Source organism: Cherax quadricarinatus, chromosome 33 (assembly GCF_038502225.1).
Source record: "Cherax quadricarinatus isolate ZL_2023a chromosome 33, ASM3850222v1, whole genome shotgun sequence".
Taxonomy (NCBI): domain Eukaryota; kingdom Metazoa; phylum Arthropoda; class Malacostraca; order Decapoda; family Parastacidae; genus Cherax; species Cherax quadricarinatus.
The window spans coordinates 625,335-769,513 of NC_091324.1; the positions used below are offsets into that span (position 1 = coordinate 625,335).

Genomic DNA, 144,179 nt, shown 5'->3' on the forward strand with positions numbered 1-144,179 from the left:
TCTCTCGAACCTTTCTCTCCCTCTCCTTTCCCACCTCCATCACTCTCCCTGGCCCCCTCCCTCGCCCCATCCTTCTCCCCCTTACAACTCCCCTCACACACACTATCCCCTCTCCCTTCTCTCTCTCTCACTCTTTCCCTTCTCCCTTTTCTCTTCCTCCCATTCCCCCCTCTTTTCCTTCCTTCCACCATGTCTCCCTTTAGCCCCTTACCACTCTTTCTCCACCCCTCCACCACTCTCCCTGTCCCTCTCCCCACGTTTCTCCCCCTTACACCCCTATCTTTTCCTTCCTCCTTTTCACCCCTCATCCCTCTAGCCCCTTTCCACTCTTTCCATACCCCTCGATCACTCTCCCTGTCCCTCTCCCCACCTCTCTCCCCCTTACAACCCTCCACTCCCCAAAAAATGGTGATTCAGAGGGGAAGTTGAAGGCTCAGGGGATCAGAGGAGAATGGTTCTGGTAGGGAAGAATGGATGGAGGAGCAGTGTAAAAGGATGGAACAAGAGTGGGAGAGCAAACTAGGTGAGTTTTCTGAAAAAAATGGAGAAAAAAATGGAGGCAGAGCTTTCTGTGAAATTGTAAAAGAGGTTGGAGGAGGAGAAGAAGAAATGGGAGTCACAAGTCGAAGCTGCAGTAGCCAGGGTAAGAGCCCTAGAATATGAGATTAATAGGCAGATGCGAGTTACAGGGGTATTGGCCAGAGGAGACACAGCATCTAAAGCTGGCACACCCCTACTGAATGAGGGGCGCAACAGGAAGGAAGGAGACATAACTTATGCTAAGGCCCTAACACCCAACCAAGCAGGGCCAAGGAATGAAGGGGGAGAGCAGCTGGGAGCGAGGATGGTGGTGGGGGACGAGTGAAGGCAGAGAGGAGAATAGTTCATGTGCAGAGGCATGACCATGCCACCAAGAGCTACAGGAAAAAATAAGGGAGAAATTGACCATGTACAGACAGGAACCAGAGACAAAGAGGGAAAGGCAATGGGAGGAGGAGAGGCAAAGTCAGTGTTTATTCATTGGCTTAACAAGAGCAAGAGAAAGATATAAAATGGAAGACAGCAAGAAGAAAGACAGGAGATTGAAAACATCATCAAAGAAATAGGCAACGAGGACATGATTGTAAATTTTCAGAGAATAGGGGGGTACTTGAAGGAGAGAAAATGGCTGGTCAAACTGATTTTCAGGACAGAAACAGTGTGAAAAAGGGTCCTGCAAGAGAAATCACGGTTGAAGAAATCATCAATTTACAAGAGGGTGTTCCCCAGAACCCCACAACCAATCATGCTATCCCAACACAAACCACAGTCCACACTCACAGCTCCCATCCAACACTCAGTTATAGAATCACACAGTACACTGCCAGGTCCCCCACCCTCACAGACCCCCCAAAACACAGTGTTGGAGAGGAAACTGAAGGTATGGTACACCAATGCTGATGGAATAACAAATAAGTGGGAGGAGTGGCATGAAACAGTCAAAGAGGCATCACCGGACATCATAGCTCTCACAGAAACCAAGCTTACAGGTATGATAACAGATGCCATCTTTCCAATGGGATATCAGATCCTGAGGGAAGACAGAGGGAACAGAGGGGGTGGAGGAGTGGCATGCTGGTTAAAAATCGATGGGATTTTGATGAGCTGGAGAGAGGAGACAGAGGTGAAGCAAGAGTGGTAATTGCATTTATGTATAACCCACCACTTAACAGCAGGAGGCCAAGGTATGACTATGATGAGAGTAATAGAGAGATGGTTGACACACTGACTGAAGTGGCAAGAAGGGCTCATGCAAGAAGGGCAAAGCTACTGATCATGGGCGACTTCAACCACAAGGAAATCGATTGGGAGAACTTGGAGCCACATGGGGGTCAAGAAACGTAGAGGGCTAAGATGACGGAGGTGGTACTAGAAAACTTCATGTACCAACACATAAGGGACACTACCAGAGCGAGAGGAGAGGATAAACTAGTGAGACTGGACCTGGTATTCACCTTGAGTAGTGCAGATATTGAGGACATCACATATGAAAGACCCCTTGAGGCCAGCAATCATGTGGTTTTAAGATTCGAATACACAGTAAAGCTACAAGTGGAGGGTGAAGCAGGCAGAGCTAGACGAATGAAGCCAAACTACAAGAAAGGGGACTACATGGAAATGAACTTCCTAAATGGGGTTCAGTGGGACAGAGAACTGGCAGGAAAGTCAGTAGATGAGATGATGGAACATGTGACAACAATATGTAGGGAAGCTGAGGAGAGGCTTGTACCCAAAGGTAACAGAAACAATGAAAAAGCCAGGATAAACCCGTGGCTCACCCAAAGGTGCAAGGAGGCCAAAACCAAGTGTGCTAGGGAATGGAAGAAGTATAGAAGGCAAAGAACCCAGGAGAATAAAGAGAGCAGGCGTAGAGCCAGAAATGAATATGCACAGGTATGAAGGGAGGCCCAATGACAATATAAAAATGACATAGCAGTGAAAGCCAAATCTGAGCCGAAGATGTTGTACAGCCACATCAGGAGGAAAACAACAGTCAAGGACCAGGAAGGAAGGAGGAGAGATCACAAGAAACAACTGCGAAGTATGTGAGGAACTCAACATGAGATTCAAAGAAGTGTTCACAGAGGAGACAGAAGGGACTCCAGAAGGACAGAGAGGTGGGGTACACCAAGTGTTGGACACAGTACATACAACCGAGGAAGAAGTGAAGAGGCTACTGAGCGAGCTAGACACCTCAAAGGTAATGGGGCCGGATACCATCTCTCCATGGGTCCTGAACCCCTAACAACAATATTCAACACATCTGTCGAAACAGGGAGATTACCTGAGGTATAGAAGACAGCAAATGTAGTCTCAATTTTTAAAAATAGAGACAGGCAAGAAGGACTAAACTATAGACCAGTGTCAATTACATGTATAGTATGCAAAGTCATGGAGAAGATTATCAGGAGAAGAGTGGTGGAACACCTAGAAAGGAATGAGCTTAACAGCCAACACGGTTTCAGGGACGGGAAATCCTATGTCACAAACCTACTGGAGTTCTATGACAGGGTGACAGCAGTAAGACAAGAGAGAGAGGAGTGAGTAGATTGCATTTTCTTGGACAGTAAGAAGGCGTTTGACACAGTTCCACACAAGAGATTAGTGCAAAAGCTGGAGGACCAGGCAGGGATAACAGGGAAGGCACTAAAATGAATCAGGGAATACCTGTCAGGAAGACAGCAGTGAGTCATGGTATGTGGCGAGGTGTCAGAGTGGGCGCCTGTGACGAGTGGGGTTCCACAGGGGTCAGTCCTAGGACCGGTGCTGTTTCTGGTAATTGTGAACAACATGACAGAAGGTACAGACTCCGAAATGTCCCTGTTTGCAGATGATGTGAAGTTGATGAGAAGAATTCAATCGGACGAGGACCAGGCAGAACTGCAAAGGAATCTGGACAGGCTGCAAGCCTGGTCCAGCAATTGGCTCCTGGCGTTCAACCCCACAAAGTGCAAAGTAATGAAGATTGGGGAAGGGCAAAGAGGACTGCAGACAGAATACAGTCTAGGTGGCCAGAGACTACAAACCTAAGTCAAGGAAAAAGATCTTTGGGTAAGTATAACACCAAGCACATCTCCTGAGGCGCACATCAACCAAATAACTGCTGTAACATATGGGCGCCTAGCAAACCTAAGAACAGCATTCCGCCATCTGAATATGGAATCGTTCAGGACCCTGTACACCTAGCCAAGCATGTTAAGAAACTAGAGAAAGCGCAAAGGTTTGCAACAAGGCTAGTTCCAGAGCTAAGGGGTATGTACTACGAGGAGTGGTTAAGGGAAATCGACCTGACGACACTGGAGGACGGGAGAGATAGGGGTGACATGATAACGACATATACAATACTGAGAGGAATTGACAAGGTGGACAGAGACAATGTTCCAGAGATGGGACACAGCAACAAGGGGACCCAGTTGGAAGTTGAAGACTCGGATGAATCACAGGGATGTTAGGAAGTATTTCTTCAGTCACAGGGTAGTCAGGAAGTGGAAGAGTTTAGGAAGCGATGTAGTGGAGGCAGGATCCATACATAGCTTTAAGCAGAAAGCAGAGGTATGATACAGCGAGCAGTGAAGAAGCGGAACCAGGAGCTATGACTCGACCTCTGCAACCACAACTGAATACACACACATACAAACACACACACACACACACACACACACACACACACACACACACACACACACACACACACACACACAAACACACACACAAACACACACATCAATTACACAGGAATTTTCAACTTCTCCCTCACGCAAGCAGTGTAGCTGTGTCAGACTGAGTCACTGCTGAGGAGCACATTGATGTCCTATACTGAGTCAGCACTGCTGGTACACCGTAGCACTGCCAGAGAGTGCAATGATGTCTTACACTAAGGTTGCACTGGTGGTACACCGTAGCACTGTCAGAGAGTACGGTCAAGTGCTACACTTACATAGCACTGGGGGCCCACTCTCAGGGACACAGAAGACAGACTCACTGCGCCTAACATTATCAGAAATGAGCAGGACCAGGGGAGACATAATTATAACGTGCAAAATACTCATCGGATTGGGAAGTTCATGTAGACAGGTTGGTTGAGATACAAGGAGGTATGGAGGGAGAGAGAGAGAGAGAGAGAGAGAGAGAGAGAGAGAGAGAGAGAGAGAGCCAGGGGCCATAGATGAGCCTCAGGGATGATTAGTGCTTTTCTAGTCTAAGTCTAAGGGTGTTGTGGATGCAAAACTACACACAGCTTCAAGGCTGGGTGTAATAGGGTCGTGGTCCACAGCTATCAGTAAAACCGGTCAATGAGTGTTAAGAGTATTGAGTCGTCCTTAGGTGAGTACAACATAGTGAGTACAACATGGTAGATACAACATGATGAGTACAACATGGTGAGTACAACATGGTGAATACAGCATTGTGAGTACAACATGCTGAGTACAACTTGGTGTGTACAACATAGTGAGTACAAAATGGTGGGTACAACATGGTGAGTATAGCATGGTGAGTACTCTCAGTAGTATCAGTTACCAGTAGTATCAGTTGCCAGTAGTATCAGTTGCCAGTAGTATCAGTTGCCAGTAGTATCAGTTGCCAGTAGTATCAGTTACCAGTATCAGTTGCCAGTAGTATCAGTTACCAGTATCAGTTGCCAGTAGTATCAGTTACCAGTAGTATCAGTTGCCAGTAGTAACAGTTACCAGTATCAGTTGCCAGTAGTATCAGTTACCAGTAGTATCAGTTGCCAGTAGTATCAGTTACCAGTAGTACCAGTTGCCAGTAGTATCAGTTACCAGTAGTATCAGTTACCAGTATCAGTTGCCAGTAGTATCAGTTGCCAGTAGTATCAGTTACCAGTAGTAACAGTTACCAGTAGTAAGTTACCAGTAGTAACAGTTACCAGTAGTAACAGTTACCAGTAGTATCAGTTACCAGTAGTATCAGTTACCAGTAGTATCAGTTACCAGTAGTATCAGTTACCAGTAGTATCAGTTGCCAGTAGTATCAGTTGCCAGTAGTAACAGTTACCAGTAGTATCAGTTACCAGTAGTAACAGTTACTAGTATCAGTTACCAGTAGTAACAGTTACCAGTAGTATCAGTTACCAGTAGTAACAGTTACCAGTAGTATAAGTTACCAGTAGTATCAGTTACCAGTAGTAACAGTTACCAGTAGTAACAGTTACCAGTAGTATAAGTTACCAGTAGTATCAGTTACCAGTAGTAACAGTTACCAGCAGTAAAACAGAACATTGGAAACTCTAAAAGAAAAGCTACCATCTGCTTCAATTTTGAAATTTCCAGATTTTTCTAAGCCCTTCTTTCTTACAACTGATGCTAGTTCTATTGGCATAGGTGCCGTACTAGCTCAGAAGACTGATGACAAGTACAACACAGTTGCATTTGCTAGCAGAGTCCTTACGAAGGCTGAACGTAATTATACAGTAACTGAGCAAGAAGCTTTAGCAATAGTATGGTCTTTAAAGCACTTCCGAGACATCAGTACCCGTTCATGTCTTGACAGACCATGCTCCACTGATACCTTTATTCCAGAACAAACAACCTACTGGAAGGTTAGCCAGATGGACCTTGACTATCCAAGAGTTCAATCCTACCTTTGAACACTTACCTGGTAAGTCAGATGTAGTCGCAGATGCTTTATCGCAACATGTTAGTATAGTATCTGCAGACCCTCCATTTAGTGCAGAGAATGTAAAGAATGCTCAAAGAACGGATCCCATGTGGTGTGGTGTGATTCGATTCCTGCTCCAGAAAGATCTTATTCAGACTGTGAAGCCACCAGCAACTATCAGTGACTTTGTCATGAACCAGGAATTACTGTATCGCATAGCCAAACTGGGTACTCCTAGCAGACGGGTATACCAGTTAGTAATTCCACAGCTAGTTCACGATGTACCAGGTGTTACGCACCCTGGTATGGATCGTTCAATAAAACAAGCCAGATTGAAATAATTTTGGCCTCGTATGGCAACTAATATTCTGAGTATGTAAAGAAATGTAGCGTCTGCATGCAACACAAAGGGAATGTTAATGGTCCTAATCCAATCTAGGTGTATCCAACTACTAGCGAACCATGGGAAAGAGTTGCGCTAGACCTGTTAATTAATTTCCAATGTCCCCTACAGGGCAACAAGCATCTGTCTGTTATGGTAGATCATTTCACTAGATATTGTGAGTTAGTTCTTATTGCAGATAAGACTGCCGAGACATTAGCTAAAGCATTTAAAGAATGCATCATCTGCAGGCATACCACCCCTAAGTCCCTAGTGACAAATAATGGAGGTGAATTCTGTAATGAGATTCTTGAAAATTTGTGTACTTTGTACAAAATCTCTAAATCTACAATTGTTCCTCACCATCCTGCCAGCAATGGGTTAGCAGAACAAATCAATAAGAAAGTACTTGATGTCTGAGAGCCACTATCAATCCCAATAGTGAAACTTGGGATGAAGTTATACCTGATGTGCAGAGTGCTATAAATTCTGCTTACAATGTTTTTGTAGGTGACACTCCACATTATGCATTGTACGGTGTAGATAAACATTTGCCTTATGAGTTGCTATATTCTAGCCCGAAACCAAATTACAACCCTGATGATTTCACAGCAACTCGTACCAGTTTAGCTCAGTGTTTTTAGAAGAATTCGTGAAACACTTCATAAATCAACAGCAGAATTTACAAGAGTCGGTAACACTCGAGCAAAGCCGTCCAAAATCAAAGTAGGTTCGAGAGTTATGCTGACTAACTTTAACAAAACGTCTGCAGTGCCTAAGCTGGACCAAAAGTTTGTTGGTCCTTACTGAGTAGTTGAACATATCAATAAAAGTAAGCATAAGGTTAGAGAAATTAGTACTGGTCTGTATAAAGAATCGCATTTGGATCATATGAAGTTAGTATGCGATGATAATGTTCTTACCCAAACTAATGTGACAGACTCTGACAATCCTCTTGATTCTGTTCCCTCTACCTCTAATACTCAGTCAGATGATCAACCTGAATGTCGTTATTCCCTACGCACACAGCAAGTATTCAGAAATCCTCAAGTATCATTTGTAAATGCCAATTCAGATCTGCCTCAACCACAGCATGAGTTAGCCATTGCAACAGAGTTTGATCCTCCCAGAGATGATACCCATTCTTCATATGTAAATCTCACCCTAGCAGAGTTGGGTTAAATGTCAATAACCTGTATAGCCAAATAATATAGTTTAAAAATGTATTTCAACTGTCCGTTACAATATCAACTCTTTGTTTGTGATGCAAGATTTCCTTTCCTGAAGCCATGATGGTTGATGTATGAGCCCATTACTTTCTAGGTGCTCCAAAACTCTGCACCTAATAATCGTCTTCATAACTTTACATACTATGCATGTTATCAACACTGGTCTGTAGTTGGGTGCTGCCTATCTGTTTTCTTTCTTAAAATTCGCGTCTATGTTTGCTGTCTTCCACACCTCAGACAGTTGCCCTGTTTCAGTAGATTTATTGAAGACTGTCATTAGTGACACACAGTGCCTCTTCTCCCTCCCTCTATCAGGAACCATGGAGAGATGTTATCTGGGTCCACCATCTCCGAGGTATGTAGTTTACCTAGCAATTTCTTCACCCCCTCCTCGGTTGTGTGCAATGTATCACGCACTTGCTGGTGTAACCTACCATCTCAGTTTGCTGGAAGCCTCTGTCTCCGCTGTGAATACCTCCCTAAACTTTGAGCTGAGCTCCTCACATCTTGGTCATTTCTTGTGAGTTCCCCTCCTTCCTTTCTCAGCCTGTTTACTGGTCCTTGACTATTGTTTCCCTCCTAATGTGGCTGTATAACAACTTTGGGTCAGATTTGGATTTTAATGTTATGTCATTCTCGAATTGATGCTGGGCCTCTCTCCTTATCTATTGATATTCATTTCTGGCTCTTTGACTCATCTCCTTGTTTTTCTGAGTCTTTTGCCTTCTATTATTTTTCCATACTCTAGCACACTTGGCTTAGGCCTCTTCACCCCTCTGGGTAAACCATGGGCTCACTCTTGTCTTCTCACTGTTTCTGTTGCCCCTTGGCAGAAACTTGTTCTTTACCTCCCTCCACTTTGTGGTCATGTGTTTCATCATTTCATTTCTGTCTTCCCTTTTAGCTGTCTTTCCCACTGCAATTCATGCAGGAATTGCCTCATACCTTATAGTCCCCTTTTTGAAGTTTGGCTTCTGTTGTCTTCCTCGTGCTGCTTCACTCCCCTCCTTTAACTCTGACAGGTGTTCGAAACTTAGGCTACATGGTCGCTAGCACCATTTGACCTTTCATGTGTGATATCCTTTATGTCTGAACAGTTCAGGGTGAATATCAGGCCCAGCCATACTAGTTCATCCTCTCCTCTCTCTTTGGTTGTGTCTCTAACATGTTGGTGGATGAAGTTTTTCAGCGCCACATCCGCATCTTAGCTTTCCATGTCTCTGGTCTCCCATGTGGATCAAGGTTTTCCCTGTCAATATCCTTTTGGTTGAAATCCCCCATGAAGAGTAACTTTACCCTACCCTCGTGGGCCCTTCTGGCGACCTTAGCATGTGTGTTCACCATCACTCTGTTGCTCTTATCATACTCTTGTCTTGGTCTCCTGCTGTGCAGTGATGGATTTTACATCACTGCTATAATCACTGTAGGACTCCGGGTCTGAAGTGTTCCTACTGTGTAGTTTGCTTCCCCTCTGCCTAGTCCTGCCTTCTTCTTAAACCTCCATTGATTATTTATGAACAGTACAACTCTTCCCCTCCCCCCCCTCTTTTCCCTGTCTTTCCTCAGGATCTGATATTCATTTGGGAAGCTTGCATCTGTTATCATCCCCAGGGGCTTTGTCTCCAGGAGTGCTGTGATGTCCAGGGATGCCTCAGTGATTCTTGCCACTCCTCACTCTTAATTGTTATTGTTATGCATGGTTCTGCATAACATTTTAATGTATATACAGTAGAGAAGTGTGCCATAATAGTATGAATGTTATAATTGTAAAGCTTAATTTTATAATTCATAATGTAGAATTTAGGGGTACTGTAAAGTACTTTAAATTGTAAATGTAAGGATATCCTGCCAGGGATTTATTTTCCAACTAGGAATTTTGCCTACTCCCTCTGTTAACCAACCCATTGAGGTAATAAATGGGTGACCTGTTTCTGCCTGAGATGTGTGTAACTTTTACCTTTGCCCTTAGATAAGGCTCTAGCCCCAGGTAATTCCATTTTCTGCATAACGGTTATTCCATCTGCATTTGTGTACCATACCATCAGCTTCCTTTCCGGTACTGTATTCTGGAGGGTGGAAAGGGTTGGTACTGGCTGAGGGTGTGGAAGGCAGGGTGGGATATTATGGGAGGTCGCTCTGATGGTGGGATTAGTTGTGGAAGTGGTGTGGACTGGGGGTGTGGAGTGTGGCAGGTGAAATTACAGACCTAGAAAATGTACAGAGAACCTTCATGGCACGCATAACGGAGATAAAACACCTCAATTACTGGGAATGCCTGAAGTTCCTGAACCTGTACTCCCTGGAGATACATGATTATATACACCTGGAAAATCCTAGAGGGACTAGTACCAAACTTGCACACGAATATCACTATACAAAAGCAAAAGACTCGGCAGACGGTGCAACATCCCATGTTAAGAGACAATACAAGTGTCAGGGGCCCAAGACTGTTCAACTGCCTCCCAGCATACATAAGGGGGATTACCAATAGACCCCTGGCTGTCTTCAAGCAGGCACTGGACAAGCACCTAAAGTTGGTACTTGACCAGCTGGGCTGTGGCTTGTACATTGGATTGCGTGCAGCCAGCAGTAAGAGCCTGGTTAATCAGGCCCTAATCCACCATGAGGGCTGGTCACAGACTGGGCTGCGGGGGCGTTGACCCCTGGAACTCTCTCCAGGTAATCTCCAGGTAAACTCTAGGAGGTAGGGGTTGAGAAAGTTCTGTGGCAGTTGTGTTTGTTTCACCAGAGGCTGCACTCTCCTATCTGTCAATGCTTGCCCTATTTTCCCTTTCCTACCTCTGCCACCTTCTTACTCTGTTTCTCAGTTGTTTCCATTCTTTTTGTGTTCTGTTGTGATCAAGGTACACTCACTTTTATTACTGGGAAACCTCTAACAGTGGTTTCCACTGCAGAATTTTGTTTTCGTACAGTTTCTGTCTTGCATGTCAATTTGGCTGGGCATTTTTTCCTCGAATACAGCCCATCACTGAAAATTTGTCACCTGGGTCATGTCCTCTTCTTTTATTGTGATGATTCTCTCAGTCTCATTTACCTCATGTGTGTGTACTCACCTAATTGTACTCAGCTAATTGTGGTTGCAGGGGTAGAGACTCAGCTCCTGGCCCCGCCTCTTCACCGACCGCTACTAGGTCCTCTCTCCTGCTCCATGAGCTTTATCATACCTCGTCTTAAAACTATGTATAGTTTCTGCCTCCACTACATCGCTTGCCAGACTATTCCACTTCCTAACTACTCTATGACTGAAGAAATACTTCCTAACATCCCTTTGACTCGTCTGAGTCTTCAGCTTCCAATTGTGACCCCTTGTTTCTGTGTCCCATCTCTGGAACATCCTGTCTCTGTCCACTTTGTCTATTCCATGCAGTATTTTGTATGTCGTTATCATGTCTCCCCTGACCCTCCTGTCCTCCAGTGTTGTCAGACCGATTTCCCTTAACCTTTCTTCATAAGACATATCCCTTAGCTCTGGAACTAGCCTTGTTGCAAACCTTTGCACTTTCTCTAATTTCTTGACGTGTTTGACCAGGTGTGGGTTCCAAACTGGTGCTGCGTACTCCAGTATGGGCCTGACGTACACAGTGTATAAAGTCTTGAACGATTCCTTACTGAGGTACCCGAGCGCTATTCTCAGGTTTGCCAAGCGCCCATATGCCACAGCAGTTATTTGGTTAATGTGTGCTTCTGGCGATGTACTCGGTATTATACTCACTCCTAGGTCTTTCTCCTTGAGTGAGGTTTGCAGCCTTTGGCCACCTAGCCTATACTCTGTCTGCAGTCTTCTTTGCCCTCCTCCGATCTTCATGACTTTGCATTTGGTGGGGTTAAATTCTAGGAGCCAGTTTCTGGACCACACATCCAGCCTGTCCAGGTCTCTTTGTGACCTGTCTGGTCTGCGTCTGATTTAATTCTGTGTACGAATGGTATATAATACCGACAAGATGAGAGTAAGACACATGTGCAACATCTGGGTATCTTTATTGTAGACGTTTCGCCATCCAGTGGCTTTATCAATACAAATTCTAGGACATAACTTGAAGACAGTAGAACTATGTACAGAAGATGAGGTAATCAGTCCCTCAACCTAGGAGTAGGTGCGAACAGCACCATAGTCGTGGAGATTCTGAAGCTGAAGAAAGAATCCTGGCGCTTATATAGTAACGTCAGGTGAAGCAGACGAGGGCAAATTCACTGGTAGGCGGGATTCCCCAGTGGAAGTAGGTCCTTCCCAAAGAGATGGGTTAGTTGTAGTAGTAGTTGTCGTAGTCGACAACTACTACTACAACTAACCCATCTCTTTGGGAAGGACCTACTTCCACTGGGGAATCCCGCCTACCAGTGAATTTGCCCTCGTCTGCTTCACCTGACGTTACTATATAAGCGCCAGGATTCTTTCTTCAGCTTCAGAATCTCCACGACTATGGTGCTGTTCGCACCTACTCCTAGGTTGAGGGACTGATTACCTCATCTTCTGTACATAGTTCTACTGTCTTCAAGTTATGTCCTAGAATTTGTATTGATAAAGCCACTGGATGGCGAAACGTCTACAATAAAGATACCCAGATGTTGCACATGTGATTCAATTCTCCTCATTAACTTCACGTCATCTGCAAACAGGGACACTTCTGAGTCTATCCTTTCCGTCATGTCGTTCACATATACCAAGAATAGCACTGGTCCCAGGACTCACCCCTATGGGACCCCGCTCGTCACTGGCGCCCACTGTGATACCTCATCACGGACCATGACTCGCTGTTGCCTCCCTGTTAGGTATTCTCTGATCCATTGCAGTGCCCTTCCTGTTATACGTGCCTGTTCCTTTAGCTTCTGTACTAATCTCTTGTGAGGAACTGTGTCGAAGGCCTTCTTGCAGTCCAAGAAAATGCAATCAACCCACCCCTCCCTCTCATTTCTTACTTCAGTTACCTTGTCGTAAAACTCTAGTAGGTTTGTGACACAGGATTTGTCTTCCATGAATCCGTGCTGGCTGTCGTTTATAATCTTGTTCTCCTCCAGGTGCTCCACCACTCTCCTCCTGATTATCTTTTCCAAGACTTTGCATACTATACATGTCAGTGACACTGGTCTATAATTTAGTGCTTCATTTCTGTCTTCCTTCTTAAAGATGGGGACTACATTTGCGTTCTTCCATACTTCAGGTAGTTGCCCAGTTTCAATGGAAGTGTTGAAGATTTTGGTTAATGGCACATGTAGTGTCCCTGATCCCTCTCTAAGGACCCACGGAGAGATGTCTGGTCCCACCGCCTTTGAGGTATCAAGGTCACTTAGGAGCTTCTCCTCCACCTCCTCAGTTGTGTGTAATTCATCCAACACTTGTTCGTATATCCCTTGTTGCTGTACCCCACTGTTTTGTCTTCCCGTTGTCCCTTCAGCTTCCACTGCAAATACTTCCTGAAATCTCATGTTGAGCTCCTCACATACCTCCTGGTCGTTTCTTGTGAGCTCCCCACCTTCTTTCCTCAGCCTGATTACCTGGTCCTTGACTGTTGTCTTCCTCCTGATGTGGCTGTAGAGTAGTTTCGGGTCAGACTTGACTTTTGATGCTATATCATTTTCATACTGCCACTGCGCCTCCCTTCTTATCTGTGCATACTCGTTTCTGGCTCGTCGACTAATCTCTCTATTCTCCTGAGTCCTTTGCCTTCTGTACTTTTTTCATTCTCTAGAGCACTTAGTTTTTGCCTCCCTGCACCTTCGGGTAAACCAAGGGCTCGCTCTTTCCTTCCCATTATTTCTGTTACTCTTGGGAACAAACCTTTCCTCTGCCTCCTTTCATTTTGTTGTTACAAAGTCCATCATTTCGTTTACTGATTTTCTTACCAACTCCTGTTCCCACTGAACCTCCTGCAGGAAGGTTCTCATTCCTGTGTAGTCCCCCCTTTTATATGTATGTATGTGTGTGTGTGTGTGTGTGTGTGTGTGTGTGTGTGTGTGTGTGTGTGTGTGTGTGTGGGTGGGTATGTGTGGGTGTGTGCGCACCATTGCAAGGAATATGAAAATTCGATTCGCAATGAGATCTATATGCAGGTTGTAATATGATTCAGAATGAGAGACCTGCTTACAGGTCGTAATATGATTCACAATGAGAGACCTGCTTACAGGTCGTAATATGATTCACAATGAGAGACCTGCTTACAGGTCGTAATATGATTCACAATGAGAGACCTGCTTACAGGTCGTAATATGATTCACAATGAGAGACCTGCTTACAGGTCGTAATATGATTCACAATGAGAGACCTGCTTACAGGTCGTAATATGATTCACAATGAGAGACCTGCTTACAGGTCGTAATATGATTCACAATGAGAGACCTGCTTACAGGTCGTAATATGATTCACAATGAGAGACCTGCTTACAGGTCGTAATATGATTCACAATGAGAGACCTGCTTACAGGTCGTAATATGATTCACAATGAGAGACCTGCTTACAGGTCGTAATATGATTCACAATGAGAGACCTGCTTACAGGTCGTAATATGATTCACAATGAGAGACCTGCTTACAGGTCGTAATATGATTCACAATGAGAGACCTGCTTACAGGTCGTAATATGATTCACAATGAGAGACCTGCTTACAGGTCGTAATATGATTCACAATGAGAGACCTGCTTACAGGTCGTAATATGATTCACAATGAGAGACCTGCTTACAGGTCGTAATATGATTCACAATGAGAGACCTGCTTACAGGTCGTAATATGATTCACAATGAGAGACCTGCTTACAGGTCGTAATATGATTCACAATGAGAGACCTGCTTACAGGTCATAATATGATTGCCAATCCTTTCCAATGGAAAGTTTTACCACAATACATGTAAATCTGAAAAATTTTGTTTTTTAATAAAATACACAATATAACATACAGGGAAATATGTATCAACAACCTTCTTAAAAACCGAATTTTAGATAATAATTTTGTGACTTTTCTTAGTATGTGATCTAATTAATTTATGCATTACATTATACAGTCTTTTTTTTGCCATTTCGTCATCCATATAATTGAAATCTATCTTAAAATTATCCTGAATAACATATAAGTTTCTCACAAATTTATTTAATTTATATAATTTGGTGACAGCAATACTCGTCGGTCCATATCTGTATCTGACATTTATAATATTTTATCAGAGAAGGCCTGAGCTTGCCACCATCTGCAGCTCACAAGACTGGCATCCCCACGAGCCCCTTCAGGGCGGGGCAGATGGCAGACCAGAGGCCTAGCTTGTCCCTACGAGCCCCGTGAGGGCGGGGGATGTGGCTAGACCTGGGGACACTTGGTCCCAAAGATGAGGAGGTACTTGTACCTCCTCCCATGGGAGACTTAGGTCTCGAGACACTCCCCAGATAGGGAGCCAAGGCCGGGTCACCACTACCTGGAAAAGACCCGGGCCGGGAGAATACCAGCGAATAAAAAAAAATTGATCAGTCTGTTTTTCACGTGGCCTGATTTTCACTTTCTCCCATTTCCATTACTTAACATTTATCTATATTAAATTTCCATCATCCATCCATCACTCTATTTGCTCAATTTATAAAGATTCTCTTGTAAATCTTTACCGTCATATTTATCATTAATTTTATAGATTTTTGCATCATCTGCTAACACGTTCATAAAGTATTTTTTTTATTCCCTATGTGGTAAGTCATTTATATAAATTAAAACCATCACCGGGGCGAGTACAGACCCTTGTAGCACCCCATTTGTGACGTGTGTTCTCGCAGATATTTTTTCCTCTTGTAACTTATTGTTACCTGGTGATTTAGCACCAGGTAACAACAAAATAATAATAATAATGTCTTTATTACTACAAGTACATGTACAAGGTATACAGTCCTAGCTGACATCAATGACATACTACTATATAGAAAGCCGCTTGTTATGCTGAGCATTTAGGGAAAATTAGGTCAGTTTTGTCCCAGGATGCGACCCACACCAGTCGACTAACACCCAGGTGGCCATTTGATACTGATGGGTGAACATAGACAACCGGTGTAAGGAAACACGTCCAATGTTTCCACCTTTACGGGAAATCGAACCCAGATTCTCAACGTGTGAAGCGAGAGCTTTTGCCACCAGGTCAAGATCCACCATAATAATAATAATAATAATAATAATAATAATAATTTTTTTATTTTATTATTATCACACTGGCCGATTCCCACCAAGGCAGGGTGGCCCGAAAAAGAAAAACTTTCACCATCATTCACTCCATCACTGTCTTGCCAGAAGGGTGCTTTACACTACAGTTTTTAAACTGCAACATTCTAACAGAATGTCTCTCATCCTTATCTTTTATTACTCCTATCAAAGGTTTTTTGAAATTTTAAGAAACTACAGTCTGCTTAACCATTTCTTTCTCAAACAATTTCCTAACTCTGTCATAATATCTTAGAAAATATCGTGTAAATGAATTTACTGAACAATAACTAAATTGTTTACCACTAGTATATTATTTTTATACTCCTGAATCCACTTTTCTCTAAACAAAAATTCAATATTATTATCACAATTCATGTCAAAATTATACTATCTCTGTTTTTTGAATAAAGTATCAGTAGTTTTCGTCTGATATTTTTTCTGGTAGTTTACTTTGCTATAGTAAAGTCTTAAAAGATTTACAAAGTGGACAGCATAATTCTGGACATTTGTTTAAGGAGCCAAGATGGTGCCCCGTCATGTCTGACATCTACTTCCTTATCAACTTCTAGTAAGAGTTTTTAACTTTCTCGTTAATTATTGTAGTTTTTTCTAATTCAGATGTCTGGGTGGCATGAATATTCACAATATTGAAAACACCATTTTTGTGTGTGTGAACACATACACACATTTCCTGCTTTAGTTCAATGATTTTTATCACTGTACTCACATAATTGTGGTTGCAGGGGTTGAATCACAGCTCCTGGCTCCGCCCTTTCGCTGGTCCACTCTCTCCCTACTCTGTGAGCTTTATCGTATCTCTTCTTAATTAAATTGTGTGTGTGTCGGGGGGGAGTAGTAGTCCTCCCATGGGTGGACGGAGGTGAGGAGGTCATCCACGTGTGGTGATGGTCCTTCCCGGGGTGGAGGTGGGGAGGTTACCTGACAGGTGGGTCGATGTAACAACATTCTTGTGACCCATAACTCACCTGCCACGGGGAGCTGTAGGTGGAGAGATACATGGCCCCTTCTCTTCCCATACACTAGCTCCCTACCAGCCACCTCTCCCCACATACTAGCTCATTACCAGCCACCTCTCCCCACATACCAGCTCCCTACCAGCCACCTCTCCCCACATATCATCTCCCTACCAGCCACCTCTCCCCACATACTAGCTCCCTACCAGCCAGCTCTCCCCACATACTAGCTCCCTACCAGCCACCTCTCCCCACATACCAGATCCCTACCAGCCACCTCTCCCCACATACCAGCTCCCTACCAACCATCTCTCCCCACATATCAGCTCCCTACCAGCCATCTCTCATCACATATCAGCTCCCTACCAGCCATCTCTCATCACATATCAGCTTCCTACCAGCCACCTCTCCCCACATACCAGCTCCCTACCAGCCACCTCTCCCCACATACTACCTCCCTACCAGCCACCTCTCCCCACATACTAGCTCCCTACCAGCCACCTCTCCCCACATACTAGCTCCCTACCAGCCACCTCTCCCCACATACTAGCTCCCTACCAGCCACCTCTCCTCACATACCAGATCCCTACCAACCACCTCTCCCCACATTCCAGCTCCCTACCAACCATCTCTCCCCACATATCAGCTCCCTACCAGCCATCTCTCCCCACATATCAGCTTCCTACCAGCCATCTCTCCCCACATACTAGCTACCAACCAGCCACCTCTCCCCACATACCAGCTCCCTACCAACCACCTCCCTCCACATATCAGCTCCCTACCAGCCACCTCTCCCCACATACTAGCTCCCTACTTGCCCCCTCTCCCCACATACCAGCTCCCTACCAGCCACCTGTCCCCACATACTAGCTCCCTACCAGCCACCTCTCCCCACATACTAGCTCCCTACTTGCCACCTCTCCCCACATACCAGCTCCCTACCAGCCACCTCTCCCCACAAAGGGGGATTACCAACAGACCCCTGGCAGTCTTCAAGCTGGCACTGGACAAGCACCTAAAGTCGGTTCCTGACCAGCCGGGCTGTGGCTCGTACGTTGGTTTGCGTGCAGCCAGCAGCAACAGCCTGGTTGATCAGGCTCTGATCCACCAGGAGGCCTGGTCACAGACCGGGCCGCGGGGGCGTTGACCCCGGGAACTCTCTCCAGGTATACTCCAGGTCCAGGTAAACATACCCGCTCCCTACCTACCATCTCTCCCCACATATCAGCTCCCTACCAGCAACCTCTCCCCACATACCAGCTCCCTACCAGCCACCTCTCCCAACATACCAGCTCCCTACCAGCCATTTCTCCCCACATATCAGCTTCCTACCAGCCATCTCTCCCCACATACCAGCTCCCTACCAACCACCTCCCTCCACATATCAGCTCCCTACCAGCCACCTCTCTCCACATACCAGCTCCCTACCAGCCACCTCTCTCCACATACCAGCTCCCTACCAGCCACCTCTCCTCGCATACCAGCTCCCTACCAGCCACTTCTCCCCACATACCAGCTCCCTACCAGCCACCTCTCCCCACATACCAGCTCCCTACCAGCCACCTCTCCCCACATACTAGCTCCCTACCAGCCACCTCTCCCCACATATCAGCTCCCTACCAGCCATCTCTCCCCACATATCAGCTTCCTACCAGCCATCTCTCCCCACATACTGGCTCCCTACCAGCCACCTCTCCCCACACACCAGCTCCCTACCAACCACCTCTCTCCACATATCAGCTTCCTACCAGCCATCTCTCCCCACATACTGGCTCCCTACCAGCCACCTCTCCCCACACACCAGCTTCCTACCAGCCACCTCTCTTCACATATCAGCTCCTTACCAGCCATCTCTCCCCACATATTAGCTCCCTACCAGCCACATCTCCCCTCATACCAGCTTCCTACCAGCCATCTCTCCCCACATACCAGCTACCAACCAGCAACCGCTCCCAACATACTAACTCCCTAATAGCCACCTCACCCCAAATACCATCTCCCTACCAGCCACCTCTCCCCACATCCCAGCTCCCTACCAGCCACCTCTCTCCACATACCAGCTCCCTACCAGCCACCTCTCCCCACATACCAGCTCCCTACCAGCCACCTCTCTCCACATACCAGCTCCCTTCCAGCCACCTCTCTCCACATACCAGCTCCCTACCAGCCACCTCTCCCCACATACCAGCTCCCTACCAGCCACCTCTCCCCACATACCAGCTCCCTACCAGCCACCTCACCCCACATACCAGCTCCCTACCAGCCACCTCTCTCCACATACCAGCTCCCTACCAGCCACCTCTCCCCACATACCAGCTCCCTTCCAGCCACCTCTCTCCACATACCAGCTCCCTACCAGCCACCTCTACCCACATACCAGCTCCCTTCCAGCCACCTCTCTCCACATACCAGCTCCCTACCAGCCACCTCTCTCCACATACCAGCTCCCTACCAGCCACCTCTCTCCACATACCAGCTCCCTACCAGCCACCTCTCCTCACATACCAGCTCCCTACCAGCCACTTCTTCCCACATACCAGCTCCCTACCAGCCACCTCTCTCCACATACCAGCTCCCTACCAGCCACTTCTCCCCACATACCAGCTCCCTACCAGCCACTTCTCCCCACATACCAGCTCCCTACCAGCCACCTCTACCCACATACCAGCTCCCTACCACCCACCTCTCTCCACATACCAGCTCCCTACCAGCCACCTCTCTCCACATACCAGCTCCCTACCAGCCACCTCTCTCCACATACCAGCTCCCTACCAGCCACCTCTCTCCACATACCAGCTCCCTACCAGCCACCTCTCTCCACATACCAGCTCCCTACCAGCCACCTCTCTCCACATACCAGCTCCCTACCAGCCACTTCTCCCCACATACCAGCTCCCTACCAGCCACTTCTCCCCACATACCAGCTCCCTACCAGCCACCTCTACCCACATACCAGCTCCCTACCAGCCACCTCTCTCCACATACCAGCTCCCTACCAGCCACCTCTCTCCACATACCAGCTCCCTACCAGCCACCTCTCTCCACATACCAGCTCCCTACCAGCCACCTCTCTCCACATACCAGCTCCCTACCAGCCACCTCTCTCCACATACCAGCTCCCTACCAGCCACCTCTACCCACATACCAGCTCCCTACCAGCCATCTCTCCCCACCTACTATCACCCTCCTCTCAACATCTACCAGAGTAACTGACACTGCTGAAGTCTCCCAGCTGATGCTGAGTATAAATGTGTAACTGTCATTCACAATAGTGTACCAACACACTGTTGTGTACGATACACAGTGTGTATCGTACACAGCAGTGTACCAGCACACTGTGTATCGTACACAGCAGTGTACCAGCACATTGCTGACGTATAAGAAGTCTGCTCAATGCTCAAACGCACGCATGAAGTTTTCCGGCTGTGGTATCATATATATCAGCTGTCAGTGTTGGCTTTAACGTCAGGAAGCTCGATCGAGCAGACAGCCTCTTACTCGAATCAGGTTACAGCTCCTGGATCTGCCTCTCCATCAATGTCGACCTGCTGATTCCTTAGCTCCTTTCTATAAAACATCCGAATGAGGTATGTGCTGGTTGTTCACTCTTTCAAAGAGCTCTGTACTCTTTCAAAGAGCGTTCTTCTCTTTCAAAGTGCATTATTCTCTTTCAAAGAGTGCTGTGCTCTTTCAAAGAGCACTGTGCTCTTTCAAAGAGCGTTGTGCTTTTTCAGTGTGCGTCGTGTTCTTTCTATAACCATGGCTGACATACTCTACACTGTGGCTGGCGCACTATGCTGAAGTTCCCTAAATGAGTTTGTTGCATGTCCTGAAGGTACTTCTTGGACGCTAAGTTGGCAGCTGACCCAATGTGACCTCTCTCGAGCATCATCACGTGATTGACCAGGTGAAGGGTCATGCTGAGGCCCAGTACTCAGTGGCTGGTCTAGTGTTTGTCGTATTCAAAGTTCTGAAGGATTTTTTGTTCAGGCTCCTGTTGTGAAGTTTGCTAAACCTTATACGGTTTGTGTAATTCCGGTGATATGCTTGGTGTTATGTTAACCTCCAGCTCCTTTTCACTCTACAGCTTCTCTCTTCCTATTTTGGATTTTGTATCTTTACTCCTAACCTTCTCCACTTGTTTGCTTACATCTGAAATCTGTTGAGGTCTCTCTGGAGGTTATTACCGTTCTCTCCTGTGTCTTCCTTCTCATTAGTTTTACATCTCTCTAGTAGACCGTTTACTCATATCAGAAACAAAAATTTTCCAAATACTGATCATTGCGGAATTCCATACGTTACTCTCTCCCATTCTGATGTCTCATTCCATACTGTTACTCTGCTTTATCATTCATGTAATTCTAGACACACTGGAGCACTCTGCCTATTCCTCTAATTTCAGGCGTGGTACTGTATCAAATGATTTTTTAGTGCAATTCATAAAGCTGCAGCTCACTCATCCTTGTGTCTTGTTTCGTATCTGTTGTTCTGTTATTGAGCTCCTGCAGACCCCTAGGACAGAATTTTCCATCACTAAATGCTTGCTGATTTTCTGTGAAGAATCTTCTCTCCGATATCATTTTCTATCAGAACTTTTGACAGTATATATATAGTATATTAAATATATTGGTCTGCAGTTCAATGCCTTTTGTCTGTCCTTTTATTTTATATGGGTCAACAGATTTTTTTCCTAGCAGTTGTCCTGGCTGAAGAGTTTAGTTGAACACCTTTGCTGCTGCTGGCTCACGTAGGTATTCCGCTGTACTCAGCGCCCATGGCGATGTGTTGTCTGTTTCCATTTTTCGTGTTATATCAAGGTCGTTAAGTAGTTTCATCATTTCTTCATAGGTAGTTTGAGGTGATCAGTCTTTGTCTTTACGAGTGATGGTAAGTGTCTTAGCCTGAAGCAACTTACGGGGCCAGGAGCCGAGTGGCAGAGCCAGGAGCTGAGTCTTCACTCCCGTAAACACGAGTTGGCACGCTCTCTCTCTCTCTCTCTCTCTCTCTCTCACACACACACACACATACATACACAGAGAGAAAAAGAGGAGGGAAGGAGAGCCAGGAGAGACAGGAGTGCAAGCTCAGCGTCCTAAGGATCTCCATACAAACTCCTCATTGACCCCCAACTCGTGTATTAGCCTTTTCCCTTCCCACTCAAACACATTAACCTCCCATCCTACAACCACCATCATCACCCCTCCCATTGTAAAAACGTAATTCACAACTGCCCATCACCACAACCCCCACTCTTCACTTTCCCCCTTATGCCCCAACCTCATCTTCTCTCATCTACATCCATGATCCTGTCCCCTTCCAGGGCAAGAAACGACCAACAACTACCGCTAACTCTCACCCCCAACCCCCCTCTTCCCACACCCTGACCCATCTGCTACGTACAAAAAATCAGGAGCCCAAGAACCGCACCACAGTAACAGAAAGGAAACTGAAAGTAGAGTATACAAGTGCAGATGGAATAAATAAAAGCGAAGAATGAATCGAAATGTAACGGAGATATCTCCTGACATAGCACTCGCAGAGGCAACGTTCACAGAGATAACAGAAACGATCATTCTGGCTGGTTATCAAAGTATGAGAAAGGACACAGGAAACAAAGGAGGTGGAGTAGTAATGATAATTTGGAAGCAGTGGAGTTTTGAGATGAAAATAAACAGAAGAGGCAAATGCTTATGATGTAGTAGTCGCAGTCAAGACCCAGGGTCCCAAGGTGGTGCTAGCTGTGAAGTACAACCCTCCATGAAACAGGAGACCAAGACAAAAATATGATGATAATAACAGAGCAATAGTGGATACAATAACAGAGGTGGCCAGAGGAGTCCACATGAGCAATGAAAAGCTGCTGATCTTGGAAAACTATAACACAAGGAAACAGACTGAGAGAACTAGCCACACTGGGGACCAGAAATGTGGAGAGATAACATACTGGACGTAGTGATGGAGAACTTCATACACTAACACGTCGGGGACACAACCGTGGAGAGAGAGAGAGAGTGATCAACCAGCAAGGCTGGACCTTGTATTTACCTTAAGTAATACTGACTTAGAGGATACTGAATATGAAAACCCTCCAATCGTCCATATAGTTCTGAATTTTCAATATCTTATGGCAGTAAACTTGGAGAGAGAATTAGCACAGGAAGGATGGGAGAAGCCAAACTTCAAAGAAGGTGACAACACGAACATGAGGAAATTTTTTAATGCAATGCAGGAAATGCTGGAAGGGAAATGCTGGAAGGGAAATGCTGGAAGGGAAAACAGATAATGAAATGGAGTATGTAGTTGGAAAGAGTGCCGGGAGGCAGAGGAGAAATTCTTACTCAGAAACAAGAGAAACAATAGGAATAACAGTGAGGCAAAAGCTAAAAGTGCTAGTGCATGTAAAAAAAAACAAAAAAAAACAGAAGACAAAGAACGCAGGAAGACAAGAAGAGCTAGAAAAAACATACATGGGTAATAAGAAAGACTAAACGACAATTTGGGTATGACATAGCGTCGAAAACCAAGTCCGACCCAAAGTTCCTATACAGCCACATCAGGAGAAAGACATCAGTAAAAGATTAGGTAATCAGGCTGAAGAAGGAAGGAGAGATCATAAAGAATAACCAGGAAGTCTGTGAGGAGCTCAGTAAGAAATTGAGATATTCACAGACGAAACAGAGTTCACCAGTGAATGTTGTGCACAGTATGTGTAACAGACAAAGAACTGACGAACGTATTGCGTGAACTAGATACCTTGAATGCAAATAGGTTATATCTCTCTCAATGGGTCCTGAGAGAGGGAGTGGAACTGTATTTACCACTAGCAACAATCTTGGACAAGTAAATCGACCAGGGGCAACTGCCAATGGTATGGAAGACAGCAAATGTAGTTCCAATATTTAAGAAAGAGAACAGACAGGTAGCATAAGCCAGTGTCACTGACATGCATAGCATGCAATTTCATGGAGAAGACAGGTATAAGAATAGATGTACTGTGAAGGTTTCTGGGGCTGTGAGAAGATAGGGCCACAGCTAGTGGCTGCTGAGAGACAAGTCACAGAAGTGCTGTTTGCGAAATCTTCGTGTTTAAGCCTCATAGCGCAGTGATACATTAGACTACGTGCCAGGACCACAGTTGGAGTCTCCGTCTGTTCTTCTCTTTAATCATAACAATACACACTTAAAATAGTATTTTATCAATGTTTTGTAATATTAGTTGTATTACAGTTGAATTGAGATCACTGCATGCCTGGTCACTATGTACTTGGTCACTATGTACCTGGTCACTATGTACTTGGTCACTATGTACTTGGTCACTATGTACCTGGTCACTATGTACTTGGTCACTATGTACTTGTTTACTGTATACTTGGTCACTGTGTGCCTGGTCACCGTGTGCCTGGTCACTGTGTACTTGTTTACTGTATACTTGGTCACTGTGTGCCTGGTCACTGTGTACTTGTTTACTGTATACTTGGTCACTGTGTGCCTGGTCACTGTGTACTTGTTTACTATCTACTTGGTCATTATGTACCTGGTCACTTTGTACTTGTTCACTATGTACTTAGTCACTTTGTACTTGGTCACTATGTACCTGGTCACTTTGTACTTGGTCACTATGTACCTGGTCACTATGTACTTGGTCACTATGTACTTAGTCACTATGTATCTGGTCACTGTGTACTTGTTTACTGTATACTTGGTCACTGTGTGCCTGGTCACTGTGTGCCTGGTCACTGTGTACTTGTTTACTGTATACTTGGTCACTGTGCCTGGTCACTGTGTACTTGTTTACTGTATACTTGGTCACTGTGTGCCTGGTCACTGTGTACTTGTTTACTATCTACTTGGTCATTATGTACCTGGTCACTTTGTACTTGTTCACTATGTACTTAGTCACTTTGTACTTGGTCACTATGTACCTGGTCACTATGTACTTGGTCACTATGTACCTGGTCACTTTGTACTTGGTCACTATGTACCTGGTCACTATGTACTTGGTCACTATGTACTTAGTCACTATGTATCTGGTCACTGTGTACTTGTTTACTGTATACTTGGTCACTGTGTGCCTGGTCACTGTGTGCCTGGTCACTGTGTACTTGTTTACTGTATACTTGGTCACTGTGTGCCTGGTCACTGTGTACTTGTTTACTGTATACTTGGTCACTGTGTGCCTGGTCACTGTGTACTTGTTTACTATCTACTTGGTCATTATGTACCTGGTCACTTTGTACTTGTTCACTATGTACTTAGTCACTTTGTACTTGGTCACTATGTACCTGGTCACTTTGTACTTGTTCACTATGTACCTGGTCACTTTGTACTTGTTCACTATGTACCTGGTCACTGTGTACTTGTTCACTATGTACTTTGTCACTATGTACTTGGTCACAAAAAGATGTGGATCATGAGTGTATGAGTTCTATGTCATGAAAGTATGTCCTACCTCATGAACATCTGTTCGTCATAAAAAATATGTTCTCCTTCAGAAGTGTTCTTCCTTCAGGAAAATATGTTCTGCGTCATTTTTTTTTTTTATGTCGTGAAAATATGTTTTCTAAGTCAAGAAAATGAGTTTCAAATAATGAAAAATATGTTCGCCGTATCTGTCCATTTATTCAACCCGATATTCTACATGATTCACGAAATCGTAATGACACGATTGCAAACAAACCATACCACGGGCGGGGATAGAACCCGCGATCGTGTCATTACGATTTCGTGAGTCATATTAACGGCTTTGAGGGGACTTGAGCTAGAGTTCGTCACGGCCACGCTAGCTGGAGATTCGTCTGTAAAAACTTGCATTTGTGGTCACAGTGGTGCCTGTGCTAACCTTCCTATGGTGTAGAAATATACCTAGTTTGACGAATCTTATTGTGGCTAGCTGGTCCAGTGGCTAACGAGACGGTCTGGAGTTTTGAGACTCTCTGACCGCGGGTTCTATTCTCGCCCGTGGTATGGTTTGCGATCTTCTACATTTTTACTTTAATAAAACACCTAAGTTCTCCCCCTCCCTTTTCTAATAACATGTTCATTTTTCCATTATAATCTACCTTGTGTATAATTACTATCCCATTTGTTTTGTCTGTTTCGTAAGGTGAAGTCTAAGACCTTTCTTTAATTCATGGTATAACTTAACAAATCTTTGATGATAATTGTCCAGCACAATTATCCTTAAAGATTTGTTAAGTTATACCATGAATTAAGGAAAGATTCTGGACTTCACCTTACGAAACAAAGCCAAAGCGATAGTAATAATTAACAAGGTAGATTATAGTGGGAAAAATGAACTTGTTATTAGAAAACGGGGGAACTTACGTGCCTTGCAATGAAGCTGAACAGACGGTCGAGAAATGGTGAGAATCCATAATGAGTGTGCTGAAGATTATGATTTCTCATCTGGAAATTTTCACATGGTAAATAATGCAGCACTGACATATCAGCAGTATGCTGATCCCTTACTTTATATGATAGTTACACAGTGGGAACGAAACCTAGGTTTTCTGTCATTCCATCACAGAGGATGGGTTCCAGCCTGAGCTGGTAGACTTCCTGAGTCTACATAGAATTCTGGAAAGAGGGTTTCACGAATTAAAGTCCGGAAAACAGTAATAGTGTCAGGGATTTTTTTTTGTTTTGAAGCCATGTACGACGAATATCATAGTATATGAAAATGTAATCAAAGGGTAATGTACAGTCACATTACATTTACTGTCATAACAGTCACTTGAAGAGGGAAAAAAGTATCAAGAAGGTTAAATATATAAATCATGTTCTAGTTTTAATTAACATCATAAATAACTTCGTCTGTACAAAATTACCGCCACATTTTCACTTCGTTAACATTTATATTGTTCAGACAATCAATGTATTGCCATTACTGATGATCATCCACAAGAAGGTGATAAATGGTTTAAAAAAACGACAAGTTAAAGATTGAGACACTTATGCAACATATGGGAATCTTTATTGAGGAAACGTTTCGCCACACAGTGGCTTCATCAGTCCAATACAAAGCAGAAAAGTGTAAGGAGAGGAGGAGTTTGAGGTAATCAGTCCCTCAGCCTGGAGTCGATGTGTTCAGTCCATCAGCCTTGTAGAATGTACAGCATAGGGCTGTAGACGTGGCTTATGTACTGTAGTCAGGCGAGGCGAAGCAGCAGGAGGCGGGGTCATAGTGGAACCATCCACTAGTCTAAGTAGGTCTTCGTCCTAAGGTTGGAAAGGTGTTGATGAATTCTATGTATCAAGGTCCTATGATGCTGCAGTGTCTGACAGGTGTGATTTGCTGTCACATTGTTCCAGTCAGTAGTCTGAAGTTAAAATCTCCCATTAACACAACATTTTCATATCTAGACACCTTATGAATTTCGTCCAATAGCAGCTTACTGCACTTCCTGTTAAGATTTGGTGGCCTATAAATCACACCCAAAATTAATTTTTCTCAACCCCTCGAGAAAATGTAGTCAAACAGATTTTGTGTCTGATGTTTCTAATCTTATATCTTGTCTAAACAATTTAAATTATCTCTGGTATACATCGCTACTCCACCACCTTTCCTGTTGACCCTATTAGTGTGGAATAGTTTATAGCCCTGGTGATCCTGTCTCTCAAGTTCCTTTTTCTTACGACATTGGTCCTAATGGTGACCCCTCTTGTGGGAGTAATTGCACTTATCTCACAGGCAGTTGTCGGTGGTGTGCCCCCTCCGATGACAGCGAGAGCTCTGCCTAGGTGCCTGGGAGGGTGGACTCCTATTTGTTCCACCAGTTGTGTTTCACTCCTGATTTCTCAGCAGGTTCTGCCTCTGGTGAGCCTGATGATTATGTACCTGGTGAGAGTTTTCCTGGGACTGTGTTGATGGAAAACGAGATGGTTCTGGGTGCCTACCTTCTCTTCCACGTCTTCTACCATGCCTTTGTCCATTTCTGTCAGATATGTGTCTGCTGATCGTGCTTTGGGGCATCACTTGTTCAAGTGCAATGTTTCGTCACCTCAATATTAGCTGTATCAGTCTTTGGTGGAAAAAATCCTGACTCAGTATCGGGAGGTGAAGCACTGCTGCCAGGTGTACTGGCAGGTGTTGTGGTAGTGTTGGCAGGTGTTGGAGTAGTGACAGCAGGTGTACTGTCAGGTGTAGGAGAGTTGACAGATCCAAGGCATGTTTCGTTGCTGGATGATGGATCTGTTCCCTCTGCGGTGCTTAAAGCTGTACTAGAATTCTCAAATACAGTGTTGTTTCTAGCTCTATCTATGGAGCGCTAGTGATGACAGAATTCCACTAGGTATTTGTTGCAGGGTTGATCTCATTTTAAATCTTCCAGTCCTTGTCAATAGTGTCAGTATCAGCTAAGCAGCTTATATCATTTGACGTACCTCTGCACTGGCCTTTTGCAATAGCTTGGAGTGTATCTAATGATCTGAGGAGCTCATGAAGTCCTTAGCTGCAACTTTACAACACAGCCCATTAGGTCAGTGTTGATTATTTGAGTGGAATCCCAGAGGTACCTCTGAACCTTCCTGTTGTGATTCCAGGCTCGTTTTTACTTGGATGTCTTTCAAGCCCCTGAGGTATTCAACCTGGCTACAAGACTTCTTCTGTCATACATCCTGTGTGGCAGTAGTTGGAATACGTGAGTTCCTTACACTTAATAATATAATATCTTTTTTTCTGCAAGTACACGTACAAAGTATACAGTCCTAGCTGACATCAGTGACATACTACTATATAGAAAGCCGCATGTTATGTAGAGCATTTCCCGCAAATTAAGTCGAACATGGACAACCGGTGTAAAGAAACACGCCCAATGTTTCTACACTTGCTGTGAATCGAACCCAGACCCCAGTTGTGTGAGGCGAGAGCTTCAGCCACCAGGCCACGGCAGGAATGGCAGGTCTCTTATAGTAAGTTCACAAACACTGCAGTAGCTCCTGGGACAATAACCAGATAGCGAAGATAATCTTGCTGCTTTCCTATGTGAAATCATCTCATAGGAAAGTTTGCAAGATTACAATGAAGGTCTCAAGAGAATTGTATTATAGTAGGTTCGCCGGTCTTGTCCTTCCCCGGGTCTTTTCTAGGCGTTCTCAGGAGAGAGTGGTAGATGTGGTGGTATGCGAGGGGGGATGGATGGTAGTGGGTGAGGTGCAGTGAGTGGTAGTGGGTGAAGTGCAGTGAGTGGTAGTGGGTGAGGTGCAGTGAGTGGTAGTGGGTGAGGTGCAGTGGGTGGTAGTGGGTGAGGTGCAGTGAGTGGTAGTGGGTGAGGTGCAGTGGGTGGTAGTGGGTGAGGTGCAGTGGGTGGTAGTGGGTGAGGTGCAGTGAGTGGTAGTGGGTGAGGTGCAGTGAGTGGTAGTGGGTGAGGTGCAGTGAGTGGTAGTGGGTGAGGTGCAGTGAGTGGTAGTGGGTGAGGTGCAGTGGGTGGTAGTGGGTGAGGTGCAGTGAGTGGTAGTGGGTGAGGTGCAGTGAGTGGTAGTGGGTGAAGTGCAGTGAGTGGTAGTAGGTGAGGTGCAGTGGGTGGTAGTGGGTGAGGTGCAGTGGGTGGTAGTAGGTGAGGTGCAGTGAGAGGTAGTGGGTGAGGAGCAGTGAGTGGTAGTGGGTGAGGTACAGTGAGTGGTAGTGGGTGAAGTGCAGTGAGTGGTAGTGGGTGAGGTGCAGTGAGTGGTAGTGGGTGAGGTGCAGTGGGTGGTAGTGGGTGAGGTGCAGTGAGTGGTAGTGGGTGAGGTGCAGTGGGTGGTAGTGGGTGAGGTGCAGTGGGTGGTAGTAGGTGAGGTGCAGTGAGCGGTAGTGGGTGAGGTGCAGTGAGTGGTAGTGGGTGAGGTGCAGTGGGTGGTAGTGGGTGAGGTGCAGTGAGTGGTAGTGAGGTGCAGTGGGTGGTAGTGGGTGAGGCGCAGTGGGTGGTAGTGGGTGAGGTGCAGTGAGTTGTACTGGGTGAGGTGCAGTGGGTGGTAGTGGGTGAGGTGCAGTGGATGGTAGTGGGTGAGGCGCAGTGGGTGTTAGTGGGTGAGGTGCAGTGAGTGGTAGTGGGTGAGGTGCAGTGAGTTGTAGTGGATGAGGTGCAGTGGGTGGTAGTGGGTGAGGTGCAGTGGGTGGTAGTGGGTGAGGTGCTGTGAGTGGTAGTGATGTGAGGTGCAGTGGGTGGTAGTGGGTGAGGTGCAGTGAGTGGCAGTGGGTGAGGTGCAGTGGTAGTGGGTGAGGTGCAGTGGGTGGTAGTGGGTGAGGTGCAGTGAGTGGTAGTGGGTGAGGTGCAGTGGGTGGTAGTGGGTGAGGTGCAGTGGGTGGTAGTGGGTGAGGTGCAGTGAGTGGTAGTGGGTGAGGTGCAGTGAGTTGTACTGGGTGAGGTGCAGTGGGTGGTAGTGGGTGAGGTGCAGTGGGTGGTAGTGGGTGAGGTGCAGTGGGTGGTAGTGGGTGAGGTGCAGTGAGTGGTAGTGGGTGAGGTGCAGTGGGTGGTAGTGGGTGAGGTGCAGTGGGTGGTAGTGGGTGAGGTGCTGTGAGTGGTAGTGATGTGAGGTGCAGTGGGTGGTAGGTGCTGTGGTAGTGGGTGAGGTGCAGTGAGTGGTAGTGAGTGAGGTGCAGTGGGTGGTAGTGGGTGATGTGCAGTGGGTGGTAGTGGGTGAGGTGCAGTGGTTGGCAGTGGGTGGTAGTGGGTGAGGTGTAGTGGGTGTGGTGCAGTGGGTGGTAGTGGGTGAGGTGCAGTGGGTGGTAGTGGGTGAGGTGCAGTGAGTTGTAGTGGGTGAGGTGCAGTGGGTGGTAGTGGGTGAGGTGCAGTGGGTGGTAGTGGGTGAGGTGCAGTGGGTGGTAGTGGGTGAGGTGCAGTGGGTGGTAGTGAGTGAGGTGTAGTGGGTGAGGTGCAGTGGGTGGTAGTGGGTGAGGTGCAGTGGGTGGTAGTGGGTGAGGTGCAGTGGGTGGTAGTGGGTGAGGTGCAGTGGGTGGTAGTGGGTGAGGTGCAGTGGGTGGTAGTGGGTGAGGTGCAGTGGGTGGCCGGTGGGTGTCACTTAATAAAAAAAGCTGAAGATTTCGTTCGGATTTTTAACCCCGGAGGGTTAGCCACCCAGGATAACCCAAGAAAGTCAGTGCGTCATCGAGAACTGTCTAACTTATTTCCATTGGGGTCCTTAATCTTGTCCCCCAGGATGCGACCCACACCAGTCGACTAACACCCAGGTACCTATTTGCTGCTAGGTGAACAGGACAACAGGTGTAAGGAAACGTGTCGAAATGTTTCCACCCGCCGGGAATCGAACCCGGGCCCTCCGTGTGTGAAGCGGGAGCTTTAGCCACCAGGCCACCGGGCCACTGAATGTTATCCACGTTTCCCTGTACTGAAAGTTAGCACAAATCACGATGTTATTGATGCACAGTTACGTTGTCATAAAGCATCCAGATGTTATAACATAGTACCAAAGAGAGAATATCAGATATTCACTGTGAAGGCAATAAATGCCTCCCACCAGCCATAAAGGGCATTACCAGTAGACCTCTGGTTGTCTTCAAGAGGGAGCTGGATAGATACCTAAAGTCGGTGCAGCATCAGTCGGGCTGTGGCTCGTACGTTGGACTGCTTGCTGCCAGCATACATACACATTACACTTGTTCATATACATCACTTAAGTGTCACTGATTTTGCTGATATTCATTTCCATGAATGAGTTAGCTTCTACTGGCGTGTTGAAGGTATACCTGGAGAGAGGATTATGGGAATCAACGTCCCTGTGACCCGGTGGTGCAGGGCCTGATCAACCAAGCTGTTACTGCTGGCCGCATGCAAGCTGACATATGAACCACAGCCCGGCTGGTCAGGTACTGACTTTAGGTGCCTGTTCAGCGCTTTCTTGAACACAGCCAGGGGTCTATTGGTAATCCCCCTTACGTATGCTGGGAGGCAGCTGAACAGTTTTGGGGCCCCTGACACCTATTGTGTTGTCTTTCAGTGTACTTGTGGCGCCTCTGCTTTTTATTGTGGAAATGTTACACTGGCGGGACGTTAGTGCCATCAGTCTCTAGTTCTTTGCAATTACTTTACTGCCACCTTTGTGGAGTGGGGCTGTGCCTGTTGTTAGTGAGTGTGTTCTTGAACACAGAGTTCCACAAGTCTGGGCCTGGGGCAGAGTACATGAACATGTCGTTTATTGTTTTTTTCGAAGTCTTGTGGTGTTAGGGTAATATCAAAAGTTTTTTAATTGACCAGATTTTGAGTCTTGGTCACAAAAATTTTCTTTAGATTGTCGATTCTTAGTCTGGTTAATGGCTCACTAAATGCTGAGTCATACTGGGTCTTTAGTATCTCACTCATTTCTTTGCTGTCACCTGTGTAAGTTCCTTCTTGTCTAAGCATGGGCCCAATACTGGATGTTGTTTTTTGCCCTAGATGGCTCTAAGTTCTTCCTGAGTTTCTTGTCTTGTATGATTGCTTGAGCTGAAGTTCAATATCTGCTATTTCTCTGACCAGTGCCCCCTTTTGTATTGCAGATGCACTGGCCCCCTTCAGCAGCTCTGTGATTCTTCGCCTTTGCTTGTATAGGGAGCATCTCTCTCATTCTAGTTTACATAAGATAAGATTTCGTTCGGATTTTTAACCCTGGAGGGTTAGCCACCAAGGATAACCCAAAGCAGTGCGCCATCGAGGACTGTCTTATTTCCATTGGGGTCCTCAATCTTGTCCCCCAAGATGCGACCCACACCAGTCGAGTAACACCCAGGTACCTATTTGCTGCTAGGTGAACAGGACAACGGTGTGAGGAAACGCTTCGAAATGTTTCCACAATACCGGGAATCGAACCACGGGACCCCTCTTTGTTTTTCATAAGGGAATGTGCCTTGAGTATACCTCAAGTTTGGATCCGTGTTGTTTAGGATATATTCCCATTTTGTTTCATTTAGGACATGGTTGACTTGATCCCACTGTATGTATTTGTTACTGAAGCTGAATTTGAAGACACCCTCAGGAGCCCTGCGAATACATTTCTGTACTTCTATTATGTTGTGATACTGTTATATTTTGTATCAGATCTTCATTGTTGGTAATAATTAATAAAGTTTGTGGAGGGCACTATAACATGTCCTACCAACACCACTCTCTGAGGTGCAGCCTCAGGCACCTCACCAAAGACACTCATTGGTAGATGGGGGAAGAACACAGTTTGATGATCTGACATGCTCAAAGTTACACACACAAGTATTAAGAACTGGAATCAAACTGCCAGTGTCTGACCTGAATGAGATTAAATTCAGAGGCAACAGAGGGAGCTGCATCAGCTTCAAAGACAGCTTGTGTGGAGCTGGAGGGGGGGGGAGGATGGAAGTGTTGGGGTGGGAGGGGAAAGAGTTTTTTTTAGCTATTCACTGGTTAACAAATGATGAACATATGATGAATAAATAATAGTAATATGTGGTAAGTGGAATCAAGTACACTGTATACGTTTCCCTTTAGTGTCAAATACTTTTCAATAAATTTGAGATGAGAACTGGACGATGTTTGGGTCTGCCATTTCTCATGTTGTGAGTGACTTGATTCACTGTTGTAACCAAGACTCACATGGATTTAGGGGTTAAAATTAATTATATAAAATTAATTTAAATTCTGTTGTAAGATCATTAGATTAATATTGGAAGGATAATGAGGCTGGCATTTTCTTTTGTTTCAGGCAGAATACCAGAGCAGTGAAGGCAGCCTGTCTGAAGTCACCACAGAGTGAAGTAGGGAAGGACTCACTGCCCTCCATGCACTGCCCAAGCAGTGCCCAAGTGTCTAATGGATCAGACCATCTCATGCCTTAAACACACATGCTACCTTTTATGCATTTATGAAAGATGATGTCATATACAGTGACGTGATGTAACTCTGCAGTGTGTTAGTGATGGGAACATGATAGAGTATAGTTGCTCAGCATGCAGCTTCATGTGGGAAAGATGGCATAGGTGTTGCTGTTAAAGTAAGTGGAGAGAAAGGGCAGACTGTGATGGAGGTGAGGACCCGCCGTGTGCTGCTGGCCAGTTCTGAAAAATGGTCGGCGCCCTGAACCGCCCCTGGAGTTGACCTGACCAGGATGCCCGGCGGGGAAGGGGAGCAGGGGCAGCAACATCATTCGCCAGGTGATGGTGACAATGGTGGCGATGGAAATGACGGCGATGGAAATGGCGGGGGCAGCAAGAACTCAAAGGGATCTGACTATTACTCATCAGATTCCGATGAGGAAGGGCGGCGCCGCAGGCTGGGACCTCACCTTCACCAGGAAGACCTGGATCCCGAGGATTCCCTGGCCCTCGACTCGTCCTATCCCCCCAACGGAGAATATGCTGACGATGACGAGGAAGAAGATGCTATTGAGGTGACAGTGGAGACACTCATGGGCGACTCTTACCGTGTTCGAGTCTCTCAGTGGGACACTGCTCTTGGTCTGAAGGGACTCCTGTATCGAACACAAGGTAAATCTGAGCACATATCTTACACTCATGTACGTAGGTAAGTCTGCTTCTATCTATTAGGGATGTATTACGAACACGGGTAAGAATGGCCTGTAACCTGGTCATAATGAGTTTTTTCAGCAAACAAACTCAGCAGTAATATTTAACTTGTATTTCCTTTACCAGATATATATATATATATATATATATATATATATATATATATATATATATATATATATATATGTATATATATATGTATATACACACACACAATTATGTACACTTATGTACAAGAGTTGAATATAAGTGTACCACATGGTGACAAAGAATGACAAACAGAAGCCAGAGAAAGGACCCTAATCAACCAGCTGCTAGGCGAGTCTGGCAAATGCTGACTCTGAGTGAACCACATTGTCTCAAAATTTGGCAGGCTCACCTGTGATTGGACAATGAACCAAGGCACTGATTTAGCAACGAGTATCCTAAAAATCGTTAAACCCTTAGCACCCAGTTTGCTGGTTGGGAAGCAGCCTATATGGGAGTGTGCACATGTACACCAAATAAATTACAGAATATTCTTTGCATGCCACACCCCCATCCTAAAAGTGGTCAGGACTAAGCTTCCACCTCCATGGGTAGCCTGCCGCCATGACACTGAACAAAGGAATCGCCTTTCCCCTCAATCATCCAACTCATTAGATAGGGCTCAACTTTTCTCAAAACATAGTCAAACTCTATCCCAGAGCGGGACAGTGGACAGTAGGGCCAACACTGGTTCAAGACACTCGTGGACGGTAGCAGAATGTCCCCTCACCAAAAAAAAAAAAAAAAAAAAAAAAAAAAAAAATTAAAACATATTTTATATAAAAAAAAGGGGAGGGGGAGAGCTAGGCTACTCATATAGTCCCTAACACATCCTAGCCTAAATTTAAATACTGGAAAGGGAGAACCAAAACATGTGTTGTGGTTCTTCAAGGAGTTGTGGTAGACTAGTGGATTGTGGTCACTGTAGAATGTGACCACTTGAACTGACTGTCCCATGTAGACCTCGAAATGGTCTAATACCAGTATCAGAGCGAGGGTTTCTTTTTCAGTGGTGGAGTAGGCCCTCTGGTGAGGTTGATACTTGGCCGAGAAGTAAGCCACAGGCTGCAAGCACTCTTTCCCCAGATTTTTGCAGGAGTACTGCCCCGACCCCTGACTCGCATGCATCAACCTGTAATGTAAAGGGTTTTGAAAAATCAGGAAACAGGAGAATGGGTGCAGTACAAAGTAGCCATTTGGCTTTGTTAAAAGAGTCGTGGCACACTAGGGTCCATTAAAATTTGGTTTTATGACTGATAAGTGAGGTTACGGGGGAGGGTTTTCACAGAAACCCTCATAAAGGCTCACTTGGACAACAAAATATGGATCCCAAGTTACAACCTATACAGATGTGACATAGTGAACAGACAAGAGGGGAGGGTTGGCCCATATATCACAGTCACTTATATGCTCAGAACTACTAAATGCCTCAAATGATGTAGTTGAAGTTTTAGCAGTAAGGATCGAGAACCAAAACCTGGCCATTGTGGTTGTATACAAGCCTCCGGATGCAACGTCCCAACAATGCCAGGAACAGCTTTTGAAAATTGACCACTGTCTGGAAAATCTTCCAGCTCCTGCCCCGAACATCTTGCTCCTGAAGGATTTCAACCTAAGGCACCTAAAATGGAGGAATACAGCAAATAATGTGGTAACAGAGATAATACCAGGAGGCAGCTCAGATGAAAACTCGCGCACACACACATGAGCTTTTAAATCTCTGCACCAAATTCAGCTTAAACCAGCAAATAATAGAGCCTACAAAATTGGAGAATATGCCGCACCTCATCTTCACAACAATTATGATCTGATACAAAATATCATCATATCAAAAACAATATACTCAGATCACAACATAATAGAGGTCCAGACCCAGACCGACTAAATATGATCAGTCAAGAGGGAGCCTTCACCAAATTCAACTTCAATAACAAAAACATAAGGTGGGACCAAGTAAACCGAGTCCTAAGTGATATAAACTGGGAAGATAGACTAATCAACATGGATCCTTCCCTATGTCTAGAACAAATTAACTCTGTGGCACTTGAGGTATGCTCAAGGCATATTCCCTTAAGGAAAAGGAGATGTAAACTAGAAAGAGAAAGGCGCTCCCTATACAGGCGAAGGCAAAGAATAACAGAGCGGCTGCAAGAGGCCAATATAGCTGCAATACAGAGGAAGACACTGGCCAGAGAAATAGCAAACATCGAACTAAAGCTAAAGGAATCTTACAGGAGTCAAGAAACACGAGAAGAACTAAAAGCCATAAATGAAATTGAAAGAAACCCAAAGTATTTACTTTCTTATGCCAAATCAAAGTCTAGAACAACATCCAGTATTGGCCCCCTACTTAAACAGGATGGGTTCTACACAGATGACAGCAAGGAAATGAGTGAGCTACTCAAGTCCCAATATGACTCGGTTTTTAGTGAGCCAATACATAATTTGGTAGACAGACACCTATCTGATATTATCCTGACGCCAAATGACTTCGAAAAGGGCGATAAATGACATGCCCATGCACTCTGCCCCAGACCCAGATTCATGGAACTCCGTGTTCATCAAGAACTGCAATAAACCCCTATCACGTGCTTTTAACATCCTGTGGAGAGGGAGCATGAACAGACATAAGGGGGCAGTAAAGCAATAGCAAAGAACCACAGACCAATAACGCTAACATCCCGTATCATAAAAATCTTTGAAAGGGTTCTGTGAAGCAAGATCACCACCCATCTAGATACCCATCAGTTACACAACCCAAGTCAGCATGGGTTTAGAGCAGGTTACTCCTGTCTGTCCCAACTACTGGACCACTCTGACAAGGTCCTGGATGCTCTAGAAGACAAACAGAATGCAGATGTAATATACACAGACTTTGCAAAAGCCTTTGATAAGTGTTAAAATGGTGTAATAGTGCACAAAATACATGAAAAGGAATAACAGGAAATGTCAGTAGATAGATCTATAATTTCCTAACAAATAGAATACAAAGAGTGGTAGTCAACAGAGTAAAATCTGAGGTGGCTGCGGTGAAAAGCTCTGTTCCACAAGGCACAGTGTTCGCCCCCATCTTGTTCCTCATCCTTATATCCGACATAGACAGGGATACAAGCCACAGCACCGTGTCTTCCTTTGCAGATGACAGCTGACTTTGCATGAGTGTCCTCCACTGAAGACACTGCAAGACTTCAGGCTATAACGGTGTTTATTTGGTAGGCTGTAAGCGGGTTGGTTAAATGATATACTTCTTCGGAGGCTTCTTTGTTTATTGTTAAGTCGTTGTGGGTTACACAGGCTTGTGTGTTTGTGCCCATGGCCCGGGCAGGGCCATGCCCACGAGAGAGAGCTGGGAGTACTTGTGTCTTGATGCCAGGCCGCTGTGAGAGTGAGAGCGAGGCAAGTCTGGGCATACTGAAGTGGCAAGGCCTATAGATGGCAGCACCTGAGTGGTGCGAAATATGAACTAAGCTGGCAGACAGCATGGGCTGTCTGTGCAGACAGTACAGGCTGTCTACATACACTCGGCCACCTACCGCGCGTCGTCCCGACGCGACAATACTGGTAGTAAAAGAAACTCGGTCTCTCTCTCGTAGGAACAGGGTACAGAACACAAAATAAAAACATATATATACATATGGACATGGAAAAAAAAACTTCCTACAGGGAGGGAAGAAAAAAACATGTGGGGTGTGCTAAACATCGTGGTCATAGGCAGTGAGCGTCGATGGGCATCACTGCACGCCTTCCTGCGTCTGGACAGGTACTGCAACACGGGAGACATCGCTGCGGCTGAGCTGTGACATAACAGGGTACGGTCTCCTCTGGTGAAGCAGTCATCGTAGGAGTCGCTGCAGGTTTTCACTCAACCTAGGGCACGACATGCTGGTGCCCTCGAGTGAGGCGTCGACAAAACTCGGCAACTGGGCAGGACTTCTGGCAAGCGACTCAGGACACTTCTCGACTGGTACTGTCGCTGGGCTGTCACTGCCGGCAAGCGTGGAGCGAGTCGTGGCAGAGACGACTGGGCGAAACATCTGGGAGTCATAACATCATACACCAGACTGCAGTGAGAGAGCTAGCAGTCAAAGTGACATCTTCTTTGTGCAGGCTGCTCACTGAAGCTTGTGACACGAGGCTGACACAGCGCCTGCCGACAGGGCTGGCTGCGGCTTGACGAGTATCATCTCTCGACAGTTGGAGTTATAGCAGAGGTTAGCCTAAGCGTCCCCAGACTTGTTTCTCTACATATAACTGCACTCTGACGGTCTGGAGGTGAAGTGAAACAAATCTCGATGAGAATCATAGCAGGTACGATTCTACAGAACATCACGAGCGACGAGCATAAAAGCTTTCTGTACAAGGGGGCTCATACGCTCAGGGCTGAGTAATCAGCTGTCAAACACTGGTCACGTGGGTGACTTAGTGGTACAACTCAAGGGTCTGACCACAGACCTCACTGGACACACGGAAAACTTACAAACACACCGCTGTACATACGGTACAATATGGCTTAACTAGCAAATGATGCTTTTCTGTGCATAAAACTGACTAAGACATACTAAAATGTGAGAACACTGACTGAGAGGAATTAATTAACACACGACATATATCTTCTCTCAATCTTCTCGACAATACTGAAATAATTACTAGAACACTCGATGTGACATCATGTGATGCCAGGCGTGATGTCGCAAGGTGACATCAGCAGCAGTGACGTCAACAGACATCTCGAGGTGACGTCAGGCAGACATCGTGAGGTGACGTCAGCAGACATCGTGACGTCATGAAGTCGGGCAGCATCTTGGGTGGCGTCGATGTGATGTGGGCAGCAGACCACAGCATGAGGCCTGGGACATCTGGTAACTCACGTGGCTTTGTAGGTCTACGTGACATCGCCCACACCCACGTGACGTCGTGATCCACGTAGCTTCGAGTGGCCTCGGGCACTCGGATACACAGCACTGGCAATGAATTCATACGAAAAACAGCAGAAAACACAGCAGAGGGAGTGGGCAGTGGTGAGTGGTGTATGGTAGGCTGGTGGCGAGGAGCGTGCGTGAGTGTATGGCAGGGCGGGCATCTGGCGGTTCCTCCTCCCACCCACAAACACACGGGAAACACACTGGACGCAGAAATCACCACAAAACTCACCTCTGGCTTGCTGAAACAGCTGTGCTGAGCTGAACAACAACAGCAACATACAAGTGACGCTGAACACGTGACTTGAGAAACAGCGTGGGACACTGTAGCGTGGGACGCTGTAGCGTGGGGTCACTGTGACGCCACTGACAATTCTCGGAGAATTTCGGCAAATTTTGGCATGGATCCTGCTTGTACCTGTGTCTGGATGCTCAAACGTGCAGACACGACATCAGGATAACTCGTTGAGAGACGTATGCTTCTTGTGTAGGGTGATGAAGTGAAGATGACTTCATACCTCTTCCTTCCTCGCGGGGCAAACACAACTGCTGCGGAGCACCGCTGTCACCATTTATAACGGTGTTTATTTGGTAGGCTGTAAGCGGGTTGGTTAAATGATATACTTCTTCGGAGGCTTCTTTGTTTATTGTTAAGTCGTTGTGGGTTACACAGGCTTGTGTGTTTCGGGCAGGGCCAGACATCAACCAAATCTTTAAATGGGCTGCAGAAAACAATGTGAAGTTCAATGATGAGAAATTTCAATTACTCCGTTATGGAAAACGTGAGGAAATTAAAACTTCGTCAGAGTATAAAACAAATTCCAACCACACAATAGAGCGAGAAACTAATGCCAAAGACCTGGGGGTGATTATGTCAGAGGATCTCACCTTCACGGACCATAACATTGTATCAATCGCATCTGCTAGAAAAATTACAGGATGGATAATGAGAACCTTCAAAACTAGGGATGCCAAGCCCATGGTGACACTCTTCAGGTCGCTTATTCTATCTATGCAGGTGAAATTGCTGACCTAGAAAATGTACAGAGAACCTTCATGGCATGCATAACTGCGATAAACCCCCTCAGTTACTGGGAATGCTTGAAGTTCCTAAACCTGTACTCCCTAGAATGCAGGAGGGAGAGATACATGATTATATACACCTGGAAAATCCTAGAGGGACTAGTACCAAACTTGCACACGAAAATCACTCCCTATGAAAGCAATAGACTCGGCAGACGATGCAACATCCCCCCAATGAAAAGCAGGGGTGCCACTAGCACGGTAAGAGGCAGCACAAGACTGTTCAACTGCCTCCCAGTATACATCAGGGGGTTTATCAACAGACCCCTGGCTGTCTTCAAGCAGGTACTGGACAGGTACCTAAAGTCAGTACCTGACCAGCTGGGCTGTGGTTCGTACATTGGATTATGTGCAGCCAGCAGTAACAGCCTGGTTCATCAGGCCCTGATCCACCATGAGGCCTGGTCATAGACCGGGCTGTGAGGACGTTGACCCCCAGAACTCTCTCCAGGTATACATCATTTGCAAAGTTCTTACAGAATCTTCTGTAAAACCCTACCATCCCTAAGAAAAGCTGGAGGGATTTCCTGTCATGAGGTACTGGGTAATTTTTAATGGCAAAGTTTTAGCAAATTTAAGGGCCACTTTACCATTATCTACTTCATGGCCCCAAAAAAGTAATAATAGATTGTCCAAAAGATAAGTTCCATTAAATTAAGTTAATTGGAAACTCTGAAATTTCTCAAAGACAGCTTTAAGTCTGGATATATGTTGGTTCCACATATCAGACACCACTATATTATCTAGATAAGCTGCCATACCTTCAAGTCCTTTAATAGCCTGATGGATCAGCTTTTGAAACAATGCTGGCGAGTGTTGCATCCCAAATGGGGTTAATGTATATTGATAATGACCTGGAATTATGAAGGCAGACCTCCCCTTCACCTTGTCTGTCAGAGTTTAGACACAAAAGTAGCCTTACCCACAAAGTCCATTACATCATCTGAACATGACAGAGAGTAAGCATCTTGAATAGTGACTTCATTCACCATCCAGTAGTCTGTACACATTTGAAACCCTCCATCAGACTTCTTAACAAGGATGCACAGTGAAGCCCATGGACTGGATGACTCCTCCACTAATCCGCATTCTAACAGAAATGCTACCTCCTGCTGAAGTAGCCTCTGTTTTTCAGGATTAGCTCTGTAGGGTGAAAGTTTAATAGGTTTAGAATTTCCAAAATCTACATTATGATATTTGAGTGTACATTTTCGTGGGACATTCGAAAATATGTACACTCAAATTGTAAGAGTGCAGTTAAACTTATTACTTGATCCTTAGATAGCCCCATCATTAAATGGCTAGGATCCTTGAGGACAGAATTGGGTCTACAGAGGCAGAGGACAGTCATTACTGGGACTTTATTTGAACACTTAAATGTTTTAATCTGATTTATATGGTATGTTTTACTCTCCGAGGGTTTATCAAGAAGACCTACCACATAATTTACATCAGATAGCTTATAATTTGCATAGGTCCTGTAAATCTAGCTTTTAAAGTGTGGCCAGGTATAGGCTCCTGCACCAGCATCTTGTCTCCTGGACTGAAGGAGCAAAACTTTGAGTTTCTATCATACCTCCGTTTCATAGTGTTTTGAGCAGTTTTTAAGTTAGCCTTAGCCAGCTGACGAGCCACCTGCAAGCGCCTTCTCCCATCCATCCTTCCTTGAGCACTCACAGAGCACCTCGTACATTGTGCTCAAGGATTAGCTCAGACAGACTGTACCCTGTGGACTCCTGCACAGTTTCTCTCATTGTGAACAGCAACAGAGGAAGTGATTCATCCCAGTCTGTAGGGAAATGCATGCAATAAATTCTCATCATGGTTTTTAATGTTTAATGAAATCTTTCCAAGGCGCCTTGTGTGGAGAATGTGGCACAGGTGTTAGGTACACGAAATGATGCAGGTTTCTTTGTGTAGAAAATACTGTATATTTTCCAAAAAAAAACAGTGTATTTTGTATGTAAATTGATGGAATATATTGTAGGTAATAAAAATTAATTTGTAAATAAATAAAGAACCAGCGAAATGGGTGAGCATCGCTGGGGAAGAGACGCCATTGTTTTGAATGGGGTAAAGGCACGTTAGTGAAAATCGGAAGAATTTTCATCGCTCTAGGGGTTATATTGGGCTTAAAACCTCTCAAATAGGAGCCAAAATTGTTGGATTTGCAATCCTGCATAATGTGAACATTAGGCGAGTGGACAGGACAGTCCAGGAACCCCAGCTAAGTCGATGTGTATTTATGTTGAAATTCTGGCCAGTATTTTCTTCATAATTTTAGACAGGGAGTTTGTGTATGATACACCAAGTAATCTCCAGACAAATTGGTGAGTGTTATGATTATAAATTCTCTTTCTGTTACATAAATGTGTATATGTAATCATTTATTAATTTTAATATGCAGTACACATATTTATATTAATGTGTTACCAGAATTTCTGGTGATGTATATTTCATTTGAAATTAATATAGGTCCAGAGTGACTTGTGGATATGACAGTAGTAGGTATCGAAGGGGGACAATTTTTGCGACCTAGGTGTCCTAAAATTCCTACTTGTCTCTGTAACCTTGATAAAGAATAATTATCTTTGTTACCATTTACTGGTATGTATCTTATGAGATTCATCCAAGTAAATTTAATTTTCCACTCTCTGAATGCATAGATTACTGGCGGCGGTGTGTTGTGGGACACAGCTGATTGCCACTAGGATCTGCCTGTGTCCGACCACGTGGTACTGACTGTGGTTTAGAGATATTCTTTGTACGCATCTTATTGACGAAAGAAATGTAAGCACTTGGAATTCTGAACACAACAGTAAACGGAAATGTAGCTGTTGCAAAAAAATAAAAAAATAATAATGAAAAGCTTGAGTACTTGTGTCATGCAAAGAAATAATAATAATAATTATAATAATAATAATAATGTCAGCTAGGCCTGTATACCATGCACATGTACATGTACAAGGTATACAGTTCTAGCTGACATCAGTAATATACTACTATATAGAAAGCTGCTTGTTATATTGAGCATTTCGGGCAAGTTAGGTCAGTTTTGTCCCAGGATGCTACCCACACCAGTCCACTAACACCCAGGTACCCATTTTACTTATGGATGAACATTAACAACCGGTGTAAAGAAACACGCCCAATGTTTCTACCCTCGCTGGGAATCGAGCCAAGATATCGCCGTGTGAAGCGAGAGCTTTAGCCACCAAGCCACGGGGCATGAGAATTATGCCCAGAAATGGCATAATGTGCTCACATGGAATAAAATTTAACTAAAATACTTCATACATTCACTGGTTGGAGAATTCAGAGATCACGACAGAATGCGGTGTACGGTGTGAAATGGTGGTGTGGAATGGCGGCTGGCGTAGGGGCTAGGTGGTTTGGGGCTGCTGGAGTCTTCCAACCAAAACTCAGAGACGTCATGGCGATGCAGATGACTCCCCAAAATATGCCCATTACAAGCCGAACACTGCCACTGCCCTTGGCTGTGACAGACTACAGTGCCTCATCTCTCACTGTTGTAGCTGTTAGAAGCATGAAAGACACTGAAGCAGGTGTAATTACGACTCATGACGAGGCAGGCTGATCACAGGAGACTGGCATTGAGGTGAACATGTAACCAGCGTTCAGAGGTGACGCTGTGACGCCTATGTCCAATATTGAGGTTAAATATGAATGAGAAGATGCCTTTGGTGTCTTGCAATGTGCTGGATGGACTTGAACGCCGTAGATATGAGGATATAGGCGATGGAAAGTGATAAACTGGAAACAACTCATCCCCCTTGGCCTCGTGGTTATCATGTGCTGCTAGAAGAGCCGTTGCCACCAATCTGTAATGGTAGTGCGTAGACGGTAGCTTACTGGACAGTCCAACTTGTCTGTGCTTAACATACGTTGTAACGTGGTAGCGGTCATGGAGAAGACAGGATAATATAAACTCACATTGACTAGACGTGGTTTATTGGGCAGATGGGTTACTCCAGGCAGACACAGTAAGGGTGAGTCAAGGGTCAAGTGTTGTTCCAAGCATGACTGGGGCAAGAGTGAGAGAGTGGACTATCCATGATGGCTCACTTAATGCAGGCCTCCTAGCGAGGACTATGGAAGACAGGCCTAGGCAGCAGGAGCAGATCTACTATGAAAGTGATGGAGCTTAGCTTCAGGGACCCCTAATCCTGGAGGAGCCCCAGAAGCCACTTTAGTCCAAATTACTTAAATTTGTATTAAAAGGGATTTTTCTTAATATATGCAATTCAGTACAAATTAATAGTAAAATGATCAATTAAAAGGTTATTCAAGTATCATGTAGGTTAACCGTTGGTGGTGGTGAAGGTGACCTCATAACAGTTCAAACTTCAGGGACCCAAAAATGTAGGTCTGTCACTACAGGGCAGTGTGAAATTTGGGGTAGAAACGTTACACACACACACAAACACACACACAGAGGCGGTGGGACTGGACAACATCTGTCAGTGGGTCCTTAGAGAGGGAGCAGAGACACTGTGCCACTAGCCACAATCAACACATCCCTTGAAACTGGGCAACTACCTGAGGTACGGAAGATGACAAATGTGGTCCCCATCTTTAAGAAAGGGGACAGAAACGAAGTACTAAACTATAGACCAGTGTCACTGATGTGTATAGTATGCAAAGTCATGGAGATTATCAGGAGGAGAGTGGTGGAGCACCTGGAATGAAACAAGGTTATAAACGACAGCCAGTTTTATGACAAGGTAACTGAAGTAAGACATGAGAGGGAGGGGTGGGTTAATTGCATTTTCTTGGACTGCAAGAAGGCCTTCGACACAGTTCCTCACAAAAGATTAATGCAGAAGCTAGAGGATCAGGCACACATAACAGGAAGGGCACTGCAATGGATCAGAGAATACTTGACAGGGAGGCAACAGCGAATCATGGTACATGTTGATGTATCACAGTGGGCACCTGTGACGAGCGGGGTCCCACAGGGGTCAGTCCAGGGACCAGTGCTATTCTTGGTATATGTGAATGGCATAACGGAAGGGATACACTCTAAAGTGTCCCTGTTTGCAGATGATGTGAAGTTAATGAGGAGAATTAAATCAGATGCAGATAAAGCCTGGATAGGCTGGATGTGTGGTCCAGCAACTGGCTCCTAGAATTTAACCCCGCCAAATGCAAAGTCATGAAGATCGGGGAAGGGCAAAGATGACCGCAGAGTATAGGCTAGGAGGCCAAAGACTGCAAACCTCACTCGAGGAAAAAGATTTAGGGGTGATTATAATACCGGGCACATCTCCTGAGGCGCACACCAATCAGATAACTGCTGCAGCATATGGGCGCCTGGCAAACCTGAGAATAGCGTTCTGATACCTTAGTAAGGAATCGTTCTAGGCACTGTACACCGTGTACGTGAGGCCCATATTGGAGTATGCAGCACCAGTTTGGAACCCACACTTGATCAAGCACGTCAAGAAATTACAGAAAGTGCAAAGGTTTGCAACAAGGTTAGTTCCAGAGCTAAGGGAAATGTCCTACGAAGAAAGGTTAAGGGAAATCGGCCTGACGACACTGGAGGACAGGAGAGTTAGAGGAGACATGATAACGACATACAAAATACTCCGTGGAATAGACGAGGTGGACAGAGACAGGATGTTCCAGAGAAGGGGCTCTAAAACAAGGGGTCACACTTGGAAGTTAAAGACTCAGATGAGTCAAAGGGATGTTAGGAAGTATTTCTTGAGTCATAGAGTAGTCAAGAAGTGGAATAGTCTAGCAAGTGATGTAGTGGAGGCAGGAACCATACATAGCTTTAAGACGAGGTATGATAAAGCTCATGGAGCAGGGATAGAGAGAGGACCTAGTAGTGTTCAGTGAATAGGCGGTGCCAGCAGCTGAGTCTCGATCCCTGCAACCACAGTTAGGTGAGTGTACACACACACACACACGTGCACACACACACACACGTGCACACACACACACACACACACACACACACACACACACACACACACACACACACACACACACACACACACACACACACACACACACACACACACACACACACACACACACGCTCACACACACACACACACACACACACACACACACACACACACCCACATCATCACACACACTGTCTTGGCAGAGGCACACTCTATATATATATATATATATATGTGTGTGTGTGTGTGTGTAAACAATCGCAGACAGCCAATTTTAACTATGCAAGACAAGCTACGGGGGTGGAAATCTTTTGCTCAAGTACTTACACACTTCTCAGTGCGTCATCAGGAGCTTTGCAATGTTGCAAGGCTGCAACTGAAGGAGTGGGGGGAAGTTTTCTCGGAATAGCACAGTGCAGGTCTATCACCTGCTGCTGGCTCTCTTAGAAATGTGGGCCAACGGTCAGTGTCACACCAGCACTACCACCATCCCCATCCCCCCATATGGGGTAAAAGGGTTTTGAGAAGTCAAGTATTATGAAGTATTATGCAGCCTTGCAACATTGCTTAGCTCCTGATGACGCACTGAAAAGTGTGAAAGTACTTGAGCTAAAGATTTCCACCCCCTTGTCTTGTATATATATATATATATATATATATATATATATATATATATATATATATATATATATATATATATATATATATTGTGTGTGTGTGTGTGTGTATGTCTGTGTATGTGTGTGTGTGTTTGTGTGTATATGTCTGTGTGTGTATGTGTGTGTGTGTGTGTGTGTGTATATATATGTGTGTGTATGTGTGTGTGTGTGTTTATATGTGTGTATGTGTGTGTTTATATGTGTGTATGTGTGTGTGTATAGATCAGTAAGATCTGCATTTATAACGAAGGCAAGCCACACACTTGTGCACATATTCGTAGATTTATTTTACATTTTAAGTCAGAACTTTATCATTCTTGCCTGCTTAATACCACGATGTTTACCAGGATTCCCTGCACGTGGCACATAGTGAATCAGTTTAAGGCTAGTGAATGGTTTGATTTAGTTCTATCACTGTGATTTGACAGCACTTTTGATTGATGAGTATGTTTTTCATTGGTACAAGTGATTTGGCCTGGAGGATGGCATCGTCTTTAGTCAAAAACCTGAAAAGTCGCATAGGCCTGTGGTAGCAAATACAACTGCTACAAGACAGACTTATACCTATCTGTGGTTGTAAAGACAGTCGTGGATCCTGACCCCGCCTCTCAAGCTAGCCACTGTTAATGCTGTTATTTCTGTTGAACAGCAGCTAAGTACCGAGCTTACATGAAGGTTACTAGAAGGGGTAGCGTAGGTTGCAGGGATACGGCCGTAGACTAGGTTTGACTTTATTAATCGACGTGTAGGTACAAGTCGAGCAGAGTGAGGGGATGACCGATAGCCAGTACATGGAGGAGAGGTTGTTGAACCCGTGAGGGTAGGCCGTGGAGTGAAGCTAGGCAGGCCTAGAGGGGGCAGCACCGTAGTGCCGCGGGATATGAATCTAGCAGACTGCATAGGCTGTCTTAGCACACAGTACAGGCTGTCTACATTCACTTGGCCACGCACCTCGTGTCATCTTGACACGACAGTACTGGTGGGCACAAAGTTGTGAAAGAATTACTTACACTAGTTAACCCAGCTAGGACTGGCTTTCACTCACCCCAAAATCAAAATGGCTATAAATCAGGCAGACTTAAAAAAAAAAACTCCCTAGGGAAAGACAAAATTGGTTTGCCCGCACAGCTTGATTGAGGACAGAGCCAGGAGACGTCAGTACTGGAACTAAAAATCTTCTATATACAGGTTGTCCGCAGGGCTGAAACATCAGCCTTGACTACTCGTCCAGGATGCTGTGCCATCCTCACATCTGCAAACAATGACTGACAGTAGCATTTCCTAATGTGTGACATTCGACATAAGGGCAGCTCTGCCCTGACCTTAATACAGACTTTAAAAGACACACTGGGTGCACATACAATAACACTATTTCCAAGAAATTCGTTATATTACGGGTATCTTACTGAAATAATTTTCATATTTACATGACATTGTCCACCCTGACTCGGGTATTAACTAACTATACAATGTGTGTGCATTAATACCCATTTCTGCAAGCAAACAGTTAGCGTAATTAGCGTAGGAGTCAGACAAGTCAGTAGGTACGTTAGTGTCACAGAAATGTACTGTTGTCCTGGGTCTCAGGCAATAAGTATGGAGCCTTACAGGACTGTCATCAGTAACAGTAGTAGTGGGTGAAGAAATAGATGCGTTGTCGCTAGAACGAGTCTGTGTCTTTGCAATGCTCGCGACTCCAGCTCTGCTTCGGCTTGCACATGGTCAATGTACTTCATGTGGTCAAGTTGAGCCTCTTTGATAGTTCTGGTAGCGATGTCCCTCACCTTGAACTTATTGCTGCGGAGCTGTCGTAGGACACCCTAAGCACCAACAAATTTGGGAACAAGTTTATGCATACTTGGGGTCTGCGTCAGATTGAGCAACATAACTGCAATCTGGTTCCACTTTGCTTACCTTAGCGTGGGCGTTGTGATCAGACGTGAACCTATCTGTAGCTTTCATAAAGTTCTCTCATACTCATTGAAAAACAACCTGTGTTTGCATCTTAACTACACTGGTGGTGTCGGTATCATAGGTAGGTTGAGGAGGAGCAAACAGAATTTCATATGGTAGATGCTTGTCGTAGCCATACAAGGCAAAATGAGGTGACTCACCAATCTAGCTGTTAAGGGAAGTGTTTATCATACTCAGAACATCTGGAATAGCCTCATCCCATGTAGTACAACTCGGGTTAACAGTTACTCTGAGCACCTCCAGGACTTTGCGGTTTGTACTTTCAGCAAGGCCATTACTCGCAGGGTGGTGTGGAGCTACTGGCGCTTGGTGAATGTTAAATCTGGAACAAAGATCCTGCATTATGGCGTTTATGAACTCTGACCCATTGTCCGACAGGACACGTGGGCAGGTAAGATGGAGAACGACATGCTCATGGAAAGCATTTACAACAGTCTCGGCAGTTTTGTCAGGAATGGGCACTAACTCACAATACTGTATCAAGTTATCTACCATTACAAGCAGGTGTTTATTACCCTTCTCCAAGGTCAAGAAGTTCGTCAACAGGTCAACAGAAGTTTTCTCCAAGGGCTCCTTTGTAATGTAGAGACATCTTGTGACATGACGATGAGATCATCTAGGTAGACCATGAGCGTGCCACCTAGGAGAGTACGGAAAATCGTCGTTCTCAAACGACTGAAAGTGATCGGGCTTCCATGCAAGCCGAAGGGCATCCTCCTGAACTGATGATGACTGGTCGGCATAGAGAAACCTGTCAACTCTTTGCTCTGGTCATCGAGGGGGATCTGCCAAAACCCTTGAAGATCAAAAGTCGAAGAGGCCTTATTATCACTGGTGTTCTGCAACAGGTCATTCAGAACTGGCAATGGAAATCGGTCAGGGATCGTGCAAGCGTTGAGTTTCCTGTAATCAATAACAGGACGCCAAGTACCGGCTTTCTTGGGAACCAGGATGAGAGGGCCATTCCAAGGAAAATTGGACTCCTCAATAACTCCATCACTAAGCATCCTTGCAATGAGTTCTTCGGTGAAGACTCGTGCATGCGGCAGGTGATAAGCAGCTAAATAAATGGGTTTAGTACCTTCGGGATCTCTATCATACTAATTCTTAAAGCAATGTATGGATCGTGAACCTACCACTTTACTATTTAAGTTGTTTTACTTCCTGAATCCTGACTATTCTAAAACTGAAGATATATTTCCTGACATCACTGTGACTCATTGTTGCTCTTGTCTTTTACCTGTGTTCTGGCTTACCTGCTTTTGGCTTCTCGAACAGCTTGTCCATGTTACTATCGGTTTCTTTCAGTATTTCTTATACTATTACGTTTTAGTGTTCTTTGTGTGTGTGTGTTTACATAGTGCACAGCTAGAAAATAACAATAATAAAACATGTATTATCTTGTGTTTGTAGGAATCCCTACCAGCCACCAGCACCTAATCCTGGGTGAGCGCGAGTTAGCTGACGACTCTTGCCTGCTAGACCAAGGGGTGATAGATGGCTCTACCATCAAACTTGTGCTGTCTCTTCGTGGTGGACCAATCAACGCTCGCAGGCTCCCCACCCACGAGGACCTCATTTGGCGCGAGGTTACTGACTATATGGACGTCAATAGGTAAGTGCTTCCTCGACTGTGTCTTGTTCGCCCTTGTTGTCTCGTGATTACCAGACGGAGGATCAAGTCTCCACCACTCCTTGCGCTGAATGACCCCAGTAGGTTTAGCCCAACATCTAAATAATAACAGTAATAGTATACCTGTATATTGTAACTGTATATTGTAACTCAATTATCTAGTAAATGTTATGCACTAATCTGCACATCAAATAAGTATATCTAAGCCTGTGTACAAGGGTCTTCTATCGGTGTCTCCATCTTTGTTATGGAATCTTTAATAAAAGAGAAGCCAGTCATATGAAACTTGTCTGTGGATATATATATCAGTTGAATTATATGACACCAAATATGTTAAAAAACACAGTATGCGGTTTATGGCATTTTATTGAGTAGAAGTTTCGCCCACCAGGAACTTTATTAATTCATAAAGTCCCTGGTGGACGAAACATCTCAATAAAATGGTGAAAACTGCATACTATGTCTTAGAAATATATTTTTCAGTATATAACACTGATATCGTTGATTAATAAACGTGAAGTTCTAGTGTGTGCAACAGGTTGATGGTTGTAGGTGGGCGTAGGTGGGCGCATGTAGGTGGGAACGACAATGGTAGTGTGTGTAGAAGAGGTTGATGGTTGTAGGTGGGCAGACGTGGGTGGGAAGGACAATGATTGCTTAAGCGAAACGAATAGGTTGAAAAAGTCAGAAAATGTTAAACCACATGGTGAAGAGTATGATCAACAAACATACTCAATAGTCCACCAAACACTGGTCTGGGCGAGTCTCCTAGCTGCTTGAATTCTTTCATCGCCTTTTTTTGTGTGGACTGGCTAGGGCTGTTGACAACCAGAACTAATCTCAGTGATGAAGTCTGAAAGTTCTCTTACATCCACCACACTTGCATGATGTACATGTCAAGTCTGATTTTTTTTTTTTTTTTGGTTGGTATCTGTACTCTCCCCTGCAGCCCTTGACGCACTCGTATTTGTTTTCTACACGACATGCCTCACCAGCGAACACTGGACCGGTTCCATGACCACCTAAAGTCACCTGGACTCGGCAACTGTGATGATTTGACCAGTGTCTGATGCAGTTTGTAACCTGCTTGATATCTTACTATCAACGAGTGCTGGTTCACCTCATCTATCGTAGGCAACATGGTTATCCTAGGGTTATCCTAGGTTCTCTACACATATGCTGCTATGTATGATAATTCTATGTAACTGTATTGTGTATACCTGAATAAATTTACTTACTTACTTTTGTCTCTCTTCATACTACTTTCAGGACTCCAACGTTCAAAGATTATTACTAATCTTTCAGTGTTAGGTAGAGCTTTCAATATATCTTCCTCTGTGGGAGTCTTAGCCAAGACGCAAAGAACAGTGAAAGAAAATTATATATTACATCGTATCAGGGCAGAGAATGCAGAAGCAATATGTGTTTATTTACTCCTAGAGTTCAAGCCATGACTGAGATGATCAAGGTACCGGAACTGAGTACCTGTACTAGAAGCCTACCATAGATGCTCACATCCAAGCTTTTGTGTTTGATGCTCTGGATGACACACATCTGTGTTTATACCTCAGAGCAGAGTAATTTTTTATATTGTGTTGAACCCCATCAGTAACATGACTGAAGATCCTCATATCAGCTTCATGTCATACCATGAGACTTTCAAGATAATTAGTGGCCGGCAATACCTGGGGTATACCTGGGAGGGTTTCGGGGATCAACGTCCCCGCGGCCCGGTCTGTGACCAGGCCTCGTGGTATATCAGAGCCTGATCAACCAGGCTTTTACCGTTGGCCGCATGCAAACAGACGTACGAACCACAGCCCAGCTGGTCAGGTACTGACTTGAGGTGCCTGTCCAGCGCCTTCTTGAAGACAACCAGAGGTCTGTAATCATCCCTTATGTATGCTGGGAGGCAGCTGAACAATCTTGGGCCCTTGACACTTATTGTGTTGTCTCTTAGTTTACTCGTTGCGCCCCTGCTTTTCATGGGGGAAATGTTGCATCTCCTGCCCAGTCTTTTGTTTTTGCAGGGAGTGATTTTCGTGTGTAAATTTGCGACTAGTCCCTCTAGAATTTTCCAAGTGTATATTATCATGTATCATTCTCGCCTGCGTTCCAGAGAGTACAAATCAAGGGACTTAAACCGTTCCCAGTAATTTAGGTGCTTTATCGTACTTATCAGTGCCGTGAAAGTTCTCTGTACATTCTCCAGGTCTGCAATTTCGCCTGTCTTGAAAGGGGACGTTAGTGTGCAGCAATATTCCAGCCTAGAGAGAACAGTAAACATTCTCATTGTGAATTATGATTTACGTGAAGTTCGGACGTTTTCTGTCTTCATGCATTCTTTCGCTTTCTTTTCTCGTATGTCAGCTTTCCGAGTGTTAATCTTATAAATATTAAACATCATAACTGCCCTCTGAACATCACTGATGAATTGGCGACTGATTGACCATGACCTGAGTGCCATGATCCGAGTATCATGATCCGAGTATCATGACGTTCATGACATAGTCATCAAAAGTACCTGAGGTGCCAAGCTTAATTATTTTGATGGTGACAGCACCATCTAGGATGGTCGTATGGTTAAACTGTGGCTTAACTGTTATAATGTGGTATTAAATCTTCAACACACTCTAAGTCAAGGAATTTTGGCGGTCAGGGCGGCGGCCCTGGTAGAGGTTATCACATTTTTTCTGTCCCAGCTGCTTAGGCTTCTGAATAAATTCTACAACAGTACAATTAGAAACCTTCACGTGTGGAGAACAAGCAGATCATTTGTTGTTTATATGAAAGATCTTCTTATGTCGGGCACAGTACTGAGGCCTTGACCTGTCGACGGTCAGTAGTTTGTGATTCTGGTGTATCTTTAAGATGCTTTGTTTATCTGAGGACTGCTTCTCTAACACACTGAGGAACTCGGTCACAACCTGGGCCATCTTAGGACCTCCCACCACCAACCTCAGCTGTTTCTCTTCATGTGTTCTCTTCACGAGTCGTCTAGGAACATTAAGGAGATGATCTGTTATGGCGTAGATCTGTTCAGTGCAAACTGGCCCTTACAGATTCCTGTAAACACAAGTTGTTTATTCTTAAGTACAGATATATCTCGTAGGTCAGGGGTTACCACCTGGAAAGAATTGTCCTTTGGGAGAAAATCTGGAAATTCCGGGGAAAGAATAAAGAGTTGAGACCAAAAAAAACCATACCCCCGGCCGGGATTGAACCCGCGGTCATAGTCTCAAAACTCCAGAATGGCCAAAATGGCCAAAGTAGCCTTTTTTAATAGTTAAAAAAACCGGGGTAAAGGTGAGCAACCTGTATGCGTGTATGAGGGGAAGGGTAGTGTAAACTATGAGGGTAGTGTGTAGGGGAGGGGTAAGTGTGAACTATGAGGGTTGTATGTAGGGGAGGGGTGTGGACAATGAGAATAATATATGGTTGTAGGGGTAAGTGTGGATGTGTGTAGCGTGGGAGGTGTGTACTTACCTATCCGTGGTTGCAGGGGTCGATTTACAGCAATGCCTGGCCCCGCCTCTTCGTTGGTCGCTGCTAGGTCCACTCTCTCTCTCTGCTCAGTGAGCTTTATTGTATCTCTTCTTAAAGCTGTGTATGGATCCTGCCTCCACTACATCACTTTCCAAACTATTCCACTTCCTGTGACTGAAGAAATACTTTCTAATATCCCTGTGACTCATCTGAGTCTTCAACTCCCAGTTGTGACACCTTGTTGTTGTGTGCCATCTCTGGAACATCCTGTCCCTATCTATCTTGTCAATTCCTCTCAATATTTTATGTCGTTATCATATCCCCCCTTATCTCTCCTGTCCTCCAGTGTCGTCAGGTCGATTTCCTTTAACCTCTCCTCGCAGGACATGCCCCTTAGCTCCGGGACTAGCCTCGTTGCAAACCTTTGCACTGTTCTAATTTCCTTACGTGTTTGGCCAGGTGTGGGTTCCAAACTGGTGCTATGTGTGTGTGTGTGTGTGTGTGTGTGTGTGTGTGTGTGTGTGTGTGTGTGTGTGTGTGTGTGTGTGTGTGTGTGTGTGTGTGTGTGTTTTGTACTCACCTAGTTGTGGTTGCAGGGGTTGATCCACAGCTCCTGTGTGTGTGTATGTATGTGTACGTGCGTGCGTGCAGTGTTCAAACCCTTGGCCATTAATAGTAACAAGTCTGTCTTTACTAAGGTATTGCTACTTCACTGAGATCAGTGATAATGAGAGGTCGTACCTGTTCTGTACTGGTGAAAATTAGACATATGTGCAACATCTGCGTATCTTCAATGTAGACGTTTCGCCATCCAGTGGCTTTATCAATACAAATTCTAGAACATAATTTGAAGACAGTAGAACTATATACAAAAGATGAGGTAATCAGTCCCTCAGCCTTGGAGTTGGTGTTAAGAGCACCGTAGTCGTGAAAAACCTGAAGCACAGGCAAGAAGGCTGGCGCTCATATACTGGCGTCAGGTGAAAAGGGGGACGGGTAGCAGACGAAGGCATTGTGACTGGTAGGCGAGATTCACCAGTGGAGGTAGGTCCTACCCAAGAGACGGGTTAGTAGAAGTGAAGAAGGTTGTGGAGATGTCCTCTGAACCAAGATTCCATGATGTTACACTGTCTGACAATTTGTACATGAATAATATACAATTCACACAAGATGAAAATTAGACACACACATATATTGATAAAGCCACTTCTTCAGTCCAATACAAAGCAGAAAGAGGGGAAGGAGAGGAGGAGTTTGAGTAATCAGTCCCTCAGTCTAGAATCAATGTACAGAAGATACAACATATGGCCAGAGAAGTTGCTTATGTACTGTAGTCAGGCGAGTCGAAGTAGGAGTGGGCGGAGTCACAGTGGAACCACCCACTAGTATAAAAAGAACATAAGAATATAAGAAAGGAGGAACACTGCAGTAGGCCAACAGGCCTACTGCAGTGTTCCTCCTACAAATCCAACCCGCTAACAGAATGTTTGCCCAACCCACTTTCAGTGCTACCCTAACAATAAGCTCTGTTATATCTATTTACTCACGTGCAAATTCCACTCTCATTCATGTATTAATCCAATCTAAACTTGAAACTACCGAAGTTCTTAGCTTCAATCACCCCACTGGGCAGACTGTTCCACTCATCAACTACCCTATGTCAACATGTACATCATTCATTGGAACAAATACGCATACACCATCAGGCATGGAAACATGCCAAGCTTATTATTAATGAAAGATACATCCAGACAACGTTCCCTGGAACTAAAGTGATCGACAAACACACTAGTTCACGCCAGCCAGTGATATTATTATTAATAGCACCAAAAATCTCTAAACTCCTGTGGGTCATTTGACGATGCTGAGAGAGAGAGAGAGAGAGAGAGAGACGGGTAGGTAGCTAGGCAGGTAGCAACAGTGCCAGGAGATACTTGTGATGATTTAAAAAAGAAAACGTGATGGCTGGTCTTGTTCTCACAGTGGCGGTCATGATACGTACTTGTCCCCATGCATTAGTTTTATTAGAATTATGAGGAAGAGCTCGTCTTTTATGGCTTGTACAGCGCCTAGAGAATGGGAAGTAATCAAGTTTGATCCAATAAAGGGGAGGATGACTCTAATTCCTTGAATCAAGAGCCCTTCATAAGCATCAAGGCACTCCCCTTGAAGGTAGCCCCGGCGTTGTTGCTTTCTTTTCATACTTGTAGTTAACGCTAATCTCATAAGAAAGCTGGAGAAGTCACTTATAATTAACATGAATAACACTCGTCTTCAATGAATTTATATAGGTCAGCCAAGAGCTGTGTGTATGTTACTGTTTATAAAGTATGTGTATGTTGTGCAGAGAGGACCTGTGGGATGGTGTTGGTGGACGCACGGTGACGCTGCTGGTGCTGAGAGATGGTGAGAACGTCAACTTATACCGTGTGGTGGAGAACCAAGATGGTTCCTTCTCTCCTCTTAACGAGTCCTGGGGCTCTGTCAACAGGTGAGTCGTACACACGCACGATCTTTGTAGTCTGGAAGAGGAAGCAGGCCTGCACATGCACAGGTTTATGCTCACACAGGCCAATGTACGCACGCAGGCCTATGCATGTACACAGACCCATGCACGCACACTGGCCCACGAAAACACACAGACCCTTGCATGCACACACACTCACAGACCCATGCTTGCATATAGACCCGTACATGCATACAGGCCCACGGCGCATCCCCCGGACGCTGGGATTTGCATTGTATTTCATGAAGCGCCTAAACCGTGTGGGTCATTCAGTGCAAGGAGTGGTGGAAGATCGATACTCTCTCCGCTAATCACGGCTTGGTTTTTGATCAGTGAGGCTATCGAGTCACAGAAATTTTATTCAGTGAATGGGCAAAGACAGCGTGGAAAACTAGATTGTGCACGCAAACTTTAAGCACCGATCCAGTGATCTACCTTCCATTCACCAACTGTGACTTACACATAGAGAAGTTTCCGTATACTTGTTTCTTCCGTTAAACAAGATATGAACAGGTACTTGGATGGCACAGTAGGGGATGGGGGTCGATGGAGGGAAGAAGTACATCTAAGATTGCGCTATGAGTTCTTAGCTTGCAAACTGACCAGTGTTAAGAAAAAAATGACGACTTATTGCAGTCCTGACTGCACACTAAGACCAGGCATGAGGTTATGTACAAGGAATGTTCTTCGTTGTGTGGATTACATGACTACTTCAGGAGACAATCTCGAGCAGATTTAAGAGGCGCGTGAGTTTCTCTGTCTCCTAATATCATGTTTATTTTCCCCCTATAATTTACCTTGTCCATAATTACTATCGCATTTGCTTTGTCTTCTTTCGTAAGGTGAAGTCCAGGATCTTTCCTTAATTCATGGTATAACTTAACAAATCTTTGAGGACAATGTATTGCAGAGGTCTGAGTTTTGCTCAAACCTCTGCAACACAATTGTCCTTAAATATTTGTTAAGTTATACCATGAATTAAGAGAAGATTCTAGACTTCACCTTACGAAAGCAAAGCAAATCTGTCAGATGTCACAGCGCCTCACTTTCCTCAGCTCTGAAATGCTTTCCTCAGCTGTTCCAGTCATTGTTTCAAGAACATCAACAATAACAAAATACGCTTCCGTTCAACACAAAAATGTGAGACTACAACAGCATCGTCCACTCCACTACCAAACAGCGAAGAACAACTGTCAACTGGAGTGACCCAACATTGAATTAACAACATTAAATTCATCTGGCGATATGGCAATGTCAGCAAAAAAATATTGGTGCAATAGACCATAACAGTAGCTGGAGGTGGAATTATTGGAAGAAACTCGACTCTCATGAATGGGAAAGCATTTTTGGAAATCAAGGCACCAAATTCTCAAGAGCTTAAATTTCTTCCACTGGCATGACACGTCGAACTAATGAAATGAGAAATTCCTTTTCAGTAGCTTCAGGTGATGCAGTGTCGCACAACAAGTTTAGCTGAAGATCCTCGGCTATCTTGAAGCTGCTTGGTAATTCTGGTGGCGAGGTAGCCTGATGGCCAACAAGTTGGCATGGTAGCTTAGATAGCAACTTGCAGTTTCTCTTTTTCAAAAACATGGATGGGATATTTGGTCTCCCAGAAGCAGCTTCACCTGGGTAGTCCGGAAGACGGTCTGTGATTGTCTTATCTGTGTTAGCTCTGCCGGAAAATGACGAAAGATCGTCAGACTGAAGTTACCTAGTGCATTAAAAGTAAAGTCTGTGCTGTTCAAATGCTGTTCAAGTGGCTGAGAACAGGTGTTCTTGGAATTTCGAAGTCTTATACTAAGCAATAAGTAACCAAGTTTCTGCTCGGAACATAAGAACACAAGATTGATTGTGGGATATTCTCAGGTAAGATATATGTGCTTTTTGTAACAGAGATAGAAAGGTCAGACAGAGAATGTCTCTCACAGGAGCTGGTGTTGGTGACATAGTCAGAAGGTTGGATAATATGATGTTAGGCAATGGGAACAAGCCCATTATCTGTCTTAGTACTGGTGAAAATGACATCGGGAATGGCAGGAGACAGGAGCTGCTGGATAAAGTAGATCACCCATAGATGTAGTCAGGTCTAAGGGAGGAATCCTAATCATATATAGCATCTTGCCTAGAAAGGGAGTGGGCAATGAATGGATGTCTAGGGAAATTGGTATAAATAGCTGGCTAGACAGGTACTGCAAGAGACTTGCAATCCCATTCATTGATAACTGGGACAAATTCTACGGCAAGCATGATATGTATGCAAGGGATGGGGTTCATCTCTCTGGGGATGGAGTGGTTGCATTAGCCAATTCGATTGAGAGGGTAATTGATGACTTGTCTAGGACTTTAAACCGATAGATTATGGAAGTATGAGTGTCTGTGGGAAACAATCAGGCTGCAGTACTAGAGTTGAAAACAGCAGATACAACCAGGATACCTCAGGGATATGTTTAAAAGACAATATTCAAACTAAAGTTGCTAGTAAAGGCAAATCATATGATCAACAAACAAAGAGAGATAGTCGAGGGCAACGAGTGACTAGCTCCCTTAATTTAATATACAAATAGTAGGAGTCTAAGAAATAAGATAGATGAGCTAAGATTACCTGCAAGTGTAGGTAATATAGATATTATTGCTGCAACAGAGACCTGGTTCAACTTGAAATATAGAGAAATGCCTTCTGAATGCAACATACAGAGTTATAAACTATTTCATACTGATAGGGTCAACAGGAAGGGTGGTGGAGTGGCCATGTACGTCAGATAAAATTTAAATTGTTGTGTTAGACAAGATATAAGATTAGAAACATCGGACACAGAATCTGTTTGGCTACAGTTTCTCGAGGGTCGTGAAAAGTTAATTTTGGGTGTGATTTATAGGCTCCCAAACCTTGACAGAGAGTGCAGTAAGCTGTTATGGGACGAAATTCATAAGGCATCTAGATATGAAAATGTTTTGCTAATGGGAGATTTTAACTTTAGACAAATTGATTGGAATAATGTGACAAGAAATCTTTTTTTAATGGTTTTCTTGATAAGGTTCAGGATTGCTTTTTAAAACAGTTTGTGACAGAACCAACTAGAGGAAACAATCTGCTTGACTTGGTTCTTGCCAACAAAGAATCACTAGTTAATAATCTTGAGGTTAATGATGAGCTTTGGGAAAGTGATCACAAATCACTTAGTTTCAATATATCATGGAATTACCCAGATAACTGCAATCAAATCTGTCCCAGATTTTCGCTTGGCTGATTTCATGGGACTGAAAACTTACCTGGGTGGGCTAAATTGGGATGTCCTGACTATAGGTCAGGTAGCTGGTGTTGGTTGCCAATATGACATTTTTCAGAGCATAGTTCTAGCTGCCCAGACAACGTTTGTTCCGAGTAGGGAAATTGGATCTAACAAAAATGACCCCCAAATGGATGAACAATAGATTAATATATCTCATTGGTCAAAAGAAATGCATATATTGGCGTATCAGAAGAGGGGATGGGCAGTTAAGAAATCAATATATTCAGTTAAAGAGAGAAATAAAAAAAAGGAATAAGAAAAGCAAAAAGGGATTATGAGGCTAAGGTCGCAAGGGATTCGAAGACTAACCCAAAAGGGTTCTTTCAGGTATACAGAACTAAGATTAGGGACAAGATAGGCCCACTTAAGAGTAACTCTGGTCAGATCACTGACAGTGATAGATTATGTAGAACAGGACGATAATAAACTATGTACAATTGCGGTAACTAGTGACATGGTCCTCAGACAAATAGAGAAATTAAAACCTAACAAATCCCCAGGCCCTGATGAACTGTTTGCAAGGGTGTTAAAGGAATGTAAAGAGGAACTTTGCAAACCTTTGGCTAATCTTTTCAACATATCACTACAAACTGGCATAGTGCCTGATAAGTGGAAAATGGCAAATGTAGTACCTATTTACAAGGCAGGTGACAGGTCCTTAGATTCGTAATATAGACCAATAAGCCTTACCTCCATAGTGGGAAAATTTATGAAATCAATAATTGCCGAAGCAATTCGTAGCCATCTTGAAAGGCATAATTTGATTAATGAATCTCAACACGGTTTTACAAAGGGGCGTTCCTGTCTTACGAATTTACCAACTTTTTTCACTAAGGTGTTTGAGGAGGTAGATCATGGTAATGAATATGATATTGTGTATATAGACAAATGCAAAGTTCTAAATGTTGGACAGGAAAATAACCATGTCACATATAAACTAAATAATGTAGATCTTAATATTACGGATTGCAAAAAGGATTTATGAGTTCTGGTTAGTAGTAATCTAAAACCAAGACAACAGTGCATTCTTGGCTTCATAGCAAGAAGCATAAACAATAGAAGTCCTCAGGTTGTTCTTCAACTCTATATATCCTTGGTTAGGCCTCATTCAGACTATGCTGCACAGTTCTGATCACCGTATTACAGAATGGATATAAATGCACTGGAAAACGTACAGAGGAGGATGACAAAGCTGATCTCACGTATCAAAAATCTCCCCTATGAGGATAGACTGAGGACTCTGAACCTGCACTCTAGAAAGGGGTAGAATTAGGGGTGATATGTTTGAGGTGTATACACGGAAAACAGGAATTAATAAAGGGGATGTAAATAGCGTGCTAAAAATATTTAACATAGACAGGACTCGCAGCAATGGTTTTAAATTGGAAAAATTCAGATTCAGGAAGGATATAGGAAAGCACTGGTTTGGTAATAGAGTTGCGGATGAGTGGAACAAACTCCCGAGTACCGTCATAGACGTTAAGACGTTGTGTAGTTTTAAAAATAGGTTGGATAAATACATGAGTGGGTGTGGGTGAGTGTGAGTTGAACCTGACTAGTTTGTGCTACTAGGTCGGATGCCCTGCTCCTCCCATAAGTGACGTGTCTAACATCACTAGGTCAAGGCATTGGCTTAAGCCGGTGGAAGAATTGGACCTGCCTCGCATAGGCCAGTAGGCCTGTTGCAGTGTTCCTTATTTATGTTCTTATGTTAAGAATGAAGGAACACAGCAATAGGCCTATTAACCCTGCTAGGCAGGTACAGTTAACATTCACTCTTAAGTATCCGTCCAACCTAATTTAAAGCTGTTGAAAATGGAATAAAATACCGACAAGTTGAAGATACTGTACTGACAAGATGAGGAACTCTGCTCCAGGTAGCTGAACTCTCCTCCAGGCTGAGGGACTGACCACCTCAAATACTTAATGGACTGATTACATCATCTCTATTTCACTTCTCACTTGCTCTCTCTGTATGTAACTGAAGAAGCCTACTGTGTAAGCGAAACTTTTCATCAATAAAGATACCCAACTGTTAAACATATCTTAATCTTCAGTTTAAAACTACCCAAAAGTGTTGCCTCATTGCCGCTACCTGGCAGTTTTTCCTCTCATCTGTTCATCTGTTGACAAGTCAGTACTTCCTCACATTCTTTCTAAACCTAAATTTCTTAAAACTGATTACGTTGCTTCGGGTCCTGTCTTGGGTAGATATTTAGAGCGAGCACAGCTGGTGTTGTGGCCAGTGTTGTGGATGTGTTGTGGCCAGTGTTGTGGATGTGTTGTGGCCAGTGTTGTGGATGTGTTGTGGCCAGTGTTGTGGATGTGTTGTGGCCAGTGTTGTGGATGTGTTGTGGCCAGTGTTGTGGATGTGTTGTGGCCAGTGTTGTGGATGTGTTGAGGCCAGTGTTGTGGATGTGTTGTGGCCAGTGTTGTGGATGTGTTGTGGCCAGTGTTGTGGATGTGTTGTGGCCAGTGTTGTGGATGTGTTGTGGCCAGTGTTGTGGATGTGTTGTGGCTAGTGTTGTGGATGTGTTGTGGCCAGTGTTGTGGATGTGTTGTGGCCAGTGTTGTGGATGTGTTGAGGCCAGTGTTGTGGATGTGTTGTGGCTAGTGTTGTGGATGTGTTGTGGCTAGTGTTGTGGATGTGTTGTGGCCAGTGTTGTGGATGTGTTGTGGCCAGTGTTGTGGATGTGTTGTGGCCAGTGTTGTGGATGTGTTGTGGCCAGTGTTGTGGATGTGTTGTGGCCAGTGTTGTGGATGTGTTGTGGCCAGTGTTGTGGATGTGTTGTGGCCAGTGTTGTGGATGTGTTGTGGCCAGTGTTGTGGATGTGTTGTGGCCAGTGTTGTGGATGTGTTGTGGCCAGTGTTGTGGATGTGTTGTGGCCAGTGTTGTGGATGTGTTGTGGCCAGTGTTGTGGATGTGTTGTGGCCAGTGTTGTGGATGTGTTGTGGCCAGTGTTGTGGATGTGTTGTGGCCAGTGTTGTGGATGTGTTGTGGCCAGTGTTGTGGATGTGTTGTGGCCAGTGTTGTGGATGTGTTGTGGCCAGTGTTGTGGATGTGTTGTGGCCAGTGTTGTGGATGTGTTGTGGCTAGTGTTGTGGATGTGTTGTGGCCAGTGTTGTGGATGTGTTGTGGCCAGTGTTGTGGATGTGTTGTGGCCAGTGTTGTGGATGTGTTGTGGCCAGTGTTGTGGATGTGTTGTGGCTAGTGTTGTGGATGTGTTGTGGCCAGTGTTGTGGATGTGTTGTGGCTAGTGTTGTGGATGTGTTGTGGCCAGTGTTGTGGATGTGTTGTGGCTAGTGTTGTGGATGTGTTGTGGCCAGTGTTGTGGATGTGTTGTGGCTAGTGTTGTGGATGTGTTGTGGCCAGTGTTGTGGATGTGTTGTGGCTAGTGTTGTGGATGTGTTGTGGCCAGTGTTGTGGATGTGTTGTGGCTAGTGTTGTGGATGTGTTGTGGCCAGTGTTGTGGATGTGTTGTGGCTAGTGTTGTGGATGTGTTGTGGCCAGTGTTGTGGATGTGTTGTGGCCAGTGTTGTGGATGTGTTGTGGCCAGTGTTGTGGATGTGTTGTGGCCAGTGTTGTGGATGTGTTGTGGCCAGTGTTGTGGATGTGTTGTGGCCAGTATTGTGGATGTGTTGTGGCCAGTGTTGTGGATGTGTTGTGGCTAGTGTTGTGGATGTGTTGTGGCCAGTGTTGTGGATGTGTTGTGGCCAGTGTTGTGGATGTGTTGTGGCCAGTGTTGTGGATGTGTTGTGGCTAGTGTTGTGGATGTGTTGTGGCCAGTGTTCTGGATGTGTTGTGGCTAGTGTTGTGGATGTGTTGTGGCCAGTGTTGTGGATGTGTTGTGGACAGTGTTGTGAATGTGTTGTGGCCAGTGTTGTGGATGTGTTGTGGCCAGTGTTGTGGATGTGTTGTGGCCAGTGTTGTGGATGTGTTGTGGCCAGTGTTGTGGATGTGTTGTGGCCAGTGTTGTGGATGTGTTGTGGCCAGTGTTGTGGATGTGTTGTGGCCAGTGTTGTGGATGTGTTGTGGATGTGTTGTGGCCAGTGTTGTGGCCAGTGTTGTGGATGTGTTGTGGCCAGTGTTGTGGATGTGTTGTGGCCAGTGTTGTGGATGTGTTGTGGCCAGTGTTGTGGATGTGTTGTGGCCAGTGTTGTGGATGTGTTGTGGCCAGTGTTGTGGATGTGTTGTGGCCAGTGTTGTGGATGTGTTGTGGCCAGTGTTGTGGATGTGTTGTGGCCAGTGTTGTGGATGTGTTGTGGCTAGTGTTGTGGATAGTGTTGTGGATGTGTTGTGTGTTGTGGCCAGTGTTGTGGATGTGTTGTGGCCAGTGTTGTGGATGTGTTGTGGCCAGTGTTGTGGATGTGTTGTGGCCAGTGTTGTGGATGTGTTGTGGCCAGTGTTGTGGATGTGTTGTGGCCAGTGTTGTGGATGTGTTGTGGCCAGTGTTGTGGATGTGTTGTGGCCAGTGTTGTGGATGTGTTGTGGCCAGTGTTGTGGATGTGTTGTGGCCAGTGTTGTGGATGTGTTGTGGCCAGTGTTGTGGATGTGTTGTGGCCAGTGTTGTGGATGTGTTGTGGCCAGTGTTGTGGATGTGTTGTGGCCAGTGTTGTGGATGTGTTGTGGCCAGTGTTGTGGATGTGTTGTGGCCAGTGTTGTGGATGTGTTGTGGCCAGTGTTGTGGATGTGTTGTGGCCAGTGTTGTGGATGTGTTGTGGCCATTAACCACAGTGTTGTGGCCAGTCACCACAGTGTTGTGGCCGGTCACCACAGTGTTTACCTGGAGTTTACCTGGAGAGGGTTTCGGGGGTCAACGCCCCCGCGGTTCTGTCTGAGACCAGGCCTCATGGTGGATCAGAGTCTGATCAATCAGGCTATTACTGTTGGCCACACGCAAGCTGACGTACGAACCACAGCCCGGTTGGTCAGGTACTGACTTTAGGTGCCTGTCCAGTGCCTTCTTGAAGACAGCCAGGGGTCTATTGGTAATCTCTCTTATGTATGCTGGGAGGCAATTGAACAGTCTTGAGCCCCGGACACTTATTATGTTGTCTCTCAGTGTACTCGTGGCGCCCCTGCTTTTCATCGGGGGAATGTTGTATCTCCTACTGAGTTTTTTGCTTTCATAGGGAGTGATTTTCGTGTGCAAGTTTGGTACCAATCCCTACAGGACCTTCCAAGTGTATATTATCATGTATCTCTCTCGCCTGCGTTCAAGGAAATACAGATCAAGGTCCTTCAACCGTTCCCAGTAGTTTAGGTGCTTTATCATACTTATGTGTCCCGTGAAAGTTCTTTGTGCACTCTCCAGGTCTGCAGTGTCACCAGCCTTGAAGGGGGCAGTTAGTGTACAGCAGTATTCCAGCCTAGAGAGCACAAGCGATTTGAAGAGAATCATGGGCTTGGCATCCGTAGTTTTGAAGGTTCTCATTATCCATCCTATCATTTTCCTAGCGGATGAGGTAGATACATAGTTGTGGTCTTTGAAGGCGAGATCCTCTGACATTATCACTCCCAGGTCCTTTACATTACTTTTCCGCTCTATTGCATGGTTAAAATTTGTTGTATACCCTGACACATTTTTAATTTCTTCAATTTTCCCATATCTGAGCAGTTGAAATTTCTCCTCATTGAACTTCACATTGTTTTGAGTGGCCCATTCGAAGATTTGGTTGATGTCCGCTTGGAGTCTCGCAGTGTCTTCGATGGAGGTCACTGCCATGGTGATCCGAGTGTCATCCGCAAAGGAAGACACGGAGCTATGGCTTACATCTCTGTCTATGTCAGAAATGAGGATGAGGAATAGAATGGGAGTGAGTACTGTGCCTTGTGGAACAGAGCTTTTTACCATGGCTGCCTCAGACTTTACTCTGTTTACTATTACTCTGTGTTCTGTTTGTCAGGAAGTTGTAGATCCATCTACCAACTTTTCCCGTTATTCCTTTATCACGCATTTTGTGTGCTATTATACGATGGTCACACTTGTTGAAAGCTTTTGCAAAGTCTGTGTACACTACATCTGTATTTTGTTTGTCTACAGCATCCAGGACCTTGTCATAGTATTCCAGTAGCTGGGACAGGCAGGAGCGACCTGCTCTAAACCAGTGTTGCCCTGGGTTGTGTAATTGATGGATATCTAGGTGGTTGGCTATCTTGCTTCTTAGAACTCTCTCAAAGATTTTTAAGATATGAGATGTTAGTGCTATCGGTCTGTAGTTCTTTGCAATTGCTTTACTGCCACCTTTGTGGAGTGGGGCTATGTCTGTTGTTTTTAGTGTGTGTGGGATGACCCCTGTGTCCATGCTTCCTCTCCATAAAATGCTGAAGGCACGTGATAAGGGCTTCTTGCAATTCTTGATGAACACGGAGTTCCACAAGTCTGGGCCTGGGGCAGAGTGAATGGGAATGTCATTAATTGCCTCTTCAAAGTCTTGTGGAGTTAGAATAATATCCGAAATTTTTGGGATGACCAAATTTTGGGTTTCGTTCATAAAGAATTCATTTGACTTAAGAAATCGTAATGACACGATTGCAAATAAACCATACCCCCGGCCGGGATTGAACCCGCGGTCATAGAGTCTCAAAACTCCAGCCCGTCGCGTTAGCCACTAGACCAGCTAGCCACAATAAGATTCATCCAACTATGGTGTAGAAATATACCTAGTTGGATGAATCTTATTGTGGCTAGCTGGTCTAGTGGCTAACGCGACGGGCTGGAGTTTTGAGACTCTATGACCGCGGGTTCAATCCCGGCCGGGGGTATGGAGAATTCATTTGAATTGTCGACCCTTAGTCTGGGCAGTGGCTCGCTGAACACTGAGTCATATTGGGACTTTAGTATCTCGCTCATTTCCTGGCTATCATCTATATATGTCCCATCTCACCTCAGCAGGGACCCAATACTGGATGTTGTGTTTCCCATAGATTTGGCATAAGAGAAGAAGTATTTTTTTCCAGTTTCCTTTATGGCTTCTAGTTCTTCCTGTGATTCTTGTCTCCTGTAAGATTTCTTCAGCTTAAGTTCAGTATTTGCAATTTCATTGACTAGTGCCTCCCTTCGTATTTCAGTGTTGTGGCCAGTGACCACAGTGTTGTGGCCAGTGACCACAGTGTTGTGGCCAGTCACCACAGTGTTGTGGCCAGTGACCACAGTGTTGTGGCCAGTGACCACAGTGTTGTGGCCAGCCACCACAGTGTTGTGGCCAGCCACCACAGTGTTGTGGCCAGTGACCACAGTGTTGTGGCCAGTCACCACAGTGTTGTGGCCAGTGACCACAGTGTTGTGGCCAGTGACCACAGTGTTGTGGCCAGTGACCACAGTGTTGTGGCCAGTGACCACAGTGTTGTGGCCAGTCACCACAGTGTTGTGGCCAGTCACCACAGTGTTGTGGCCAGTCACCACAGTGTTGTGGCCAGTCACCACAGTGTTGCGGCCAGTCACCACAGTGTTGTGGCCAGTCACCACAGTGTTGTGGCCAGTCACCACAGTGTTGTGGCCACAGAACATCCTATTACATTCTATGGTACAATATTTGGAACAATTTAAAAAGTTTAACGGCCTCGGTTCTTACATCTTCACTAGTGTCACTGAGGAGTCGTTATTACTTTCTACCTCGTGTCACCTCTACTTCAAGCAGACTTGAATTACTAACGTTGAATAAGAGTGAAAAACATCGTCATCATCAGGAACTCTTATGTTCTCTTACGATTGACAGAGTTCATAGACATGGTAAATTTTGACTTCAAGTTTGAAGTTAACTTCCTTTAAAGCTTCTCTTAACATAAGTCCCGCATCTTTCTTAATATAAGTCCTGCATCTTTCTTAATATAAGTCCTGCATCTTTCTTAATATAAGTCCTGCATCTTTCTTAATATAAGTCCTGCATCTTTCTTAATATAAGTCCTGCATCTTTCTTAATATAAGTCCCGCATCTTTCTTAATATAAGTCCCGCATCTTTCTTAATATAAGTCCCGCATCTTTCTTAATATAAGTCCTGCATCTTTCTTAATATAAGTCCCGCATCTTTCTTAATATAAGTCCTACATCTTTCTTAATATAAGTCCTGCATCTTTCTTATTGTAAGTCCCGCATCTTTCTTAATACAAGTCCCGCATCTTTCTTAATACAAGTCCCGCATCTTTCTTAATATAAGTCCCGCATCTTTCTTAATATAAGTCCCGCACCTTTCTTAATATAAGTCCCGCATCTTTCTTAATACAAGTCCCGCATCTTTCTTAATATAAGTCCCGCATCTTTCTTAATATAAGTCCCGCATCTTTCTTAATATAAGTCCCGCATCTTTCTTAATATAAGTCTCGCATCTTTCTTAATATAAGTCTCGCATCTTTCTTAATACAAGTCCCGCATCTTTCTTAATATAAGTCCTGCATCTTTCTTAATATAAGTCCCGCATCTTTCTTAATATAAGTCCTGCATCTTTCTTAATATAAGTCCTGCATCTTTCTTAATATAAGTCCTGCATCTTTCTTAATATAAGTCCTGCATCTTTCTTAATATAAGTCCCGCATTTTTCTTAATATAAGTCCTGCATCTTTCTTAATATAAGTCCTGCATCTTTCTTAATATAAGTCCTGCATCTTTCTTAATATAAGTCCTGCATCTTTCTTAATATAAGTCCTGCATCTTTCTTAATATAAGTCCTGCATCTTTCTTAATATAAGTCCTGCATCTTTCTTAATATAAGTCCCGCATCTTTCCTAATATAAGTCCTGCATCTTTCTTAATATAAGTCCTGCATCTTTCTTAATATAAGTCCTGCATCTTTCTTAATATAAGTCCTGCATCTTTCTTAATATAAGTCCCGCATCTTTCTTAATATAAGTCCTGCATCTTTCTTAATATAAGTCCTGCATCTTTCTTAATATAAGTCCTGCATCTTTCTTAATATAAGTCCCGCATCTTTCTTAATATAAGTCCTGCATCTTTCTTAATATAAGTCCTGCATCTTTCTTAATATAAGTCCCGCATCTTTCTTAATATAAGTCCCGCATCTTTCTTAATATAAGTCCTGCATCTTTCTTAATATAAGTCCCGCATCTTTCTTAATATAAGTCTCGCATCTTTCTTAATATAAGTCCTGCATCTTTCTTAATATAAGTCCCGCATCTTTCTTAATATAAGTCCTACATCTTTCTTAATATAAGTCCTGCATCTTTCTTAATATAAGTCCCGCATCTTTCTTAATATAAGTCCCGCATCTTTCTTAATATAAGTCTCGCATCTTTCTTTATATAAGTCTCGCATCTTTCTTAATACAAGTCCCGCATCTTTTTTAATATAAGTCCTGCATCTTTCTTAATATAAGTCCCGCATCTTTCTTAATAATATAAGTCCTGCATCTTTCTTAATATAAGTCCTGCATCTTTCTTAATATAAGTCCTGCATCTTTCTTAATATAAGTCCTGCATCTTTCTTAATATAAGTCCCGCATTTTTCTTAATATAAGTCCTGCATCTTTCTTAATATAAGTCCTGCATCTTTCTTAATATAAGTCCTGCATCTTTCTTAATATAAGTCCTGCATCTTTCTTAATATAAGTCCTGCATCTTTCTTAATATAAGTCCTGCATCTTTCTTAATATAAGTCCTGCATCTTTCTTAATATAAGTCCCGCATCTTTCCTAATATAAGTCCTGCATCTTTCTTAATATAAGTCCTGCATCTTTCTTAATATAAGTCCTGCATCTTTCTTAATATAAGTCCTGCATCTTTCTTAATATAAGTCCCGCATCTTTCTTAATATAAGTCCTGCATCTTTCTTAATATAAGTCCTGCATCTTTCTTAATATAAGTCCTGCATCTTTCTTAATATAAGTCCCGCATCTTTCTTAATATAAGTCCTGCATCTTTCTTAATATAAGTCCCGCATCTTTCTTAATATAAGTCCCGCATCTTTCTTAATATAAGTCCTGCATCTTTCTTAATATAAGTCCCGCATCTTTCTTAATATAAGTCTCGCATCTTTCTTAATATAAGTCCTGCATCTTTCTTAATATAAGTCTCGCATCTTTCTTAATATAAGTCCCGCATCTTTCTTAATATAAGTCCTGCATCTTTCTTAATATAAGTCCTGCATCTTTCTTAATATAAGTCCTGCATCTTTCTTAATATAAGTCCCGCATCTTTCTTAATATAAGTCCTGCATCTTTCTTAATATAAGTCCTGCATCTTTCTTAATATAAGTCCCGCATCTTTCTTAATATAAGTCCCGCATCTTTCTTAATATAAGTCCTGCATCTTTCTTAATATAAGTCCCGCATCTTTCTTAATATAAGTCTCGCATCTTTCTTAATATAAGTCCTGCATCTTTCTTAATATAAGTCTCGCATCTTTCTTAATATAAGTCCCGCATCTTTCTTAATATAAGTCCCGCATCTTTCTTAATATAAGTCCTGCATCTTTCTTAATATAAGTCCCGCATCTTTCTTAATATAAGTCTCGCATCTTTCTTAATATAAGTCCTGCATCTTTCTTAATATAAGTCCCGCATCTTTCTTAATATAAGTCCCGCATCTTTCTTAATATAAGTCCCGCATCTTTCTTAATATAAGTCCTGCATCTTTCTTAATATAAGTCCCGCATCTTTCTTAATATAAGTCTCGCATCTTTCTTAATATAAGTCCTGCATCTTTCTTAATATAAGTCCCGCATCTTTCTTAATATAAGTCTCGCATCTTTCTTAATATAAGTCCCGCATCTTTCTTAATATAAGTCTCGCATCTTTCTTAATATAAGTCTCGCATCTTTCTTAATATAAGTCTCGCATCTTTCTTAATATAAGTCTCGCATCTTTCTTAATATAAGTCTCGCATCTTTCTTAATATAAGTCTCGCATCTTTCTTAATATAAGTCTCGCATCTTTCTTAATATAAGTCTCGCATCTTTCTTAATATAAGTCTCGCATCTTTCTTAATACAAGTCCCGCATCTTTCTTAATATAAGTCTCGCATCTTTCTTAATATAAGTCTCGCATCTTTCTTAATATAAGTCCCGCATCTTTCTTAATATAAGTCTCGCATCTTTCTTAATATAAGTCTCGCATCTTTCTTAATATAAGTCTCGCATCTTTCTTAATATAAGTCCCGCATCTTTCTTAATATAAGTCTCGCATCTTTCTTTATATAAGTCTCGCATCTTTCTTAATACAAGTCCCGCATCTTTCTTAATATAAGTCCTGCATCTTTCTTAATATAAGTCCCGCATCTTTCTTAATAATATAAGTCCTGCATCTTTCTTAATATAAGTCCTGCATCTTTCTTAATATAAGTCCTGCATCTTTCTTAATATAAGTCCTGCATCTTTCTTAATATAAGTCCCGCATTTTTCTTAATATAAGTCCTGCATCTTTCTTAATATAAGTCCTGCATCTTTCTTAATATAAGTCCTGCATCTTTCTTAATATAAGTCCTGCATCTTTCTTAATATAAGTCCTGCATCTTTCTTAATATAAGTCCTGCATCTTTCTTAATATAAGTCCTGCATCTTTCTTAATATAAGTCCCGCATCTTTCCTAATATAAGTCCTGCATCTTTCTTAATATAAGTCCTGCATCTTTCTTAATATAAGTCCTGCATCTTTCTTAATATAAGTCCTGCATCTTTCTTAATATAAGTCCCGCATCTTTCTTAATATAAGTCCTGCATCTTTCTTAATATAAGTCCTGCATCTTTCTTAATATAAGTCCTGCATCTTTCTTAATATAAGTCCCGCATCTTTCTTAATATAAGTCCTGCATCTTTCTTAATATAAGTCCTGCATCTTTCTTAATATAAGTCCCGCATCTTTCTTAATATAAGTCCCGCATCTTTCTTAATATAAGTCCTGCATCTTTCTTAATATAAGTCCCGCATCTTTCTTAATATAAGTCTCGCATCTTTCTTAATATAAGTCCTGCATCTTTCTTAATATAAGTCTCGCATCTTTCTTAATATAAGTCCCGCATCTTTCTTAATATAAGTCCTGCATCTTTCTTAATATAAGTCCTGCATCTTTCTTAATATAAGTCCCGCATCTTTCTTAATATAAGTCCCGCATCTTTCTTAATATAAGTCCTGCATCTTTCTTAATATAAGTCCTGCATCTTTCTTAATATAAGTCCCGCATCTTTCTTAATATAAGTCCCGCATCTTTCTTAATATAAGTCCTGCATCTTTCTTAATATAAGTCCCGCATCTTTCTTAATATAAGTCTCGCATCTTTCTTAATATAAGTCCTGCATCTTTCTTAATATAAGTCTCGCATCTTTCTTAATATAAGTCCCGCATCTTTCTTAATATAAGTCCCGCATCTTTCTTAATATAAGTCCTGCATCTTTCTTAATATAAGTCCCGCATCTTTCTTAATATAAGTCTCGCATCTTTCTTAATATAAGTCCTGCATCTTTCTTAATATAAGTCCCGCATCTTTCTTAATATAAGTCCCGCATCTTTCTTAATATAAGTCCCGCATCTTTCTTAATATAAGTCCTGCATCTTTCTTAATATAAGTCCCGCATCTTTCTTAATATAAGTCTCGCATCTTTCTTAATATAAGTCCTGCATCTTTCTTAATATAAGTCCCGCATCTTTCTTAATATAAGTCTCGCATCTTTCTTAATATAAGTCTCGCATCTTTCTTAATATAAGTCTCGCATCTTTCTTAATATAAGTCTCGCATCTTTCTTAATATAAGTCTCGCATCTTTCTTAATATAAGTCTCGCATCTTTCTTAATATAAGTCTCGCATCTTTCTTAATATAAGTCTCGCATCTTTCTTAATATAAGTCTCGCATCTTTCTTAATATAAGTCTCGCATCTTTCTTAATATAAGTCTCGCATCTTTCTTAATATAAGTCTCGCATCTTTCTTAATACAAGTCCCGCATCTTTCACAACATTGTGAGATCTCACTTTGGACACTCAGGTTATCTGAGAATGCTATTAAATCATTATTTTTTTTTGGGGAGGAACTGACAAAAAAAAATCATCATACGTTATTATGAAGAATAGCCTTCTCTCGTTTTATAATGTGCTTCAACATTTTATAATGTGCTTCAACTCTGCAGTTGTAGTAAGACAAAACCGTAACTTATTCTAGAAGAGGGCGAAAAATATATTTTCCTTGCAGAAATAAAGAATGCAAATGCTATGTACTGTGATTTATTGTTAATTGTGAAGGTGTGTGTTGCAGCGGTGGCGGAGAGGAGACGACACACACACATGTGTCTGAGGAAGAGACCAAGACCAGGGCTCGTATGGCTGAGATCAGAGCACAAATGGCTGACATGAAGCTCAGGAACAAGGTATCTGATGTACATCTCTCTGTGAGGATTATAATTATTAAAAATTATTATGCTTATTATTATTATTGTTATTATTATTATTATTGTACGTTTTATCAAAGGCTAAACCTTTTTCTGGATAATTCAGCGACAGGATTGGTGGAGACTTAATTCTCCGTCCCATTAGAGAGATGCTCGTTACTATTACTGTCATCATCACCATCAGCATTATCATCAAGATCATGATCATCAAGGCCATCATCATTATCAACAAACTCATCATCATGCCTCTTATTGTCATGACCATCATCAGCGTACGTAATAAGGTAAACAAATTACTGGGATTTATATATATTTTAAACAATTATGAGCCTAAAACTGATCCCTGTGGAACGCCACTTGTTACAGATCCCCACTCAGACTTAACCCCATTTATGCACACTCGGCTTCCTATTGGTGAGCCATGACTCGATCCATGACAGCACTTTTTCCCCAGTGCCATGAGCTGCCACTTTCTTTAACAATCTCTGATAATATGGTACTCTATCAAAAGCCTTACTAAAATCCAAATAAACAGTATTGAATGAAGATGAATGGTTCAGAGAACCGACATGTTGATAAATTAGACACATGTGCAACTCTTGGGTATCTTTATTGAGGAAACGTTTCGCCACACAGTGGCTTCATCAGTCCATACAAAGGAGAATCTTGAAGAACAGGAGGAGAATGAGGTAATCAGTCCCTCAACCTTGAGTCGATGTGGTCAGTCCATCAATCTTGAATAGAATGGATCAAGATTGATGGACTGACCACATCGACTCAAGGTTGAGGGACTGATTACCTCATTCTCCTCCTGTTCTTCAAGATTCTCCTTTGTATGGACTGATGAAGCCACTGTGTGGCGAAACGTTTCGTCAATAAAGATACCCAAGAGTTGCACATGTGTCTAATTTATCAATATTGAATGAATTCTTTATCATGATTAACGGCCTCAAAAGCTTTACTGGAGTTTACCTGGAGAGAGCTCCGGGGGCCAACGCCCCCGCGGCCCAGTCTGTGACCAGACCTCCTGGTGGATCAGAGCCTGATCAACCAGGCTGTTACTGCTGGCTGCACGCATTCCAACGTACGAGTCACAGCCCGGCTGGTCAGGTACCGACTTTAGGTGCTTGTCCAGTGCCTGCTTGAAGACGCCCAAGGGTCTATTGGTAATCCCCCTTATGTATGCTGGGAGGCAGTTGAACAGTCTCGGACCCCTGACACTTATTGTATTGTCTCTTAATGTGATAGTGACACCCCTGCTTTTATTGGAGGGACGTTGCATCGTCTGCCGAGTCTTTTGTTTTCGTTGTGAGTGATTTTCGTGTGCAAGTTCGGTACTGTCCCTCTAGGATTTTCCAGGTGTATATAATCATGTATCTCTCCCTCCTGCGTTCCAGGGAATACAGGTTTAGGAACCTCAAGCGCTCCCAGTAATTGAGGTGTTTTATCTCCGTTATGCGCGCCGTGAAGGTTCTCTGTACATTTTCTAGGTCAGCAATTTCACCTGCTTTGAAAGGTGCTGTTAGTGTGCAGCAATATTTCAGCCTAGGTAGAACAAGCGACCTGAAGAGTGTCATCATGGGCTTGGCATCCCTAGTTTTGAAGGTTCTCATTATCTATCCTGTCATTTTTCTAGCAGATGCGATTGATACAATGTTATGGTCCTTGAAGGTGAGATCCTCCGACATGATCACTCCCAGGTCTTTGACGTTGGTTTCTCGCTCTATTTTGCGGAAGGAATTTGTTTTGTACTCTGATGAAGTTTTAATTTCCTCATGTTTACCTTATCGGAGTAATTGAAATTTCTCATCGTTGAACTTCACATTGTTTTCTGCAGCCCACTGAAAGATTTGGTTGATGTCCGCCTGGAGCCTTGCAGTGTCTGCAATGGAAGACACTGTCATGCAGATTCGGGTGTCATCTGCAAAGGAAGACACGGTGCTGTGGCTGACATCCTTGTCTATGTCAGACATGAAGATGAGAAACAATATGGGAGCGAGTACTGTGCCTTGTGGAACAGAGCTTTTCACCGTAGCCGTCTCAGACTTTACTCTGTTGACTACTACTCTTACTGTTATGTTTGTGAGGAAATTATAGATCCATCTACCGACTTTTCCTGTTATTCCTTTTGCACGCATTTTGTGCGCTATTACACCATGGTCACACTTGTCGAAGGCATTTGCAAAGTCTGTATATATTACATCTGCATTCTTTTTGTCTTCTAGTGCATCTAGGACCTTATCGTAGTGATCCAGTAGTTGAGACAGACAGCGACCTGCTCTAAACCCATGTTGCCCTGGGTTGTGTAATTGATGGGTATCTAGATGGGTGGCGATCTTGTATCTTAGGACCCTTTCAAACACTTTTATGATATGGGATGTTAGTGCTATCGGTCTGTAGTTCTTTGCTATTGCTTTACTGCCCCCTTTGTGGAGTATTTATCGCCTGTTCGAAGTCATTTGGTGTCAGGATGATATCAGATAGCTTGTGTTAACCAAATTCTGTGGCTCATAAAAAATTAATTTTGATCTTCGACTCTGTCTTATTAGCGGCTTGCTAAAAACTGAGTCATATTGGGACTTGAGTAGCTCACTCATTTCCTTGCTGTCATCTGTGTAGGACCCATCTTGTTTAAGTAGGGGCCCAATACTGGATGTTATTATCGACTTTGATTTGGCATAAGAAAAGAAATACTTTGGGTTTCTATAAGATTCCTATAAGATTCCTTTAGCTTAAGTTCTATGTTTGCTATTACTGAAGGAAGTTAGTAAATTAGTTAGGCAGGAACGGCCCCTCGTGAAACCATGTTGAGTATCATTAATCAAATTATGCCTATTCAGGTGACTTCTTATATTATCAGCTATAATTGACTCTAGTAATTTGTCTACAATTGAGGTCAGGCTTATTGGGCGGTAATTTGACGGTAACGACTTGTCCCCTGCTTTAAAAATAGGAGTTACATTAGCCATCTTCCACATATCAGACACTACACCTGTTTGTAGAGATAAATTAAAAATATTAGTTAATGGTTCACAGAGTTCCATTTTGCATTCCTTAAGAACCCTTGAAAAAAAATCATCAGGTCCCGGGGATTTATTTTGTTTCGGTCGGTCTACTTGTTGGATAACCATTTCACTAGTGACTGTAATATTACATAATTTATCGTCTTCATACCCACTATAAAAATTAATTACTGGGATATTAGTGTCTTCCTGTGTGAAAACCGAGAGAAAATAATGATTAAAAACTGAGCACATTTCATTCTCCTTGTCAGTAAGATGCCCAAAGTTATTTTTAAGGGGACCTATCTTATCTCTAACTTTTGTTCTATAAATCTGGGAAAAACATTTTGGGTTAGTTTTCGAATCTCTAGCAACTTTAATTTCGTAGTCCCTTTTAGCTTTTCTTATCCCCTTTTTAATGTCCCTTTTAATGTCAGTATACTGATTCATAAGATGACCCTCACCTCTTTTGATGCGCCTATAAATTCATTTCTTTTGCCCTAAAAGATATTTGAGCCTATTGCTCATCCATTTTGGGTCATTTCTATTCAATCTAATTTCTTTATACGGGATGAACGTTCTTTGGGCTGCATGTATAGTGTTTAGAAAGCTGTCATATCTATAGCTCTCTTCGTTATCCCAGTCAACAGATGATAAGTGTTCTCTAAACCCACTGTAATCTGATAAGTGAAAATCTGGGACCGTTACTGAGTTGTTCCTACTATCATACTTCCATTCAATGCTTACGGTAATTGATATGTGGTCGCCTGCCTGCGCCGAATTCCTCTGTAATTTCTAAAATATTAACGAGGGTTTCCTTGTTTGCCAGAACCAAGTCAAGTAGGTTATTTCCCCTTGTAGGTTCTGTCACAAACTGCTTCATAAAACAATCCTGAACTACTAGTAAGTCGTTAGATTCTAAATTCCCAGTCAAAAAATTTCAATCAATCTGACTAACGTTGAAGTTCCCTAGAATTACTACATTTTCATGCCTTCTAGCCTTAACAATTTCCTCTGAAAGTAGTCTCCTTTGGTTCCTATCCAAGTTTGGGGGACGGTATATCACGCCTAAAATAAATTTCTCGTACCCCTCTGAAAATTATATCCAGAGAGACTCTGTATTATTTCAGGCTTTATACCTGTTTTTATGCAACAATTTAAACGATCTCGGACATAGAGTGCCACCCCACCCCCCTTACCGATACTTCTATCTACTTGAAACAATTTAAAACCCTGAATGTGGCATTCAGCAGGCATGTCCCGATTTTTCACATTGAACCACGTCTCAGTTATGGCAAAAACATCAATGTTACCCACACTGGCAACTAATCTCAGTTCGTCCATCTTATTTCTCACACTACTTGTATTAGTATAAAATATCTTTAGAAAACCTCCTTTCTCTTTTCTTGCTGATTTCTGTTCCTCCACTATATCTGTTACTGTCCTTGTCATCTAGTGCCACTGGGTTTCCAATATTCTCCAATAACTCTGCCACATTCTGCCTGTTACTGGTTTCCCTAAAACTCACACTGTCGCTACACTGAGAATTTATTGATTTTGCACAAAAAAAACCCATACCACTATCTGTTTCTACTTTAAAGACCTAACAGCTCCCTCCACTACGTTGGCCAGTGCTCCCACCCCAAACCTAGATAAGTGAACCCCATCCCTGGCATACATGTCATTTCTACCGTAGAAGAGGTCCCAGTTGTCTATGAATGTTACTGAATTTTCCTTAGTGTTTGTCCAGCCAGCAATTGACACCAATTGCCCTGGACAACCATTCATTTCCAACTCCTCTCCTGGGCAAAATGCCACATATCACAGGATTCCCACCCTTCTTCCTAATTATCTCTAGTGCTGTCCTATACCTGCTAATCAGGTCTTCACTCCTTCGTCTGCCTACATCGTTGCCTCCCGCACATAGACAGATAATAGGATTGCTCCCATTACCTTTCATGATATCGTCTAGATGGCAAACAATATCCCCCATCCCAGCCCCATGAGAACATACTCTCTGCCTCCTCTTCCTGTCCCTAAGACAAAAAGCCCTATTAATAAATTTTACCTGACTGTCCCCAACTAAAACAATGTTCCTACCTTCACTGGCGGAGTTCGTCGTGACGTTCTGGATGGTCTTCGTTGGGGTTTCAAGGGATGTCGACTCACTCTCGTCCGCCAATGCTTCCTTGGTGCTCGTTGTGACGTTCCCAGTAGACAACTCACATTCGTCAGGTAGCACCGAAAATGGGTTGGAAGTTTCCACAGTAGTCTTCTGGTTCTTCGTTGTTTCTGCCACTCCAACAGTCTTCTTGATCTTCAGCTTCGTTCCATGTTGCCCGGCCACTGACCAGGTTCCCCTTTAGACCTGAGGACTTGCAACAGGAGGATTGCTGCGAATCTTCTTGTTTTCCTCACCCTAAGCTCCTCTTTTAGCTGCTGGTAGAGTTGCTCAAGAGAGGACATCTTGGTTCAGATTCACAGAGAGCACACAAGACAATTCTTCTCAGAGCTAATTACAGGTCACCACTGGTGACCTGTACTTAGCTCATCGTTATCTACATCACTTACCAAAATTATCACCATTGCTATCATTATCGTCATCAGTATATATATATATATATATATATATATATATATATATATATATATATATATATATATATATATATATATATATATATATATATATTGGATTGGTGAAGCCAGTGTATGGCGAAACGTTACCTCATTCAAGATACCCAAGTGTTGCAAGTGTCTAATTTATCAAGTTGTCGGTTCTCTGAACCATTCATCTACATTCCTGTCTGACACAGCAGCATCTTGGGATCTTAATACAGGGAATTCTTCACTTGCCTAACCCTTGGGCACGACCTACTTCCACATTATTATGATAAAGAATTCGATGTTGTTTATTATATATATATATATATATATATATATATATATATATATATATATATATATATATATATATATATATATATAAATATATATATAAATATATAAATATATATATATATATATATATATATATATATATATATATATATATATATATATATATATATATGTCGTGCCGAATATGTAAAACTGGTCAGTTAGCAAGAACTCATTTAAAATTAAGTCCTTTCCAAAATTTTCTCTTACACGTTTAAAGATATATATTTTTCATTAATGCTAATGTAAAAATTTTTAATTTTGCACCAAAAGAAACTTAGAAAACTTACCTAACCTTGTTTAAACAAGAGCAATTTATTTTAGCCTAACCCAACTAAATATATTTTAGATTTGTTTACAGTAATTTAATACTAAACAGACGCATTGAAATATATTTTTTTCGTTTGGTTCAGAATCATTTTGGCGAAATTATTGCATATACAAATTTTCGCTTGTCCTATATGGCAAGATGAGCGTTGCTATTTAAGCCAAGATCGCAAGTTCTGCCTATTCGGCACGACATTATATATATATATATATATATATATATATATATATATATATATATATATATATATATATATATATATATATAATATATAATATATATATATATATATATATATATATATATATATATATATATTATATATATATATATATATATATATATATATATATATATATATATATATATATATATATATATATATATATATATTTTATATATATATATATATATATATATATATATATATATATATATATATATATATATATACACATACATACATACGTATGTCCACATCTCCGAGGCTATTGGTCCCACAATTTACACCAGAGGTGGATCCATCTTATGTATTATATATATATATATATATATATATATATATATATATATATATATATATATATATATATATATATATATATATATATATATATAAAATCTCGTGCCGAATAGGTAAAACTTGCGATTTTGGATTAAATAGAAACACTCTTCTTATAAACTTACTGACAGACTCGTGACTTAATGCTCAATTTTTTTGTTGAGTTTACCCTAGAGCAGTAAACTCCGTTTTCCTTAAATCCCCCCATGCTTTTTGTTAACATGTGCTGCTATCATGACTTAACAAATGAATAAACATAAACAGAAACGACTAGATGTCCTCCTGGGTTAGCCACCCAGGATAACCCCAGAAAGTCAGTGCGTCATCGAGGACTGTCTAACTTATTTCCATTGTGGTCCTCAATCTTGTCCCCCAGGATGCGACCCACACCGGTCGACTAACACCCAGGTACCTACTTGCTGCTAGGTGAACAGGACAAGTGTAAGGAACTGACTCACGAAATCGTGATGACACGATTGCAAACAAAAAAACCACGGGTGGGATTAGAACCCGCGATCCGAGTCTCAAAACTCGCTAACGCGTCGGTCTGGAGTCTTGAACTCTCTGATCGCGGGTTTTAACACGGCCAATGTTTCCACCCTTGCTGGGAATTGAACCACGGACACCCAGCATGTGAAGCGAAAGCGTTGTCTACCAGGACACGGGCCACCTTCCATTTGCTAATTCAGTGGGGCCTTATTGGTCTTCAATTCAATTTCTACTATTCTTTAATTCTTCAAATGTTATATGTGGTATTTTTTCTAGTTATTTCACTGTCCGCCATTCCAGCTCATATACGTGATTAAAATCCGCTACATTAAAAATTCTTCTTTTGTGAACACGTTCAAAAACGTTCCATTTTATATATATATATATATATATATATATATATATATATATATATATATATATATATATATATATATATATATATATATATATATATATATTTATATATACGTATATATATATACGTATATATCTTTGTATTTCTATACTTTCTGCCCTTACCTTTGTAACTTGCTCAGCTGTCATAACTTTGGGGTCCGGTCCCTGGACCCACTGTGTACCTCTGTCATCTTTTGACTCCCTCCCACAGGATAGGTATGGGATGTATAATAAACATATTAAACTAAAAACTAACCTGAAAGTTCACTTTCTATATCAATTCCTGTTCTTTCTTCCTGTTCCAAACATCTCCATCTTCCCTCACATCATTCTTTACTATTTCCGCATATTTTCCTCTTTGTTTAGGGAATCATTGTATTCCAGTAAATTTATCGGAAATTCTGCCTTACAGCCATGCAATTTTGTTCATTATAATCTAGTCGTTTCTGTTTGTGTTTATTCATTTGTTAAGTCATGTTATCAGCACATGTTATATGCAATATAACAATGATCACTCAAGGTTCAGCAACATCACGGATGGCCAACTTATGGCGCATGAGCCAGAAATGTAACATTGCATGATTAGAAGTGGTGCATTATACCCCAGTGATAATAAAAAAAGCAAGCCCACTTATACCAAAAATATTAACCAATAACCGGTTTGTAGAAATTTGAAACTGCAGGGCTAGAACAAATTATTTCCCAGCTTAATAAATGATGTCAATGCATTCAAGATGAAGTTAAAACTGTTAACCTCTCAATTAGAAAATGAGCATTTGCGCCAGTTTACTCATTTAAAAGAACAGAGTGAATGTGCTGAAGATAATGGCAATTTTACAGAATATATTGAAAAAATAAGATTTCAAGAGTCATTTAAAAGTCGTTTTAGTGATCTTGCGAAAGAAAAAGACTCTACTCGCATTTATAAACCCATTTTCACTTAGAGAAAAAAAAAATCCTGAAGATGCCTAGTAACGTACAAATGGAACTTATTGATTTGAAAGCAAATTCGTTACTGAAAATCTAATCCCTCAGTCCCAAACGCTTCTGACATAATTATTTTTTGGCGATAATTACCCAGTGAACATTTTCCAGAGCTAAGAAAATTTGCCCAGAGTAATATCTCTTATTTTGGAACAACGTACAGATGTGAAAAGCATCTTCATCCATGAAATTGTTCAAAAACAGACTGAGGTCACGACTGATAGAAATTTGAAGAATTTTCTGCTGCTCTCAGTAACTAATTTAACTCCTAACATTACAAGCTTGAAATTAAAGCAGACTCGAAACTCTCATTAAAATAAGTAATGTTTACCTTGTCTTTATATTAAATCATGTAAAAATGCTAAATATGTCCATATTAACATAATTTTTAAAGAACTGAATAAGGTATGGTATGACACATCTGAACTAAAGCGTGAAAAAATGGCGCATGGAATACGGAAGGTTGGCCACGCCTTATTTACATAGTTTGTCTTGAAAAATTTTTCCTTTGTTCTAGGAAAAACTATATCAGATATATACTGAAAACACTTTAAGCCTCATAGACTACCTGTCAGTACACAGGAGGGCCCCACTTATACAGCAGGTTAGGTTCTGGGCTACTGCTGTGAAGTGAAAATCGCTGTAAAGTGAAGCTTACCCTTTTTTCACTTTCAAATGCATATAAAAGCCTAATAACACGTTTACACTATCATTTATGAAGTGAGTAATACAGCTAGGCCTAAAAAATGCATATACAGTACACGTATTTCTTACATTAAAATATTTTCGTACTTAGCTTGTAGAGAGTGGTGAATACATTTATTGTAGGAAATGTGAGTAAATGAAGAATGAGTATAACTGAAAACGGCTACATTAGCAAAACGCTGTAAAGCGGGACCTGCCTGTAGTTAATTTCACCAGATAGAGTAACTTTTTTAATTTTTGTTTTCACTCACATCAGCAGTTGCCTGAGTCTTGTATGGAACCTCTCCTTCACCTTATCCCAACTATTACATTGGTCTGCATTTGGAATGTTTTTAATTTTTATTTTTATTCATGGTTGCGATCTTACATATTCTTGGGCTGCTGATTGTAAATAACTAAACCATTTTGTTCTATCATGTAAGGATTTTGAATAAAATACAAATTAATGATAAAAAATGTGAATTTTTAATAAATTGTTAATTTATTAAAATTAGGCAAGTAATCATGGAAAAGCACATTCTGTTAGTTTCAAGAACACAGGAATATCCTACTGGAACCACTCTCCTTGTTCCTCACTGTAGTTCCCACAGTTGTTGGGAAAATAATCAAGATGTGAGTGCAAAAAGTGCATCTTCACACACATTCTTGACCCAAGTTATTGGAAACTTGGGATCAGGTCTTGCATCATTTTTTTTCATATTCGGGGGAGCGCCTGTTTTCCAGGAAGTTGTAGATAATCTGCTTGAATGAAAATAGTCATTCACCTCGACACTTGCTGATGCTTCATCAAAATGTTTGTCCTTCATCAGTTCTTGAATCTGAGGGCCAACAAAGATTCCTGCCTTTAGCTTGCCTTCACTCATACGAGGAAACTTTGACTCAAGGTACTTGACAGCAGTTCCATTCTTGTTCAAGGCCTTCACAAAATTTTTCATAGGCCCTAATTTGATGTGGAGTGGTGGCATCAGAATTTTCTTGGGGTCAACTAGTGGCACAGTTTCCACGTTGTGATTTCCCGGTAAGAAGCTGGTCCTTGGTGGCCAATCTTTTGTTCATAGTGCTGGCTATCTGCCCTACTATCCCAAAGACACACAAAACAGGGATACTCGGTGTATCCACCTTGAAGACCTAGTAGGAGAGTATTGCGCCCCATGAATGGGGCACAATGTTTATAAATAATGTACATATATATATATTGTAATTATCTTGTACATTATCTTTGATATAAGTTTATATTGCTGATATTTTCAGTATTAGCTAAATTGAGAATATCTTGCTTGATATAATTATTTGACTTAGCTTATATCAATAGGTAGGATGTAACATTTACACATGTGCTCGTTGTTTGAGTGTTGAGTGGCTAACTACCGCTCGCTTGTTTACCTGCCGGCTTCTCTGGATTATTATTATTATAATCAATGGGGAAGCGCTAAACCCGGAGGATTATACAGCGCCTAAGGGGGGGGTGAAAGGCATTTAGGCTTAATTCGGGGAACTGGAGCACAGATCCAATTCCCTAAATCAAGAGCCCCTCACCAACATCAAGGAACCTTCCTTGAGGGGCGGCTTCTCTGGAGTACCTGGGCGAGTCATGTGATCAGTCGCGTGATCGCACCTGGGATTTTAGACTGCCTTGCCTTTATTTCTCTCTTCTCTGCTGGTGCTGGTTTGACCAACACCTCCCTCTCTTGTCTCTGGTTTTGTTCGTTATTTAGACTCTGTTTTGGCAGAGTATGATTTCGGTGGTGAGACAAAACATAATTCTCTTAACTCTGTGTAACTCTATTCACAGAGCATAGTGATTTTCGACCTTTTACCGAGGTTGTGTGTCGTACTGACACTCTTAGATACCCCAGGTCCTGAGCTATAGCTTCTGACCTAATCTGTTCTGGCATCTGCACGCTGTCGTAGTCGGGGATTTGGTTATGTTGAACCTAGATTTAGTATTAAGGGAGTTTTACGCCTTTTATGGAGGATCTGCTGAAGGTCCCCGGTTAGGGTCGTTATGTTGTCTCCTTGTTCCTGACTCAGTGCTGTTGCTGCTTGTGACATTTTTGTTTAGCGAATCGTTCGCCGTACTGTTCAAGCAAGCTGTTCTGACGTTTAGTCAATCACTGTTTAAGTGGAGCACTTACATTCACACACACTCACTTGTATATATATTATTATTGTATAATTGCTGACAACGTACCAGACGGTACTTAAGATATGTGCCCTCAGCACATTAATTCTGTATAATGTTTCTTTGCTGTACAAGGGAAGTGTAGGAGTTCATATCCTAATTTACATCATTAATTTACTTTGATTTTGTCCACCTAGACAACTTTAATTTTATTAAGAAACATATCTTAATTTTAATTTCGATTAGTTAGTATCCTATCAGTTGTGATCCTAAAATACTTATGATAAACTTTAACGGATAATTGGACCAGTATACTGACTACTTGTTACAAAAACCCAGTAACAGGCTGAATGCTAGAGGGGCAGACCTTTCTAGTATTCTCTGGAGATCTCGATGCTTAACAGATATCGCGTTTTTTGTAACAAATGGGGGGGGGGGCTTGTCCGGGAGTCTTTCGATTCAAGGTGTTGGGGAAATTGTCTATTTTGACATACTTGCCTCTTCAAGGGGGGCTCCTTGGCGTGGTGAAGAGGCTCTTGGTCTGAGGAATTAGCCCTGTCGGTCTTCTTCCTCAGACCGAACCTAATTACCCCCCATTCTCCCCTCCCCTATCCCATCCTCCCCATCCTCCCCTTTTTCCATTCCTCCTCCTCCTCCTCACCCCTCCCTTTTGCCCTTCCTCTTTTTAGCCTTCGTGATTTCTCCCACAGGCGCGCTAGTTCCTAGGTAGGGGAAAGGACACCGGGGTCCATCCCATTCCGTTGAGGTTTCTTGGCGGTGGCGTAGTTTGCCGTGGAATCTGGATTGCCTAGGGATGTCCCGATCCCTCTCCGGTATCCCGGAGTAGCTTTGGGTGTCTTTTGGGCGACGGGTGTATCTCTGGAAGCCACCTTTCGGATTCCGGGGGTGGTGGCTGAAGGAGGTATGCTTTGTGGCGGATATCCGGCCGCCCTCTCTTTTGTCCACCGAGGTAGCTCGGCAGATGTGAGGTTGCTATCCCAGATTGCTGGTTTACTGGCATGAAGGGTAGGGTATGGCACGGGTTCCATGCTGCATCTGCGCTACTAGCGGTGTCGAGTCCTCTTGGGCGCGGAGGGAGATTTCTGACCCTTTCATTCCTCCTAGGAACTATCCCTCCCCGGTCCCCCCTTTTTTTTTCTTTTTTTTTATTTTTATTTTCTTTTCTTCTTTCTTTTTTTTTCTTAAAAACAAAAAGAAAGAAGTAACCTAACCATGGCAGCCCTAGTCCATGAACCTGGTACCCCCGGGCCCCTTCTTGATACCGCACCCCGTTCTGACCCCGCCTCGTCTTTGGACCACTCTTCAGACATTCCTCATGCCTCTGTACCTATTGCCGGTGCTGTTTCCTCACCCGCTTCAGGTACTGAGGCCTCGACTGACTCCTTTGATTTATCAGACCTTCGCTCTCCTCTGACTATGCTTCCGGCCTCTCCCTCTACGGTGCGGCAATTTTCAAATCGCCGACCCGTTCCACGTCGGACCAACTCTGGTCCCACGCCTAAACGTCAGCGACAATTACCTACTGATGATACTTCTCCACCTTCACCTTCTCGTTCTTCTCAGAAACGATCGACACGTCCTTCACTACCTTTCCACGCTCAGTTTCAGACTGAACAGTGGACTAAATTCTTCACTTTACGACCAACTTCCTCTACTGCCTATCTTTCTGACCATAGTATTGGCAAGGCACTCCTACGCCATGTTGGTAAAGATATTTCTTTTCATGCTCTTAAGAGCGGTACGCGCATCATTACCGTACAGAATGCTACCCAGGCTCGTGAGCTCTCTCGTCTTTCCCATATAGATACTGTTCCTGTCACCCTTGAAAAACATCATTCCCTCAATTCTTGTAGTGGTACCGTTATTCTGCCCCATACCATAGTTCAACAAAATTTCCAGACATGTGGCACCGACATTCTAGAACAGCTGGAACTCCAAGATCTCCCAATCCTCAAGGTAGACACTTACGTTCTTCCTGCCCGTGGGCGGAGACGATACCCTAGCAATGTGGCTCGTTTAACTTTTGACAGCCGAGAACTCCCATCCTCAGTTTATATAGCAGGACATCGGTTACAATTTCGAAAGGTGATCCCTACACCACAACAGTGTAGAAATTGCTGGCGATTTGGCCATCCAGCGAAATATTGCAGATCTATCGCCGAATGCCCAGTCTGTGGTGCCGATGACCATTCTAATACGTCTTGCAATCGATCTCCCTCTTGCCTTAACTGTCATGAGGCTCACCCTTCGTATTCTCGCCATTGTCAGGTCTATTTAAACGAGCGGGAAATCCGTTACCTCAAAGAGACAGAAGGTCTCCCTTATGCCATGGCAGTTTCTCATCTCCGCCTCCAAGGGAGACTCCCACGTGTTTCTTATTCCCGTGTTTCAAAACGTCCCCCCACTTCTGGTATCCCATCTTCTACACCCACCTCTGTGGTTACCTCTCCCATAATCACTCCTGTATCTAATCCTTTTGCTGTCCTCGGCTCAGACGTCCCTACTTCAACGCCTCAGTCTAATCTCGCTTCTTCGAGTTCTCTCTTACAAGCCTCAGTATCGACGAGACCTCGTACGACACCTCTTCCCAATCGTCCCTCTACTTCTCAAAAGTCAAAAAAAGGTCCGGTAACACCTCCTACCCATCTTCCACCTCCTCATTTTACCCTCCCTGTCTCTGTCCCTAGTTCTTCCCCTCTCACTGGCTCAGTTACAAGTGCAGAGGTTCACCCTCCTCCTCGTAATGTACCTTCCTCCCCTGTTCCCTCCCAAGTTTCTTCCTCTTCTGCCACCTCCCAGGTTCCTGTCTCTTCTGTCCCCTGCCACGCTTCTCCAGTTCCCTCCACCCTTTTGCCCCCCCTACCTTGGTACAGTTCCAATCTTTACTCATCCTCCCCCTACCATTCCCAATATTGTCTCCCATACGACATCTCTGAATTCCGAAACACTTGAAGCAATCTCTGAATATATTGCAGAGATCAAACCATCGATGGACACTGATCCACCTTCCGCTCTTTCTCTCTCCTCTGCTCCATCTGCGCAACTCCTTTCTTCACAGCGCACCGTTCCTTCGCTGCTTGAACATTTTCCACTGCCTCCGCATGTGGACTTTTCTAACCCTTCTAGTCCGTAGGAACCCTTACCTGCGGATTTCAAGTATCTTTATCATTGCCAATCATGGCCTTTTTACAGTGGAATATACGCGGCCTCAGGGGTAATCGGGGTGAGCTTCAGATGTTACTCTCCCAGTTTGCCCCTGTTGGTGTTTGCTTACAGGAACCAAAATTACACTCTGCTGTTATTTCTCACATCGCAGGCTATAATTTATTGTATTCTTCAGATCCTTTTCCTGATGGGACCTTTAATGAAAGTGCCCTTCTTCTCCGCACTAATATTCCGTACCATCAGCTATTTGTTCATACTTCGCTGCATTACACAGCAGCCCGTATCCACTTACATAGGTGGTATACGCTCTGTTCTTTATATCTCTCTCCTTCTCGGGCATTATCTATTCCGGATTTTGCCTTCCTTGCTTCGTCATTACAGCCACCGATTCTGTTACTTGGTGATTTTAATGCCCACCATTTCCTCTGGGGAGGGTCTCACTGTGATTCCCGTGGAATTCAGTTAGAGGCTTTTCTTGCCACCCACCCCCTCCATGTTTTAAATACAGGTACTCACACCCATTTTGATCCTCGGACTCATACTCTCTCTTGCATCGATCTCTCAGTTTGCTCTTCCTCCGCCGCATTAGACTTTACTTGGTCTGTTCTCCCGGACTTACATGACAGTGATCATTTCCCAATCATTCTTACTTCCCCTTCATATTCGCCACCTCTTCGCACCCCACGCTGGCAATTTAATCGGGCAAATTGGAACCTTTACTCACACCTGACTGTTTTTAAAGAGGTTCCTTCTTCGTCCTCCATCGATGAGCTTTTACACCTCTTCTCGTCCTCCGTTTTCACCGCAGCTTCTCATTCTATACCCCAAACTTCGGGCAGGCATTCTCAGAAATGCGTGCCTTGGTGGTCTCCTGCTTGTGCTCGTGCAGTACGTTTGAAACGCGCTGCATGGGGCAGGTACCGGTACAATAGAACCACAGAGCGACTCCTTGATTTTAAACAGAAGCGTGCGATCGCTCGCCGTGTCATCCGTGACGCTAAACGCACTTGCTGGCGAGATTATGTCTCCACCATCACCTCTGCTTCCTCTATGAGTGCAGTCTGGAAAAAAGTACGAAAACTGAGTGGTAAATATTCTCCTGACCCGGCTCCTGTTCTGCGGGTTGCCGGTGTTGATATAGCAAACCCACTAGATGTTGCCAATGAAATTGGCAATCATCTGGTCCGTATTTCTCAGGGACTCCATCTATGCCCCTCATTTCTTTCCTCAAAGTCTGCCAGAGAGTTAGCACCCTTGGACTTTTCTTCTCTCAGAGAAGAACAGTATAATGTGCCTTTTACACTTCAAGAACTGGAGGCAACACTCTCAGCTTGTCGATCATCGGCAGCTGGGCCCGACGACATTCATATTCGTATGCTACAACATTTACATCAGTCAGCCCTTGCAGTCCTATTACGCCTTTACAATCTTATTTGGTCACAAGGAGTTCTTCCACAGCTGTGGAAATCCGCCATTGTTCTCCCTTTCCGCAAACCAGGCACTACGGGACATGAAACCTCCCACTATCGTCCCATTGCTCTTACCAGTGCAGTTTGCAAAGTAATGGAACGTCTAGTAAATAGACGTTTAGTGTGGTATTTAGAGACACACAACAGTCTCTCCACTCGTCAATATGGCTTTCGTAAGGGACGTTCTACCATAGACCCCTTACTGCGCTTGGATACGTATGTTCGTAATGCCTTTGCGAATAACCACTCAGTTATTGCCATATTTTTTGACCTTGAGAAGGCATATGACACAACTTGGAGGTATAATATTTTAGCCCAAGCCCACTCCTTAGGCCTTCGAGGCAATCTACCATCCTTCCTTAAGAACTTTTTAACTGACAGGCATTTCCGTGTTCGGGTTAATAATGTGCTCTCCCCGGACTTTATCCAAGCTGAAGGTGTCCCCCAGGGATGTGTTCTGAGCACAACACTTTTTCTCCTTGCTATTAATGATTTGGCCTCTAGTCTTCCATCAAATATTTGGTCATCACTCTATGTTGATGACTTCGCTATTGCCTGTGCAGGCGCTGACTGTCACCTCCTTACAGTTTCTCTCCAGCATGCAGTCGACCGTGTTTCCAATTGGGCCACCACACATGGGTTTAAATTTTCCAGCACTAAAACCCACCAAATCACTTTCACTAGACGCTCTGTCATCTCCGATCATCCTTTGTACCTCTATGGCTCCCGTATCCCTGAACGTGATACAGTCAAGTTTCTGGGCCTCCTCTTTGATCGTAGGTTATCCTGGAAACCTCACATTACCTCTCTGAAGGCAACTTGTCACAGCCGGCTGAACCTTCTTAAAACCCTTGCTCATCTTTCGTGGGGAGCTGATCGTCGAACCCTCCTTCACCTACATTCCACCCTTATTTTATCGAAACTTGATTATGGTGACCAGATCTATTCAGCGGCATCTCCTGCTACTCTCTCTAGCCTTAACCCCATTCATCACCAAGGATTACGTTTATGCCTTGGTGCTTTTCGCTCTTCCCATGTCGAAAGCCTCTATGCAGAAGCGAACGTTCCATCCTTATCCGATCGCCGTGATGCCCATTGCCTGCGCTACTATGTACGCTCTCATGATCTCCGCAATCCTTCCATTTATAGAATGGTCACTGATATTAGTAGACATTCTTTATTTGTTCGCCGCCCTTGCTTACTCCGTCCCTTCTCTCTTCGCCTTCATTCGCTCTTGTCTTCTCTTCAACTACCACCTTTCTATGTACATGTAGCATCTCACTTTTCCCTACCCCCCTGGGAAGTTCCAGCTGTTCGAGTCTGTTCTTTCTCCCTCCCTTGCTCGAAAGCCCAACTGTCTACGGTCGCTTCCCGCTCTCTTTTTCTTGACCACTTTCACTCTCATTCTCATGCCATTGCTGTGTACACAGATGGCTCTAAGTCTTCTGACGGCGTAGGATTCGCAGCAGTGTTTCCGGACAGCGTCGTACAAGGGCATTTACTATCTTCAGCTAGTATTTTTACTGCTGAATTATATGCCATCCTTACAGCACTTATCCGTATTGCATCTATGCCTGTGTCATCATTTGTGGTTGTCTCAGACTCCCTTAGTGCTTTACAGGCTATACAAAAATTTGATACACCTCGCCCCTTAGTCCTCCGTATCCAACTTTGGCTACGCCGCATCTTTACTAAGCATAAAGATATTGTTTTTTGTTGGGTCCCTGGTCATGTTGACGTACAGGGCAATGAACAGGCAGACACTGCTGCGCGGTCAGCAGTACATGACCTACCAGTTTCTTATAGAGGTATTCCATGTACGGACTATTTTGCTGTAATATCTTCCCACCTTCGCACCCGTTGGCAACAACGTTGGTCTACTATGCTCGGCAACAAACTTCAGTCTATTAAACCGAGTATAGGTTACTGGCCGTCTTCTTATCACCAGTGTCGAGGTTGGGAGACTACTCTCTCCCGTCTTCGCATTGGCCATACTCGTCTTACTCATGGATATCTCATGGAGAGGCGTCTTGCTCCTCTCTGTGAGAATTGCCAAGCTCCATTATCAGTCAGCCACATTCTGTTGGACTGCCCACTTTATCAACGAGCACGCAGAATTTACCTCTATCGTCGTCTTCGCCCCGCTGCTCTCTCTTTACCTTCCCTTCTCGCTGATGGACCCACCTTTCATCCGGACTCTCTCATTGACTTTTTGACAACGACTGACTGACTTCACAAATTCTGATACTTTCAGCCCTTTCTACTTGAATCTCTTGCTACCCTCTACCCCCGTACTATCCCCTGCCCCGCTGTTTTCTGTAACCTGCTGATCATCCCCCCTCCCTTCTGCCATCCAATTCCCTTGCTTCCTTCCCTACACTGCAGCGCTGTATAGCCCTTGTGGCTTAGCGCTTCTTTTTGATTATAATAATAATAATTGACATACTTGTAAATCTATGGTCAAACACTTTGAGTAGTTTCCTGATCTAAAAACTTGGAGTTTAGTCTAGTACAACATAATAAGTGGATATATGTACTTGCCCGAGTCTCTTGATCCAAGGAGATGGAAATACTGTTAACGAGCTCTAACTCTAAGACAACCAACACTAATGCTCAGTGAATTCCTATAAGGGTCATAGCTTCCTATAATCACTCTCTGTAATGCACTTATTTACGTGATGTAGGTCAAAGTGAAACAGTTAATTGATAATCTGACCTTGTCGAAGTTAAGTACTTTAAAACCTCAGATGTGTTGTCAAGTAGCCAAATATCTCGGTGTGAAGTATAACAGGAATTACACCGCAAAAACTGTCAGTGCATTAATTGATGATACATTGTTTCCTGCTCACGCAGAGATTTATGATTCCGATTGAGATTCGGAGAGCTTAGTATCACAATTAGAAAATATGTCGTTAATTGATGACCTAGTAGAGAGAGCAACTATGGCAGAAGTATCTGAGCCAGGGATGCCAGATTGGCCATTTTATGGCAAAATCTGTGAAATCAGCTCTTTTTTTTAACTTTTTGGCCAGGAAAAATAAGTTTGGCCATTTATGCAAATGTGGCCATTAATTTGGCCATTTTTACAAATATTTCAAATCATATACATTATTTACCTAGTTTAATATTGTTACCGCATTATAACGCTAGCTGTTGGTACCCCTTTATGCGGGTTTTGGTTGGCGGTGATGCGCTTGATGCAAATTGACTTACCTGGAATTTACCTGGAGAGGGTTCTGGGGATCAACGCCCCCGTGGCCCGGTCTGTGACTCTGTGACCAGGCTTCATGGTGGATCAGGGCCTGACTGTACTGAAAATGTTTGCTCGATGACGCCATAATGAGTCATTGGTAGCTGGCTTATAGTTTGTTACTGTGATTCCCTAAGTAACACCAAACATGGAAATATAGACACATATGCAGTTTAATGTGATCCTTTATTGACAACGTTTCGCCCACACAGTGGGCTTTTTCAAGTCACAAACAGATCTACCTGGGGTGGAAGGTACGCGAGTATTTATAGTCAGGTTCAGAATGTTGAGGTCAGGTGGAGAATGCTGCATCTGATGATCTACCGAGTGGGGTTATAGAGTCTAAAATCTTTGGTAGCTTGGAAGGGAGATTGGATAAGTTGTGAGCAGACCTTTTGCAGTGTTTTTCCATTCCTATGTTCTTATGTGGGATAGCGATGAAGAAGTTTCTTGGCAAGTGGTTCAGCTATGTTATAGTTGTCATTGTTCTGGTTGAAATTGTTGGTTATAGAGATAAGCGATGATTCCAGGATTCTTCGGTATTGAGTGTTGTCTTCTGTGGCGATAAGTCTTGAGTTTCTGTAGTTAATTAAATGGTTGTGTGAATTACGGTGTTGTACACAGGCATTCCTTGTATCGTCAGTCCTGCTTGCATATTGGTGTTCTGAAATACGTGTTTGGAGGTCTCTTGATGTTTCGCCCACGTATAATTTGCTGCAGTCATTACAAGGGATTATGTATACCCATGCAGAGGATGGAAGCTTGTCCTGTCTATTACTGGTGATGTCCTTGATGGTCGTGGTTGTGGAGATAGATACTTGGAATGAGGTATTGGAAAAGATATTGGAAACATGTTTGGTAATGGAGTTGGTGGGGAGGACTATGTATCTCTTCTCGGCAGTGTCTTCTCTGGGTGTGTTGAAGATCTTTAATGCCCGTCGTCTGCAGTCTCTGATGAAGTGACGAGGATAGTGAAGTTTGGAAAATACTTGTTCAATTATAGTGCATTCTTCCTCAAGGAACTCATTGCTGCAGATTCTGAGTGCGCGCAGGAAAAAGCCTATAATTACACCACGTTAATTTTGGTGTTGTGGTGAGAGTAGAAGTGGAGAAGATCGTTTTGGTTGGTTGGTTTTCGATAGACTTTAAAACGAAGTTCATGGTCAGCTTCTTCAATTGTGAACTGGATTGAAGGCTCGACCTGGTTGAGCTTGTCTTGGAGAGCTTGAACGTTGAAGCGTCTGGGAGTTATGAGGAGAATGTCGTCAACATAACGGAGCCAGGTGACAGTCGAAGGAATAATGGTGGAGAAACGCTCGGCTTCCATATGTTCCATGTATAAGTTCGCCAGGACGGCACTGAGTGGCGAACCCATGGGTAGTCCAAAAGTCTGCTGAAAGAGGTGATTTTAGAAAGAGAAACACGTAAAACCAACACATAGTTCAACAAGGTCGATGAAATCGCTGGCTGGAATAGGAAGATCAAGTGAATCGTCAATTTTCCTGCGCAGGAGATCGATGGCTTGTGTAGTAGGTACTTTGGTGAATAGGAAAGTTACGTCAAGGCTGGAAAGTTTCTTGTTCTTGATGTTGCGAATGCGACTGAGATCACCCGAGTGTTTGAGATGTGCTGGACTGATAGTGCCCAAGAGTTTAGAGAGGTGATTTGCGAGAATTCCTGAGAGTTGGTGGGGAGCACTGCCTATTCCCGAAGATATGGGCCTCAATGGGATACCAGGCTTGTGAGTTTTTGGCAGGCTGTACATTCTGGCAGGTCTGGGGTTGCTGGGTATTGTGTGCAGAAGTTTCTTCTCTTGTTCCGAGTCCCTCAGAATGCGGCGAGTCCTTTGAAGAAAAGTTTTAGTAAGATTGTCCACTTGGTTAGTTGTGAGAGGTTTGTAATATCTGGGTCAGTAAGTAGATTGAGCATTTTGTTCCTGTAATCGTCAATGTTCATGATAACAACACCGCCTCCTTTATCAGCAGTGGTGACCCTGATGGTCGTGTCTTCTGCTAAACCTTTAAGTGCAATGATGTAATGTCGAGGTATGACTGGGGAGCTGCGTTTTGAGATGGCCGCTGAGATGATGCCTTGAAGAAAACCTTTTTGGTAGATCTGTTTGTGACTTGAAAAAGCCCACTGTGTCGGCGAAACGTTGTCAATAAAGGATCACATTAAACTGCATATGTGTTTATATATCCATTGTGTCGGGATTTTATACCATTTATTTCCAACACCAAACTTGCTTGAGCTTCGTTCTGTACTTGTATAAAACATGTACACAAAGCTCCCGCTCTCTAATGTTACTATAAACTTGACCCAGTTCTGTTGATAAATACCACCAAATACGCTGCAGCTTTGTTTTGTACTCGTATAAAACAAGTACGTAACAGCGTACCACCACAGTCAAGCATCTTGTAGTTTTACCAGTTACATTTCGTGAATAAGCTGTTGATTTTGCTCACAATAGTCCCATAGGAGGGCATTTGGGTGTCAGGAAGACACTAATTAAACTGGCAAAACATTTCACTTGGCCAAAAATGAAAGAAACTGCGGCTGATAATGTGCGACAGTGCCAAGTCTGTCAAGTGACGGGCAAGTCATCACACACACACCTTCACCTGCTCCACTTATTACTATCACCACTGATGGTGACCCATTCTCACGTCTTATCATAGATTGTGTTGAACCTTTGCCTAGAACCAAACTAGAGGACCAATACTTGTTTACTATTATGGATGCAGCGACACCCTATCCCGAAGCTATTCCTATGAATCAATGCATTCAATTAAAGAGATATACAAAGGGATTCGAAGATTAACCCACAAGGGTTCTTTCAGGTGTACAAGATTGGGCCACTTAAGAGTAACTCTGGTCAGATCACTTACAGTGATAAGGAAATGTGTGAACTTTTCAACGCATACTTCCTCTGTTTTTACCCAGGAAGATACTAGCGAAATTCCTGAAATAGATTATATAGAACAGGACGATAATAAACTATGCACTAATTTATTTATTATTGATTTGAACATGATATAGAGAAGTGCAAGGAATACAATTTTTAAAGTGCAGTATGCCAAAGCCCCTTGTATGCAGAGCATTATGGGCAGGCTTAAAATTAACTTAAGATTAACTAAGCAATGGTACATTCAGTGGTACAAAAATTATTGTAAACAGATAAGAGACACATCTGTAGCTCTGTTACCAAACTGAATGAAGTAGGTTTCGTCAATGTTTAGAGTAAGTTTGTTGATCCTCATCCAGGTTGATACTTTCTGTAATTCAGTATTTACAGTATTGGCTAGCATGACTGGGCTCGGGTGAGAGAAGACGTATGTAGTGTCATCTGCAAACAGTGTGGGTTTGAGTAGTTGCGATGCATTTGGTAGGTCATTTATGTATATGAGAAAGAGAAGAGGGCCTAGGACACTTCCCTGTGGGACACCAACTGTAATTGGCTGTGCGGAAGAGTTTGCCCCATTTGTGTACACATATTGGCTTCTGTTGCTGAGTTATGACTTTAGGTAGTTGAAGGAGTGCCCTCTTATACCATAGTGTGACAATTTTATGTGGAGCAAGTCATGGTCAACTGTATCAAATGCTTTACGTAAGTCAATGAAGATTCCCAGTGGGACTTCTTTTTCTCTATTGCAGTGTAAATATGTTCTAGCATGTGTATAATAGCATCATTAGTATTTTTATTAGGCCTGAACCCAAACTGACAGGGGTTGAGTATGTTGTGGGAGATGAGGTAGGAATAGATACGCTTATGAATTAATTTCTCAAAGATTTTAGAGAGAGGGTGTAAGTTGGATATTGGCCTATAGTTATTCAAGCCTGTGTGGTCTCCTCCTTTATGGATCGGGGTGACCCTTACTATTTTGAGAACTCTAGGAAAGGTAGAGGATTCAATGGATTTCTTAAAGAGTGTTGCAATGATTGGTGATAGCACCTGTGACACTTTTTTGTATATATCATGATCAACAGCCTCAAAAGCTTTACTGAAGTAAATTAGTTAGGCATGAACGGCCCCTGGTGAATCCATGTTGAGTATCATTAATCAAATTATGCCTATCGAGGTGACTTCTTATATTATCAGCTATAACTGACTCTAGTAACTTGCCTACAATTGAGGTTAGGCTTGTTGGGCGGTAATTGGACGGTAACGACTTGTCTCCTGCTTTAAAAATAGGAATTACTTTAGCCATCTTCCACATATCAGACACTACACCTGTTTGAAGAGATAAATTGAAAATATTAGTTAACGGTTCACAAAGTTCCATTTTGTATTTTTTAAGAATCCTTGAAAAAACCTCATCAGGACCCGGTGATTTATTTTTCTTCAGTCTGTCTACTTGTTTCATAACCATTTCATTAGTGACTGATGTTACATAATTTATCGTCTTCAGGCCCACTTTAAAATTAATTATTGGGATATTGTTAGTGTCTTCCTGTGTGAAAACCTTGAGAAAATTAAATATCAAGCACATTTCATTCTCCTTGTCAGTAAGATGCCCAGAGTTATTTTAAGAGGACCTATCTTATCTCTAACTTCTGTTGTATAAATCTGGAAAAAACCTTATGGGTTAATTTTCGAATCCCTAGTAACTTTAATTTCGTAGTCCTGTTTAGCTTTTCTTATTCCCTTTGTAACATCCCTCTGAATGTCAAAATATGAATTTGTAACATGACCCTCACCTCTTTTGATGCGCCTATAAATTCTTTTCTTTTGCCCTAAAAGATACTTATGCCTATTATTCATCCATTTTGGGTCAATTCTATTCGATCTAATTTCTTGATATGGGATAAACATTCTTTGGTCAGCACGTATAGTGTTTGAAAAGCTGTCATATTGATAGCTTTCTTCATTACCCCAGTACACAGATGACAAGTTTTTTATAAGCCCATTGTAATCTGCTAAGCGAAAATCTGAGACCATTACTGAGTTGTTCCTACTATCATACTTCCATTCAATGCTGAGTGTAATTGATTTGTGGTCGCTTGCGCCGAGTTCCTCTGTAATTTCAAGGGTTTCATTGTTTGCCAGAACCAAGTCAAGCAGATTGTTTCCCCTTGTAGGCTGTGTCACAAACTGCTCCAAAAAACAATCCTGAGACTTCTAAAAAGTCGTTAGATTCTAAATTCCCAGTCAAGGAATTCCAATCAATCTGACTAAAGTTAAAGTCCTCTAGAATTACTATGTTATCGTGCCTTGTTGCCTTAGTTTGGGGGACTGTGTGTCATGCATAAAATCTATTTTTCATACCCCTCAGAAAATTCTATCCAGACTCTGTATGTGTTATTTCAGACTTTATACCCTTTTTTATGCAACAATCCTGGCGAGCTTCGTTTTTGTGAGTACTATTATGTTCAGGGATGTCTCCTTGATTCTTTCATGCCACTTATTTATTCTATCTGCATTTGTATACCAAACCTTCAACTTTTCTAAAGCTGTGGTCTGGGGGATACGTTGGGGTTGGGTAAGTAGTAGACCTGATGAGGAATTGCTGTGAGGGTGGAGTTCGTAATGAGGTGGATGGGGGCATTGGATATGGCATGTGTGTTTTGGGTTAGAATGTTTGGATGGCTTGAGGTTGGCCTGGTTGGGGGACTTCTGTAGGTGGTTGTGAGGGATATTGTATTTGATTTGAGTCTGGGTTCTCCTGTCCATCTCCATCTTCACCTCTCTTTCCTCCTTTCATCTTTGTACCCTCTCTATCAGTTTCTGCCTTTCTTCTCGTGTTCTGTAGCGGTCGAGATACACCTTCTGGTATGCCGACATGTCCCTTAGTCTCCTGCAGGATCTTGTTTCGAGTCGATTCTACCTTGAAAGTCACTTTGACTGGCTGGGTGTGTGCATGTGTGTATATGCATGTGCGTGTGTGTGTGCATGTGTGCGCGTGCATGCGTGTGCGTGCATGCGTGTGCGTGCATGCGTGTGTGTGTGTGTGTATGTGTGTGTGTGTGTGTGTGTGTGTACACCCAGCCTGGTAAAGTCCAGCATCATGGTCAACCACAACATTTCCTGAACAACACCTCAGGAAATACATTACTATACTCATTGGTAAACCGGAAACCCGTACTAATCATACAACGTCTGGGGAATGGCTGGTAATCCAGTTTGATCCAATGAAGGGGAGGTTAATTCCTGTTCCTTGGATCAAGAGGCCTTCACCCATATCAAGGGTTTCTACACTAGTAGGTAGAGAGCCAGTACACTTGTTGTAGATAAATAGATCTGTGAATGTTGCCCAGAATTAACTGTTATTCAACGTAGCTTTCCTAAACCACTTATTAATTTATTAACTGTAACGCTACTCGGGTTTACCACTTCCAATAATAAATAAGAATCCACTGGTCAGCAAATTTAAACTTTATTAATCTATTTTAAAAACTAATTTCAAGGTTCGTATTTTTTCTCAGGACGTCTGGTTTTCAAAATACAGAACTCTTTATATAACTTCAAATTTAAATAGATTTAAACCGTAATAAACTGCATATTAGGATTATCACCTATATAATACCTATGGCGTGCATTTATAAATTTTAAAATAGCAACAATTGCAACTCGGATAAAACTTAATGGCAACAATAATGTCACTGCGCAACAAGAACTTTTTTTTAAAAACATTGTTAGTAAGACTTCCTCTTGTAAACTTTACCTGTTTTGTGGCGTTACAACATCTGCCATCATGTTTTCATTCCAGTAATCTTATAAGCTGTTTTCTGAACTGCCGGCTAGTGCTCATTTTACTTTTTAAGTGCTATTTGAGGGTCAGCAGAGGTGTATATAGGCCTCGATTCTCTCCATTTTGACGCCTAATTTGAGGCACTTGCAGTGCCGAAATGAACCCATATGATCACATATTTTCCCGAGTGAAACATGTGTACTAATTTCCAGTAGGTGTCCATACCGTGTGTAAGTGGACAGCTGCGCCATCTTTCTTTCCATACATCAACTCGACCTCCTACCACTCTTTAGTTGCCTTTCAACTGTCGCTCATTAGCACACAACAGCAACGCCATTTATTACCGAATTCAAGTAGCCGACAACGAAACCGACCAGTCGGGAATGGCTCAGCATTAGCCGACGTTATTTAAAGGCCGATCTCATTTATAAGGCTGACATTTATCTTTAGTAAAGGTTGCCGACTTTGTTGATATAAGGGTAAAAGAATACGAGCAGTCAATCGGAAGCTGTACGTGGTAGAGAAAATCTGTACGTGGTAGAGAAAAACTGTACGTAGAGAAAAACTGTATGTGGTAGAGAAAATCTGTACGTGGTAGAAAAAATCTGTACGTGGTAGAGAAAATCTGTATGTGGTAGAGAAAATCTGTACGTGGTAGAGAAAATCTGTACGTGGTAGAGAAAATCTTTACGTGGTAGAGAAAAACTACGTCTCATGAAAATTCTTTGTTGATCAGGAATATTATTATTATTATTAAGAAGGCAGCCTATTGAAACATATTTGTATTTACCTGGATGTGTAATATCCAGGCTTTCTTTTATATAAAGCACCAGAAAACGACACTAAAATTATTTTTATCTTTCCAGACTAAAAATGAGAAAAGTAAAGCAGCTGCAGCCTCGAAAAGGTCGTCAAGTCGTGCCTCCAAGACTGGACTTGAGCGGCGTGACGACTTGGCCTCTTCCCGACGGGACTTGTCAGAGGGACAGATTCCCTCTGTAGGTACAAGTTCGCGACCAAGCACACGCCAGCGTAGCGGCAACAAGCTTCTCACTACTGTCAGCCGGCGAGGGGGACGAGGCTCACGCCCAACCACACAGGAACGCTCAGAATTTGCTCGAGCTAGTCTCTCCAAACCCATCCTAAAGGAATTACCCACTGCCAACCCTCCTATTCCTATTGATTTCACCCGGAAGAAGCCTCTGGATAACATCCGTCCCCAGGCAGAGCGGGGTAAACTAGATTCCGTACAAGAAAACAGATTGAGAAAGCAGGCATTTCCTCTTCCAGACACTCCTAATACTCAAGTGCAGAATAAGCATTACGATTCCTATCGAAAATCAATAGTAAAGCATGGAAAAGGGACGGACAATGGAGCCCACGGAACTGACAGTGAGGTTGATAGAGATACCTTTGAGGTTTGGCCTAGAAGAGATGTCTCCAAGCCTCTCTACATGCTTCCTGAGACTACTAGAGCTCGCACTCGCCGTTATGATGATGGCCGCCTCAATCGTTCTCACAATCTAGCACTCATGCGTTCAGCTCAATATACCGCCCACATCCGTCCAAAAACTTCTCCCGAGGTGCTAGAACGTCGTCCAGGAACCACAGGTGATCAGAACACGCTAGGTGAGCGGATTCAATTGTTAGCTCCTGATGATAGCCTTCGAAAATTGTGTGACATTCTAGGTTCATCAAGAGGAAGTTCACGACAGTCCAACCACTTGGAGAGTTCACCTGAGAACAGTTTACCTGCCTCTAATTTACCCTCAATCCACGCAGGAAGTAAAGGCCTGTCGCATAGCCAGAGAAACACAGTGTCAGTGTCTTTGGCATCGTTACGAAGTCGTGGTGGTACACCGCCATCCCCTGGGCCAGGAGCTCTGGTGGCTTCTGGCTCACGAGAGCAGAGAGAGGTGCTGCGGGGATTCATGAGAAACCAAGCTGGAGCTTCCCGAAGGACCACTCCTGAAGAAGTACGTCTCCCAAATCGACGTCCAGGTAGTGGCAAGGTGTCAGTTCCTCCAAGCCATCTTCCGCTCTTCACGCCCTCGCGGCGGAAGGGGCGTAGAAAGAAAAAATGTCAGCAGTGTTCCAAGCGTCTTGGTGTTGCGACTACTTACGAGTGTCGCTGTGGTGGACTCTTTTGTGCTCAGCATCGTTACGCAGAAACACACACTTGCACCTACGACTATAGGACAGCTGGTCGTAATTTTATACAAATGTCTAATCCTTTGGTGGCACCGAATAAGCTACCCAAAATATAAGTAAATTGTGATTCCTTTTGCTTGTGACGAGTAGACTTACAAAGTATTAGACAATTCTGATGTGAAGTTAAGTGCCTAAGAGCTCCACAAGTTTTCTATGTGAATGTGACAAACTGTAGATCTATATTATATTGATAATACATAGCGCTTAATAACAATATTTTTTTTTGTCACATGTCCCAACAAAAGGTGACCCAAGTAAAAGAAACATTCACCATCACTCATCCAATACATACTTTGCTGGAAGTGTACAGACATAACCATTCAAATGACCCTCTGAGCTGTAACATGGCCACCCTTCCTTCAGAATGAAGTTACTGTACTTCTTGTCTCCAGGACTCAAATCCGGTTATCAGATTTTCCCTAGAAAAACTTATCGCTACTTATCCCTATCAAACGCGCTCACACGGGCCTGTTGATACTCAAGCCTCAACCATGTAAAACCTTCACATCCTCCAACCTTTCCATTCACCCCAGATTTATAAATCCTCTGGGTCATTCAATGGTGTTCCAATGTACTTGAGTGCTCAAACCACATGAACAAATCCTCATCTGCCATCTCAATATTAACTTTCGTATCTCCACACTATTTGTAATTTACAAGGCCGATTTTTATTTGCATAATATTTACACCTCACATTAAGCCCCAAAACATCGTCTCCTCTGCCACCAGGCTCCTTGTAAAGTTTTAAGCCCATGCATGACACTCATATAAACAGGTTGGTACCATTATATTGTCGTACACTTCTCTCTTTTTCTACATAGATACACTTTTTCTCCACGAACGCCTCAACTCTCCACCAACAGTTTTCAGTCCATCTGTTTCATAGTTCACGTCGTCTTTCATAGATCCATCTCTCATGTACATTCCAAAATATCTAAATTCATTCACTTTCTCCACTTCCTTTTTCAAAGCATACTCGTATACTCATAAATTTTGTGCTACTCTCATCGCCTTACTTTTTTTTGTGTTCCGTTTAATTTCCTTATTTTAAACACCTTCCCAAACTCGTCCGACAATCTGTGCAGCCTCTCTTCAGATTATTATTATTATAATCAAGGGGGAAGCGCTAAACCCGGAGGATTATACAGCGCCTGGGGGGGGGGGATGTGGAAGGCATTCAGGCTTAATTCGGGGAACTGGAGCACAGATCCAATTCCCTAAATCAAGAGCCCCCCACCAACATCAAGGAACCTTCCTTGAGGGGCCTCTCCTCAGAATCTCCCGGAAGAACTGTCTCCGATAAAGAAAACCTTTGAAAACTCCCATTCGTGTCGGATTTCATCTCTTTCCAACACCCTGACATTTACTGCTCTAAAAACCCTACCTATAAATATATTATTCATCTATGGTGACACAACACATCCCTACCTATTGCCTACTTTTACTGGATAGTGCCCCTCATTCTGCTATTAATAACGTAATACCTATTCATACATTTGCAACATCTACCACTGTTCCAGCATCCATCATATATTCATTAAATCCATAAATGAGAAATATTTCCTTACCTTTATGTGATCATTTTTCACTTATATATTTCAACATTAACGTTCCACACAGTCCCTAATCTTCCTTCTATCTGCATTTTTACCACTAACTCTTTCAATATTATTTTCACCATACACTTTACCTGGTATACTCAACAAACTTATATCCCTTATGGTTTTTGCGCTCTCTTGTCCCCTTTTTCCTTATACTAAGGTACTATCTATGTAAGCTCTCTGACAGTTCTTAGTTACTATCTCTTGTTTCATGCATATATTGTAAAAAAATATACACAAACCTCTAAGACTGCCCCGACCTGATATTCACACCCGAGTCTAAATTCCAACTGTCGCAGCTGCTTTACCCCCTCATGGTACCCATCATTAATATATTGAACATCATTACACTGCACAGCTTTGAATTACCTCACAATACACAAATACCTAACTCATAATCAAAACTTATGTATCTTAAAACAGTGTTCAGGTAACTCTTGTTCAGATTCATGATAAAACCTATATTGTATATAGGCTAGGCTCCTAAAAACACATTGAATTGCATCTCATTTAGGCCTAACTGTATAATGTTATGCAAAATACCTATTTTAAAATATGTCATATAAGATGTACGAAGCTGCTCAATATCTTACTGCACCAGGGTAACTAAGCAGCCACAGCTGCACCCACTATATTATTATTATTAATCCTGGGAAAATGATAAATCCCCAAGAATCACACAGCACCTGGGGAAGGTGAAGCAGTCACCTAGCAATGTGTGAAATACAAAAAAACAACAAAGAAAATAAGATAAAAAAAAGTAAAGAAATCATGGGTATGTTTCAAGTGTTGATGTGTCCTCATTCACGGGGCGTCCTAGTGAAGGGCTCTTGATCTCAGCAACTAGAGCAATTCACACCTTCATCGGGATAAATCTGGTTCTTTCATTCTCTAGGTGCTGTATGACCCTTGCTGGTTTAGCGCATCCCTATGAAATATGACGAGAATAATGTTATCTTTATTGGAAGTAGGAATGTGTATAGAAAACAACTTAACATTTGGTCATGTTCTTACGATGACGACTCCTTGATATCTGTTTATTTTGTAGATTAAATTTGAAGGAATTGAATTGTTTTTCTAAAGATTAAATCTTTTGTACCACTGAAGAAGTGTATAGCAGATATAGTATTAATTTCTTACCACTGAAGAAGTATACTGCAGATATTGGCTTTAATTTTGTACCATACCGAAGAAGTTTACATCAGACATTAGTATTAATTCTGTACCATATCGTTACATTCACCTTGATAAGCATGACACACTTTACACAGTTTCCACTAATACACAACCTTGATACAGTTATAGCCAGGTGGCCCAGTGGCTATAACTGTGTCAATCCCCGCCTGTACCGTGGCTTGGCATAGTTCATTAAGAAAACTCGACAACTTTTGATGTCTCTCCCCCAGCCCAGTGAATGTAATTACCATCCCGGTATCTCGGACACCAGCGATAGTGTAGACTAGTGGTCTGCACCTCTTGCCGTAGCTGCTACGGTGGTTATCGTGCTTCGGTAGCACGATAACCACCGCAGCAGCAGAGATAATTAATGATTATATTTCCTCAACCAAAACAAGCTGGTATTTATAGTGTACGTAGCCTGTGCACCGTATTTACTATTATGAGAGCACAAGATACTGTGAGAACCGTAACGATCAGCAGTGAAGGCAAGTCTGCCAGAGCTGCTACACGAGCGTCCCACGTCGCTTCACAGCTTTGGCAGACTTCCTTGGGATTGGCTAGTTGAACCCAGGTACTGGTTCAACCAGCACCTGGTTCGCTGGTCGGGAGGGCATGTCTGTATGGGTGTGTGACATACGCTGAATAAAATGTAACATTCTCTTACCACGGCATACTCTCGGGTTGTTACTCAGGTGGTACCTAACGAACAATCACATGATCATGGTGGTATCTGAGGATCAACCACATGATCATGGTGGTACCCGAGTAACAACCACATGGTCATGGTGATACCTGAGGAACCACACGATCATGGTGGTACCTGTGGAACAACATGGTCATGGTGGTACTCGAATAACAACCACATAGTTATGGTGGTACGTGAAGAACAATAACATGGCTATATTGGTACGTAAGCAACAACCACATGGTCATGGTGGTACCCGAGGAACAACTGGGGGTCGTAATGGTACCTAAGGAACAACCACATGGTCCTGGTAGTTCAATACTTTAATAGGCACTTCCATGAAAGTGCTGCCATCTTACAGCAACACTCCTGCCATCTCTTCCCTCACTAGAGTGAACGGTTGGGTGTGGTAGCGTCACCGTCCTCTCCTGTCAACTCTGATTCTCTCTCGCGCTTTGACCTTCATGAGTTTAGTGCCTCCGCATAATTTATGTAGCAATATACAAGTAAATAAATATGATCTCAAAATTGAGGAGTTACAAGAAGTAAAGTATTTAAAAGAAAAATAAATTGGCCTTGAAATTCCGGAAGGATACGAGCAGAGCCGAGGTCGAGGCTTCATGTTGATGTACGGATGTGGACTCAAGGTATTGTAGCTATTTTCGCTGTATAGCCCTTGTGGCTTAGCGCTTCTTTTGATTATAATAATAATGTAGCTATTTTACTATTTCTATAATAATAATAATAATAATAATAATAATAATAATATATTTCTACAAGTACATGTACAAGGTATACAGTCCTATCTGACATCAATGACATACTACCATATAGAATGACGCTTGTTATGCAGCGTATTTCGGGCAAATTAGGCCAATTTTCTCCCAGGATGCAGCCCACATCAGTCTATTAACTCCCAGGTACCCATTTTACTGATGGGTGAACATAGACAACCGGTGTACGGAAACTGCCAATGTTTTCACCCTCGCCGGGAATCGAACCCAGACCTCACCGTGTGAAGCGAGAGCTTTTGCCACCAGGCCACAGGATATCATAGATAAAACCAGAATCTCTTACTTTTCAGCCCTGTTTAACCCTTGCTGGTTTATTGTTCCCCTCCCCTTAATGCAATAATAATCATGGTCTCGTATATAACATGATATTGCAATTCGGTGGCTGGACGGTCTGAGAAAGATATCCCTGTATTGGATAACCCCAGTCCCCAGTACCTCAATGCACGCAAAAGGATTAGGGCAGAGTGTGGTATAAGGACCTAATGCAATCGAATATTGGCACTACACTTGAAGTAAATAAGAGGCAGTCAGAATTTATCAAATGGACACTAACATCCCAATATCTTCAATAAAAATGGTAAACTAAGACAAACACATCACATAATTTATTCAAATCTTCCGCTAAGAAACACCGTGTTTGAAGACAGGCTGAAGAAACATTCTCTTGCTGTCTCAAAGATAAATATTCTAAAATGCACCGGTACATTAAGAGTGAATTTTCATTACCCGGTTATTATAGCAGCGTTGAAGACTGATATCAATCGCCAGAGTTGCTTAAAATTTGTCGCATGAAAACCAGCATTTAAACTATCAGTTTTTTAAACGGGGGAAAAAAGACCAGTTAGGACCTACACAGGACAAAATTATTCCAAACGTTTTTGTAAGTAGGAACAACTAGAGTTTATATCTTTAGTATGTACTCACGTAAGTAATTAAGTACGTTTAATTTTAAGTTTGGATAAAGAACGTAATTTTTTTTTACACTGTTCGTGAGAGCACGCACGTCTTGAACACAAAAATCTTCATTGTTGAAACGTTTCGCTTACACAGTAGACTTCCTCAGTTAAATACAGAGGAGACTAAAATTATGGAGACAGTAGTAGTGTCGAGGCAACGATTATGTGATCACACTGTCAACCTTGATGTAGTAGTCCTTGAGGTGGTCAGTCCCTCAGCCTGGAGGACACTTCAAGGCTGTAGTCTGAAACAATGTGACGTAGAAGCACGAGAATGATGCCTTAAATATTGTCCAAGTTGTGGAAAATCCTGAAGACGTCACAGGAGGTGAGGACCAGTTATCTTCAGTCCTGCATGTGTACTGTGATCACCAGTCCTGCATGAGTACTGTGATCACTAGTTATAACCAGTCCTGCATGAGTACTATGGTCTGCAGTTATCACCAGTCCTGCATGAGTACTGTGGTCACCAGTTATCACCAGTCCTGCACGAGTACTGTGGTCACCAGTTATCACCAGTCCTGCACGAGTACTGTGATCACCAGTTATCACCAGTCCTGCACGAGTACTGTGATCACCAGTTATCACCAGTCCTGCATGAGTACTGTGGTCACCAGTTATCACCAGTCCTGCACGAGTACTGTGATCACCAGTCTTGCACGAGTACTGTGATCATCAGTCCTGCACGAGTATTGTGGTCACCAGTTATCTCCAGTCTTGTACTACTACTGTAATCACCAGTCCTGCATGAGTACTGTAATCACCAGTTATCACCAGTCCTGCATGAGTACTGTAATCACCAGTTATTCCCAGGCCTTTATAAGTGCTGTGGTCGCCAATTATTTCCAGTCTTGTACTAATATTTCCGGTCTTGTACTAGCACTGTGGTCACCAGTTTTCTTCAGTCCTGCTGTTATAGGTGAAGTGGGGGAGCGTGGAGTACCGGAAGGAGAGATGATGTTGCTTAGGTTGAAGTTTAATGTGCCAAGCCTAGCTCCTACTTGTACTAGGTACAGCTGTCAACTGAACTGCTCACACAGAGAGGTGCGAAAATGTAACTGGTTGTTACATTTATATACATGGCCCGTAGATAATTATGACATAACTTACAGCTTGAACACGATATGTTATGACGACCTTGACATACTATTACAAACAACGTGACAAACAAGATACAATTAACTGAATGGCTGTCATGAAAAGGCTTTGGTAGAGATGCTATATAATGCAAAATAGTATTTAGAAATTGTTAAGTCAATAAGATATGTATATACACATCACACAGAATAATATATGTAATCACTGATCCACTTAGAAAATTAGCACAGTTATATAAATAAGACAATCTTCAGATACACAATAAGACACAGTCTTACAAAAAAAAATTTTGATCACCAAGCACGAAATTTACATAATTGCAGGTGTTTACACATTATTTACAGTGATAATTTACAAGTAATTATTTACATAATATTTACACAATGATTTAAGATAACTCAGTTATTCAGTATTTACAAAGACTGATATACAAAGATGGCAAAATATTGATAACTCATAAGGTAGGCTTTTACGTATTGATACTATGCAAAGCATAACTGTTACTAATTACTTACTTTCCAACAAAATGTCCCCAGAGGAAAACAATTATTTGATCTTAGGAACAGTTTCAGTGCCCACGGTTGTCTGTCCGCTGACACCCGAGGCAACTGCAACCTATCCTTCTTTCAAGAAGTTTTAGATGCTGGTTTAAAAACCTGATGTATGTTACCAATGGTTTAACGTTTTGGTACATTACCAGAAAATACATATATCTTTAAATTCTCTACCTTGGCTTGAGTAGGTGAGAAAAATTCGACTTTGTAAAGGCACACTAGAACCAGCCACTTCACTAAGGGTGGACGTTCTACAAAGAGAACTCAACATGTTGCTAAAGAACCATAATACATAGAAGGAACTGTCTATTTAATAAACCATACCACGGGTGGGGTTAGAACCCGCGATCAGAGTCTTAAAACTCCAAATCTGCGTGGACTCTGATCGCGGGTTCTAACCCCACCCGTGGTATGGTTTGTTTGCAATCGTGTCATTACGATTTCGTGAGTCCTGTCTACTTAATCTTTGTTGTGAATCATTAGGTAAAAAAGTATTATTGGCCCGAGACGGCATATTGGCTACAGCTGTGTTAAAAGTGATTCACTCATTGTTACAGGAAATACACAAATAACCCGCACATAAAAGAGAGAAGCTTACGACGACGTTTCGGTCCGACTTGGACCATTGACAAAGTCACACTAACCAGAGGTAACGAACGAACGAAAGTTCAGGTAAGATCCCAACTGGGATAAGCGGGGAAGACGGGACAGACGAAGAACAGTGCTGGAGAGGAGTATTCTTAGTCGTAGAGATAGAGCCAGGGCTTAACCCAGCAGCGAGGCGATCGTGGGACAGATATTTGAGAAGAGAAATTCAGACTCTTCTGTTGGGACTCCGGTGAGGTGAGCGGGAAGGAAGGGACATGCGACGTTTAGAGCTAGAGAGGAGTGTAGAACTGAGCCATGTCTTAACCCAAAGGGAAAGGCGAACGTGGATCAGAGAATGGTACCTGTCATAGAAGGTACCTCTCGGAGAATCCAAGGTTATTTGTAAATAGGGTTAGGAGCAGGATCATGCAAGGAGTAGAAAAGGTTGTGTTGGTTTGTGGGTCTGCGAATGTCTTCGTCAAGGAGAGAGGTCCAGTAGTCATGTCGTGTCACGAGTTTGTCAATCTGTCAGGACGGCTATATATAAGGAGGAGGAGGAGGAGGAGGAGGAGGAGGAGGAGAAGGAGGAGGAGGAGGAGGAGGAGGAGGAGGTGGTGGTGGTGGTGGTGGTGGTGGTGGTGGTGGTGGTGGTGGTGGTGGTGGTGGTGGTGGTGGTGGTGGTGGTGGTAGTGGTAGTGGTAGTGGTAGTGGTAGTGGTGGTAGTGGTAGTAGTACAAGAGTTGTATATAATACCGACAAGATGAAATTAAGACACACGCACAACACCCGGGCATCCCCATCATAGACGTTTCGCCATGGGCTCTCCTCTCTCTCCTGTCCTTGCTAATCTTTACATGGAATACTTCGAGACTGTTCTTCTTCCTACCCTCGATGTGCAACCTTCACTCTGGCTCCGCTATGTGGATGACATCTTTGCTCTGTGGCCTCATGACTCCAGTCTCTTCCAACCTTTTCTTGAAGCTCTTAATAATCTTGCTCCTTCTATTAAGTTTAAAGCTGAATGGGAATCTAATTCCTTACTTCCTTTCCTTGATGTCCATGTCCACCACTCAGATACAGGTTTTTCCTTTTCCGTTTACCGTAAACCTATGCACAGTAGCATGTACATTCACTACTTTTCCTATCATGCTTCCCCTGTCAAGAAAAGTGTTCTTATCTCCCTCTTTCTCCGTGCCCTCCGCATCTGTGATCCTCAGTTCCTTCCAGCAGAAATTTCCACTCTTCATAATTTGTTCTCCCGTCTTGGCTACCCTTCCCATTTCATAAACTCTGCCCTCCCACGTGCTAAACGCAATTTCTTCTCTCCCAAACTCTCTACTCATGAGAACTCTTCTATCCTCTGCCTTCCCTACATTTCCGGTCTGTCTAATCTCAACAATTCTCTCCGTCCCTTAGACATCAAGCTTACCTTCCGCCAGACTAACACTCTTCGCACTAATCTCGTTCATATCTCTCCTCCCTCTACAGATGTTCCTGGTGTCTACTCTATTTCATGCTCCTCCTGTCCTCTTCAATACTTCGGAGAAACTGGTCGATCTCTTTCTGACAGACTTAGGGAGCACAAAAATAGTGTTAGGCTTGCCGACACTAACAATGCTTTTCTGTCACGTCAGAGATCATAGCCATCCTATTGACTGGTCTTCTGCTAAAACTGTCTTCCCTACTTCTAACTCGAACAGTCGCCGTCTAGTTGAATCCTCTCTAATACACAACTTTCCTTGTATGAACCTTAGCCCTGGCTTCGTCTCTGTAGATGCCTTCCTCTCCCACTACATTGTAAAATGCTCCAAACTTCAGAACACCCGTGACTTAACCTGAATCCTCATTTTTTCTTTTTCTTTTTCTTTTTCTTCTTCTTCCTCTTCCCCTTTCCTCTTTCCTTTTCTCCTCTGGGTTGTCTTTCTCTCCCCTGTCTCGTGTTTCTGTTCCTTCTTCATTTATTTCACCACTTCCCCTTTCACGCACCTCTGTGCGCTTGCTCTCCCTCTGTGGGCATCTAGCTCTCTTGCAGTGCTCCCCTTCCTTTGTATTTGACTGGCTCGTCTTCCTTATTTCCCACTTCTACCACTACCACTACTACAACTACTGATGAAATTAAGACACATGTGCGGCGTCTGGTTGTCTTTGTTGTGGACGTTTCGCCATCCAGTGGCTGGCTGGATGGCGAAACGTCTATGATGGGGATGCCTGCGTGTTGTGCGTGTGTCTTAATTTCATCTTGTCGGTATTATATACAACTCTTGTACTACTACTACTACTACTACCACCACCTCTTCCTGCCTATATATAGCCGTCCTGCTCCACCTCTGGTTAGTGTGACTTTGTCAATGGTCCAAGTCGGACCGAAACGTCGTCGTAAGCTTCTCTCTTTTATATGCGGGTTATTTGTGTATCGTTCCAGTCACGGTATTGTGCCTTTTTTGTTATTTACAGGAAATATCTGAAAATTATAAGTCAACAATTACAGCAACATTAGCATATAGAAATTACGTGAGAGCAAATTAAATAACACTAGGCTAAATTCTGTACAAAATCTTCACACACACACAAATATATATATATATATATAACAATTTTATTTAATATTCATGCCATTAACAACATTAATATTAAATAAAATTATGCAAAATAATTAGAGAAATTATTGCACATGATATTGAAATATATCAGGTGAGATATCTTTACCAGATTCTGAAAACTTTTTGCAATAAAATGAATCAATTGAATGCCAAAAATATAAAAGTGTAAATATATATCAGAGAAATGCAAAAATGTGTAAAAAGAACACTAAGACATAATATATTCAAAGATATAATCCACACAAACCAAAACATTAATATATTTCTATATGGACTAAGAAATCGCTTGAAATTGCTATAATAATAATAATAATAATAATAATAAAAGAACACAACAGGAATGAAAAAATGTAGAAGTTACTGCACTGAACGTCCAGAATTACACGAGTAATTCTCTGATACTAGTATTTGAAAATAAACAGAAACTAAATAAATTTGCAAAATTACTCACAGATATGTTTTTTTAAGGAATAAAAAGAATATATATGTCAATAATAAATACGCTTTGAATAAATAAAACCCTTGACACATATATTTGTTACACTTTAGCACTTGTTGATGTGTAAAGAATTATCCTTATTAACACAGCAGCTAAAATTCTTCAAAAGAGAAGAATAGAATCTTGACTTCTGAAGAATAGGCTTATTTATATACTTGAAAATCAGTAATCAGAAGTTGCTTGAATAAACAAATTTGCAAAGTTACAACTCAGTGTAATAATAGAGGTTTCAGGACAACTAATTATATATTCCTTAAGTATCTTTGTTGCAGATTAATTAGAATTTAATGTAGGAAAATTACTTGAAAATATCTTATACAAATTTAGAACTAAAAATCAAATTTTTCATGAGTAAACTTGGCACTTAGAGTTTGATCACTGTTGCCAAGGAATTATTGATATACACAAGATTAATTTTGATCACTATAGCGCAGGAAATATTGCTATACTAAGAACATTTTATAACATTTGAAAAAGTATATAGTGTTAATTACTCAGTCAGACGGTAGAAATACACTAAGTACTACACATGAATGTGTATAGAATATATACTGAAATTTATACTACACTGAGTTGACAATACATTTAAATCAGGAAAAGTAATAAAATTATACTGCACACAGAAATATATAGTGTAACTTTACTGATATTAAAGTCTGTAAGTACACATATTAGACAGTAACATCTTACTGGACATGTCTTGTAACACTGTACTGAACATGTCTTGTAACACTGTACTGAACATGTCTTGTAACACTGTACTGAACAATGTAATGACTGTTACAAACTAACTTCACTAAGAATTAGGTCCCTTGCAACAATATTAGTTATTTCACAATATAGCACACAAGTCCAAGCATAATTTGCAAAATCAGCTTATGACTAGTATAATGTGAAACAATACTACAGAGGAACATACTGTATAAAAATGCAGACAATCGAAGTTAACTGTTATAAGAACACTCGGGTAACTGACTCCCAACAGAGGTATGTACACTGATGTATATGATGCATATACTGAGCCTTTGAACCTATCAAATTAGTGATGATAAACACAGGTATATACTGTAACTTAATATCCAGTCTTAATTTAAAATAAACAGTTGAAATGGTTGGTTACACTCATCTTGTACAAGTTAATACTACACAGTCCACTCATAATAAATATTATTATTCTGAGAAATTATAAATTTCTAGCAACATATTCTCTAACGTAAGCATAATATAGCAGAAAAATCCTGTTGGGGATAATAGTAATTATAAAATTTGGTGTAGATGTGTATCTTCAGTGATTTAAAAGATGTTCTGTGACATGAGAACTAATATTCTATCTTATTTCCTTATATTCTGTAATTTTTTTTTTTTTTTGTTTTTTTTACACAGGGTTTGACAGGTTAAGGATCCCTAGCTTTATTGACAAGCTATTTACAGGTTAAGGATTCCTAACTTTATTGGCAAGCTAAGAGCTGTTACCTACATCAGCTCATTTGAAAGCATTTTTGTTATGAGACATACAAATAGGGAACAGGATGAAGTTGGAGCCATCTGTGGGCCAGCATTTTCATTTGATTAATTGACTTTATCTCGTTGACATCATTATGCTGTACGAATGTGTTCCATACTCGAGTCATCCTGGGTATGTATGATCTCAGATGGAGTGATGTTCTGGAGAAGGGTACAGCCAGAGTGAAGTTGCTGCTTTCTGCCCGTCTTGTGGCATAAAAGCTTGTTTCACGCTGTCCTCGAAGTGGATCCAAGTGTGGTATTTTGACAATATTGGCCTTGTACATAACAGTAAGGCCACCCACATCCCTCCTATGTTGAAGGCTCTGCTGAAATGACAGATCTATCCAGGATGGGTCCAGGCCAGAGATGAGACGTCTTGCTCTGTTCTCTACTCTGTCAAGCAGTCGCAGATGAGAGGGTGGGGGGGAGCATAATGTAAGGTGAAAAAGATAGTAATTTAGACGAAATTACTATTTCAATAATGAAAATATAGTACATACCTGGAAGTGTTATTAAATTAACGTAAAGATGTATTGGCAGACAAAAACGTTGAGGAGAACAACGAAAATAGCGGAACGTATACATTAACAAAGGAGTGTTGCAGAATGTGATCGTGGGTAATGAAGCCGGTGAAGAGTGTATCGGCAATAATTGGAAACCATGAAATGAATGTATATAATGAGTATCTGGAAGGGTTCAGATATATAATAATCTAGTCATAATAAGGCTTGTGGAAAAAATTTCTCCAGGAGGGGGGTATCAGCCCCTTTCAGCCCTGAAGGGCCCAGCCCTCTCAGAAGGGGCAAATATCTTGTTTACTGCTACAGCGAGTAATTGACCCCAGATGCAGTACCAGTATGTGACGTGGCTCGACGCTCCGTGCGGTCCTGTGTTGCAGAGTGTATTTTAATAAGAGACAGTACATCTCTTACTTTAGCAGGACAATTAAGGAAAATCCTGCTCCCACTTTATTACCATAGTAAAGATAGTGGACATTGTTGTCTATGCTTAAGACAGCAAGATTTAAACATTCTGCTTTGCTTCATCGAGGAAGTGGCAAGGAAGCAAAAGTACTATGTCAGCTTTTCCTTTGTGCAAGGGGCAGTGACGGTGTGGGGTGCTGTGGTGTCTTGAGATTACTTTTGACTCTACTGAGAGTGACACTGACACCAGGATAACCAACAAAGAACGATCTGTGCGTTAGTGTGAACAAAGTGTCTCATAAAACACAATAAACACTTAAGAGAAGTGTGATCAGCTTCTTTAGTGATAAGATTGTGAATAATAAAGACAATCCTTGTGGAACATAGTGTACCAGTGTGCGTATTCCTAGACTATGGAAGACATGGACATCCAAGGACACTTCAGCTTCTATCAAGTCACCGATACCTGCCGAAGGTGTGAAGAACACCATAGCTCACGCTACAAGAGCAAGGTAGGTTACGAATTTCTTGTAGTACGGGGGACTGCACAGTTCTTGAGTCGCAAGGAGTTTGTAATCAACCTATAGTCGGCAGTAAGGTGCGGACTTTTGAGTCCAAACAAGTATGTAATTTGTCAGCAATCAGTGAATGAAATATGCTGACATAACACCCCCTAGGGGTAATTTATAATCTTACAATTATAACTCTTTACAGCCCGTTGAGAGATGACTTCGACAGCTTCTCAAGACCTCGTCTGCAGGGGCGGCTGTGCAGGAGATGAGCTGTCTTTCTAAGTTAAGGACAAACTCTTTAAACTTAGCTGGTAATGCCATTTCTCAACATATTGGTCATGGTCAAACCGGATAAAGGCCACACTGTAGTCCAAATATGTTGTACTACAGTTTACAAATAACCTACGAGCCAAGGTCCTTCGAAAAAAGCTGTAAAACTAGTGTTTTACAATATAAATCAGTATAAATGAGTCCCTCCAGACTCAATCACAGAGAATGGGCAGCCAAAAGAAAACGGGCGCTCACCCAGCGTTCACCCAAAGAAAACGGGAGCTGGGTGACTCACCCAACAAGAAAACGGGGGATGGCACCCTGCATCCACGACTCCAATCTCGAAAATTGCTGATTAAGACAACAACCACCCAAGTGATGTTCGGTTTGTCTGAGTGTATATACACAGTGTTTATAGACAGAAATTAAGAGACAAGATTGTGTTAAAGTTTGTTTCTTATAGATATACCTGTTATATTAAAGGAACTTATATATAAATTTAAGCTTTCATATATATATATATATATATATATTAACAGTGACATTTATATATGTGTAAGTAATATTCACGTGTGATTTACAGTTATACAGTGACATTTATAGTGTATAGTGAATGAAGTGTATAACGTTATTTACGATTAATCATCGTGGTCAGGCTGACACAGCAAACTCAAGCCATAAACACCAGCCACATGTACTCTGTACCCTTCATGGTCATTGACCCTGAGGTTAAGCCTAGTGGGTCAGTAGTGTCTGACTCGATTATTGCTGACTTAAGCATAAAAACTCAGCTGTTTATAGCAGTACAGTGTTTTTTAAACACTCTAAGTGTGGTGCTAGAATTTACAGTATACCATTAAAATGGCTTGTTTGAAAACTCAGTTTCAGTCTTTACAGACTAAGATTACACAATCAGAAAATCTAATTTCAGTCTGTATAGGACTAACTCAAGATACAAACATAGATTTTGATGATCTTGAGGTCAAATTTGAATTACTTACACAACGCCTGGAAATAATTAATTCAGACTATACACATTATGAGAATAAATTTCTTGAATCAGATCCATCTGAGGATGAAATTAAAAATGTTTTGGATACTTTTAGTAATCAATAATTAAGGTGGACAGGAGTACAGGCTATCTGCCGCAAAACTCTGTCACAGAGACCTACTGTAACTAGTGGTCAAACACCTGTTACACCTGTAACAACAACAAGTGTCCCATTACCAAGCTTACCTACATTGTCATTACCTATTTTCCAAGGTCATAATTATGAAGAATTCATTAGTGGTTTTCAATCCATAGTAAATTCACGAACTGACATAGATGAGATTGCTAAGTTCAATTACCTTAAATGTCTTGTGAAGGGAGAACCCTATGAACTGATTAAGTCATTTCCGGTGGTTAAAGGTAATTATCAAATAGCCTTACGTGTCTTAGCAGACAATTACTTCGATGCTGACAAGGCTAGAGTTAGACATGCAGTCTTAATATCAAGCTTGAAGCCACCCAAACATTGTTTTTCAGACTTACAGGCATTTAGAATCACATTAGACAATAGTCTCAGATCTCTAGGTGCTAAATATGACCTAAGACAATGTGATTGGTTTATCAGTGGTATTGTACAAGATAAGTTGTCACCACAAACTATTGAATTAAATATTATGTTAAATATTATGTTCAATAAACGCTATTTCACTTGTGAGGAAATTAGCAATGGTTTACAAACAATAGTTTCATGCATGCAAGCAACGAGACAAGATGAAAAATCCACAAATCCAGTGGATAATAAACCTTCAACTCAGTATAAAAAGAGTATACCTACTCCCACTAAACCACAGAATGGGAAATCCCATATAGGCATTTATCAAGCTGTGAATACAACAGACAGTAAACAGACTGTCATACATAAACGTACTCCAAAATGTGTACTTTGTGATGGAACTCATTGGGCACAGTATTGTATTCAATACACATCAATGGAGGCACGTAAACAACGTGTTCATCAGCTGAAAAGGTGCATCAAGTGTTTAGGTGAACACAAGGGAGGTAAATGCTCACTGAAGAAGTGTTTTAAATGCAAGGGTATGCATCATACGGCATTATGCACAAACACTTTTGCTGAACAGTACAAGACTTCCACAGAATCAAGAAGTCAACAAGCAACAGCATTAAATGTGAGAGATAAGTTTAAAGCAACTGCTCTCCCGATAGCTCGAGTTGAGTTATCTAATAAATTACGCAAAACCAATGTGCTAACATTATTTGATCAAGGCTCACAAAGGTCTTTCATTAGAAGAACAATGTTACATAAACTGAATAAACAACCCTATGCCAAAGTGCAGTTGGATATAGCTGGTTTTTTCCAAAATTCTGGTAAACAGACATATGACCTAGCCAGATTCACTGTTGGTCTAGGAAACAGGAAAAGGCAGTAGACACTGTGGTAGTAGATGATTTGCCTAAGTCTGTGCAGATCCAGGGATTAAAAGAAACAGTTGCAGCATTGAAAGCAGCTAAGGTCAAGTTAGCCTGTCCTGACATACAGACGGACACTATTAGTCCATTTGATTTAATCATTGGAAGTGATTATTATCACTGTCTTGTGCAAAATATACTAAGTAAACATGATGTTCACTTGCTGAAAACAGCAGGAGGCCACATGATATGTGGTCCCATTCCCTCTCAAAGTGGGAAAGAAACTGATATTGATTCAGTGGAAAATGTACTAGTTACGAGAATAACCGCTGATCATGTACCACAGCAAAAATTATCATTACTGGAAGAAATGAATGAACCAGTTGATAAGTTGTGGGATTTAGATGCGATAGGAATTGATGTAAATAAACCAAACCCACAATTCTCAGACTTATAACTAATATTTGTAAAGAGAACTTTCACGGCACGCATAAAGGAGATAAAACACCTCAATTACTGGGAGCGCTTGAGGTTCCTAAACCTGTATTCCCTGGAACGCAGGAGGGAGAGATACATGATTATATACACCTGGAAAATCCTAGAGGGACTAGTACCGAACTTGCACACGAAAATCACTCACTACGAAAGCAAAAGACTTGGCAGAGGATGCACCATCCCCCCAATGAAAAGCAGGGGTGTCACTAGCACGTTAAGAGACCATACAATAAGTGTCAGGGGCCCGAGACTGTTCAACTGCCTCCCAGCACACATAAGGGGGATTACCAACAGACCCCTGGCAGTCTTCAAGCTGGCACTGGACAAGCACCTAAAGTCAGTTCCGGATCAGCCGGGCTGTGGCTCGTACGTTGGTTTGCGTGCAGCCAGCAGCAACAGCCTGGTTGATCAGGCTCTGATCCGCCAGGAGGCCTGGTCACAGACCGGGCCGCGGGGGCGTTGACCCCCGGAACTCTCTCCAGGTAAACTCCAGGTAAACTCTTAAATATGAAGAAGGATAGTATTGGGTTAGGTTACCATGGAAATTAAATCCACCACATCTGCCTAGCAATTATCGCATGGCTTTCGGACAAATGAAAGCACAAATATATGAGCTTAGGAAGAATCCAGAGCTACTGACTGTCTATGATAATATCGTGCAAGAACAGTTGGACAATAAATTTGTTGAGGAAATAGTCGAAGATAAGTTGAAGACAGAAGTTCATTATCTCCCGCACCACGGAGTCAGAAAAGATTCTGAAACCACTCCACTACGTGTTGTATATAATTGCAGCGCACGTGCAAATAAAGATGTAGCAAGTCTTAATGACTGTCTGATGACCGGACCCTCACTAACTGAGAAGCTTGAAGACGTGCTTATGAAATTTCGCACAAACCCATATGTTTACACGACTGATATTTCCAAAGCTTTCTTAAGAGTAGGACTACAAGAAATAGATAGAGATTATACTCGATTCTTGTGGCCTGAAAATCCACATGATCCTCAAAGTCCTGTGAAAACATACCGTTTCAAATCAGTATTATTTGGTGCAACATCCTCTCCATTCTTACTAGAAGCTACTCTAAATGCACATTTGAAGAAATCTGAAAGTCCCTTCAAAGAAATCTTAAAGAAAAGTTTCTATGTGGACGATCTTCAAGGTACTGTGAATAAAGTGGAGGATTTGAAATCCTTATACAGAGAACCTAACAAGGAGATGAAAGAAGCAAATATGCCTCTAAGGATGTGGCATATAAATTCAGTGCAATTAAGGGATGGGATGAGAACTTTCCTCAAGAAATGAGTCAAGCATAGGATGAAATACCCAGGGAGTTTAAACAACTTCATCAAATTACACTTCCCAGACAAATAGGTCAAGAGGGAAACAAGTACACATTACATGTGTTCTGTGATGCGACAACCAGAGGTTTTGGCGCTGTAGCTTACATGAGTAATGCTGAAGGAAGTACACTAATTACTTCAAAGGTCAGGATAGCACCCTTGAAGGTCAGAACAGTACCACAATTGGAACTGACAGCACTCTATGTAGGTACAAAATTAGCTGTCTATCTCAACAAAGTACTTGATCATCTCACTATTGAAAAAACCGTGATCTGGAGTGATAATGAAGCAGTTCTCCAGTGGTTAAGAAATAATAAGAATAAGTTGGTCTATGTACAGAACAGAGTAGCAGAAATAAAAGAGATGCAGAGAGTTTATCTCTTTCTCCACGTCTCTACCCAAGAGAATCCAGCTGACATTTTGCCACGTGGTGTTCCACTCAAGAAATTTGTGGATAATAAATTATGGCTCCTCGGACCGAACTGGCTCTCTAACGAAAACAACTGGCCTCAGCAAAAAGCTCACATTATGCCAAAAGAAACAGTCTGCTTGAACACAGCTGAAATAATCTGTGTAAATAAAGCAGACACATCAGAAATAGTCATTGGTGGATCTAAATACTCATCTTTGGGTAAACTCTTAAGAGTTACAGCTTTTGTATTTAAATTCATTAAAGGAATAAAAGCTAATTATGAATGTCTTGAACACATTAAATACTGAATGAAACTATTACAGAAAATGTTTTCTCTACAGAATATAAATTTCTGGAAACACAAGTTAACTCCACAAAGAAACCTGTTATGGTTAATTCATTAGGACTTTATCTCGACTCAGAAAAGATTGTAAGAAGTCGAGGAAGAATTCATAATTCTTCACTACCTAAAGAAGCCATTCATCCAATATTGATCCCCAAGAATCATTGGCTAACAAAACTGATTGTTCAAAACGCCCACAGTAACGTGTTACATGGTGGGGTAGCTGACACACTTTGTCATATACGACAATCATACTGGATACCTCAAGGTCGACAAAGTGTGATAAAAAAACAAATAAGGGACTGCATTACTTGTCGTCACTACGGTTTGCGAGTATGTCAGTATCCAGGTCCACCTCTATACACCTCTGAAAGAGTTTGTCATATCACTCCATTTAAGGTGACAGGTGTCGATTGCACTGGACCAATAACAGTTGACAAAACAGTTGACAAAGTTCCTATCAAGGTGCACATCTGTTTGTTCACTTGCGCTACGACTAGAGCAGTACATCCAGAAGTAGCCACTGGCATGTCTTCTGAAACCTTTATCAAGTTATTCAGAAGGTTTGCAGCCAGAAGTGCATGTCCCAGACTGATGATTTCAGATAATGCAACGAACTTTGTTGCTGATGCTGCTTATATAAGCAAGATCTTTGATCAACCAGAAGTACAACAGATGCTGAATCAACGCAGATGTCGTTGGAGATACATTCCTCCTAAATCTCCATGGCACGGCGGATTTTATGAAAGAATGATCGGCATTGTAAACCGTTGTTTAAGGAAGACTCTTCATGGTCAAAGAATCGACTTAGAAGAATTCCGTACAGTTGTGACTGAAATAGAAAATAGAGTTAACAGACCTCTAACTTATGTTACCGATGATCTGGACAATTTAGAAGTGTTAAGTCCATCTCATTTACTCCATGGCAGAAGGCTCGAACCTGTTCCTCCCATGAATGATAAAGAAATCATAGAGGATCCTACTTATTTCGAACCTGAGCAACTCAGGCGTAAATTCAAACACCTTAATAAAGTGATTGAACGTTGGGAAAAAATTTGGCGAGAAGACTATCTCACCTCATTGAGAGAACACTTCTATGGAGCTGGTGTTCCTGAAAATCATAAGTCCTTAAGACCTGGTGACATAGTGATTATCGACCATGATGGTCCGAGGTCCTAATGGCCACTTGGAAAAATTGTGACCATATATCCTGATGCAAATGGAATCATCAGGACAGTTGATGTTTTGAGCAAAGGTGTAGTGAATAAGCAGACAAATAAATTAGTACCGTTAGAATTACACAATGTTGAAAACAAAATTAGTGATTCTCCAGAAACCACACAGACTAAAGCTGTTCAGAAAAGACAAGCAGCAGTGGTGGCGAGTGAGAAAATTAAATTAATGTTAAGTGATGAATAGTTCACATGCAGCGAACCTCCGCCGCCCCCCCAGTGTGGAGAAAATTTCTCCAGGAGGGGGGTATCAGCCCCTTTCAGCCCTGAGGGGCCCAGCCCTCTCAGAAGGGGCAAATATCTTGTTTACTGCTACAGCAAGTAATTGACCCCAGATGCAGTACCAGTATGTGACGTGGCTCGACGCTCCGTGCGGTCCTGTGTTGCAGAGTGTATTTTAATAAGAGACGGTACATCTCTTACTTTAGCAGAACAATTAAGGAAAATCCTGCTTACACTTTATTACCATAGTAAAGATAGTGGACATTGTTGTCTATGCTTAAGACAGCAAGATTTAAACATTCTGCTTTGCTTCATCGAGGAAGTGGCAAGGAAGCAAAAGTACTATGTCAGCTTTTCCTTTGTGCAAGGGGCAGTGACGGCGTGGGGCGCTGTGGCGTCTTGAGATTACTTTTGACTCTACTGAGAGTGACACTGATGCCAGGATAACCAACAAAGAACGATCTGTGCGTTAGTGTGAACAAAGTGTCTCATAAAACACAATAAACACTTAAGAGAAGTGTGATCAGCTTCTTTAGTGATAAGATTGTGAATAATAAAGACAAATCTTGTGGAACATAGTGTACCAGTGTGCGTATTCCTAGACTATGGAAGACGTGGACATATCCAAGGACACTTCAGCTTCTATCAAGTCACCGATACCTGTCGAAGGTGTGAAGAACACCATAGCTCACACTACAAGAGCAAGGTAGGTTACGAATTTCTTGTAGTACGGGGGACTGCGCAGTTCTTGAGTCGCAAGGAGTTTGTAATCAGCCTATAGTCGGCAGTAAGGTGCGGACTTTTGAGTCCAACCAAGTATGTAATTTGTCAACAATCAGTGAATGAAATATGCTGACATAACACCCCCTAGGGGTAATTCATAATCTTACAATTATAATTCTTTACAGCCCGTTGAGAGATGACTTCGACAGCTTCTCAAGACCTCGTCTGCAGGGGCGGCTGTGCAGGCGATGAGCTGTCTTTCTAAGTACAAACTCTTTAAACTTAGCTGGTAATGCCATTTCTCAACAAGGCTGATGATAAAGATAATGCTGGACGCTGTGACTGGACGGTATGTTGATCATCGCGTGTACCTACAATAATTTAATTACGCCTCCTTATATATGGTATCAACTCACCAAATAGGTAAGGTATCTAATATTGTTCAATATTTTGCATACGTGCCTGCTAGAGGCATTAGGATGTATCACCAAGATAATAACTTGGTAAGTAATCATTATATTCTGCATTTGTGTACACTCAATTTTATATAAAATTAAAATAGTATTAATAATCAATTTAAACCGTGGACCAACAAATTACTTTAAAATGTCCAGTCCAAAATAAATTTTCAGCCATTTATACAGTACACAACCGAATTTAATACAGGTAGTGTTACTGGAAGGGCGCTACAGTAGTTTTGTTGCAGACGAAAGCAGCTGGATGATATAGGTGCTTGCAGGAACTGCCTGCAATATGGAGGCAGTTCCTGCAGAAAGATGGTGGTCCAGAATTCTGTAAATCGCTGACACCATATAAAGTACAGTAGACAGTTACATTACACGGTTCTATTTGGCACGTTTTGGTTATTGCACTATTGAAAAATTGCAGCACAATTTTACACAACACTTCATAAAATTAACTTAACACGGTTCGTTTTGCGGGAGTGAAAAAAATTTGGAGTGACGCCCATGGGATACTTCCCCAACTCAGCTAGGAGCTAGCTGTGTTTATGTTTGTGGATTGAGTTTAGATGGTTTTAATTGCCATATCCTGTATCTGCCAAGCAATCATGGCACCCAGTAGGCATACAAGTGTTGCCAAAAGTGGCAAGGAAAGGTTACGAAGAAAATCGAGATATTAGACCAGCTTAAGAGTAGCTGTCGTGTGGTGGATATAGTGAGGACCTGTGACCTTAATTAAGCTTCAGTTCGTATAATTAAAAATAATGAGGAATTATATGATAATTTAAACCGAAAACTAGTAGTTTAGAAAAATCAGTGATAAATTTAACAAAACTTTTATTTTTGGCCTAAAGTAAAATGCCTTACAGATCAGATTTTACATATAAACAAATTAAACATATTATAAACTCCCCACACTGTTCAGATTCACATTTATAGTTCAATAAGTTTTTATATTCCAAGAAAATCCTAACTTGAAGCTTTCAGAAAGACTAAGATATATTTAACTCGTACTGTTTACACTGTCTCAGTTCATTTAAATTATGTAATACAGTTATAAGTATTATAATATCTATTATTCAAGGTTACAAGTTTTTACAGAAGAATTTTTTTTAAAGTTAAAATATGTCTGGACAAAGATGGAAAACTGGCGTCCTTAATGAATGTTCTTAAATTCTGTTTGAGATGAAATACAGTAGTTTATTACCAATATCTGCTCTCAGCATGTCCACATAGCTACACATTTTTCATGCAGGTGTTGAAATTGATCACCTGAAGATTGATCTCTCCCCATCCCAGGAAAACATTGGAAAAATAGTTATGAAATTTTATTCTTTGGCAATTTCTTTTTTTAACCAAATGTTTTTCATGATGAATCGTTAAATCAGTAAGTCATGGAATGTTTGGGGAAGACGTAATCAAGTTTGATTTAGGTAAAAGCAGGTTTAAATAACCCGATCCAGAATAATTCCCCAGCATCAAGGAGAATTTGCGCCAAAACTATCTTTGAAAAACAAAAAATACAATTTAGATAGATATACAAATTCTTTGGTAGGTTATTTCACGTCCATCGTATGGAAAGAGGAGAGAATCCTCACGTGACTACTTATTTAAGCTGTGTGTGTGTTTCTGTACTCTTCCTTTATCTGATGGCTAGTTATTCATTAAAGTTCACGTGATAAAAGTGGCTTGTAGAGAGATGAGCTCTGTGTTGAGCTTAGCCATACGTTATGTAGATTTTTAATTAATAAGACTTGTACTATAGTGTCAAATTTGAGCACAATGAATTTTTTAAGGGGGGGGGGTTGAGTCAAAAAACAATCTAACAAAATTTAACATTAGCTTAGGTTACATTTTGTTACAAAAAAAGCCTATTCCCCATAGACCCAGACTATAATGTTCTCAGTTACACACCCCAAAAAATATGGAAGAATTACGTGATAATACTAGGAGCTCATCTGTACATTTACGAAAAATGTATCTTCCTGCAACAGCCATCCAGGTGAAAACTTTTCTGCCAGTCATGTAAATCCACATTTATCTTCAAATTATATTAACGATCAATTTAGCTTTTCAAAATTTTAGATTTTTTTTTTTATCCTTCATGAAGAGGTGTGCAGAATTTTTGAGATAAACACTAGGCACGGAAAGATTTATCACAGTTTTGCTGAAAAGATAAACTGGTGTGCAATTATTGCTGTTTTTAATATGAAGATTTCCTATATTCACCTTTTTATTTAAGGATTACAGTTGCTTTTATGTATTTAAATTACAAAGGCTAGAGTTTTGTTTATCAGGAGCCAGCCTCTTAACGCTGGCCCTGATTTGCATACGAGTGGTAAATGGAGCGTAAATTAGCACCACAGTTTGAGCAAATATAATACTAAGTCTTTTTGTTACCGCAGATTAAATCAAGACTTCCTCAGGTCCCAACTAAGCAATGCTCTGAAAAAAAAATTTAACTTTAAAATGCTTAGTTTGGCTCTAAAATTATTAATTTTCTTTGTCCTAAGGTGGGGGATGGAGGGAGTGCAGCCCGACCCAAACAACCTGCCTGGATTGCTACCACACAGCTCACACACACAGGTCCGGTGTTTGATCTCCAATACTGGTGGAAATATTGGGACGTGTTTCCTTAAGACACCCGCTGTTCCTGTTCACCTATCAGTGTGGGTCTCATCTTGGGGACAAAGATGACCTCATTTGCCCGAAATGCTCTGCATAACAAGCTGCTTTCTATATAGTAGTATGTCATTGATGTCTGTTAGGACTATACCTTGTACATGTACTTGTAGTAAATAAAGATTATACGCCTATACTTTTAGCATCCGCCTCTTTCAAATACAAAACATCACTACAGTGTCCTAAGATTGCGGGATATTTTGTTCGTGATATTTTTGTTGGTCATAACAAGTACCTCCTGACACGAGAGTCAAATAATTTGTTAGATGGTTCAGCATTAGTGTAAAGTGTAGACTTGACACTTAAATAAAAAAAAAGGATCATTACACAGTAGCATCTACGATAATCCTAGTACACATACCTTACCAAACTAGTTTGTGTAGTGCATGTTGTAACCTCTACTAGTGCGCTATTTACACCTGTACCGTCTCAGTCCACACCCGTTCAACTATTTTCAAAACACTCGTGGAGGTACTGCTCAACATTTACATGAGATTCTCCTTAATTTTCCTCTGACAATGAAAAAAAAAAAGAATTAAAAATATACTTGGAATAATTACGAATCACGCCACTTTCCTTCAAAAACAAAACAAAACTGAAACCAAAGAAAAATCTTAAGGCGCAACAGTTTTTACCAAAGTTGAAAGATTTAGATAAGTTTTGCCACCGAAGTGGCAAGTTAATTGTGCACCTCATGTTGACAGTAACCTAAAAACTGATAATTGTAATAAAATAATTTGCCTAAACATTCTTAGAAACTGCATAAGTATATTTGATGTTTTTATAATTACGGAGAAAACGTGTGGGATATGATCTTCAGGTAGCCAAACTTTTTTTTTTTTTTATGGAATTTTACCAATAGTTCACCACCGGAAATGTGTATGTAAAGGTTATTAAAAAAAAAACAAAAGCCTTAATCAGAGGTTTTTAATTCCAGCCTCTTGTGTAATACGTCGGGAAACTCTTCATAAGAAATATTCCTGTTCGTGAACTATTAAACGTACTTACTCCTACCACTGGGAAAGCAGTGACGAGAAATTCTCCGTTGTCAGGAATTTAGCTTAAGACAACGTAATGGGAGACGCACGTAACAGACAACACTAAGACAATAGAAACCGACGTAACGAAGAAATTACAAAAGAAACGAAGACATTACAAGAGACAGATATAACACATAACAAGACATACACATGAACACTGCCAGTCTGAATCATTCACTACTACATTCACTGGCATAAGCACTAAACCTCAAGGGCTGTTAATACATTGTCGAGGGGAATGAAAGGCAACGAATTTTGATCCAAGGAATAATGGGAGGACAACTGCAGTTCCTTGGATCACGAGCACCCTCCTGTCCCTCACCTTTGACCACGAGAACCCCCTCCTCTCCCTTATCTTTGATCACGAGCACTCCCCACTCTCCCTCACCTTTGATCACGAGCACTCCCCCTCTCCCTCACCTTTGATCACGAGCATTCCCCCTCTCCCTCACCTTTGATCACGAGCACTCCCCCTCTCCCTCACCTTTGATCACGAGCACTCCCCCCTCTCCCTCATCTTTGATCACGAGCACTCCCCCCTCTCCCTCACCTTTGATCACGAGCACTCCCCCCTCTCCCTCACCTTTGATCACGAGCATTCCCCCCTCTCCCTCACCTTTGTTCACGAGCACTCCCCCTCTCCCTTACCTTTGATCACGAGCACTCCCCGCCCCCCTTACCTTTGATCACGAGCATCCCCTCCCCTCCCTTACCTTTGACCACGAGCACCCCCCCTCTCCCTCACCTTTGATCACGAGCACTCCCACTCTCCCTCACCTTTGATCACGAGCACTCCCCCCTCTCCCTCACCTTTGATCACGAACACTCCCCCTCTCCCTCACCTTTGATCACGAACACTCCCCCTCTCCCTCACCTTTGATCACGAGCAGCACCTAAAAACCCTCACCTTAATCACGAGCAGCAACACCTCTCCCTCACCTTGATCGCGAGCACCACCACCTCTCCCTCACCTTGATCATGAGCACCACCACATCTCCACCTTTGATCACGAGCACCACCACCTCTCCCTCACCTTTGATCACGAGCACCACCACCTCTCCCTCACCTTTGATCACGAGCACCACCACCTCTCACCTTGATCACGAGCACCACCACCTCTCCCTCACCTTTGATCACGAGCACCACTACCTCTCCCTCACCTTGATCACGAGCACTACCACCTCTCCACCTTGTTCACGAGCACCACCACCTCTCCCTCACCTTGATCACGAGCACCATCACCTCTCCCTCACCTTGATCACGAGCACCATCACCTCTCCCTCACCTTGATCACGAGCACCATCACCTCTCCCTCACCTTGATCACGAGCACCATCACCTCTCCCTCACCTTGATCACGAGCACCACCACCTCTCCACCTTGATCACGAGCACCACCACCTCTCCACCTTGATCACGAGCACCACCACCTCTCCCACACCTTGATCACGAGCACCACCACCTGTCCCTCACCTTGATCACGAGCACCACCACCTGTCCCTCACCTTGATCACGAGCACCACCACCTCTCCACCTTTATCACGAGCACCACCACCTCTCCCTCACCTTGATCACGAGCATCACCACCTCTCCCTCACCTTGATCACGAGCATCACCACCTCTCCCTCACCTTGATCACGAGCACCACCACCTCTCCCTCACCTTGATCACGAGCACCACCACCTCTCCCTCACCTTGATCACGAGCACCACCACCTCTCCCTCACCTTGATCACGAGCACCACCACCTCTCCCTCACCTTGATCACGAGCATCACCACCTCTCCCTCACCTTGATCACGAGCATCACCACCTCTCCCTCACCTTGATCACGAGCACCACCACCTCTCCACCTTGATCACGCGCACCACCACCTCTCCACCTTGATCACGAGCACCACAACCTCTCCACCTTGATCACGAGCACCACCACCTACTCCGTTAAAAATGCCTACTCCGTTAAAAATGCCTACTCCGTTAAAAATGCCTACTCCCGTAGGAAAAGAAGTGTACTTATAATTCCCTTGATCAAGCCACTACTCTTCCTACAGAGCCTTAATCAGGGCACTACTGTCCCTGCTAGGCCTTAATCAAGGCACTATTCCTGCACAGCCTTGATCAGGGCACTACTCTCCCTGCTGGACCTTGATCAAGGCACTACTCTCCCTGCTGGACCTTGATCAAGGCACTACTCTCCCTGCTGGACCTTGATCAAGGCACTACTCTTCCTGCTGGACCTTGATTAAGGCACTACTCTCCCTGCTGGACCTTGATCAAAACATACTCCCCCTGCTGGACTTTGATCAAGGCACTACTCTTCCTGCTGGACTTTGATCAAGGCACTACTCTTCCTGCTGGACCTTGATCAAGGCACTACTCTCCCTGCTGGACCTTGATCAAGGCACTACTCCCTGTTGGACCTTGATCAAGGCACTACTCTCCCCGCAGGACCTTGATCAAGGCCCTACTCTCCCTGTTGGACTTTGATCAAGGCACTACTCTCCCCGCAGAACCTTGATCAAGGCACTACTCTCCCCGCAGAACCTTGATCAAGGCACTACTCTCCCCGCAGAACCTTGATCAAGGCACTACTCTCCCCGCAGAACCTTGATCAAGGCACTACTCTCCCCGCAGAACCTTGATCAAGGCACTACTCTCCCCGCAGAACCTTGATCAAGGCACTACTCTCCCCGCAGAACCTTGATCAAGGCACTACTCTCCCCGCCGAACCTTGATCCAGGCACTACTCTCCCCCCGCAGAACCTTGATCAAGGCACTACTCTCCCCGCAGAACCTTGATCAAGGCACTACTCTCCCCGCAGAACCTTGATCAAGGCACTACTCTCCCCGCAGAACCTTGATCAAGGCACTACTCTCCCCGCAGAACCTTGATCAAGGCACTACTCTCCCCGCAGAACCTTGATCAAGGCACTACTCTCCCCGCAGAACCTTGATCAAGGCACTACTCTCCCCGCAGAACCTTGATCAAGGCACTACTCTCCCCGCAGAACCTTGATCAAGGCACTACTCTCCCCGCAGAATCTTGATCAAGGCACTACTCTCCCCCGCAGAACCTTGATCAAGGCACTACTCTCCCCGCAGAACCTTGATCAAGGCACTACTCTCCCTGCTGGACCTACATCAAGGCATTACTCTCCCCGCAGGACCTTGATCAAGGCACTACTCTCCCCGCAAGACCTTGATCAAGGCACTACTCTCCCCGCAGAACCTTGATCAAGGTACTACTCTCCCCGCAGAACCTTGATCAAGGTACTACTCTCCCCGCAGAACCTTGATCAAGGTACTATCCCCGCAGAACCTTGATCAAGGTACTACTCTCCCCGCAGAACCTTGATCAAGGTACTACTCTCCCCGCAGAACCTTGATCAAGGTACTACTCTCCCCGCAGAACCTTGATCAAGGTACTACTCTCCCCGCAGAACCTTGATCAAGGTACTCTCCCCGCAGAACCTTGATCAAGGTACTACTCTCCCCGCAGAACCTTGATCAAGGTACTACTCTCCCCGCAGAACCTTGATCAAGGTACTACTCTCCCCGCAGAACCTTGATCAAGGTACTACTCTCCCCGCAGAACCTTGATCAAGGTACTACTCTCCCCGCAGAACCTTGATCAAGGTACTACTCTCCCCGCAGAACCTTGATGACTGTCAAGCAACGTCTCATGTGGCAATTCTCTAAATACATATTACAATCATGGGGGAGCTCTAAATCCATAGGGGCGATACCGCGTCATGGGTAATGGAAGGCGTTTAGGCTTGATTCAAGGAACTGGAACACAGGTCCAATTCCTTAGATCAAGATCCCCTCACCAGCATAAAGGAACCTCCCTTGAGACAACAATTCTCTAAGTAATTTAAATGAAGAATAGTTACCAGTATTATCTGTAAATAAAAACAAATGTATAATATTTCGACATTCACACATACATTATTTATAATCTAACAAAAGATAATATTATAATAGTTATACATAATGTAATAATGGAAATTAACGATTATTTTGGACGGTTTAGTTGCCGCTGTTAGAGGCGATGTATTCCTGCCTCGGGTAGTTTCTTTCCCGTTTTTATGTTTAACGAGAATTGGTAATGTTTACTATACGTTAACCTTAAACATATTGAAAACTCTTAAATTTCAGAACTTCGGACATAAGCAAGTGTTGGCGCTGGTTTATGGTTTCGGGGATAATTGTCTCAGTGACGTAGGTTCCAGCAAGTTATTCAAGACGACGTAGACGGTATTCCTTGCAGTCACTCCAGCACAGACACCACAGTCCTACTGGTTTTTACCTGCCTTAATGAAGCTTCTGCTTTTCATTTCTGGTATTTGCAGCGTGTGCCACACCGCCGCCAGTACTACCCACTACTAATTTTAGTGTGCAGATGTTGAGATAATTCCTCCACAATTATAGTGTGAATTACTTAACATCTTCCTCGCTGCGTTCCAAGACTAACATGACGGATGCGGCCACTAAAATTTCTTTACCTCAATCAGATCTACAATTTCGCCTGCCTTAATTTTTTAGGTGTAAAACAAGTACCTGCTAACAAAACGAAAGCTACGCTTTTATTTAACAAAACAAAAGCTACGCTTTTAACAAAACAAAAGCTACGCTTTTAACAAAACAAAAGCTACGCTTTTAACAAAACAAAAGCTACGCTTTCGTTTTATTTAATTATATCCCTTCCAGAATTAATTATATTATTCATTGATCACAAGCTCCCTACACATGTTCACCTTTGATTACTTACATTCGTCTAAACCTCAGTTAATATTCAATTTATATATATATATATATATATATATATATATATATATATATATATATATATATATATATATATATATATATATATATATATATATATAAAGCTTTCCCCAGAGTGACATTTTCCTAATCATACTCAAGTTTAAGAAAAAAAAACTGAATGGAACTTTGTAATGATCTTCATATAGCAAGAAAATACGATAAACTTGACAAAACTCGAAAAGTAACGAACGCGCGCGCGCGCACACACACACACACACACACACACATACACAAAATACCATCAAGCAAAAATTAAAAAAGCCAACATCACTTGAAAACCAAATTAAGGTCAAATGACCGACCTAAAAGTTTGAAGGTTCGTGGCAGCCTTGAGGGACGCCACTAACACTTGTATTAACATCTGCTTCACCTCTTAACACTTCCATTACTGGTTATGACACCATCGTGTGCTGGTAATGGTTCTATCAGATCGTAGCAGTGGTTCTATCAAGTCGTTACTGTGGTTCTATCAAGTCATTGCAGTGGTTGTATCAGTTCATTGCAGTGGTTCTATCAATTCGTTGCAGTGGTTCTATAAAGTCGTTGCAGTGGTTCTATCAAGTAGTTGTGATTCTATAGTCATTGCAGTGGTTCTATCAAGTCGTAGTAGTGGTTCTATCAAGTCGCTGCAGTGGTTCTATCAAGTCGTAGTAGTGGTTCTATCAAGTCGTTGTAGTGGTTCTATCAAGTCGTTGCAGTGGTTCTATAAAGTTGCAGTGGTTCTCTAAAGTTGCAGTGGTTCTATAAAGTCATTGCAGGTGTTCTATAGTCATTGCAGTGGTTCTATCAAGTCGTTGTAGTGGTTCTATCAAGTCGTAGTAGTGGTCCTATCAAGTTGTTGCAGTGGTTCTATCAAGTCGTTGCAGTGGTTCTATCAAGTCGTTGCAGTGGTTCTATCAAGTCGTTGCAGTGGTTCTATCAAGTCGTTGCAGTGGTTCTATCAAGTCGTTGCAGTGGTTCTATCAAGTCGCTGCAGTGGTTCTAGCAGGTCGCTGCAGTGGTTCAAGTCATTGCAGTGGTTCCATCAAGTCATTGCAGTGGTTCTATCAAGTCGTAGTAGTTCTATCAAGTTGTTGCAGTGGTTCTATCAAGTCGCTGCAGTGGTTCTAGCAGGTCGCTGCAGTGGTTCAAGTCATTGCAGTGGTTCTATCAAGTCGCTGTAGTGGTTCTATCAAGTCGCTGCAGTGGTTCTATCAAGTCGTAGTAGTGGTCCTATCAAGTTGTTGCAGTGGTTCTATCAAGTCGTTGTAGTGGTTCTATCAAGTCGTAGTAGTTCTATCAAGTTGTTGCAGTGGTTCTATAAAGTCGTTGCAGTGGTTCTATCAAGTCGTAGTAGTGGTTCTATCAAGTCGCTGCAGTGGTTCTATCAAGTCGTTGTAGTGGTTCTATCAAGTCGTTGTAGTGGTTCTATCAAGTCGTAGTAGTGGTTCTATCAAGTCGTAGTAGTGGTTCTATCAAGTCGTTGCAGTGGTTCTATAAAGTTGCAGTGGTTCTATAAAGTCATTGCAGGTGTTCTATAGTCATTGCAGTGGTTCTATCAAGTCGTTGTAGTGGTTCTATCAAGTCGTAGTGGTCCTATCAAGTTGTTGCAGTGGTTCTATCAAGTCGTTGCAGTGGTTCTATCAAGTCGTTGCAGTGGTTCTATCAAGTCGTTGCAGTGGTTCTATCAAGTCGTTGCAGTGGTTCTATCAAGTCGTTGCAGTGGTTCTATCAAGTCGCTGCAGTGGTTCTATCAAGTCGCTGCAGTGGTTCTATCAAGTCGTAGTAGTGGTCCTATCAAGTTGTTGCAGTGGTTCTATCAAGTTGTTGCAGTGGTTCTATCAAGTCGTTGCAGTGGTTCTATCAAGTCGTTGCAGTGGTTCTATCAAGTCGTTGTAGTAGTTCTATCAAGTCGTAGTGGTTCTATCAAGTCGCTGCAGTGGTTCCATCAAGTCGCTGCAGTGGTTCCATCAAGTCGCTGCAGTGGTTCCATCAAGTCGCTGCAGTGGTTCCATCAAGTCGCTGCAGTGGTTCCATCAAGTCGCTGCAGTGGTTCCATCAAGTCGCTGCAGTGGTTCCATCAAGTCGCTGCAGTGGTTCTATCAAGTCGCTGCAGTGGTTCTATCAAGTCACTGCAGTGGCGTTTTTTCCCATAGTTGCTGCGACTGAAGGCGTCTCCAAGCAATCAAATATTTTATTAAGAGTTCAATATTAAGTTCGTGTCAAAACAAAGGTATACAGTATAGGACTCATCTATACTTGTCTGAAACTCTAAGTTATAAGGAACTGTAGATGAATGAACAGAAGCGAGGACGAGGGGCTCGAACTGCGGTCCGTAAACTGACAGTAGTAATCCTTTCTGTTACGAGGCCTAGGCTAGCCTGAACGGTAGTGATGGAGTGTCAATTTATGGACCGCGGTTCGAGCTTCTCGTCCACCCTTTTGTTTATTCATATATCAATACATAGTTACATCTATAATCTATACAGCTACAATCCATATATCTTTAATAATTATACACACAAATTATTATTATTATATATATAATATATATATATATATATATATATATATATATATATATATATATATATATATATATATATATATATATATATATATATATATATATATATAGAAAGTTAAAATAAATATATATGTACAGGGTTGACACGGCACATTTACATGATGCTTATTTTGATTTTTTATCATAATTTAGATAGTGGAAACAAACACACATGTGCAACACTTGGACATTTTATTAAGATGTTTCGCCCACTGGGGGGCAAAAAGTACACTACACAACATGGAAGAATAGAGACCAGAGTGGACAAAGGTCGACTGAATAAAGTGGGTCACGTCCGGTAAGGAGCGCGAGTCACTTGCTCGTGTAGTGTGTGGCGGTTTAAGAATTAGTTTAGCGAGCACAATTAACATGCTAACCCTTCCTTAGTTCTGGGCCAGTACGAGACTGATCAAGGCAACCTTCAGATTATGTCGCTTACGCAAATCATACGCCTTTAAGACTAATCTGCCCCCTTTTGAAGTTTCAACAGGTGACCTTGTGTGTTCCGGCATCTCAGACAAGAGTTCAACAAGGTATGTTGTACACGTACTTGTGCTCTCTCTGTTCTAGACTAAAGGGCCTCTCGTCCACGTTCACCTAGTCTACCCCTCGGGGACTGACACCTGCGCTGGTTCCTGTCGACCTGGCATAAGTATCTTCTGATAAATTAGACACATGTGCAACACTTGGGTGTCCTTAATGAGGAAACGTTTCGCCACACAGTGGCTTCATCAGTCCATACAAAGGAGAATGGTGAAGAACAGGAGTTTGAGGTAATCAGTCCCTCAGCCTTCAGTCTATGTGGTCAGCCCATCAATTTTGGAAAGAATACAGGATATGTGCGGAGAAGTAGCTCATATACCGTAGGCAGGAGAGGTGCAGCACATATGCTGTATTCTTTTCAAGACTGATGTACTAACCACATCGACTCAAGGCTGAAGGACTGATTACTACAAACTCCTGTTCTTCACCATTCTCCTTTGTATAGACTGATGAAGCCACTGTGTGGCGAAACGTTTCCTCATTAAAGATAACCAAGCGTTGCACATGTGTCTAATTTATCAATGTGTCGGTTCTCTGAACCATTCATCGACATAAGTATCTTCTCCCCACAGTTTGTCGGTATACAAACACCGACTTTTACCAAAATATCACCGACTACCTCTGCAATGCCCATAAACTGGAAATATAGCATCACTTGCTACCGACTGTCTTCATGCGCATCCTGTACATTCATAACCACTTTGTAGGCAAGACGCAAAAAATACACTAATATAAATCAAATGTTTCCGTAGAAGAAATCCTGAGAGCAAATTTAATTTTATAACAATTATGTTGAGAGAGTGAGGCGTGTGCCGGAGAAGACAGCCAGTATGGAAGGTACTATGATGTTACATACAACTTCTCAATATGCAGACTATTTTTTGTTCGCCACGGGCGAAATGTTTTTCATTACCTTGAGTGTCGGTACATTTATATCAAATTCTTTTCTCAATATTGAATGCGTTACCAGAATAACACCTACTGTCGTTTGCTTTAAAATTAAGTATACTTGATACTTCTCAACATAAACAAATGTGTTAAAATTTCTTTAAAAAATGTGTAGACTATTAATGTCTTTTATTTTATGATAATATGTTAAGAAAAAATAAGTGTTCATGGGGTATGTGTGAATGAGATTCATTTTAGGTGTTTGGTCGCTGTCAACAATAAAAGTAAGAGTGGGGAGAGAGAATGGGGCGGGGAGAGGGATAATGGGGCGGGGAGAGGGATAATGGGGCGGGGAGAGGGATAATGGGGCGGGGAGAGGGATAATGGGGTGGGGAGGGGGATAATGGGGTGGGGAGTGGAATTGGGACCGCGAGAGGAATTGAGATGGAGAAAAATCCTGTTTCTCTCCTGGTACGAGATGCCCAACTTGAATCCTTCCCTTCGTCCCCACACACTGGACGTCAGCACACACTGTCAGCAACAACACTGTCAGACTATCATTATATTCTCTTAAAAACAAGGACGAGTGAGCACGTCACTTACCGTCATAAATAAAAGTCAAGTAAGCGGATGATTGTCATAGTACAATGTCCAGTGTCTTAAGCAAACCTTAAAAAAATAGTTAACAAAAATATGGGCAAATTATCTGATTAAAATACGTAGTTTAAACTACAGTTGTACTCAGCCTAAAACAAATCCTCTATAAGAGGTTTATTGAAAATAAAATATATATTTATTTTTACAAACACACAAAATACATACAGCAACATTAACACACACATATGCACATACAATCCATATATACTGTATATAACTATATATATAACTATATATATATATATATATATATATATACATATATATATATATATATATATATATATATACACATATATATATACATATATATATATACATATATATATACATATATATATATACATATATATATATACATATATATATATACATATATATATATACATATATATATATACATATATATATATATATATATATACACACACATAGCACTGCCGGAAGACAGAACTGTTTTGTCATTAGCTATGATCCTCGCAACCGAGAAGCTAGTCACTATTAGACAGTGGTAGTGGTAGCTATTTACCTCTAAAATGAAGTATTTAAACTTAAAAGACTGAGGAGTGTGTTGATCATGGGATCAGAAATTTAGAACTATAACACTATACTAAGATTGTGTTGGTGTTTGGTGAGCGCCCAGAGAGCAGTGCATGAGAGAATGTCACCTCGTCTTGACCAGTTGGCAGTGTGCGCGAGCGTCTCGTTACCTTCCTGTCTACACACTGAACCAAACAATTCCGGTATTCTTCCCTTGATGAAGAAAGGTATACTCTTATCCTCAGCACATGTACAGTGTGTGTGAACTTCGTTTTCCGCGCTCTCAACTTTCTCATCCAGGATGGTTCTCACGTTAGAGGCCGCTATAACCTGGGCGAGCATGGACGCTGGGGTTTGTGACTGGCTTTGATAAGTTAATATAAGTTCTTGTGAAGAGGGAACACCCGCTGCCTTGACTAGTGCCTCGCCTCCAGCCAGTACCTCTCTCCAGGATTGCCTCGTGTCACTGTGATGGTCCTTAGTACGACACAGCTGCAGTGTCCAGGTGACGACGGCGAAGGTGGCAGCGTTGGTAGGGAAGGCACGGAGGAGAGAAGAGTTCAAGCCCCGGAACATGACTCCCAGGCCTTCTTCAGCAATGCTAGCTTTAGTACAGTGCATGATTCCTTTGTATTTGTTGATGCCACCAACCCCGTCAGCCTGTGCCAGCGAAGGTAAAACGATCTGAGCTATTACGGTTCGTTACTTAATTCTTAAAGATACAAATATTTGAAAAATGTGAAAACTATGAGCGATTATTCCTACATGAAATTTGGGAATATACAAGTTTTTAACAAATGCAGTGGAACCCCAGGAAGGTCAGTCCTCATTGTTTAATTGGGTTGAAACTCTACTCGAAGAGAAATTAAGGACGCTTGGCACATATTCACCACCAACCAAGAATACTTTAAAACCTAAACCATCAGTGAATATAGACAGACAGACCTGTTAGTGTATATACACCCAGTCAAGTACTAAATAAATAGTTCAAGGAGTGTCAAGTGTTCTACTGCTTACCTGTAGTCTTGACTTGACAACGTCCATGGGATAACTGACAACCCAGGACAATGCTCCAGCAAAGCCACCACCAGCGAGCACTGCCAGAGGTGATATACTGTTGTCACTCGAGGCCCAGGAACGAGTTAGGTACTCGTAGATCAGGAAGTATGATGCTATACCTGGCACCTGCAAATACAAAGGCACCATCAGTATACTTTCCAACTATAACAAATTATCTTGCTTTAGAAGGACACGTAGGGAAACACTAGGACATATTTATTAGAAAACGTTCCGGTTCTGGGACCTTGATCAAGGTCCCAGAACCGAAACGTTTTCTAATAAATATGTCCAAGTGTTTGCTCAAGTGTCTTTCTAAATCAATTTGTCGGTATACATTACAAAGGTTTATATCAAATTCTCTTACAATATTTTGAAAACATTCCTATACTAAAGTAACACACACACATACATTTCTAAAGCCTAGGTCGAAGTTAACTTTGGGAGAGACAAGAAAACCATTGACTATACAGAGCCTCACCCAGGAGACGCACAACACAGAGCCTCACCCAGGAGACGCACAACACAGAGCCTCACCCAGGAGACGCACAACACAGAGCCTCACCCAGCACACACACAATACAGAACCTCACCCAGCACACACACAATACAGAGCCTCACCCAGCACACACAATACAGTCTCACCCAGCAGACACGCAATACAGAGCCTCACCCAGCAGACACAATACAGAGCCTCACCCAGCAGACAATACAGAGCCTCACCCAGCAGACAATACAGAGCCTCACCCAGCAGACAATACAGAGCCTCACCCAGCAGACAATACAGAGCCTCACCCAGCAGACACACAATACAGAGCCTCACCCAGCGCACACAATACAGAGCCTCACCCAGGAGAGACGATACAGAGCCTCGCCCAGCAGACAATAGAGCGCTTCACCCAGCGCACACACAATACAGAGCCTCACCCAGCACACACAATACAGAGCCTCACCCAGCACACACACAATACAGAGCCTCACCCAGCACACACACAATACAGAGCCTCACCCAGCACACACACAATACAGAGCCTCACCCAGCAGACACACAATACAGAGCCTCACCCAGCAGACACACAATACAGAGCCTCACCCAGGAGACAATACAGAGCCTCACCCAGCAGACACACAATACAGAGCCTCACCCAGCAGACACACAATACAGAGCCTCATCCAGAAGACAATACAGAGCCTCATCCAGCGCACACACAATACAGAGCCTCACCCAGCACACACACAATACAGTCTCACCCAGCACACACACAATACAGAACCTCACCCAGCACACACACAATACAGAGCCTCACCCAGCACACACACAATACAGAGCCTCACCCAGCACACACACAATACAGAACCTCACCCAGCACACACACAATACAGAACCTCACCCAGCACACACACAATACAGAACCTCACCCAGCACACACACAATACAGAACCTCACCCAGCACACACACAATACAGAACCTCACCCAGCACACACACAATACAGAACCTCACCCAGCACACACACAATACAGAACCTCACCCAGCACACACACAATACAGAACCTCACCCAGCACACACAATACAGAACCTCACCCAGCACACACACAATACAGAACCTCACCCAGCACACACACAATACAGAACCTCACCCAGCACACACACAATACAGAACCTCACCCAGCACACACACAATACAGAACCTCACCCAGCACACACACAATACAGAACCTCACCCAGCACACACACAATACAGAACCTCACCCAGCACACACACAATACAGAACCTCACCCAGCACACACAATACAGAACCTCACCCAGCACACACAATACAGAACCTCACCCAGCACACACACAATACAGAACCTCACCCAGCACACACACAATACAGAACCTCACCCAGCACACACACAATACAGAACCTCACCCAGCACACACACAATACAGAACCTCACCCAGCACACACACAATACAGAACCTCACCCAGCAGCACACACAATACAGAACCTCACCCAGCACACACACAATACAGAACCTCACCCAGCACACACACAATACAGAACCTCACCCAGCACACACACAATACAGAACCTCACCCAGCACACACACAATACAGAACCTCACCCAGCACACACACAATACAGAACCTCACCCAGCACACACACAATACAGAACCTCACCCAGCACACACACAATACAGAACCTCACCCAGCACACAATACAGAACCTCACCCAGCACACACACAATACAGAACCTCACCCAGCACACACACAATACAGAACCTCACCCAGCACACACACAATACAGAACCTCACCCAGCACACACACAATACAGAACCTCACCCAGCACACACACAATACAGAACCTCACCCAGCACACACACAATACAGAACCTCACCCAGCACACACACAATACAGAACCTCACCCAGCACACACACAATACAGAACCTCACCCAGCACACACACAATACAGAACCTCACCCAGCACACACACAATACAGAACCTCACCCAGCAGACAATACCCAAGTCTTGTACTGAAGTCAAACAACCGACTGTGAGCTTCAATGTTCAACTGACTGGTTGAGAGGAAGGGTTGTTTTTATAAGGTCTTGTGACTTGGTTTAGTGGTACTGTGTTTATTTTGTATTTAAAAAAAATTATAATGCATTTTACTGATCTTTTATATCTAAGCATTCCTATAAAAATAAAATTTAGGAAAGACTGACGTCTCTAGCGATAGTGATGAATTGTCCCCTGAAGAGTCCTCTCCACCCCTCTGTGGTATATATCTTCTTCAAGCAGTCCAGTGGACTAGTGTAAGTGGCACAGTTGTTGATGGTGGTGGAAGATGAGGCAGCGACAGATAAGGTCTTGACAGACGTAGCTGACATTTCCGTCTGTAACTGGACGCGAGTTTTAACCAGCTCCATCGGTGACGACACGAATGACTGGAAGAAGCCAGCCACAGCGCCACACACCAACTGTGACCTGCAAGTGATGGAAAGCTTTAAATTATTTCACTATTTCTACCGCAGAGTGACAAAGTTCTCACATTATCTCTACTACAATAGTCACGAAGAAAAATCATAAATATAAACCACCAATGAAGGGCCTGCTACTTCATGCCAAGCAAAATCCCTCTTGCATCCACTAATTCAGTATTTAAAACAAATTAAAATTAACCAAAGCCTATAATACATGTTTTTTAATTCTACACTGAAGGTGAATTTTATAAAATGCAGAAACACAACACTGCAACATTCAATGTTGAAAAGAGGATGAGAGTTCTCAGTACCTGAGAGAGTCTGGGTCATGCAGGTGTTTGGTCATGTTACCGTGGACGCCGAAGACTATGGCGTTAACCAGAGCAACGCCAGCCATAGGTGATGACATGCCCTTGTAAAGCCCACGTACCTGACAGTGAAAGAAAAAACGGTTAATCGGTTTCACAAACCACAAACTTAAAATGAAACTGAAGAAATTTTGATCCTTCCAGACAATTATCAAGCCGCGAGTTAGTTACCAATTATCCTCGCTACAGTATTGTGGCTTCGTATATCTGTCTAGGAAGGTCGTATCTTGTGTATGAATATTTACCTTACACTATATTAAGTAAAAAAAAAATATGTTTTTGACATTTTCAGCACGATTAAACAAACAAGGAAACTAATAAGACATACCGATTCTTTTTTGACGGTTTCGCTGAGACAATGCCAAGTTCCTCGGTAGCGCGGGTTCTTGAAGTCTTGGGTCTGGATCCGCACCTGATGAAAGAAAGTTTCCGAACCTTGAGATACAGAATGTAAGAGTTATTGCTTATTAAAGGTTAAGACGGAAAAAATCCACATGGAGTGCTTGCACTTCGGAGGTCCACAAGCCAAATTAAGGAAGGAAAAATCCAAAGGTCCTTGACATCATAACCTTAGAATAAGCAGTAGTTACATTAGCGTCTAAGCCTAAATTAACTGCGTAGTGAATTTAAGATTAATAAAATACTGACCATCTTCAGTGATAAGAGAAGTTAAGGAAGAATTTATGTATTAGTATTTCAGTAATAAAACTTTAGTTGCAGATGTTTAAATGCTTCAGGAGAAGTAATTATTTTAATTTCAAATTCGGTATGTCCACTTTTTCATACAAATTCATGTGGTGTATAGACATACTTGTGGATATACACACTACAGAAACGGTAAAATTACTAAATGTATGCAAACTGATGTACTAATGAGATTTTTAGAAACTATAATATACACAGTATTGAAGAAATGTGCAAAACGAGGATTTTGAAAATCATTAGTTTATGGATCATTGAGAAGTTTGACGGTAGTACAATTATACAAGCAGAAACATAAGTGTTATATTGTGCAATTTGTTCAAATTTCACAATGTTCTGTACGTGTAACACTATATGCCAGGAAAACTTTAAAGCTAGTGCTATTGCGCGTACACTAGCACCTGTGTAAACATGCGCACGCGGAGATGAGAGCCTTTGGAACCAATGAACACTTGTTTAGGGATGGAAAATCCTGTCTTATGAACTTTATCTCTGGAGTTCTATGACAAACTCAGAGACAGCAAGAAAAATTACGCTGGGCGGACTGCACGGTCTAGGACCTCATGAAAGTATCTGACACAGTACCAGGTAGGGACTGTGTCATGAGGCACAGGTTACAAAGGCGCAGTACCTCACTTTTAACACATATCAGAAGGGATAGAGTCTTGCGTGTTACTTTTTGCCCAGGTAAAACTAATAAGAACAAAAGCAAGACAGGAGAGGATAACTCCAGCGAGAGGACAGACTGCAGATGTGTTCCATGAAGCGGTTTCCAGAATACGAAGAATCAAGTTTATGCAAGTGTAGGCGAGGTTACTAGTAAACCGAACACGGTGAGCATGGGCGGAGAAAAACAGTAAACACGATAACTAAAGGTACCTGGTTAAATATAAAACAAAACATATCGCCAGAATTACGCAAACCGTAGCATTTCGCCGGTATTTGCAAGATTAGCTAACTTCAGAACTAAGGTTTTTAGCAAACAATCCGTCAGAATTTTATTCATGACATATGTTAGGTCATTCACTATGTGACACCAGCATGACATAGGTCAGGTCATTCACCATGTGACACCAGCATGACATGTTAAGTCATTCACTGAGTATGCGACACCAGCATGACACTCGCAATTGGTTAGGCAAGCGCGAGAGCTCAAAAATATTCAGAGTTCACCGTCACATGATCTGATCAGGTGATCTCCCACGCTGCTGGCCAACACACTGCTTTCTTTTAAATAATTCATTTCAATTAACTATTTAATTGATGGGATAAAGACAGATATGTTAAAAGCAGGTGGGGACAGTTTTTGGAGTGGTTGGTGCTTTTATTTAACAAATGTATGGAAGAGGGCAAGGTACCTAGGGACTGGTAGAGAGCATGCATAGTTCCTTTGTATGAAGACAAAGGGGACAAAAGAGTAAAAATTATAGAGGAATAAGTCTGTTGAGTATACCTGGTAAAGTGTATGGTAGAGTTATTATTGGTAGAATTATGAGTAAGACGGAAAGCAGGATAGCAAATGAACAAGGAGGCTTTAGGAAGGGTAGGGGGTGTGTAGACCAAGAGTTTACAGTTAAAATATAGGGGAACAGTATTTAGATAAGGGTAAAGAATTTTTTTGTGACATTCATGGATTTGGAAAAGGCGTATGACAAGGTGGATAGGGGGGCAATGTGGCAGATGTTGCAAATGCATGGAATAGGAGGTAGGTTATTGAAAGCAGTGAAAAGTCTTTAAGAGGATAGTGAGGTTCAGGTTAGAGTATGTAGGACAGAGGGAGATTATTTCCCAGTAAAAGTAGGCCTTAGACAAGGATGTGTGATGTCACCGTGGTTGTTCAATATATTTATAGATGGGGTTTTAAGAGAAGTGAATGCTCCGGTGTAGAGGTCTGAGCTTTGCTCATACCTCTACAACACAACTGTCCTCAAAGATTTAAGTTATACCATGAATTAAGGAAAGATCCTGGACTTCACCTTACGAAACAAAGCAAATACGATAGTAATTATGGACAAGGTAGATGTTAGTGGAAAAATGAACATGTTATTACAAGACGGGAGAACTTACGAGCCCCATAACTTTACACTACCTTATCCTGGGTTGTTAGCGTTACATTAACTGACATGATTTGGATAAAACCCCGCACAGCTGAGGGACGTCCGAACACATGTTCAAGGAAGAACACTCACACAGCAAACTAATATGGTTACACCAGCAATTAAAAACACATGCATATTAAAACCCAAAGAAGTGTGTAATCGTGCTCGGGGCATATATAGCTTATTATGCAGATACTCGCACAGTACTCCACTAGTAAAACTGGACTGTATGACCGCTGTTGCTTAGGTAACCAATTTACCGCA

General features: G+C 42.5%; 2 protein-coding genes across 4 annotated transcripts in view; one reads left to right on the plus strand and one right to left on the minus strand.

The window, feature by feature from the left end:
• Window positions 1–33,574: 33,574 nt before the first annotated feature.
• On the plus strand, window positions 33,575–104,244 carry LOC128693900 (AN1-type zinc finger protein 4-like). Of its 2 annotated transcripts, XM_070090752.1 has the most exons (5): window positions 33,575–34,359; window positions 50,413–50,614; window positions 56,466–56,609; window positions 73,110–73,221; window positions 100,234–104,244. In XM_070090752.1, exons 1-5 carry the CDS (start codon window positions 33,981–33,983, stop codon window positions 101,632–101,634), a joined length of 2,238 nt encoding a protein of 745 aa, XP_069946853.1. In that variant the 5' UTR covers window positions 33,575–33,980; the 3' UTR covers window positions 101,635–104,244. The 2 variants fall into 2 exon arrangements, with proteins under 2 accessions (XP_069946853.1, XP_069946854.1); XM_070090753.1 differs by lacking the exon at window positions 56,466–56,609 and having other exon boundaries at window positions 33,581–34,359.
• Window positions 104,245–136,596: 32,352 nt separating this feature from the next.
• The window catches only part of LOC128693823 (mitochondrial basic amino acids transporter), a 59,522-nt gene continuing 51,939 nt past the window's right edge, over window positions 136,597–144,179 (minus strand). Inside the window, exons 3-7 of one of the 2 annotated variants that reach the window (XM_070090754.1) lie at window positions 141,443–141,526; window positions 141,058–141,176; window positions 140,489–140,750; window positions 137,730–137,897; window positions 136,597–137,372 (exon numbers count right to left, since the gene is read on the minus strand). In XM_070090754.1, the coding sequence (XP_069946855.1) occupies window positions 136,770–137,372; window positions 137,730–137,897; window positions 140,489–140,750; window positions 141,058–141,176; window positions 141,443–141,526 (1,236 nt within the window). In that variant the 3' untranslated portion in view covers window positions 136,597–136,769. The remainder of the gene's footprint in view (window positions 137,373–137,729; window positions 137,898–140,488; window positions 140,751–141,057; window positions 141,177–141,442; window positions 141,527–144,179) is intronic. The other variant, XM_070090755.1, reaches the window with a different exon arrangement.

Bases quoted from the DNA above. Each gene is read 5' to 3' on its own strand.
- LOC128693900 (XM_070090752.1), top strand. From the start codon at position 33,981: ATGCCCGGCGGGGAAGGGGAGCAGGGGCAGCAACATCATTCGCCAGGT. The intron at 34,360-50,412 runs GTAAATCTGAGC...TTGTGTTTGTAG, and splicing joins ACTCCTGTATCGAACACAAG to GAATCCCTACCAGCCACCAG. The intron at 56,610-73,109 runs GTGAGTCGTACA...TGTGTGTTGCAG, and splicing joins TCCTGGGGCTCTGTCAACAG to CGGTGGCGGAGAGGAGACGA.